Source organism: Balaenoptera borealis (assembly GCF_965194805.1).
Source record: "Balaenoptera borealis genome assembly, contig: HAP1_SCAFFOLD_749, whole genome shotgun sequence".
Classification (NCBI taxonomy): Eukaryota; Metazoa; Chordata; class Mammalia; order Artiodactyla; family Balaenopteridae; genus Balaenoptera; species Balaenoptera borealis.
This window is the reverse complement of record NW_028123451.1, coordinates 224,611-367,369: the sequence shown is the minus strand read 5'-3', so window position 1 is coordinate 367,369 and position 142,759 is coordinate 224,611. Positions and strand designations below refer to the sequence as shown.

At 43.3% G+C, this 142,759-nt stretch overlaps 4 protein-coding genes, 3 long non-coding RNA genes and 2 pseudogenes across 21 annotated transcripts; 5 read left to right on the top strand and 4 right to left on the bottom strand.

Moving 5' to 3' along the window:
• Positions 1-30,227: 30,227 nt before the first annotated feature.
• Positions 30,228-32,041, top strand: LOC309621587 (interferon alpha-inducible protein 27-like protein 2). Of its 2 annotated transcripts, XM_082409011.1 has the most exons (4): positions 30,228-30,365; positions 30,503-30,532; positions 31,109-31,270; positions 31,821-32,041. In XM_082409011.1, the coding sequence occupies exons 1-4, from the start codon at positions 30,359-30,361 to the stop codon at positions 32,021-32,023; spliced, it is 402 nt and encodes a 133-aa protein (XP_082265137.1). In that variant the 5' UTR covers positions 30,228-30,358; the 3' UTR covers positions 32,024-32,041. The 2 variants fall into 2 exon arrangements, with proteins under 2 accessions (XP_082265137.1, XP_082265138.1); XM_082409012.1 differs by lacking the exon at positions 30,503-30,532 and having other exon boundaries at positions 30,239-30,365.
• Positions 32,042-42,033: 9,992 nt separating this feature from the next.
• On the bottom strand, positions 42,034-47,786 carry LOC309621584 (interferon alpha-inducible protein 27, mitochondrial-like). Of its 5 annotated transcripts, none has more exons than XM_082409004.1 (6): positions 47,618-47,786; positions 46,615-46,686; positions 45,564-45,692; positions 43,740-43,769; positions 42,761-42,922; positions 42,034-42,241 (listed from the first exon to the last, which is right to left on the bottom strand). In XM_082409004.1, the coding sequence occupies exons 1-6, from the start codon at positions 47,769-47,771 to the stop codon at positions 42,159-42,161; spliced, it is 630 nt and encodes a 209-aa protein (XP_082265130.1). In that variant the 5' UTR covers positions 47,772-47,786; the 3' UTR covers positions 42,034-42,158. The 5 variants fall into 5 exon arrangements, with proteins under 5 accessions (XP_082265130.1, XP_082265131.1, XP_082265134.1 ...); XM_082409005.1 differs by having other exon boundaries at positions 47,654-47,786; XM_082409008.1 differs by lacking the exon at positions 45,564-45,692.
• On the top strand, positions 43,789-68,279 carry LOC309621592. Of its 5 annotated transcripts, none has more exons than XR_014240112.1 (3): positions 43,789-45,001; positions 57,635-58,250; positions 67,928-68,279. It is a non-coding gene; the product is annotated as an uncharacterized lncRNA (long non-coding RNA). The 5 variants fall into 5 exon arrangements; XR_014240113.1 differs by lacking the exon at positions 67,928-68,279 and adding an exon at positions 67,114-67,480; XR_014240114.1 differs by lacking the exon at positions 67,928-68,279 and adding an exon at positions 67,014-67,480.
• LOC309621593 lies at positions 49,304-51,497 on the top strand. The gene is made up of 2 exons (XR_014240117.1): positions 49,304-49,987; positions 51,179-51,497. It is a non-coding gene; the product is annotated as an uncharacterized lncRNA (long non-coding RNA).
• On the bottom strand, positions 55,698-75,760 carry LOC309621586 (uncharacterized protein). Of its 2 annotated transcripts, none has more exons than XM_082409009.1 (3): positions 75,571-75,760; positions 56,504-56,625; positions 55,698-55,954 (listed from the first exon to the last, which is right to left on the bottom strand). In XM_082409009.1, the coding sequence occupies exons 1-3, from the start codon at positions 75,710-75,712 to the stop codon at positions 55,766-55,768; spliced, it is 453 nt and encodes a 150-aa protein (XP_082265135.1). In that variant the 5' UTR covers positions 75,713-75,760; the 3' UTR covers positions 55,698-55,765. The 2 variants fall into 2 exon arrangements, with proteins under 2 accessions (XP_082265135.1, XP_082265136.1); XM_082409010.1 differs by lacking the exon at positions 75,571-75,760 and adding an exon at positions 57,641-57,772.
• Positions 63,264-64,312, top strand: LOC309621583 (thioredoxin, mitochondrial pseudogene; annotated as a pseudogene). Its single transcript has 2 exons — positions 63,264-63,275; positions 63,560-64,312. The product of its transcript is annotated as a thioredoxin, mitochondrial pseudogene (transcript).
• A 12,249-nt stretch (positions 75,761-88,009) lies between the features above and the next one.
• Positions 88,010-91,266, bottom strand: LOC309621591. The gene is made up of 2 exons (XR_014240111.1): positions 90,051-91,266; positions 88,010-88,492 (listed from the first exon to the last, which is right to left on the bottom strand). It is a non-coding gene; the product is annotated as an uncharacterized lncRNA (long non-coding RNA).
• A 12,849-nt stretch (positions 91,267-104,115) lies between these two features.
• LOC309621588 (cyclin-Y-like protein 1) lies at positions 104,116-122,179 on the bottom strand. Of its 3 annotated transcripts, XM_082409013.1 has the most exons (4): positions 121,654-122,179; positions 112,482-112,556; positions 110,561-110,595; positions 108,254-109,197 (listed from the first exon to the last, which is right to left on the bottom strand). In XM_082409013.1, the coding sequence occupies exons 1-4, from the start codon at positions 121,877-121,879 to the stop codon at positions 109,150-109,152; spliced, it is 384 nt and encodes a 127-aa protein (XP_082265139.1). In that variant the 5' UTR covers positions 121,880-122,179; the 3' UTR covers positions 108,254-109,149. The 3 variants fall into 3 exon arrangements, 1 of the variants encoding a protein (XP_082265139.1); XR_014240108.1 differs by lacking the exons at positions 108,254-109,197; positions 110,561-110,595 and adding an exon at positions 120,692-120,776 and having other exon boundaries at positions 111,945-112,556; positions 121,654-121,774; XR_014240109.1 differs by lacking the exons at positions 108,254-109,197; positions 112,482-112,556; positions 121,654-122,179 and adding an exon at positions 104,116-104,510 and having other exon boundaries at positions 110,561-111,145.
• Positions 107,113-107,773, top strand: LOC309621589 (10 kDa heat shock protein, mitochondrial pseudogene; annotated as a pseudogene). The gene has a single exon. The product of its transcript is annotated as a 10 kDa heat shock protein, mitochondrial pseudogene (transcript).
• Positions 122,180-142,759: the final 20,580 nt, after the last annotated feature.

Sequence of the window (142,759 nt, the reverse complement as noted above, 5' to 3'; positions counted from 1 at the left end):
CCCCCTTGTCCTCCAGAAAGGGAGAAAGGCGGGAATGGAGTTAGTAATTGATCATGTCTCTGTGAGGAAGCCTTCATAAAATCCCAACAGTAGGGACTCGGAGAGCTTCCAGGTCGGTGCATAGGTGGAGGTGATGGAAGAGTGGTACACAGAGAGCGCGTGGAAGCCTCACGCCCTCATCTCTTCCATCTGGCAGTTCGTCTGTATCCTTTATCATACCCTTTTATAATAAACTGGTAAATGTAAGTAAACTGTTCTCCTGAGTTCTGTGAGCCGCTCTAGCAAATTAATCAAACTCGAAGAGGGGGTCGTGGGAACCTCTGATTTACTGCTGATGGGTCAGAAGCCCTGGTGACAACCTGGACTTGTGATTAGCAACTGAGGTGGTGGGGTGCAGAATTGTGGGGCTGAGCCCTCCACCTGTAGGATCTGATGCTACTTCCAAGTAGATAGCACCAGAATTGAGTTAGACTGTAGGACACCCAGCTGGAGTCGAGGAGAATTGTGGTGGGTGTATGAGAGAATCTCCCCACCCATATTGTAATTGGGTCCTAGAATAATTCCAACAGTTGAGCTTTGGTTAATTAAGCGTGGTCTTGAGAAGTAACATTTGTTTATTCATTAACCAAGCATTTGAGTACTTAGTATGTGCTAGGCAGGGCCAGCTTCATGGGCCTGCAGCCTGGACAGTAGCACAGGGAAGGCTTGTGCTCAGTAGAGCCCCAAGCTTGAGGTTTAATGCTCTACTGTCACCATCCTGAAATTCTTGGCAACTTTATCTTTGAACTTGTGTTTGGTAAGTGAGGTCCGATGGGACACTGGCACCTGCGCAGGAGTAGAGGAACTAAGCACGGCGTGTGGACCAAGGCAAGCTTCCCTCATCTGCTGGCTTCTGAGGATGGGTTCCGGGTTTGTTTACCAGCACAATATTTTGTTTTGTTTTGTAATTTGGATTTCAGAGCTCTGAAGGGAAGCAGTGCCACCCAAGTGCTTGCAGCCTCGCTGCTCCCTGTTGGCATAAACCTGGCCACATCACACATTTGTTACTTGTCTGTGATTTTATTTTATTATTTATATATACATATATGTATATATATATATATATATATATTTTTTTTTTTTTTTGGCCACACTGCATGGCTTGTGGGATCTTAGTTCCCCAACCAGGCATCAAACCCAGGCCGCCTGCAGTGGAAGCTCAGGGTCCTAACCACTGGACTGTGAGGGAATTCCCACTTGTCTGTGTTTTTAACCTTGAATTTATTCAGCAGTTCCTTCAACAAGCAGAGTTAAAAGCTGATTTGGGTTCCTGTTCTGCATATCCAACTCTGTTGCAAAAAGGAAGGGACTCCTTTATTCAAACCCAAGACAAAAGCATATTCCATCTAACAGAAATATTTGTAAGGCGTCACTCTACTCACCCAGCACCATGCTTGGAGCTAAGCAGGAACAAAAGGGGTGAAAATGAGATGCAGCCCCCGCCTATTTGAGCTTATGATCTAAGAGGAGAAACAAGATATGCAAACCATTAACAAGGGCAGCTTTATGTAATGACCATATAAGTGTTTTAATACCAAAACTGATTTTAGTTACTCAAGTGTTATTTCTTAGACAAAGCAGGAGCGTGGGGATGGGGTGGAGGCAAAAGTGTGTGATCAAACTCATATCCGTGGATAAATCAAATCCTTATACTACTCCATTGTAAATCAACTATATTTCAATAAAAACTTTTAAAAAATAAATTAACTTTAAAAATTAAACAAAAATAAAATTAGTAAAATATATAGATATACTACTCACTCTTTCCCCTTAAAAAGACAGGTAAGACAGGAAATAACACCAAGGAGGGTGCTTCCTGTTCAAGGAGATTGCCTTAGTGAAACTTCAGCCATCACAGGTCTTCCCTGAATCATTTAGGGGGCAGGAAAGAAAGACACCCCTGCTAAGAAAGAGGGGAGAGAGGAGATACCAAAACACAAGGCATAATAGTGGAAGGACTTTTAAAGACAGTGATGTCTAATATTCCATATTAAGTAGTTGGCATTGCTGAGTTGTAAAGACCCCTCCTTTGCCCGAAAAACTTTGATAAAATCTGCCCCACAGACCAGGGCACTGTGTCCCATGAGTGGGGCTTCTTCCTTCATTTTTACATCTCCCAGTGAGTCTGGCACGTGGCAAGAAATTGATGAGTATGTAATATAAGAGAGAAAAAAAATAGAAAAAATGTTTAATGAATAGACACAAATGAGAGAGTGATTGATGGTCCACTAGCTTCTCCAGACTGCACATCCAGGTACAACTTGGAGATACAGAATGTGCTATGAGGTGCTTCCAGAGGGTGTGGGTTGGATGGGGAAAGTGAAGCAGAGCCTTTATTCATTTATATTTGGAGACCCAGCTATAAATAGGTGCTGTGGCCCAAAAGACTCAAAGCACCTTAGAAGTAAGCCTATATCAGAAGGGGCCGCATTCAGGGTGAAACAGATTGAGCTGGTATCAAATACTTCCACACAATTTCTCAGCGAGACTATGCGAGGATCTTTAACGCTGTGTGCTGTGACAGCGTTTGCCTTGGCACACAGAGCCCAGGCTGTCTGCTGGCACCTGTTTCGCCCCAATGCCTGATAAGGCTCATTCCTGACTCACGCCAGCTCGCTGTTTCATAAGAAAGGGCAGCTCCGTTTCTCTGCCTGTGTCACCACAATATTATTGAGAACAATAATTTGAACAATGAGAACTTATAATTCTCTGGTAACGTGCAAAATACTGTCGTTTATGGCAAAGTAATCTCCTGAGTGTTGGGTAATGGAAACCATTATGTTCTGCTTCGGTTTGCATGGCAAGCGTCAACCTTGGCTGTGAATAGAATTAGAATCACTCGTTTACTCCCTCACTCACTCTTCAGCACATACTGATAGAATGCCAGTGATGGAGCAGGCAGTGTATACTGTGGAGTCGAGAGTCTGGCTTTATTCCCTCCCAGGGAATCTTGATCCAGAAGGAAGGCCTTACAGAACAATGACCATTTGATCCTAGGCTCTAGGAGAGTAATAAAAGTCACAGACACCCAAGAACGCACCGGCTACCATCTTTGAGGGGTCACACTATAGGAGTTCAAGTCTCAAACCAAAAACCTCCTGTATACCCCACAGACATGACCCAGTGGGCTGAGCTGGGTCTGAATCCTAGTCCTGACCCTCACTAGCTAAGTCACGTGGGACATGTGTCTTCTCCTCCCCGAACCTTTATTACAGGAGTTGAAGTAGAAATAAGGCATGTCCTTAAGATCACTTAAGCAACAGGACATGGGACGGATTGATGGCTCTTAAGAACAAATACTCTGTGCCACTTCAGGCAAATCGTTATAACTCAGAGCACAGCACACATTAAATGGTAAGCATAAACAGATAAGATTAATTCCTCTTAAAGTTAGCTCCAGACCCATAAAGCAATTTCAAGAATACTACAGCCTTTCAAACTCTTTGTTAAGTGATTGCATGGAAATAGAGTCTCGAGAAGAAATCAGCACACGTACAAAATGTCCATCTACATTCAACAGTCACTACAGCTCTGAATGCACATGAACCCAGACACAAACAAGACCTGCTTAACAAAGTTTCTAGCTTGTTGCTAAGAAACCACGACTGCCTAGTATGCGTGTGACCGCTCTGTGTCTTGTGTCAACTCATTATGCCCACATAATTAGAGTGAACTTAACATTGGAGAATGGAATGTGGGATTGTGTTTTTCATCACCTATAGTTAGTCTATTATTGTCCAGAGGCCTAAAGAATATTTTCCAGAACCAGGTGAAAGAACAGAGAAGTCAAGGAAGAATTGAGATCATGTGGAGGGAGGGAGGGAGGAAGGAAATATGATTCTTCACGTGACAATCCACAAAGACCTAACCACTGGGTGGTGGCCTTTCATTAGCTGTCCTTTTTTCCTTTCAAATACTGTGCTGTCATACTGGTCAAGCATGGACACCCAGGCCTGGATGCCATGATGTAAGTGAACCAGAAGAGTGAGGGGCAATATTCCCACAGTGATGGGCACTGTCACCCTAAGCCACTTCCCTTGTAGGAGAACAAAGACTGGTGGAAACAAAGACCGGCTGCATCTCCCCCCCCCACCCCCCGCCGGGATTGAGAGGGTCAAACGTGACTGGCATTTCCTCCTAGTAGCCCTGCCCCAACGTCCAGCCCATCCCGGCTGGCTGAGCATCCTTTAGCCTGTGGGTGGCTGCAGTTTCCCAGAATTCCACAATTACTCTGGAGCCCAGAAGCACATGAGATGGTTTCTTTCTGAGCTTGGAGAGGATGTTTCATAAATCACTTCTCTTAGGAAAGCAAATGGTCGCAAGAGAACTCAAAATTATTCCTCCACTCCCCTGGCTGGATTTCCATTTCCTTACCCCGTTTTACTGGACAGTCAACTTTTTAACACATTGATCCAAGGGATGAGGCATGGGAGACAGATAAGTTAGCAAACAACCATTTGGTGTGGTGAGCAACGAGATCAGGGTAAACACACAGGGCTGTGGACCCCAGAGAAGGCGCCTGTTCCTGAATGGGACAGGTGTGTGTGTGTCAGAGAAGGGGTCCTTGAAGAAGTAACATCTGAGAACCCACAACTGTGGCTTCTCCACTTGAGGGCAGATACTTGGCCTTTGTCGTTTCTGCATCTACCCTGTGCCTAGCACAGAGCCTCACACTTGGTGGGTGTGCCATGACCATGACTTTGACTGTCACCTACTTAGGCATCTCAGATGACCACTTATCATCTCAGCCATTGGTCACACCTTTCTCTAGCTTGCTCATTCTTTGAGCCCTAGGGAAATTTCATTTATATTTGCTTAACTTTGATTTGACAATTTTATAAAAACCAACTCAAGGCCAGCTTCCAGACTCTTACTGTGTCTTGGAAGAGGAACTCTTCCACTAAGGGTCTAAGCAGGGTCAGGCAGGCCAGGCCCGTTCTAGGCATCAAAGCCCTGAGGCTCCCCAGAGCAAGCCCTCCTATTCAGCACCTGCCGAGGGTTCAGGCAAGTCAGGGGGCAGATGGCAGGGCTCTAGTGACTGGTGCCCACCATCTCCATTGTCAAATAACAGGGCTCTCCACACCGCTGTGTGGGCACACACACACATAGGCTGTGGTTGGGAGCAGTAGTTTTCCAGAAAAGTAGTAATACAAGTATCAGATAAACTCATTAAGTTAGAAAAAGGAAAAAACACCTACTTCATATGTTAGCTGCATTTTGAATGACAGCCTTTTAAAAAACATACCCAATGCTAGAGGGGAAACTTAGACAATGACTGTGCTTAAAAGCCACTTGCTATTAAAACCTAACTCATAATATGGACATATATACAGTACCAAATGTAAAATAGATAGCTAGTGGGAAGCAGTCGCATAGCACAGGGAGATCAGCTCGGTGCTTTGTGTCCACCTAGAAGGGTGGGATAGGGAGGGTGGGAGGGAGGGAGACGCAAGAGGGAAGAGATACGGGGATATATGTATATGTATAACTGATTCATTTTGTTATAAAGGAGAAACTAACACACCATTGTAAAGCAATTATACTTCAATAAAAATGTTAAAAAAAAAAACCAAAAACCTAACTCATATCGCTGTATCATGTGCATTCTTCAAAGTCCTGTCTGCGGGGGGAAATTGTGTACCTTAGATTTTAATCTTCCTTAATCACTGCTTTCATGGTGTCACTCTTCTGTTCAAGAACTTGAACTGATGCCTAAGTCCCACTGAAGGCTGTCCAAAGTCTCAGCCCCCATATTTTCTATTGTAAAGTCCTTCCACAGTTCAGCCTCCTGCTCTCACCAGGTTTGCTGCCTCTGCTTGTGCTGGAAACCATGTTCATTCCTGCCTCCAAACACTTGGTTACACATTTCCCCCACCATGAATACTCTTTCCCTTTTCTCCACTAATAGTAATCTACCTTGTCCTTCAAAGTTCAATTTATGCCTGCTTTCTTTCTAGAATGATCCCAGATAATCTTAACTCTCCTCTCTTCCTCAATCCCGATACCCCCATCGTTTATGCACATGGTCTTGTCCAGTTTTCTACACTTCCATGTGTTTCGTGTTTCTGTTTCACAGAGAGAAGGCAACATTGTCTAGTTGGAAGCGCATTGGATTTGAAGTTGAGCCTCGGCTCTGTCACCTATTAGCTGTGTGGCCTTGGGCAAGTTACTAACCCTCTCTGGGCCTAGTTTCCTCATCTATAAAAAAAGGACAATAGTATCTATTTTGCAGGATTGTGGTGATTTTTAGAGGAAATGGGCGGAAACAGATCTGGCATACAGGGAGCTTCATGACGATGGCTACCCTTGGTATCAATGATCTCCAAGGCCTCCTTCTTCTGGCCTGGCCTTCTCAGAGGGTGCGATTAAAGAGAGCTGGATGGCTGTGGCAGGGGTAGGAAGGCACTGACTTCTTCCTGATGCCAATCCTGCCTGAACATGAAAACCCTTCCTACCTAACTCCTCCCCTCCCTCCTGCCACATACAAAACGTCACTCGCCATCGTTGGCCCATGAGATAAATTGTGCATTTTGATCCAGGAGTGTTTGCTCCTCTTTTGTGCCTCGATCTGGGCATTTCAACATACATATGTCCTCTTCAAGCCCCTCCCCACCCCGTGCCACCCAGCTCTAATCCACCTCCTCCCTCATCCCTTCAATCAAAAGTTGCCAGGAATGCCTCCGAATCCTCACCTCGCTTTATGTGTCATTTGCTTATTATTGCCCTGCAGGATTAAATGAGTTAATCTATGAAGAGCCCTTTGAATAATCCCTGGTGCAAAACAAGCTCTAAAGAAGTACAGTAAGTCCCCTACATACGAAAGAGTTCCATTCCAAGAATGCATTCGTAAGTCCAATTTGTTGGTTCTGTCCAACAAAGTTAGCCTAGGTACCCAACTAACACAATCGGCTATACAGTACTGTACTGTAATAGGTTTATAATACTTTTCACACAAATAATACATAAAAAACAAACAAACACAAAAAACAAAGAAAACATTTTTAATCTTACCGGGCAGTATCTTGAACGGTACAGTAGTACAGCACAACAGCTGGCACACAGGGGCTGGCATCGAGTGAACAGGCAAGAAGAGTTACTGACTGGTGGAGGGAGAGGAGGTGGGAGATGGTAGAGCTGAAGGATCGTCAGCAATAGGAGACAGAGGACAAGCTGCAATTTCACTCACGCCGGACGTTGATGGAATGCACGTTCGCATCTTTGAAAGTTCGCAACTTGAAGGTATGTACGCAGGGGACTTACTGTATTGGCTTTTATTACTATTACGCTCGTCCTCCATCACCCACTGTGCTGGATGCCGTCAGTGTTTCATTCCATGTGCCTCTCCAGACCTAGTCTCTGTCCATGGAGGCTGATGCCCAGGGACGCAGGACCTGGATCCTAGCTTCTAGCTTCCCTTTGGGCTCAGCTAATGAGGAACCCAGAGGAGGGGGGCGAGGAGAGCGCTGTCAGGGTATTGTTTTCTCCCATCTCCTTCCCTGAGGCTGCTGAGGGCGAGGCCACAGAAGGCCCCTCCCCACAGCTGTCTCCCCCTCCACGTCCTGGTAACAGCTCCCCCCCCAAACTCCCTCAGGCCCCCTGATGTTACCAGCCCCAAAGTACTGCGTGGTCCCTTTATTAAGTTCTCCTGAAATTACCCAAATTGACTATGTCATCTGTTTCTTTCCAGGCTCCTGTTTGAGACACCTACTTTCTAAATATTGTACCTAACACTGTTAGGTTTAGTCACATGTCATAGGTCGGTCAGGTTCCCTGAGGCTCTTCTGAATTTCTCTTTTAAAGATGTCTTGAAATATATATGTATCTTTAAGATCATTATTAGGATGAATTTAAGAATTCATACTTATTTTAAAGATTTAACCATAAGACTCCCTGAGACTATGTCAGAAACCCCTGGGATTTGGAGGTTCCTCGAGAATGCCATGCAAAGCACTAAGGCAATGCCCTGGATGAGGGTGGCTGAGGAGATGCCGAGGAGCCACGCTATGAAGACCATGACCTTCACGGCTGGGGCATGAGTCCCCGTGGCCGAGTCCTCAGGAAGAGGTATCTTCTGTCCCCTCCTTGGAGCCATAGTGCCCCTCAGAGAACAAAGGCACCGCCCTGGTCAGCTGCGCTGGGCAGCAGAGGGAACGGTGCACAATACCGGGGTCTCTCTAAACCGTGGAACCAGGCTGTGCTGGAGGGAGCCCCACAGGAGACAGTCAGCCTGTCCCAGACCTTGACAATGGCAGCTCAAAGCCAGACTCGATTTATTTTTAAAAAATAAAGACACGAGACATTTCTTGAACCTCAACGTTATAGGAGAGACTAATTGTCACCCCTCCTATTTTGTAGGAGAGGCTTGTGATGATGGCCACCCAGAAGAAAGGCCTTAATTCCCAGAATCCTTTGCAGGTTGGTGAACAGAATTTCCAGGTCCTGCCCTCAAGGAGAGGGGCATGACGATAGGAGGTTATTCTCACTCAGCTCTGTTCTGTGAAGTCTCGGGGGCCCATGCTCCTTCTAGCCCTAAGATATTGCCTTCATCTATGGGGTCTGAGTTGTCTCCCCATTTATGTCTGCATGCCAGTGGTTGCCAGAGCCTTGGGATGGGGGATGAAAGTCACTGGAAAGAGATAGCAGGCAGGAATTTATTGGGGTGATAGATCTGTTCTGTATCTTGATTATGGTGGGGGTTACATGAACCTATACATGTGTTAAAATTCATAGAACTGTACACCAAAACGGGGGGAAAGTCAATTTTACTGCATAACCTAAAGAATAAAATTACTACACACACGCATATAGGTATATGTGTATGTGTGTGTGTATATATACACATCTAGTGTTTAGTTGTGTGCCTGATGCACAGAAAGTGATCTAGAACAGTTCTACTCAATGGCCAGCAGCCCACAATTACTATTAGGATCCCTGATGCGATAGCACCTCATGCTAGAGGATAAATCAACTACTTTGCTAAGCACTCTCGTTAGGCTGTAGCCAAGTTTTCTTTTTCACAGGAAGACTTTCCCGGTGGAGTTAACAGCTTGTTGATTTACGTTACGGTGCAAGCTCCTTTTGTAGAAGCAGGTGGGTGCTTTGAGTAGCACTGCTCTAGAAACTGTAGCTATAATAACATTCATGTTATTTACATAAGAACGTTGTAACAATGGTCACTGAAGGCAGAGACCATGGCATGGATCTCTGGTGGCCAGCGCCGGGCACAGGACCTGGCAGACAGGAGATGTCAAATCAGGCTTGTTGGAGGAGATGAAGACTTGTACTCACAGTTCATCCACTCGTGGGATTGACGAACTGAGGGGCAGACAAATAAACAGTGTAGTCTAAGGCAAGGCATATTGAAATGCCAGCTGAATAGTGGCCCAAGAAAAGAGTCCTGCACAAGGACCAAAAGGGGTGACAACCTGTTGGAATATGTCTTTCCCTGATGCCTGAGGTTTTGCCTTTTTTCCATGTGTGCCCCCAGAACCAGTCCTTCTCTCCAAGTCTCTACAGGCTGCTGCCCTGCTGCCACCTGTTTTAATCCAGAGCACCTTATCCTGCTTAAGAAAAGTCATACAAGGGACTTCCCTGGCGGTCCAGTGGTTAGGACTCCGTGCTTCCACTGCAGGGGGCCTGGGTTCGATCCCTGCTCAGGGAACTAAGATTGTTCTTCAAGCCGCACAGTGTGGCCAAAAAAAAAGGAACACAAGATCTGGTCCATGAAAAGGCCAAGAGGCGAAGCAGAGGGGAAAATTCGAGACTACAATTGAGAAGCCAGCACCCTGGCACCCGCGTTGCCCACAATAAGCAGGGTGGCCTCGGGCAGGCATCCCTGTCTACGGGCTTCTGTCTCCCCCACTGCCCAGCAGATGGGCTGGGCTCTCAGACTCTCTCACTTTCACCCCTCCAACCCCGACATTCTCGTATTCACTGGGGCTGAAGTCATAACTCATTGATCGGACCCTTTTCATCCTTCTTTTCCTGCCCAAGATATGCACCTCTGGGTATATTGGTCCTTTGCCAAAGTCCAGCAAGCTTTGACCATAAAGAAAAGCATGTTTCACTCCTAACAAGAAATCCAGAAGTTGAATACGCCTGGCGCCTAACTTCTTGAGTTCTCTGGGTGCCCTCGGCACAGCCAGTTCCCCAGCAAATAAGTCCACCATCTCTGCCATCACAGACCTTCCGGTGGATTGCAGCAGCCTCTATTATTTCAATGTATAATTTATATGGCCCATTTCCACTGCCAAGGACAGCCCACAAAGCACACTTGATCCTGCACAGGGAAACTGGGAGCTCTGTCCTCTGAGATGCGTGTGCTCTCCACCCAGGACCACACACAACTTTTCCGAAGTCTTTCACTTTACTGGGGCACCTCACTAGGCCAGGAACAATGGGACCTGGGAATAACAGGACAATCACCACAATTTCAAGGCTGCACTTAGAGACAGTGATGTGGGTGACATTAAACACATAGAATGTGTTTGCAGCAGCTGCAGGGCTGTACCTGGCAGGCTGGAGCCCACAGCTTCACACGGTTACATCTTAGCAGCCAAGCAGCATAGCCAAGCAGGCATCAGGTTCCTCATCAGAAGCCTGCGTTCCAATTTTGACGCTGCCTGCTACCCAGGAGGCCTCAGAAACGTCACGCCAACTCTCTGGACTTGAGCCTCCTCACCTTTAAAATATAAATACACTAGCTCCTGCCCTCCCAGCCCTGCTGGGTTGCAACCAGGATGGAGAGGAATAATACACGATTTATTGTGTTGGAGATACTGGAAAACATTAAAACCTAGACAAATAGGTAAGATTTTAAAAATTAAAAATTCTTTAGCAAAACTGCTAAACTTTTCATATAGTAACTACATATGTTGCCATTTAAAACAAGGGAGACATTATGTAAATTGCATAGTTATCTATGCCAATGCGTAAGTATCAAGTTGCTTAAATACAAAGATCTTCTGTGCTTAAAAAAAAGAGAGAGGAATAATACATGATTTACTGTGTTGGAGATATTGGAAAACATTAAAACCTAGACAAATAGGTAAGATTTTAAAAATTAAAAATTCTTTAGCAAAACTGCTAAATTTTTGATATAGTAACTACATATGTTGCCATTTAAAACAAGGGAGACATTATGTAAATTGCATAGTTGTCTATGCCAATGCGTAAGTATCAAGTTGCTTAAATACAAAGATCTTCTGTGCTTAAAAAAAAGAGAGAGGAATAATACACGTAGAAGTTCTCTGTAAAACACTATACTCTGGCTACTCAAAGGGTGGCCCAGGGACCAGCAGTATCAACATCACGTGGGCGCTTGTTAGAAATGCAGGATCCCAGGCCTCTCTCCTCGCCTGCTGAATAGGAATCTGACTTTTACCGAGACCCCCGGGTGACTTGTGTGAGACGCTGTGATAAGCAAACCTCAGTGTGGCGCGGGAACAAGAATGTGCCGAGTGGAGCCTGCAGCTCTTAGTTCAAGTTCAGTTCTGCCACTGCCTGCCTTCGTGGCCTTGGAAAAGCTGCTGGAGCCTTGTTTCTACAATTAGAAAACAGTCATGCTGTTTTCACTTTCCTGGCAGGGCAAAAGGATAGTAAGGGGTAGCCAGATATAGCCAGATGGGAAATGGAGACGATAAAATGATGGAGAAGAGCAGGAAATAGGTCAGTGCTTCCTTCTGCCTGCCCTGTGTCACCTCCACCCATATTTTCCCCAGTCGCCAAAACCTGTTGACCAAAGGCAGCTGAAGAGTGGGCAGTTCCTGCTCTGCTTGCAGGTATCCCGAAGTGGCAACCAACGCAGATGGAAAGAGAAGGCCAGGAGCCTGGGGCTATGAGGGTCCCCAGTTCCTCCAGGACAGCTGGTGGGTTGTCAGCTTGTTCCCAGACCACAGAGCCTCCCCATGAATGGTACCTGGAGACCCAAGACTGAGGTCAGCAAGTGACTGGGGGAACACAGGGCAGCCGCATCCTCTGGCTAACAGGCTGTCTCGGAGGCCTTGCCTGCACATTTAATGAGTGACATTCTTATTACACTGGATTTTCTATTAAGCAGGCTTCTTGATATAACCTGAACGTGAGAGGACTTGACCCGTGCTTCAAAATTTTCCAGCAATGCTGGGAAATGGACTGCGTCACACTCGACAAAATTCCATCCAAGCAATTACCCAGGGGGAGGTATTATAATTGCACAGATGTAAGTGCTCCATTTCGTGGGTTTAAAAACACCAACTTTACAGAGCTGTGGTGAGCATTAAATGACATAACGTATGGACTGCTCTTGGCATAGGACTTGTCATTAATTTTTTCCCTGCAGTCTCACAGATAAATTGAAAGCTTTGGTCTGCCCCAGAGGCCTCGTCCTTGGCCTCAGCCCTGGCAGCTGCATTGTAATGGCTCTGCTAATCGACGTTTCTAGTTCATGGTGATGGAGTCCCCGGCCCTGATCCTAAAATCCCTGACTCATGGCTGATGGAGTTTTTTTCTGAAAAATCTCTTCTATTTTTTTTCAAGTACCACAGGCAGCCTGGCCCTCTGTGCTTTCCGCAGCTAAAAACAATCCCTTGAGGAAATCATGTTAAAGAAGTCCTTGCAGACAATAGTTTTAAATGCTCCTGGGTGCACACTCAAAACCCAGGGAATATATAAGCCAACATGTGGGATAAATAGTATGGACTGAGCACTGACCAAGTGTGACAGATTGATTTACTGGCCCCAATTCTTCACCCCTCCCTATATCCACACCCTTGCCATGGCCTCATTTTGGACAGGGTAATTCCACAGTCCCGGATTTTGGGCCTGTGTGACTTGCTTTGGCCAATGGAATGGAATAGAAGTGACAGCATGTCAGTTCCAAGCCTAGGCCTTAAGAAACTTCATATGGGGTCTTCCCTGGTGGCGCAGTGGTTGAGAATCCACCTGCCAATGCAGAGGACATGGGTTCGAGCCCTGGTCCGGGACCACATGCCATGGAGCAACTAAGCCCGTGCGCCACAACTCCTGAGCCTGCGCTCTAGAGCCCACGAGCCACAACTACTGAGCCCGCACGCTGCAACTACTGAAGCCCGCACGCCTAGAGCCCATGCTCCGCAATGAAGAGAAGCCACCGCAATGAGAAGCCCGTGCACCGCAACAAAGAGTAGCCCCCGCTCGGCACAACTAGAGAAAGCCCGCGCACAGCAACGAAGACCCAATGCAGCCAAAAATTAATTAATTAAAAAAAAAAAAGAAGCTTCATATGTTTCTGCCATCGCCATAAAAAACACTTCCCCTGGGCAGCTGCTGCCGCATCAAGCTGGACTCCAGAATGAACCCACCTGGATCAGAGCCGCCCCAGCTGCCCACAGACCATCAGAGAAAATCAAAGGTACTGCGGATGCCACAGCTTGAAACAGAGTCACCCAGCCAAGCCCAGCATAGACTAACAACTGCCCCATCCTGCCTGCAGGGCCAAAGGGAAAAAAAAAAGATTGTTGTTTTAAGCCACCGTGTTTGGGGATGGTTTATTACGTGGCATTCTTGTGGCTGTAGGAAACTAATACACCATGTGATGAAACTGGAAAAATAAAACGGGAGGAAAAGAAATAAGGAGGGAGACAAGGAGAGCAGGAAAGAAGGGGAAGGTTAGAGCTCCTTACACTGTGTCAGCTTATTCTGAAGATGGACTTGGGCTGTCGGGTGTTCTCAGCTACAGGCGCACATAGTGATCATGCACCTTGGTACCACAGAGCCCAGTTGTACCAGCTGCATGTAATCCTGGGAACCTAAGACCAGAAGTGGAGTTCACAGGGGGGCAGGAAAGCAAAGGCAGAGCTGGGAACACCCAGGACCTAGCATCAACAAGACCCACATCTGCATTTGAGGTGAGAGAAGATGGGAAATGAGAAGTTACATCTTATTGGGACTCGAGCCCAGCTTTGGAAGGCAGGACAGGGCTGGTCAGAGTGTTAGCCTTGGGCCGAGGCAGGCAAGGGAGACCCAGAATTGAGCCTGTTTCCTATGGGTGGGGGCAGGGCAGGGACAAGGCAGGTGCCAGGTTTCAGGAGGCAGGACTTGACAGCGGGAAGGAGCCAAATGGGTAGAGAGGGCGTATTAGTCAGGATTCTCCAGAGAAATAGAACCAATTGGATAGATAGATACATAGATCGATAGATAGGCAGATAGATTCAGATTTATTATAGGAATTGGCTCACATGACTTTAGAGGCCAAGAAGCTCCAGGATCTGCCGTCTGTAAGCTGGAGACCCAGGAGAGCTGGGGGTATCACTTCTGAGTCTGAAGCCTGAGAACCAGGAACACCAATGTCAGGGACAGGAGAAGATGGCTGTCTCAGCTCAAGCAGAGAGACTGAATATGCCCTTCCCCAGCCTTTTTGTTCTATTCAAGCGCCCAGCAGATTAGATGATGCCCACACACATTGGTAAAGGTTCTTTACTCTGTCTACCAATTCAAATGCTCATCTCTTCCAGAGACACCTTCACAGACACCTCCAGAAAGTATTTCACCAGCTATCTGGGCATCATTTAGCCCAGTCAAGTTGACACATAAAGTTAACCATCACACAGGGGCACTCAGGGGTTGCATTTAGGGGACCTTGCAGGTATGGGGTACTTGCCTACTGGAGTGGGTTGGATGATGGCCCCCAAAAGATATGTCCATGTCCTAATACCTGGAATCTGCGAATGTGACCATATTTAGTAAAAAGGTCTTTGCAGATGTGTTTGAGTTAAGGATCTCAAGATGAGATCATCCTAGGTTATCCACGAACTCCAATGACAACCCCTCGTTTTAAAAGAGACAGGGGACTAAAGCTCTGCACTTCCATTGTAGGGGGCCCAGGTTCAATCCCTGGTCCGGGAACTAAGATCCCGCATCCCTCGGGGCACAACCAAAAATATAAATAAGTAAAACTTAAAAAAACAAAAGAGACAGAAGAGGAGAAGACCATGTAAAGACAAAGCCAGAGATCAGAGTGTTGAAGCCACAAGCCAAACCTAGAGCCTCCAGAATCTGGAAGAGGCAAAGAAGATTCTCCCGTGGAGCCTGCCAACACCTTGATTTCAGACTTTTGGTCTCAGAGACTGCAAGAGAATAAATCTCTTTTTAAAGCCATGAGATTTCTGCAATTTTTTATGGAAGCCCTCAGAAGCTAATACACCCCTTCACCCTGAATCACAGCACAGAATCATCTACTGAGGGAAGAGTTCCCCCCAAAAAATATCCCTCAGAAAATAGTCCCTTCACACATGAGCAAGTGTAAAGTGTCTCATCCTGATACCACCTCATGCCTGCCAGAACGGCTATTATCAAAAAGACAAGAAAGGGGCTTCCCTGGTGGCGCAGTGGTTAAGAAACCGCTTGCCAATGCAGGAGACACGGGTTCGAGCCCTGGTCCGGGAAGATCCCACATGCCACAGAGCAACTAAGCCCGTGCGCCACAACTACTGAGCCCGCGTGCTACAACTACTGAAGCCTGTGCGCCTAGAGCCCGTGCTCCACAACAAAGAGAAGCCACTGCAATGAGAAGGCCGTGCACCACAAAGAAGAGTAGCCCCCGCTCGCCGCAACTAGAGGAAGCCCACGCGCAGCAATGAAGACCCAACACAGCCATAAATAAATTAATTTTAAAAAAAAAGACAAGAAATAACAAACGTTGGCGAGGATGTGGAGAAAAGGGAACCCTCATACACTGTTGATGGGAATAATTCACGCAGCCATTGTGGAAAAGTGTGGAAATTCTTCAAAAATTCAGACTAGAACCATATGATTCAGCTATCCCAATTCTGGGCATTTATCCAAATATGAAAACTCTAATTTGAAGAGATGTATGTACCCCTATGTTCATTGCAGCATTGTATCCAGTAGCAAAAATATGGAAACAACCTAGGTGCCCATTAAGGGATGAATGGATAAAGAAGACATGGTGTGTATACACAATAGAATACTACTGGGCCGTAAAAATGAATAAAGTCTTGCCATTTGCAGCAACGTGGATGGACATTGAGGATATTATGCTAAATGAAATAAGTCAGACAGAGAAAGACAAATACCATATGATTTCACTCCTATGTGGACTATAAAAAAGCAACCAACAAACAAACAAAGTGAACAAACCAAATCAAACAAAAACAGGTACAAAGATACAGAGACCAGAGGAGTGGTTACCAGAGGAGAAGGAGGGGAGGGTGAAATGGGAAAAAGGGATTAACTGTATGGTGTTGGATGGAAAATGAATTTTAGTAGTGAGCACACTCTAAGGTATATAGAAGTAGAAACACAATGTTGTTCACATGAAACTTATATAATATTATAAATCAATGTCACTTTGGTAAGATAAATAAATAAAGTGTCTCATCCTAAGGGGTGGCTTCTTGTTTACTTTGTACAACAGAGCACCATGGGACTCCTTCAGTCAAAGCTAGTTTCAGATGCATATAAAGATCACTTGGCAGAACTGGTAAAAAGGAGTTTCATAATTTTTCCCAGGGAGGGTGGTCTCACTGTGCAAGTGCTAGACATGAAGTCACGAGACTTTTAAAGCATCATGGTAAGTGGTTAAGTAGCGAGATTACAAACACTTGAAGAAGAGCTGTCCCAATGTTGTGCAAACGAGGACTCGTGGCTTGGGATTAATTTTCCAGTGACAGTATATTTAATAGATTGAGAAAGTGGGAAAATGAGACATTACTGAATATTCAGGACCACCTGCATGGCATTGCACCTGCTCTTCAGGAAAAGGCTTTTGATAGAGGCTCCACTAACTCCACTTTGGGGATAAACAATGTTTGACATGTAGGAAATGTAAATGAATATTTGCTGAGTGAGTAAATAAACCCCACATCGATACAGGCTCCATTAACCCCACTTTAGGGCCATGAGAGTCTATCCCACAGGCCGGCAGGCACTCTGCCTAATTCTCTAGGATGGCGAGGAACAGACCAAGGCAACCCTAAAGTAAGTTAGTGCCCTCCCATGCAGAAGAGATGGAGGTGGATCATTCCAGCGGGGGACACAGGCCTGGCCCCACTGAGCATCAAAGGGAAAGACTAATCCTGGGGGAAGGAAAGCCCTTCTCCAGAGGCCTGGGGCCCAGGTCTGGTGGCCTGTGGGCTGGATCTACCCAAGGCTGGGATGGCCAGGATGCGGGGGTTGTTCTGGATGCTGATGCTGTCTTAATGGAAGACTGTCCGGAGACTTCACTTGTCTTCAAAATTCAGAGGATCTGGCCTTATTGGACCCCCCATCCCACAGGGCAGCATCTCAGATCTGACCCTTCCTTTGCACAGGACAGCAATTCTCTGAGTTGTCCAGTCCTCTCCAGCCTCTGTTGCCATTTATTATGGCATTTGGACTATAGTTTTTCTTGTATTAAGACACTTTCTCAGTACACATGTCTATCAAAAGTGGGACAAAGAAAGATGCCCTGGGAGAACCCTGTGTGTCCGTGAAATAGGGGAGAGGATTTATATCATGAATTCGAGAAAGATTCCCAATTGTTTAAAATGCAAAGACCGGGACTTCCCTGGCCGCCCAACGGTTAAGACTCCATGCTTCCACTGCAGGGGGCGCAAGTTCGATCCCTGGTCAAGGGAGCTAAGACCCCGCGTGACGCATGGTGTGGCCAAAAAAATAATAATAAAAATAAAATAAGATGCAAAGACCTGGGAGGGTCCATGATCCGTCTTGCCTACTGCAGGCCTCCCCTCCCCCTCAGCCCCACAGTCCCCCTTGTCTACTGAGGGAGATCTGGGCAGAGTGAGCGGTCCCTCCTCCCAAGCAAGAGGAGACCAGACCCGGCCCACATTTCAGTTCCCAGTCTCATGGGAGAAGAGAGATGGAAACTCCTAAAAGAGAATGAATCAAATGGGCAAAGACCTGAAGATGTCAAATGGCTGGTACCCAAGCCCAGCCTGTTGAGCCCCCATTCTTCCTACAAATACGTCCCAATTGCTGCCAAGGACCCAGACCTGTGCCCTCCAGGGCGTGTTAGCCACCCACCCACACCCTACGATGCTTTTGCAATTTCAGAGTCTCGAATGGATCTCCCCAGGCTCTGAAATGAACACTAATGTCTGATTACATATTACCTTTAAAAAAGGTAGTAGGATCATAACACGTACTTAAACCCCTCCAGTTGTTTCCTATGTAACTCAGAGCAAGAGCCAAAGTCCTTTCAAATGCCCACAAGGCCCTGTGCCACCTCCACACATATATACACGCAGTCTCCCTCACCCCACGCTCCCTCTGCGACTCTGACCTCATCTCAGCCCTCACTCATTCCTCTCATCATACGTGCGTCCCTGCTGTTCTTCAAACACCTCCTACCTCAGGACCTTTGCACTTACTGTCCTCACTATGAGGGAGTTGAGAGCACATTTTTCTTTTTGTTCATGGCTCTTTCCCCAGATTCTATAGCAATATCTGATACATACAAATGGTCAATAATTATTTACTGAATGAATAAACGAGTGAGTGAATGAATGAGTAGCACTAGAAGCCGGCACCAAGACGGATGTGGTAGGACTTTAAGTAGCTTAAGACCTAAGACCATAAATGATACGGCCTAGGAACATCTCAGAACCCAAAAGCTGGATGCAGCCAGACCTCAGGGGGGTCTAGAGTTGAGAACACAGGGAGGGCTCTCTCCGTCCTCACTCTGGCTTCTTTCTGTACATTTGCTCCATTTCTCCTTACCAGTGGATCAGCTTTCTCTCCTACTCAGCCCACATGGACACAGCAAAGAACAACTCTGTAAGCAGCTACCCCATGACTCCCATGTCCTTTATTATAGACCCAGCTACTCAGTTAATGTCTCTGTATCACTTTCTTTCCAAATTTCCAGGGAAAGATCCCCAGTTGGTACAGCTTTGCCAAGTGCCCAGCCCTGGTCTTATCAATGTGGTCTGGGAAGTGAGGTCATGTTCATGAGCATGGACTCTGGGAGCCCACCCTGTGAATGGGGAAGAAACAACATTTAATGGCATGGGTGAGAGTTGGGGAGATGTCCAAAAAAGAAGGTACTGGAAAACCTCTTCCACTGAGAGATCTCTCCTCACTCAATACAAAAGTTTGCTCCAAGAAAGGGAATTAGCCTTGCAGCTTTTTCAGTTTGAGATTCATGACAAGTTTGCTCCAGCCCTCAAAACAAATCTCCGTCTCAGCCAAGTCGGGTGCTGTACGTGTGGTACCCAGCCCACCTGCAACAGTGCTTCGGTTTGAGGTACCGCCACAAGAGGGCGCGCAAAGCCAGGAATCTAATTCTCCCAAAAACTGGTCCTCAGATCTCCATTGCAGTAGGCCCAACTAGGTTAGCTGTTGGTAGTCAGTCTGCAAGGCCGGCAGAGACTGTGAGAGGGTAGGACCCAGGATCTCAGAAATCTTGGCCTGCCACCTGGCGCTGCCACGTCTTCTGAAGCATGACACATCCCAGGCAAATTCAGTCACTTTATTATGACTTGGATGATTGGCTCAAACCCAATAGAATTCCCAGAAGAGCAGTGGCAGGAGGCCTCAGCTAGAGGTAGCCCTAAGGACTAAATGACAGGCAGGCAAAATGGGGGCAAAGCTCCGTACCCAAAAACATCAACAGGGGTTAGTAGCTTTGCATACTATTACATTCTAAAAGTTCTAATGAACATGGACTGCTTGTATAATTCACTTGTTACTGTACGCTTTGGGTTCTTTTCACATGGGGCTATTCTAAATAAAGCTGTTTTGGACATAGTGTACAAGTCTACAAGTATGGACTTCATTTGTCTTCAATTTCTCTTGAGTAAATACCTGGGAGAGGAATTAAGGGATTGCATTGAATCTATAGGTCAATTTGTAGAGTATTGACAACTTAAAGTTCCGTCTTCCAACCCATGAATATGGTTTATCTTTCCATTTTTTAGGTCCCCTTTCATTTCTCTCAGCAATATTTTCTAGTTTCAAGGTACATGTCTTGCACATATTTTAATATATCCCTAACTGTTTTACAATTTTGACACTATTGTATGTGTCATTTTGAAGATCCTTTGATGCTACTGAAGTGTCATTTTTACTTTCGTTTTTAGTATTTATAAATACAATTGATTTTTGCAATATTTTAAGTTCACTTGTTGGTTCTAGCGTTTTTTTGTGTGTGCGGATTTCTTAGGACTTGCTACATAAACAGTCATGTTCTGCACGAAAGAGGTTTACTTCTTCCTTTTCAATCTTCATGCCTTTCTCCCCCCTCCCCCTTTTCTTCATTGCACTGGCTAGGACGTCCAAGGGCAATACTGAAGAGAAGTGGTGAAAGTGGGCATCCTTTCCTCCTCCCAATGAGAAGGGGAATGCACCCAATACAGCAGCATTAAGAATGATATTTGTTGCTGATTTTTTCATAGAAAACGTTTGTAAGATTGCAGAAGTTTCTTTTTATTTCTAAATTGCTTAGAATTTTTAATCAAAACACCTATTGAGATGAGTATGATTATTTTTTTTCCTTTCTTCTGTATATGTGGTAAATTCCTTGATTAATTTTCAAATGTTGAACTAACCTTATTTACCAGGATAAACCTCACTAGGTCATGATACAGTCTCTCTTATATATTGGTAGATTTCATTTGCTAATAGTTTGTTCAGGATATTTTCATCTATTTTTAAAGAAATATTGGTCTGTAGTTTTCTATTTCTGAAATGCTTTTGTTAGATTTTGATATTGAGGCTATATTGATCTCAGGAAGTGAGTTAGAAATATTCTCTTTTCCATTTTCTGAAAGTGTTTGTTCAAAACTGGTAGCTTTTCTTCCTTTAAACATCTGATAGACTTCATCAGTGAAGCTATCTGGGCTGGGAGTTTTCTTTGTGGTAATAATTTCAGTTATGAATTAAATTAATTTAATGTATAGAGTTTTTCAGGTTTTCTATCTCTTCTTGGGTCAGTTTGTTAATCTCTCCAGGAATGTGTCCGTTTTATTTATATTGTCAAATTTATAGGCATAAAGTTGGTTATAATATTTCCGTCTTATCCTTTTAATGCTGTGATAACTATTCTTTCATTCTTGATGATGGCAGTTTTTGTTTTCTCTCATTTTTTTCTTGATCAAGGAAAACTCTAGATAGAGTTTTAAAAAATGTTTTACTAAAAAAAAGTTGGGTTTGTGCATTTTTTTCCTATTGTTTGTTTTCTATTTCATCAGTTTCTGCTATATTTCTTTCCTTCCACTTACTCTGGATTTAATTTGCTGTTATTTTAAATCTTTTTTTCTAATATGAACATTTAAAGCTGTACAAAAAATATTTCTATGTACTAATCAGTTGCATCCCACACATTTTAGTGTTTTATCTTCATTCAATTCAAAATATTTTCTAATTTTATTTGTGATTTTTTAAATCTGTTCCATAGATTACTTAGAATTGTGTTGCTCTTTTCCCATATATTTGAGAAATTTCTAGATATCTTATTGATTACTAATTTAACACCTTCACGGTCAGATAATGTGCTCTGAATGTTTTCATATTTATTTTATTCATTTATTTATTTGGTTGCACTGGCTCTTAGTTGCGGCAGGCAGGCTACTTAGTTGCAGGACGTGGGCTCCTTAGTTACAGTACATGGGCTCCTTAGTTGTGGCATGTGAACTCTTAGTTGCAGCATGCATGTGGGATCTAGTTCCCTGACCAGGGATCGAAACTGGACCCCCTGCACTGGGAGCTCAGAGTCTTAACCACTGCACTACCAGGGAAGTCCCAGTATGTTTTCAGTCTTTTGAAATTTATTAATATTTGCTTTATGGCCCAGTATATGGTCTATCTTAGTGAATATTCTATATGCCTTTTTATATAGCCTGACAATCTCTGTTTTTTTACATGAAGTATTTATTTCATTGATATTTAAATAATTATCAGTATGGTTGGGTTTAAGACTACCACCTTGATTTAGTTTTCCATTTGTCCCATATATTCTTTTTTCTTTTTTTTTTTTTAAATTTATTTATTTTATTTATTTATTTTTGGCTGCGTTGGGTCTTTGTTGCTGCACGCGGGCTTTCTCTAGTTGCGGAGAGTGGGGGCTACTCTTCGTTGCAGTGCACGGGCTTCTCATTGCAGTGGCTTCTCTTGTTGCAGAGCACTGGCTCTAGGCACACGGGCTTCAGTAGTTGTGGCTCGTGGGCTCTAGAGCTCAGGCTCAGTAGTTGTGGCACACGGGCTTAGTTGCTCCGCGGCATGTGGGATCTTCCCAGAACAGGACTCGAACCCGTGTCCCCTGCATTGGCAGGCGGATTCTTAACCACTGTGCCACCAGGGAAGCCCCATATATTCTTTTTTCCTTCACTCATCCTTCTCTGGCTTACTTTGGATGAATTAAGTATTATTTAGTATGCCATTTAGTTATTCAATTAATTTTTAGCTAAGCCTCTGTATTGTGTCTAGCGTTTTTTCTAGAAACTAAATATTTATTTTAGATATCTTTGTCCACAGCTCTTTGATGACTTTAAAGCAGGGGTTGGTCAACAGTCCAAATCCAGCTCACAACCTGTTTTTGTACAGATCATGAGATAAAAATGGCTTTTACGTTTTTAAAGGATTGTCTTAAAAAAGAAGAAGAATATGCAACAGAGACCATGTATAACCTAAAGTATTTTCTCTCTGGCCCATTAAAGAATATTTGTGAACACCTACTTAAAAAAAAAAAAATATATATATATATAGTTGTTGTTGTTGCTGTTTATCCATTGATTTCTTGTTCTTCAGCAGTAGCAAAGGCTTTTCACGTCCTACATCTTAGCCAGAAACAGAACTCCTTTTATTGTGGTTTTAATTTATGCTTCCTGGATTTGTGATGCTGCTGCACGTCTTCTCACATATGAACTGGTTATGTGAATAGCCTCCTCTTGTGGATTCTTTTGAAGCCTCTTGCATGTTTTTCTATTTGATTGTTTGCCTTTTTATTGGTTTGTAGGTGTAATTTATCTATTCTGGATATCAGTTATTTGTCATATGTATGGCAAATATTTTCTCCCACTGTGTGACTTGACTTTTTATTCTTCCAGTGGTGCCTTTTGTTGAACAAAGACTTTAATTTTAATGTATTCAAATTAATAACCTATCCTATATGGTTAAGTGCTTTTTGTGTTTGGTTTAAACGATAGTCTTTTTTTTTGGAATTTTATTTTATTTATTTTTTTAAACAGCAGGTTCTTATTAGTTATCTATTTTATACATATTAGCGTATACGTGTCAATCCCAATCTCCCAATTCATCACACCCCCACCCCCACCCCCCCCCGCCACTTTCCCCCCTTGGTGTCCATACGTTTGTTCTCTACATCTGTGTCTCCATTTCTGCCCTGCAAACCGGTTCATCTGTACCATTTTTCTAGGCTCCACATATATGCATTAAGATATGATATTTGTTTTTCTCTTTCTGACTTACTTCACTCTGTATGACAGTCTCTAGATCCATACACATCTCTACAAATGACTCAATTTCATTCCTCTTTATGGCTGAGTAATATTCCATTGTATATATGTACCACATCTTCTTTATCCATTCATCTGTCAATGGGCATTTAGGTTGCTTCCATGTCCTGGCTATTGTAAATAGTGCTGCAATGAACAATGGGGTGCATGTGTCTTTTTGAATTATGGTTTTCTCAGGGTATATGCCCAGTAGTGGGATTGCTGGGTCATATGGTAGTTCTAGTTTTCGTTTTTTAAGGAACCTCCATACTGTTCTCCATAGTGGCTGTATCAATTTACATTCCCAAGAACAGTGCAAGAGGGTTCCCTTTTCTCCACACCCTCTCCAGCATTTGTTTAAACTATAGTCTTTTTAAACTATAGTCTTTATTTGCAAATTCCAGGAAATCAGAAAAGACCCAGTTGGCACTACTCAAAGGAGACTAAGAGGGTGACTGGTATACATTTGAGTTTTAGGTTATCCTTGAAAGCAGCTTTTGTAAACAGTAAGACTATTTGTGGCTTGGGTTTTTTAATTAATATTGAATTTATTGAAATAAATTAAAAGCTAATATCCCTGTTTTAAAGGTTAATTAAAACCTTAATATTCTATTTATAAATCTAAGAGGACCTTTACAACTTATTGATCAAATTCCCCTAAATATTTTATGTTGCCTATATATTAACATAACCAAGTTTCTTTCTAAGTTTGTGTATATTATGTAATCAATTTTCTTTTTAAACACTGCATTTGTCTCTAACAAGCAAAGCTACCCCATGAACTTTGGTGAATCTTATAAATTTATACAATTTTGAACTTTAAGTTTTCCTTATAAAATTGATTTAAAATAGAATAATTTTCATCTTTATAATCACAAGATTAAATCTCTTGCTGAAGCACACCATTAAAATTGGGATCTTAACTCTAAAATGCACATATACCAAATTCTTATGCACAAGTTAAATGTTCAATATGCGCTAATTATTCTTAAAACGAATGCCCAAAATATTAATAACATTGGTTGTATTTATTTTATTTTCTCTTTAAATAGTTATAAACATTCCAGGTTTTTTAAGTTACTGCCTAAGATGTTAGTTTTTAACTGGGATGGTACTGCCGCCTAGGGGACATTTTGGAAAATTGATGGCATGTTTTTAATAGTCACAGTGATGGAGGGATGTTCTAGTATTTAGCCCACAGGGACCAGGGATGCCTGACATCTGAAATACACAGGACGGTAATGCACAACTAAAAGTTAGCCTATAAAAATTTCAAAGGTCCCTTCACATAAGCAAAAAACTCATAAGTATCTAAGCCTAGAACTTCACCATGTTTTACATGCAAGTATTTTTTGCATAATTTTAATATAGATTGAATTTTCTAGGAATTGCAATTATCTTGCAAATCGGGGAGACATTGTACTTTGCTTTGTTCTGGACTTTACCAAGACTTATTAACCACTTCAAAAAATTGTATCATAGTAGCAATGTCACTACTTGACATGGTACTTGAATCAGTCTCTATGTGCAGCTGTCACATGCATGGTGATTAGATATAGATCTATGAATGTATAGGTATATGTTTTAAGCCCTTGCTTCAAAATATCAGCTATAAAAAAAGTGTTAATAATTTTTAGTTGAATAATTATATTAACCTAAATCTAAACTTAAATGGATGCAAACAACTGATTCATTTTATCTTCTGGTATAATAGTGCTTGGTCACATACATATTGAAATATACACTTTTTAATTATAAATAGCTTCCTTTTGCTTGTCTTTCATATTACTTTTTTGGCAATGTATTGTGGGTAGCTAGATGATGTTACCTATGAATTCCATTTCAGGACAGTAGAGATCATTACAAAGTATTTTTAAATGTTTACAAAAAATACATGGCACTGGTTTAACGCTTCTGATACTGCTATGCTATACACTGGAACTGAACAATTAAGTAAGTGGACGACAGGTGGAGAGAGCAATGTTTTTCCCTATTGGAGCGGGAATTAAGATAAGAAAGGAAGAGAGGTTAGAATGACCCATGAAGTGATGGATTAGACTTGGAGATATCAGTGTGAACTCATGTTTGGCTCAACATCAGTACACATGGTTACAAATAGAAATATTTGCGGATATGTGTACATATATGGGTTAGTATACATACCTATATTTCTTTGACCTGCAGCTGAGAGGACGTAGAGGCAATGATACCCCAGCAGCAATGAGCACACCTAGTTTGCAGATGTTGCTGTCTAATCCCATGCGCCAATAAAAGAAACCAGGGCTCCAATTCTAGGACTGGGACAAGGACTATACAAAATATTTCCTGGAGCATCTTATAGTGGCAGAAAGTAATGAAGTGCTACACACACACACACACACACACACACACAATAGTGAAGGTATGTCAAAGAGACACAGAAATCAACTGAGAGACACCCAGTGGCCAAAGCTGGAAAAACTTGAGCAACCAAATAATTAAGGTAGTATTGGATTATGCACCAAAGTATAAAATAAATATTAATGAGTCCATACTGATATAAACAAACGATGAAATTAATAAGTAGGGGAGAAGAGACAAATCTCCCATGCATAATTCCAAATAATTTATGAAGATTTTCCATCCTCAAAGAGGTGAGGCATCAACTCCCATTCCTGAAATGTCAGCTGCAGTGATTTCCTTCCTTAGAGGATGGTATGGAAAGGAATGGGGGAAAGTAGCTTTATGGTGGAGAAACCTGACAAACACTACCTCAGCCAGGTGATCAAGCTCAACATTGTCAACGGAAATAATCAAGAAACAGTCTATAATAGGAACAGAAAAGAGTTTTATTCAAGCCAAACTAAGGACTATAGTGTGGGAAATACAGATTCAAGAAACACTTGAATTGTGTTCTGCCAGACTGCAAAATGAGGAAGGCCTATCTAGGCAAAAAGCACAAAGTTACATAAGCTCTTTGTCAAGAATTAGGATTGGGATGGACCTAGAGTCTGTCATACAGAGTGAAGTAAGTCAGAAAAAGAAAAACAAACACCATATGCTAACACGTATATATGGAATCTAAAAAAAAAAAAAAATGGTCATGAAGAACCTAGGGGCAAGACAGGAATAAAGACACAGACCTACTAGAGAATGGACGTGAGGACGCGGGGAGGGGGAAGGGTAAGCTGGGACAAAGTGAGAGAGTGGCATGGACATATATACACTACCAAATGTAAAATAGATAGCTAGTGGGAAGCAGCCGCATAGCACAGGGAGATCAGCTCGGTGCTTTGTGACCACCTAGAGGGGTGGGATAGGGAGGGTGGGAGGGAGGGAGACACAAGAGGGAAGAGATATGGGGATATATGTATATGTATAGCTGATTCACTTTGTTTTAAAGCAGAAACTAACACACTATTGTAAAGCAATTATACTCCAATAAAGATGTTAAAAAAAAAAAAAGAATTAGGATTGGAACTGGCAAGAAGTAAAGGTGTTTCTTAAGCAAGAATCGGTTGGGGTCCAAAATGGTTGCATAGTTACCAGGGGAGACCTTGAGACCATAAGGTGGCAGCTGGTAGCTGCTAGCAGATACTGTTTTGAGAATGGCTGGTGGTGTCCTTGAGTTTGATACACTTCAGAAAATTCAAGTTCTCAGTGATGCAGGAATGTGTCTGAAACCACATCCACAATGGCCAGCCAGATCCATTTTGGATGCCTGAACCACAGTTTAACATCTTGTCAGAACAAAGACCAAACATGAAACATGACAGGGGTACATTCCTTCAAGGTTTCAAAAGAGACAGTCTAGCACATACACATGACCTTGGTGTCTAGTGAGGGAATCTCATCTTCAAAGGAGTACTAGCATTGATGTCACGGGAAGGGGGTAGGCATCTATCCATATCTTCAAAGTGGACATTCTAAACAATCTGGTAACTGCATTCTTTTTGTTGTTGTGGTTAAGGCAGATGTACAATGGATACTTGACAGGCCATAAGACAGGCCGTCCTAGTTATCTTCATAAAGTTCAAGCCAAATCACATATAAGCAAAAATGACTTCCCCATACCTCAATATGTGAAAATGTCTTCCATCAACATCAACAGTTATAAGTCAAGTTGATAGCATGTACCTTTGATATGCTGTGATGAGAATGGCAATTTACCTCTGTGACCTTCCTCCCCAAAACTCATAACTTTCATCTAATCATGAGAGGGAAAATTCAGACAAATCCCAGTGAGGTAACATTCTCCAAGATACCTGACCAGTACTCCTCAAAATTATTAAGGTCATCAGAACAAAGGAAAGCATGAGAAATCGTCACAGCCAAGAAGAGCCTAAGTAGACATGATGACTAAATGTCATGTGTTATCCCGGATAGGATCCTGGAACAGAAGGACATTAGGTTAAAAATAAGGAAATTTGAATAAAGTATGACTTTGATAATAACATGCCAACATTGGTTCATTAATTGTAGCAAATGTACCCTATAATATAAGATGTTAATAATAGGGGAACCTGGGTGCAGGGTATATTTGAACTCTCTGTACTATCTTTGCAATTTTTCCTTAAATCTAAAACTTTCTTTAAAAATAAAGTTTATTTAAAAATATGTAGTCCTTGTACAAAGACAACTACAAAACTTTATGCAGGGATATGGAAAAAGAATAAGTAGAAAGACTTATCATATACCTCCATAAAAAATTGCTTTTGCAAAAATGTTTCTCCTGGAATATTTATTCAAAAATTTAGCTCAATTTCAATCAAAATAGCAAAAAAAAATTTTTTGAAATTGAAAAAATATTTATAAATTTCATCTGAAGAACTAATAGGAAGGAAGAGCCAGAAGATTTTTTTAAACCTAAATGAAAATGAGCACAGATATTAAATCAAATATTAAATTTATAAACATTAAAACAGAGTGATCTTGTTGCCAGAAAAGATAGCTCATTGGAACAGAATAGAATATTCCAAAACAGGTATACTGGCATATATACAAGTATATGAATATTGAATATAAGGTTGGAATTTCAAATCAAAGAGGAAATAGAAGATGATTTAATAAATAGTGTTGGAATTTAATAAATGGTGTTTATATCTGAGCTGCTTGGCTAAGACATACATAGATATGTAAAGCACCCTATATGTACCAAACTAGATTCCATATGGATTAAAAAATTAATTTTAAAAAGTGAAAAAAAACCCCCAAAATACAGGTGACGATGTATCTGATAGCAAGCAGAAATAGCCTTTTTAGGCACACAAAGGAAAAAATAATAAAGTAAAATATTGGCATATTTGCATAAATATTAAAAACTTTTCTGTGTTAAAAAAAAGTCCCCCTACCCCCTCAAAAAAAAAAAAGTGATGAACTGGAAACAAAGGTTTTTTTCATTTTAATGACAAAGCTAATTGTTGGTTAGGAGTAGAGAAAAATAGATCCTCTCACATACTTTTGGGGGGAGTGTAAACTGATGCAATATTTTTGGAGGACAACCTAACAATAAAGTATCAAGTGCCATAAGAAATGTACAGTTTCTGACCCAGCAATTCTTCCTCGAGGGCTATATTATCAGAAAATACTTGTGAACCATGATGTAAGCACTTCAAGCCAGGATAACTTATAGAGCAAAAATAAGAATTTAAACCCTTAAAAAGGGGGGACTTCCCTGGTGGTCCAGTGGTTAAGACCTGGCACTTCCAATGCAGGGGGCACCAGATGGATCCCTGGTAGGGGAACTAAGATCCCACATGCTGTGCTGCGAAGCCAAAACAAAAAGGGGCGGGGCGGTGGGGGCGCGGACTGATACATTGAACTATAGTTTATCCCCAGGACAGAATGTTTGATGACAAGCAAAAATCGTGTTGAAATTATACAAAAAGGCAAATGTTTAGGGACGGAAAACGGATCATAGGCCGCTGCGGCCGGCCGGCCGGCCGAAGTTCAGGGAGGGGTTGATGAGGAAGAAGCGTGAGAGAATTGGGGGATGGGGGAGATGGGTGATGAAAACGTTCTGTATCTGAGCCGGTGTTTCACGACTGTGAATGTTTGTCCAAACTCATAGAAAAGTACACTCAAAAGTTGAGCTTTGGGACTTCCCTGGCGGTCCAATGGTTAAGACTCCACCCTTCCATTGCAGGGGGTATGGGCTCCAGCCCTGGTCCAGGGAGCGCAGGGCGGCCAAAAAAAAAAAAAAGTTGAGTTTTACTCTGTGTAAATTATACCTCAATAAATTTAACTTTAAAAAAAAAATCCTGTTGAAGAATATTAAACAGCCTGGGGAAACAAAAACGGCCGATTAAATAAAATGAGTAATTTACAAAGTAGTGTGCAAGTGTGACTGGATCTTGGAGGTGAGGTTACACATTCAGAGAGTGACGGAGATGGGGCGGTCCTGGCGAAATAGCCTGGAAATGCACCAAAATCTACCAGTGTCTCCCTCTGGAAGTGAAATTAAATTTTCTCCTACGTTCTGTTTTTTGTTTTGTTTTGTTTTGTTTTGTTGTTTTGTTTTGTAGCGAACAACTCTTCTGTAATCAGGGGGCAAAATGTTACAACTTGGAACCCCGGTCCACTTGCAACGGCTTTCAGGTGCTTTAGGGTTCTTTCCCTTTTGGTGGAGCCACCAAACGAGAGAGAACCACCCGCGGGGAGCCAGCAGAGGCGGCGCCGGGAGGAGAAGGACTAGGGAGGTGAAGGTGGGAGGCGGGTAAGACCGGCGAGTAGGGGTGGGAAGCGGGATGGGGGGCGGGCGAGCAGGCGCGCAGAACGTGCGTTCCTGCGTTTTGCTGGGGTCAAGATGCTGCGAGGGGCCGGCCGCGTCCCTAGTGGTTCTCCAGGAAATAACAGCATCTCGTGCAGCTTAGTCATTTCCTGAGCTCAGCTGCAGCGAGGAGGGCGTCACCATGATAAGTAAGTTTCTCTTCCCCATCAGGCTGGTGGCCTGGGCAGGGGGCGGGCCTCCCAGACCCCAACCCACGGAGGGCCAGAGGACTCGCTTCTTTCCCTCACTCCCTCAATCAACTCTCTCTCTTTCTCTCTCTCTCAAGAACGGGCAGCTGCTGCTGCGATAGGAGGAGGTGACTTTCCTGGATCCCCGCATCGCCGGGCCTTCAGCTGGCCTGGGTCCCAGGATGGGAGGGAGGCCTTAGAGAGGTGGCGCTGCCGGGGGTGTGAGAGCTGCCTCACCAGACCCCCTCCACTCCCGGAGCCGCGCGGGTGAATCTTAGGGGCCGAGAGCGGTACTCGCTCGGAAAAGGTCACCGCGATCCCCGACGTAGCTGCAACTCTAGTCCTTATATGTAATGAGCATGTAGAGAAGATTTCATTTGAAACGGGGTTTGCTGCTAAAAACAGCAGTGGTTTATTGGTTTATTTCACCTCTACATTTACACAGACACAAACCTGAAGCCCAGGGAGGGGTAGTGACTTCCCCGTAGTCACCCAGCAAATTAGAGACCCAACCAGGGGCCTACTCTAACCTACTGTCCCAAGCTGGCTCCACACCCCCAATTTCTTCCTTACCTTGGGACCCCTCTCCAAGCGGCTGTCTCCCGTCTGCTCCGAGCAGACAGTCCCCAGAAACTGTCAAGGAATTCCTAAGGGAGTCCACTCCCCTGAGCCCACGCCCCGACCCAGCTCCTCTCCCCCTACAGCCCTGGCCGTGGGGGCTGTGCCCGTGGTGCTGGGCGCCGTGGGCTTCACCGGGGCAGGAATCGCCGCCTCCTCCTTAGCGGCCAAGATGATGTCAGCGGCCGCCATGGCCAATGGGGGCGGAGTTGTCGCCGGCAGCCTCGTGGCCACTCTCCAGTCCGTGGGTAAGTGTCCGGGCAGGATGGGGGCAGGAGCAAGGAGAGGGCGGGGAGGGTCAGACCAGCACAAGGTTCAGCCCAGCGGCTAACCCTGAGGGAGGACCTGTCTGCCCTCTCCAGTTTCGTGGTCCTCAGTGTCCCTGGTCCTTTGTCTCTCCCTCACTGTCCTCTCTGAGTCCTGGGTGACGTTTGGGGGCAGGAGGGAAGTGGAGCGGTGAGGGGGTTCTGGAAAAGAGAAGAAGGGAAGGAGCCCAGGATATGTGATAGCTGGGCTCTGGGTCTAGCCCTACCCAAATCTGACACCTGGGTGGCCTAAGCACGTCCCCTCCCCTCTCTAGGCCTCAGTGGGACCTGTAGCTCTTGGGGTCTGTGGTTGGCTCTCCCTCTGTCTCTCACTTCCCATGAATTCACCCCCTTCCTCTGTCCAAAGCAGAGCCCTGGGGGATTCAGGACCCAGGGGAGGCATCCAGGTGGGATCTCTGGGCCTCAGGCCTCCTGAGGGGCCCCCGCCACCGGCCACGGCACCCTTCCTGTGCTCACCCTCTGTCTCCCACAGGGGCAGCTGGACTCTCCACATCATCCAACATCCTCCTGGGCTCCGTTGGATCAGCTTTTGGGGCTTTGCTTGGAGGTGCAAAAAAGGCACCTCCTTCCTCTCCTCCAGCTGGACCCAGAGCTGAAGGGGACCAGCCAGGAGAAAATGTACCCCAAGTCGAACCTCCAAAACTCCCACTCAGTTCAGAGAAGCATGAGAAATAAAGATCATCTGCAGATGCACCTTCCTGTCTTTGTTCCTTGCGGTCCTGGGGGGTTGTGAGCTGTGAATTGGAAGTTTCGAGTGCTCCCCATTCTCCCAACCTGCCTTGTGGTAGAGGGGCAGAGGGAGGTGGCAGGCTGATCAAGCACAGAATCACTTGGCAAGAGGCTCTGGTTGGTCCCCATCCTACAGGGGATGGGCTGTATAATCCAGGGCCATTTGTGCACCATCGGTGGGTCTCAGTTTACCCCTCACTCAATGATGGGGTTGACAAAGCTTCCTAGGGAGGCAGAGGTGAGGGGTAGCCAGGATGCACATCGAGCCACTGACCCCAGAGCCCTCTGCCCTTCCTCATTACAGGGCACCAGACATCCAGAGGTGAGCGGGACCCTATTCAAAGTGCTGTGGGGAGGCTGACATGCAGACCACCAGGGCAAGGACAGTACAGCATGCCAGTGTTACAGTGGGGCTCTGGGCACCTCGAGGGGAGGAGATGGAATCAGGAATGGTCACTACGCTGTGTCTGGAAAATCGAAAGGCAACTGGCATTCACCAGTTCCTTCGCTGCCGACAGGTGTTCTTGGTGTCCCCTAAGACTCCATTCACCTTCAGAGTGAGGTCTCACTTCCTTCCAGAGTGGCCTCATTTTCTGGGGTCTTTGTAAAGGATGAGATATCAGTTCTAACTCTTCTGCTTACACCCCCAATAGATAGTCTTGAGGAGGCGTCCAGGGTGCAGGCGCTGCATTCTGTAGGCCACTCGCCGACCTATCAAGAAGAGCTGCTTAGGATACAGGAAGCTGGAGAGAGTGTTACTCCCACCCGACAATAAGAAAAAGCCAGAAAAGCTACAAAAGCATAACTTTCCTTGAATCCCTAAGAGAGCTGAAGAGGCAGGGCCACCAGATGGCCTGAATTCTCAGGGAAGTCAGGTGCCTCCAAGGAGAGCACTGAGCCACCTGGGGCAGAGCACAGGAGGCAGGTGCGGCCAGAGCAGGCAGTGCAAGTTCAGCGAAAAACCTTAACTGATCGTTCAAGGGCAAGGATGGGCTACCATGAGCGCAGGGAACTCTGGGAGCTACAGTCACAAGGATGGATGCTTCAGGCCAACCTTAAGGTTCTTCTCCAAGGACCCACTGGGTGCTCCCAAGGAAGACTGGAGTCAGGAGAAACTTCCCTCACTGAGGCAAGACTAGCGGAGGGGAGCTGCAGCCCTACCCCCTAGGGAACAGAAGCCTCATGCTGCTGGGGGAAGGGCAGTAAACTCTGCAGCCCGCAGAGCACAGGTGAAGATCAGTGTAGATGGGGGGAAAAAAGAGAAAAAAACCCTCTACCTCTGAATTTGGGGTGTTAAACTTTCCGGGGCTCAGACAGTAAGGATTGGCCCACCACTAGGGAAGCAGGGGGAGGGGAACTCTTCTGAGAAAATCCCGCCCCCAGGCCCAGGCCCACAGCGCCTGCGCAGACTGAGGCCGGGTGGGACCACAGAGAACCCTTTTGCCCTTGCCGCCAGGCTAGCTAGTGACAAGCAGCAGATGTCTACACTGCGGGTGGAGCAGGCGTGCAGAGACCCTCTCCAAGATGCACAGACCAAACGGAAGTCTTTAGCCAAGGGTTGAGCAGACACAGAAAAATCAGCCTCCACCGCAAGCCCAGGGAACCCTGATTTGAAGCTGGTGGATCACAGACAGCAGCCATAGCAACAACAAAATCCAAACCCAGATGAACTCCTGATAAGATCGACCTCCCATGTGCAGGTCCTGGCATAAATACCGTTCACCTCTGTCTCTACTGAACTGGGGCAACAGACACTGTCGGAGCCTTGCCCATGTCCCCCCGCCATGTGTCTCCCAGCGTCCGCCTGCTGTTCCCCGCTGCCAGGCCCCGCCCCTGAGGCCTACAAGGCTGGCTGGAGGTGTCAGGTGTTGGTTCCCCCCAGAATAGCCCTCAGCCAGTGATGCATTTTAGTTGGCGGATAAACCCCCAGAGGTCTCCAGCAGGAGTCAGCCTCAGTTGCCCCCAGTGCAAACTCACTAATGGGCCATTTCTCAGCTGCCTGTCTTTCCCTGTCACCCCCCATTTCCCTGTTGGTGCTCTCTGGGGTCACGTCCCAAATTAACTACTTGCACTCAAATCCTTGTCTTGGGGTCTCAGCCTAAGACAGCTTCCTGCCTTCTGCTCAAGCCCCACTCAGGAGCCCAGGGGTCTGACCCCAGACAGCCACAGTGCTCTCAGATTATTCCTGAAACCTGCCTATTTTCAGGCTTCACCCATCTCCTTCCATCAGGATGAGGCACACACAGGAGGCTCCACAGTCTGTCTCATGGTGACCCACCAGGTCAGGACCCCAGACGGGCCCAGATCTGTTGGAATCCCAGCAGAGAACACAGCTCAGCTTTGGGGCTGGTCCCCAGCTGGCCTACCCTGCACAAAGCCACAAGCCAAGGGCCTTGAGGGAGATCACTCAAACCAGTGGACAATCCCTCAGTCTCTGCAATTTGTCAGGGAAAGCCTGGCACGATTTCAGTTTGAAAAACGTTCCGTCTTAGTTTCCTCTTCTGCTGGAAAATCCCTGTTACCAAAGACACTGATGCCAAAAAATCTTGACTCTCTGTGCACCGATGCTGAAAAGAAATACGGAGACGGAGTTTTGGAGGAATGAAGAAAATGGCTTTAATCGCTGCCTGGCAAAGGGGGTAACATAACAGGCTAGCACCTCAAGAACTGTGCCCCCTTCCCTGGGGAATAGGGAAAGGTTATATAGCCCGGGGCTCGTGGTCTGGGGTAGGAAGGCTCAAAGTAATGAAGGTCTTGTATTCCTTTTCTTCTGCACATTCATGGCCAGAGCTGGTGTCAGCTCAGCAACCGGGTCTGGTGTCCCTGAAGTTATCGGCCCCGACCTTCTTTCTTTCTTTTTTCTTTAAATAAATAAATAAATTTATTTATTTATTTATTTTTGGCTGCGTTGGGTCTTTGGTGCTGCGTGCGGGCTTTCTCTAGTTGCCATGAGCGGGGGCCTACTCTTCGTTGCGGTGCGCGGGCTTCTCATTGCGGTGGCTTCTCTTGTTGCGGAGCACGGGCTCTAGGCGTGCGGGCTTCAGTAGCTGTGGCACGTGGGCTCAGTAGTTGTGGCTCACGGGCTCTAGAGCGCAGGCTCAGTAGTTGTGGCGCACGGGCTTAGTTGCTCTGCGGCATGTGGGATCTTCCCGGACCAGGGCTCTAACCCGTGTCCCCTGCGTTGGCAGGCGGATTCTTAACCACTGTGCCACCAGGGAAGCCCCATGACCTTCTTTGTGAAATGAAGAGTGCTATGAGGGAGTGTAGGGGGAGAAGAAATGCCAGGTGCAAAGGGTAATTCGTATGGAGTCAGAGAGTAATCAGCTTTGTGAAGGACACGTCTAGCTACAAGTGTGTGTTAGAAGTAACAGCTAAAGAATGACCAAGATTGCTTAACTCTTTCAGGCCTGTTTATGCTGTTTCCCAAGCCTGTTCACTGTTTCCTTATTTTCCTTGTCCGAAAAGCCTCTTTTCTATTTCTGCTGCAACAACATTTGAGAGAGTCTGGCCAGGGCTGGCTGGACAAGAGTTGTAATTGTTGAACTACTCTATCCCCCACCCCAAATCTCATCAATTTGAAATTGATTCATTATGAAAATTATTTTATCTCCCTGAGCACAGGCCGACTGCTTGAGAAGGCAGCTGGGACAGAGCTGGTGGGCAGCGAGCCAGGTAAAGACTCCAAATCTCCTGGAAATAACCCGCAAAGGAAATGCGAGTTATGGAAGGATGCCCGTCTTCAATAGCAGCAGGAGTTAGGGACTTTGGATCATCTCTTATAGGTTCTTTCAACAATGTCTATGAAAACAGGGGCAACAGTGTTGCCGTCCTTGAAATAGTGTGTGGATTTTATGTGGTGAGTCACGGGCAGTGTCTTAACCAGAGTAAATATATTTTTAATGTTATTTACTTTGATCCTCTTGTCCCGGGGCTTTTAGAATTGCTCTGTGGGTATTTAGGGTGCCCCAAAGTTGTCCCGGAAGTTGCTGTGGGGACTCAGGAGGACAGACGGTGGGGCTCCTAGGACACAGAAGCCCTTTCCTCCCTCCCCCAGCCCAGGTGCTATGGACGTCCTGACACCTTGGTCTACATCCCTCCTGGGCCCGCTGCACTCCCCCCACCTCTGTTTTCCACAGTCTCAGACCAGCCATGCGGCCACCTTGGTCCCTCGAGTCTTTCAGGGGGTGGGTAAGCCAGTGGTGAAGCTGCACTTCTGTCAGAGGGTGAGTGCCCCAGGGCCGAGGGTGAAAGGCGGGAGAGGGCCAGAGACGCGGGGGGTTAGTCTGCTTCCCATTTATGTCTGAGGTCTTCACAGATGTCCCATGACAGGCTCTGCCACAGGAGTGGCTCTTGTCAACTTCGGGACCGTATGTGGTCTGGATGAACCTTTCATTGGGCATCCCTTTCCCAGGTATCAGAATATGAGCATTTCTTTTCTTGGGCTGGTAAGATTCCCAAGAAGAATCTTCCTCCTTCTGTTGCGGATGTTATAACCTGGCTGCAACGTTCTGGTGCCTATCAATGAAGAAGACTGAGGGTCTCAGCGCTTGTATGGAGACTGTCATTCTTAGTATGCAGCTCCTGGCTCCTGGTGCCTCCTGGCCCAGAGACCCAACCTCACCAAAACTAAACCTCCAGGAGTCTGCTGGAGGGGGCTACCTGGGGGTCTGCCTGCTTCCTAAATAGACGTCCAGCCAGCCCTCTTGCTGCCAGTCTACCTTAATGCCAACCTCCAGTAGCCACTCCAATGACTGAGGTTCTGGTGGTCCTAAGGGCAAAGTTGCCTCTTTCTCCCCTTCCCCACTGACACCTTAAGATTCAGCTTTCTTGGGACTGCTAAGTGGAACCCCATGTCCATGTGGTTTCTGGCTTCTAAATTGTGTTACTCTCATCTTCTCTTCCTGTCTCTTTGTTGATGTGGATTTAAGCCTTTCTTTAGTCCTTTACTGTTATTTTAGTGGGATTTTGAGAAGGAACAGGTGAAAGCAACTCTCTTTGTTGGATTGATTCTTCTGTGGCTTGCAATCAAAAGATCCCCCCATGTTCATGAAAATCTGCGTTTGCTTGTTGTAAAAGACGCCCTCTTGGCTTAAACAAGAGAAGTTTCTTTCTCTGTTACTTGGTTGTGTAAGTGTCTCAGTTGGAGTGGTGGCTCTGCTCAGGGAGGCCCAGGCTCCTGCAGTCTTGTTGCTCTGCTTCCTTAAGGTGCTGCTGTCATCTGCAGGGTGGAAGATGGTCACTCCCCGACCTGCAGCAGAGCCCATGGGAAAGGGCCAAGGGGCAAGGCGGACTCACCCACTCCCCTTAAGTGCATACCCGGAGAGTTGCATACTTCAGTTCCACTCACATCCCACTGGCCAGAACCCAGTCTGGTGAGCACACCTTCCCGCAAGAGGACTGGGAATGCAATCCTTGGCTGGGAATCATGCACCTGGCCAAAATCAGGGCTCTCTTCATATGCACCAGAAGGAAAGAGTAGGCATCGGGTGACTGCTAGCAGCCTCTGCCACTCTGATGAGGACAGGAATCTATCCTAGATCCCCACAGTGAGAATTTGCCTCTGCCTCCCCGTGTCCTACTGAAACTGCACAACTCAGATGGGACTCAAATCCAGCTAAAACTGAGATTGGGACTTGGACCCACGGGCTGGGACTCTAACCCACACGATCTTAATTAAGATCCCACACCTGGTCTCAGGACTTAATGAAGCTCGGGTTCTTTATGTTTCAGCACAGAAGGAATTCAGCGAGAGGCAAAGTGATAGGCAAGAAGTGGATTTATTTAGAGAGAGACACATTCCATAGACAGAATGCGGTCTGTCTCAAAAGGCAAGAGCAGCCCTGGGGGAAACATACCCCACAGACAGAGTGTGGGCCATCTCAGAAGGCGAGAGGTCCTGAAATATGGGGTGGTTAGTTTTTACGGGCTGGGTAATTTCATAGGCTAATGAGTGGGAGAATTGCTCTAACTGTATTCCAACTATTTTGAGGATTATTCCAACTGTTTTGGCCACTGCCCACTATTTGCCCTTTTAGGGCCTCAGAACTGTCATGGTGCCTGTATGTGTGTCACTTAGCATGCTGATGTATCACAGTGAGCATATAATGAGGCTCAAGGTCTACTGGAAGTCGAATCTTCCACCCTTTTGCACCTAGTAGGTGTTGGGGAAGTTAACAGGCTTGTTCAGGCTTCAGAGGCCGTAATAGGCCTTTGACTAAAAGAAGACCCTGAAAGGAACTACATGCCGAACTGCTGGACTACGTGCAGGTCAACAGAAACAGCACAAACAAGTCTTCAGAACCAACAGATAAGGAAGGGAGTAAGTCATGAAGCTTCCTGGGCCTAGGGAATCTGGCCAGTTCCCAAGGATCAGTGAACATTCTGAGACTTACAACTAGAGAGCAAAACATTTCTGATAATAGCCAGAGCTGCGTATTTGCACATAAGCTGGTGATTATCAGCTTGCGGCTTGGCATTAAAAGCAGGACTCCTGGGCTTCCCTGGTGGTGCAGTGGTTAAGAATCCGTCTGCCAATGCAGGGGACACGGGTTCGAGCCCTGGTCCGGGAAGATCCCACATGCCGCGGAGCAACTAAGCCCACGAGCCACAACTACTGAGCCTGCTCTCTAGAGCCCACGAGCCACAACTACTGAGCCCACGAGCCACAACTACTGAGCCCGCGTGCCATGATTACTGAAGCCTGTGCGCCTAGAGCCCATGCTCTGCAATAAGAGAAGCCACCGCAATGGGAAGCCCGTGCACCGCAACGAAGTATAGCCCCTGCTCATTGCAACTAGAGAAAGCCTGTGCACAGCAACGAAAACCCAACGCAGCCAAAAATAAATAAGTTAAATTTACTTAAAAAAAAACAAAAACAAAACAGGAGTCCTTTGAGCAGTACTCTGAAGTCTCACCCATGGGGTGGATGCACTGCTCGGGACCTTCCAACTGGGACTCCAGATCGCTGTTCCAGGGACTTCCCAGTGTTGCTTGGATCTGGATGTAGGTGTTTCCCCACTTTGGTGATGTATATACATTTATTTCTTGCTATGTTGCTTGTCCTTATGCTGTAACTTCCTACTTCCAATTGGGACTCCGGATTGTTATTCAAGGGACTTCCCAGCCTTGCTTGGATCTAGATGTAGCTGTTTCCCCAATTTGGTGATTGTAAATACATTTATTTCTTACTATTTTGCTTATCTTCGTGCTACGATTTATAACTAACCTAATAGACTTTCTTATCTCTTACTTAATTAAGTGTAGAGTGGTTATTTTGCCAACAATCCTCCGAACCTGAAACCTGAGAGTAAGTCTCTCAGCAAAACAGTTTGTGTTGTATCCTCCACGGCTGTGTCATTCTTTTAAAGGCTGTGCCCTGCCCCCTTCCTCCTGTTTCACTACCGCACGCTGGGCCCCTGTGTGCAGGGACATGGTGAGCAGTGGATGTGCCCGGCTTCCGACGCTGGGGACTCCTGAGAGCAGGCAGGGACCCCTGGATCCACAGGGGCAGGGTGGGAGCCAGCTGAAGCCAGAAGTTTCAGGAATGCTGGGGTGGCCAGAGTATGTTCGGCCAGCTCCTGAGTGAACAACCTCAGCTGGGTAGAGAGAGGGGGGGGGAATCAAAGCTGTATTAGTTTCCAGTCCTGCGTAATAAATTACCACACATTTAGCAGCTTAAAAGAACACGCATTTATCATCTAATAGTTGTCAGTCAGAAGTTCAGATGGTCTTGACCTTCCAGGAGGGTGGTCTCCATCCTTCCAGATCCAAATCAGAGCAAGTGCCCTTCTTGTGGGAGACTCAGACTTGTAGTTAAGGCAGGGGCTTTTGCCCTTAGCTCCAGGAGGAACTTCGGAGGCTCTAATGAAGGACTTGAAGTTAGAGCATTATTTTGGGAATGTGTGCATTTTGGGGGGAAACGTTCACAGCTTTCCTTAGATTCTCCAACACATCAAAAAAATGAGGGAAAGAAAAAGAATCAAGTGTTGAATTAATTAGTACCCTAAGGAGTTTACTCCTATGGTTGGGTACAACTATGCTTCACTGACCCCACTAGGAGCCTCTTGAGGACATGGATGAGTTAATTTTTAAAAGGTCCATAAAACCAGACTCACAAGTTTGGTTCTTGTTGGAAACTGAGATCCTGTCAGGCTGTTGATGGCATCTAGGACAGGGTGTGCAGGGGTGTAGCGTTAGGGGAACCACGGACCAAAACTGCCCACCCTGGCCAGGCAAGATAGTAGCCACTTGCAAGAGTTATCTTACAACAGGAGGTCCTGGTAAGGAACACAGAACTAACAAGATATCACTAACCAGAAGAATTCGGGAAAGGTCAAAAGGAGAGAGGATTCGCCCGTCCATGTGTCCTGCCAACCTCCCAGAATCCTTCTCACTGGAATCCATCTTGGCTGAGCAATGCGTGCGCCACCAGGAAGGACCCTGAGTCAGAATGATTGGCCAGAGACAATCCAGAAGCTAACCCCATTACCATAAAACCTGAGACTGCGTGCCACGTGGCAGAGTAGTTCTCCTGAGTTCCCTTACCCTGTTGCTCTCCACCCGGGTGCCCCTTCCCAATCAAGTCTCTTGCTTTGCCAGCACCTGTGTCTCCTTGGACAATTCATTTCCAAGTGTTAGACAAGAGCCCACTCTCAGGACCTGGAAGGGGTCCCCCTTCTTGCAAAATAGGATCTGTGATAGGGTCATGGTCATATTGAAAACCCTTCAGTGTTTCTCCAAAACCCTCAGGATAGAATCCAAGCTCCCCTTCCCCAATATGCTTGTTATGGTCTGAATGTTTGTGTCCCCCCAGAATTCAGAAGTTGAAATATTAACCCCCAAAGTGATGGTATAAGGAGGAGGAAACATTGGGAAGTGCTTAGATCATGAGGGTGGAGCCCTCATGAATGGGATTAGTGTCCTTCTAATAGAGGCCACAAAGAGCTCTCTTTCCCCTTCCATCATGTGAGGACACAGTGAAAAGACAGCCACCTAGGAACCTAAGTCTGCTGCAGCCATGATCTCTGACTTCTCAGCCTCCAATACTGTGAGGAATAAATTTCTGTTGTTTATAAGCCACCCATTTTATGGTATTTTTGTTATAGCAGCCTGAACGGACTAAGACACTGCTGTTATGTGCCTTCCCTCTGGGCACCCCCAAAGCCCTGGGCTGGCCTTTGGTGTCATCAGAGGGCAACATCAATGGCTGTCTGCCTGTTGGTCCACCCACCCAGCAGACCAAGAGTGCTACCTAGGAAAGGCCAAGTTCCCTAGCACACAGCCCAGTGCCTGACCCACAGCACACGCTCAAAGAGTTTGTGGAAAGGAGGAGTGAATCAACATGTAAGCGAATTTTCTGATGTTCTGGGATAGATCCCATCCTGGTGATGAGAAGTTTCTACAAGACCTTGTACTGGGGGGAGAAGGATATTTAGGGACCATGGCCCCGAAGCAGAAAGATCAGAGCCCTTGACAAACTAGATTTTCTTTCTAGCTGTTGGGGGGAAAAGGCCAGGGCACTGGACTTTGACTTTGGGAGGAAGCAGTGACATCCGGGGGCTGTTGCTTTCTGAGCCTCAGCCAGGCCACTTAGGAAATAGCCATTGCAATGCAGAGGGTGGGAGTGGGGTGCGTGCAAATGAGGCTCCAAAGAGGATGCCCCCTCCCCTTCCATTCCTGACTCTGCACAGGAACTGAGCCAAAACACCCACCCTGGCTGGGACCTTTGAGGTCTTTCAGACCAACTCCCCATATAGAGAGGGCCGAATGCAGGCCCAGAGCGGAGGTGACCCACCCGGGGTCACACACAGAGTCAGAAGCTGGGCAAGGGCAGGTTCCAGGCTTCACGGTTTGACTCAGTCCATCTCTGGGCACCCCGACACCATGTCGCTCTAAGAGAAGTGAGCCTTCCCCGACCCCGACTTCAGGCAAACAAGAAGGAAGGGATCCAGAGGGGCTGCAACAACTCATTTTTATTTCTTATTTTCCTCTGGGGGTGCAGCGTTTGGTCCCTTACTGCATCAGGCTGGCGAGCAGGGCACTACCTGGTCCTCTTCTCTGCAAAGGGAGTGACAGGGAGCTGTCACAAGCCCACCACGAGGGACACAAGGGCAAACCCAGCGGGTCCCAGGAGGACTCTGGATGACAGGGAGAGTCCAGCTGATCCTGGGGGAGAAGCAGAGGGTGAGTAGAATGGGACAGGCAGCCTGGGGCAGCTTGTGGGGCAGAACCATGGGGTCCGAGACTCCAGGGCCTGTCAGGAGGGCCTCAGGCCCAGAGATCCCACCCAGAACCCTTCTCTGTTTCCCCAACCCCCGAGGATCTCTGTTTCGGAAAGGCTGCTGCAAGCAGGTACCCAAAGGCATGAACTCCAGTGGTGAAACCGATGGCTGGGAGCTGCCTCACTCTCTGGGAAAGAAGGCTGAACCCCAGGTGGGACAGAGATGCCCCAGCTAACTCAGAAAGTCTGCTTTGGGCAGAGTCAGCCTGAGCCGAGCACACCCTAGGCCAGAGCACCTGCCCCCGGCAACATGCCTGCTTCAGAGACCCAGAGAGAGAGTGACCACGGAGGGTGAGACAAAGGCACAGGCAGACTGGGGCTCACCAGGGCTAAGGTCAGGGCTGGATGCTCTGAGGCTCTTGTCCTCCCTCACCCTCCACAGCAAGCCCATCGGGGACACTTACCCACGGACTGGAAAGTGGCCACGAGGCCGCCGGCGGCAACTCCGCCCCCATTGGCGATGGCGGCCGCTGACATCATCTTGGCCGCTAAGGAGGAGGCGGCGATTCCTGCCCCGGTGAAGCCCATGGCGCCCAGCACCGTGGGCACAGCCGCCACGAACAGGGCTGTAGGGAGAGAGGAGCTGGGTTGAGGGGGAGATGGACACGCCCCCAAATCACACACACACAGCACATCAAGCTTGGGGGACTTCAGGGAGCCTGGAGAAGGGGTAAAGCCTGAGCTTGGGAGAGATTCCAGGCACAGCCCGCAGTCAGGAGTCGAGGAGGGCGGCACAGCTGGTGGGGAAAGCGGAGGGGAGGGCCACGGGGTCACCGGGGTCAGGCCTCTGATCTGCAGCAGGACCTTCCTCGGGAAAGGCCTCAGTTTCTGCCTTAGTAAAATCCTGGAACTAAGTTGGGGGCGGGGCGGAGGTGTGCAAGCTTCTTGTGTTCGCTGAGGAAATCTTTAATACAAGCAAATCTTACCCAGGGCCCAGCGTAAAGCAGGGAGCACGGTCTGAGCCCTGCTTGGATCCCAACTCTGGGTGTCCACGGCGTCACCGCAGAGCAATCGGAAGCCAGAGTCGCTGAGCCAGTGGCTTCTCCTTAACACACCTCCTGGGTCCAGACTGTGTGCATGTCTCATCCTACGTAACCCTCACAATAACCCTGAACGGGCAGCCTTGGCCTGTTTTTCACAAGGAAAGCTGAACCCAGAGGAGTTCAAAGCCACATCCGAAGCCACGCGGTGGAGGCTGGGCAAGGAGGTTGGGCCCCTGCTGGGGCTGCCTCTGTGCGAGCAGGGAAGCTCCTCATTTTTCTCATTCCAGCGCCTCCCACCCTACAACGTACAGGAAGCCTGGGGCAGGTGCAAGGCCAGCGGCTCCCCAGGTCCCAGGGCCTGGGGATGGGCCAGGAGCAGGTTCTCGCGGCAGGGACTTACCTCCTCCCACCACAGCTGCAGCAGCCTTGGCTGGAAACCGAAAGAACATTCCGTGAGTGGATCCACACTGGTTGCCCCTCCACTCCCTGAGCCCACAGCCCGCCTACGGGGGGGCTGCCCCAGGCTGGGAGACACAGGGAGGGAGGACCCCTGCCTGCTTCTTCCTGAGAAGGTGAGCCACAGCCCTGAGCTTGGCAAGGGCTGCTGGGGAGGCGGGTGACCTGTCCTCAGTGGACCTGCATGCGTGGGCCTAGAGTAATCTGGAGACGGGGTTTGCGGGCCTTGTTCCAGAAAAACCCAACCATCAGATAGGGGTTTTGTTGCGTGTCTTTTTAATGTCTGCGGACTGGTTGGTTGGGGGTTGTTTGTGGGAAGCACAGAAGTTCTTTTTTCTCTCTGCCTTCCAAGCCAGGTTTGGTCAAAACAAAAACAAACAAAACCTTACAGATTTGAGAAGGAAGGCGTGCAGCTACAGCCCCCTTCACAGTGAATGCGGGACTCTTGGCAAAGTAATTTAGGGCATGGTGGTTTGACTCGGGCAGGAAGAGGCGAAGAAGGAAGTGAGTGTCACGCCCTCTGAGCCGGGATGTTAGTTCATCTGAAATAGGGTTGGTGATTTATGAGTGTGTGTCTGGGGGGCCGTTATATAACCTTCTCCTTTCGTCCAGAGAAACCTCTTCCGACAGCAGTAAGTCCGTGTGGAGAGGTGTGTTTCATTTTGCAGGACCCGACTGAAATCAGGGCAAGCACTGCTGAAGGCCTGAAGGCTGCTTGAGAACAGTGCTGGAACGCATTGAATGTTCCTGATTCTGCCAGGCCCCACCTGTTGCCCCTTCCTCTGGAAAGCTGACCCTGACCCTCCCAATCAGAACCACCCTTGATCCCCTGTGGCTGGAGCCCCTCACAACACTGGACCAGAGTTGCCTGGCTCCCCAACACTGAGAGTCCCTGGAACTCCCTGGCGGAGCTCTCGGTCTGCAGCAGCCATGGCAGCCAGGACCGCAATCCTTGGGGCCAGTGGGGACCAGGAGTTCTAACACTAGCAAGGTGTGCAGGAGTGAGCTCAGCCAGCGCCCCAAGAAGAGCGCTTTGGGGTGGCAGCGAAGGAAGTAAAGAGATTAAGGGGTATGAAAGCTAAACCCTAAGTGACCAGTGGGCCACCTGGTTGGGGTATGGAACCAGAGACTCAGGAATCAAGAGCCCAGTTAAAGGGTATCTGAGGCTCAGCATTATTGTTTGGGAGGAGAGATGATGCCAGGCTGGCCAGCAGCTTGGCATACCTGGACCCCAACACACAGACGGCCCAGGGGAAAGGGTGCTGTCTGTCTGATGGCCTGCCTGCAGGGCTCCCCCAGTGGGCATCTCCGGGTGGAGGAGCATGGCCCTTCTGGGCTGTTCAGAACCTGCCCTGCCCTGAGCCTTCCTCCCAGGCCCCGGCGCCTGCATTTCTGTTCTACTTCCTGTCGCAGGCTCCGGAGCAGCTACCCACCCCACCTCACCTCCCAGCCCAGGGCCCTTGGACAACGCTTCCTTCATTTGTAAATAAGGGGCAATATCATCTTTCTCTGGGGTTGTTATGAGAATTAAATGAATTGATAAATGTCAAGCGCTAAGCTTAGTGACTCGGATGTCACAGCGTTTGATCAAATTCAGCTATTCTGATTCTTTTCATCTTATGAATTGTTTCTCATAAGCTGAGGAGTCCTCATATTTCTGACCATGAGGAAGACTGCCAGTTGTGGCCCAGGTCTTAACTTTCTTGTCATACTCCCATGTGCTGGGTAGGGGTCCATGGAGGGGTGTCTATCACCCAGGGCCAGTTACCTCCTAGTGGGAAAGCGGTCAGGGCCGCAGCAGGGCATCCTAGCAGGTAGGAGCCGTTCAGTGTCCCCAGCAAGGATCCCAGGGCAGATGTGGCCCCAGCCAGGGCAGCGCTGGATGACATGGTGAGCCCTAAGAACAGAGGGTGATGCACAGGAGTCAGAGGTCAGAGGTTGGGCGGTGGTTGGAGGCTGTGTCACCGCCCACCCCCCCCACCCCCAGCCAATTCCATGCTGTACAGTTTCTGTTGGCAGAGGTGGGAGGACCCCGGGGGTCCACCCTAGGGGCAGAAAGTTGAATGGTGGCGGATGCACATTGGAGCACTTTGCAGCGCTTGAAAGCAAGGATTAGAAGCTCACCTATCGACCCTGAGGGATCTCAGAAACATAGTTCTCAGTGTCGAATAAAAGAAATAAAATGAGATATACAATACACTTTTCTGTATGTAAATTAAACCACATCCAAACAAAAAGCAACACCCATTTTACAAAAAAAATACGAAAAACAGATACATGTTCAACATGTTAGAAAGGCTGACTTTCTAATATGAGAGGGGGGAATTGCAGGCAAAAGGGAAGATAAACAGCGAGAATAAATAAATAAAACCAGAAAGGGGGCTTGCAAGAACTAACTGAAGAAAACGGGCCTGAATTGAAGAATTTTGTTCAAATCAATGCTCTGGATCTGAGATCCATCAGGACAAACTTACGAAAGGCTGGTTGGACGCTTAGGTAAAAAACTAAAGGAGGAGAATTCTGGTGGTGAATCCCGGGGAAGTGAGAGCCAGAGAGCGGGCCTCAGTCGCAGGGTCCCTTAGGGTCCCCCCTCTCTAGGCGGGAGAGGGCAGGGGGCCCAGATCCCCTGTGCCCAGGGACCTGCCTCCCTCTGACCCCTCTCAGAGAGAAAGCCAGGGCAGACGCCCAAGGGGAAGGACAGGGGAGGGAGAGAGACTGAAGGTGATGCTATTGTCCCCTCCCATGGGTCCTTGGGCAGGACCCTGTGCCCTCCCTAGCCCCCATGCCACCTCCCACCAGTCCCTGCCAGGAACACTCACCCAAGGAAGTCCTGCCAAGATACCTCCAGAGGCTGCCCTGCCCACTTTGACCAGGCTCCCTGCAGACAGTATCTGGGAAGCCAGGTTAGATGCTAAGAGGACAGTGCTGGTAAATTCTATGGCACAGAAAATGACCAGCACCAAAACTGCTGAAACAGTGGAGCTTTGATGGGGAGATGAGGACACCAGAACTGGGGTCACACCCACTGCCCTTAAAAATCTCAAGGGGCTCCAAGGGGTAGAGAGGCTGCTCTGAGCTTGTGGAAGATGCAGGCCTGGGAAGGGTCCAAGATATGGTACCGGGGTTACAGAAGGACCTGTGTGAGGGGAAGGTGGGGAGGGGGCTGGAGGGAGATCTTACTTCCCGAGGTGGGCTGCTTCCCTCCTCCTGAAACACAGATTTCTAGAACTCCCTTAAATCTCCATGGAGTAATTTAAAATGTGCCAGAATTAGGAAATCAGGACGAATTACGTTTTTAAGGCCTATACCACGGTCAGGTTGTTCTGGGTTCCTGTTCTCATGCACTCTCCTCACTAACTCAACGGGAAGGATGAGATTACTATCCCCATTTTACGATGAGGAAATACTGGCACAGAGACGGTAAGAGATTCATCCAAGATCACAAAGCTTGGCTTGGCAACGCGGGACTCGACCCAGGCCCAGCTGCTTCCAAAGCGTGGGCTTGGAATGGCTCTGATTTGGTTCCTCCTAATGCTTGTCTCTTCCCCCTGCCCACCTCACCCCTACCCAGGCTCACGGCTGGAGGGTCACCCGGGCACGGACTAGGCTTATGGCTTCCAGAGTCCCAGAGCCCAGCTGGGGGCTTAAGTCACTTCCCTACCAAGGCCCAGCTTCTCTGACTGCAGCCACCCAGATGAGAAACATGAGACAGTTCTTCCAGTGGATCCACACGGGTCTTCCCTCCACTCGCCGAGCCCACCCGCCCCCCGAAGGTAGGGGCGTCAGGAAGGAGCAGCCCCTGCCCACCCCTGCCTGTCTCACCCAAACGAGCAGACTTTCTGAAGATGTGGAACTGACCTGTGGGTCTTGAGCTTGTCTGTGTTCTGGGAAGGCCTGAGGCAGGATGTTTATAGCAGTTCCACCCACCTGAAGTACAGCCCAAAGGAATGCAGGCAGCCAGAGAGATAGCTTTCATTTTCCCAGGAAAACGAAAGCCAAGCCCATTTTTCTCCTGTCTTGGTAACCTTGCAGGGCCCTATGGGGCCTTCCCGGGACACCCTTCCCCCATGTCCTCTGCTTTAGCTCCTCTGAGAAGCACCTAGGTAACAGTAGCTGATGCATATTTCCTGAGGTTTTCAGATGCTAAAACCACCGCCAAATGGAAGACGTTAACTGCTGGATGATTGTGAGCACACAGCCCCCAGAGCTTCTGGTGCTTAAGGATTGATCACCATCAGCCAACCAGAGAATTGTGCAGGAGCTGACTACATACCCTGGGACGCCCCTCCCTTACCTGGCCTTTAAAAATACTTTGCTGAAACCCTTCAGGGAGTTTGAGGTTTTGAGGGGGCTCAGCCCAGCAATAAACATCGCTCTACTCCAAACTCCAACGTTTGGGTTTGTTTGGCCTCCCTCTGCCTGGGGCACACGAGCTTGCGTTTGGTAACATCTTCCCCGAAGGACAAACTTATTTATTACAGAGATCAATTTTCTAATCACTTCCTGACCCCAAGATCTTGCCGAGTGCCATTTCATTTCTCTGCTGCCTTTACTACAAATTGTTGAAAGAGCCATAGACAGCTGCTCTTCTCTTTTTCACCTTACTCTTAAAATATGAGTATATACTATGACATATTATTATATAATCTGTCTAGAACATGAAATATTTTCAGGTATCCAAAAAGCTATAGATAATAATAAAACAAACACTTCTTTGCCCACCCCTCAGCTCAGGACTTCAAGCGTTACAGATACAATTTACATGACGCAAGAATCCCTTCTAATCTCCCTCCTTTCTCTGCCCCCTTCCCCACAGGGAGTCACCCTCCAGAATTTAGAGTTGATTATTCCCAGGCATGGTTTTATACTTTTACCACATACGAATGTTAAATGCAGAACTTTCTTGGAACTGGTTGAATGTTCATTGCTATCTTCAACTGAGGTTCAAAGACAGGGAACGGGTCAATCATGGGCCAAGAACCTCGACCTTCTAAGCTCTGCTGTGAAGCTATGCTAAGACACTGGAAAACCAGTTTTAAAAGTAGAGGATGAATTAGGGAGTTGAGATTGGAGAGGAAAGGAAAGGGAGAAGGGGAAAGAACAAGAGAGCACTGGTGGCCGTTGCTTTCCTTCAAGTGCCATAGGTGACAAGAGGGAAAGTGCTTTGGCCAGCTGCACCTCAGTGGGACCCCTTTTGGAAAGCTGGACATGAATCCCTTGGAATTTGAGGGAAACAAGGACAGGTGTCAGAGTTGGGCCTATAAGGGCTAAAGGCAGAAGACAGTAGCTGACAGGCCTTCCTGAGAAAGTGTTGCCGAAATCTCGGCTTCTCTGTGCACCGATGCCTTACAGAAATACAGAGACAGAGATCTTGGAGGATAAGGGAGATAGCTTTCTTCCTCTGCCAGGCAGAAGGGAAGACACAGCAGGCTAGTGCCTCAAAAACTGTGCCACCCCCTCCCTTCCCCACCCCTCCCGTCCCCTCCCGTCCCCTCCCTCACCCCTCCCCACACCTCCCCCACCCCCGCCTCAGGGACTCGGAGATTTTATATGTGGGGCTTGCAGTCCAGGGTATATGATAAGGATCAAAACAGTGAAGGTCTTGCATTCTTCTTCTTCCTGCATTATTTCAAAACAGTCACAGCTGGCATCAGACAGCCCTGTAATTGGGTCCCTTTGTCTCAGGGTTATTGGCAGGTGAACTTTTTGAAATGCAAATGCTACAAGGGTTGATTTGCTACAAGGCAGGCCAGGATGTAATTCACATAGTGTTAAAGAGTGATAGATTACCTTTGTGAAGTACAAATCTAGTTTTAGTAACAGTTAAAATAAAACTAGGCATGATTAACTCTTTCAGGCCAGGTTGTGTTTCTTCTCTAGCCTGTTCACTGTTGCCTTTATTTTCCTTGTTCTCAGGAAAGGGGAGACTTTATTTCTATTTTTGCTGCAACAAAAGGAGGGCAAGGGGACCACTCTGGGCGGGGAGCTGCTCCTTTAGAGCTCCTGACTGTTTCCCGTGGCCCAAATGTGGAATCAGGCAGGCAGAGCTGGAAGAGCTGAGAACTCGGACATAAACACAGCCCAGAAGGTCGAGGGGAACCCAGGATGGGTGGATTGCTGGAGAGCGGTGGCCGGAGACAGAATTGGAGGTGTCCAGCCAGGGGAAGCTTCCCCTTGGCAAGGACCCTGTGGGTGAGTGAACCCTGCTGACCGGAGGGTCCAAGAGCCTACAGAGAGCTGGCACTTTGAATCTTCCCCACCAGAGGGCGCCAAAGACAGATTGCCACAGCATCGGCAGAGCTCTCCTACAAGGGGACACTTTTGGGCCCGACTCTTGCTCTGGGCCAAGCACTGTGCTTGCGGGTATTAAGTATTTTAATCCTCACAACAACCCCCTGAAGAGGTCCTGTTATCCCCATTTTACAGATGAGCTAAAGAGTCATGCAGGGAGTTCTTTGCCGACTCCCCGTGGGGCCCTCCCATTGTGCTCTTTACCTGAGTTCTCTGGACCCTTTCTCTTTCTTTCCCCGTCCCCCTGCCCACTGCGCCCTGCCGCTGCTGCATCCATTTCTTCCCGGGTCTCCACACCTAGGCAGGCACCCTCCTGGCTGAGTCTTTTGAAGATGGTTCGAACCCCATTGCCTCTCCAAGCCTCCATGTGACCCTCAGGAACGCAGCTTCCTCATACTGCCAAGCTCCAGTGGTCCAACCTCTCCTCCACTGCCCACTCTGTGGGTAGACAGCCCTGGATGCACCCAACTGTCGCATGTGTGAGAGATCTCATACTGCATACCGCTGGGGCTCTGAGATCCGGACCAAGAAAAGCTAAAGCATCCTCCAGGCCCCCATCAAAGCTCCATGAGGACAGAGGTCTCTGTCCCATTAAACCCTGTGTCACAGCACTCAGAGCACGAGTGGGCATTCAGCAAATATTGGTTGAACGAATTGCTTTTAAAGCATCTTTTTCAATGAATCCCAAGCCCTCCCACATATAGACTGGATATAGGTGCTAGGGGCTGATAGTCACAGAACTGTTATCCCCAAGGGGCATGGTCAGCAGCGCTCTTTGGAAGTAAAGGTCCTTGTGCCCCACTGTTCTCAGCTCTGAAGTTTCAGTTGAGATGTCTCCAAAACAGGAAACGTCTTATTTTTTAACATTAAGCTACACGAATATTAGTAAAATGAGAAAAGGCTAAATAAAATATGGTGTATAATAACCATGGAATGCCAAACAGTAGTTAAAAATAATGAGAAACACCTATAGAATAGACAAAGGCCAGCTGCACAACAATATGTATGAGTTAAAACAAAACTATATCAATAAAAAATGCATATAACAGCACTACATTAAATGTATTTTCTGGGGCTTCCCTGGTGATGCAGTGCTTAAGAATCCTTCGAGCCCAGGTCCGGGAAGATCCCACATGCCGCGGAGCAGCTAAGCCCGTGCGCCACAACTACTGAGCCTGCACTCTAGAGCCTGTGCTCCACAACTACTGAGCCCACGTGCCACAACGAATGAAGCCCGTGCTCCGCTTCGTTCAAGGGAAGCCACCTTAATGAGAGGCCTGCACACTGCAACGAAGAGTAGCCCCCAACTCGCTGCAACTAAAAGAAAGCCCGCGTGCAGCAACGAAGACCCAACGCTGCCAAAAATTAATTAATTAATTAAGAATTTAAATAAATAAATATATTCTCTGAAGTCGTCTATCTCTCACGTCTATCTACCTATCTATCTATCATCTATCACAGGAAGTCACTATAAAAGAGAATGGAAACTATTGGGTTGGCCAAAAAGCTCGTTTGGGTTTTTCCATAACATCTTGTGGGAAAAACCTAACGAAATTTTTGGCCAACCGAATATTTATCAAATTGTAGCAGCACTTACTTCTGGGAGTGGGAGTGAGGGACTGTGATGATAGGAGAGGATGGTTGTCAGACCCAAATCAGCTGTAGCCTAATCTGTAGTCATTCAGATGGTTAAGAGCAAATGTGTTTATTAATAATATTTCTCAGGTGTGAATGTATTATTAGAATGAATATATATTAGGTAAATCTTTACTAGGTAATTGTTTTAATAGACTTTATTTTTCAGAGCAGTTTCAGGTTCCGAACAAAACTGAGGTTCATGGCAGAGATTTCCCCTATACTCCCTGCTCCCCAACATGCACGGCCTCCCCTGTTATCAACGTGCCCCACCTTAGGTAATTTAAGTGCAGGAAAATGTTAGTTTTCATTAGCAAGTCATAAAAACCCCGTTTTGTAACATTAAAGAATAAAAAGACAAAAACCTACCGATGGCCTGGCTTCAGGTCCATCATGCTCTTCCCTAATTGCTGAAGCAGTAGGAAGATTTTTAAAAGACAGAGAAAGGCACAGCCAGCCTGGCCGGGAGACTGCTCCGGTTTCCCCTACAAGGGCCAGTCTTCCGCCAGAGGACAAGCCTTGTGCTGTCTGTAGGGGACAGTCACTGTCTTCGGCCACGTAGCGTCCCAAGTTCCTGTCCTCTTAGAAACAGGAACTTACTTCTCTTTCGGGTACTGGAGCCCCTGCCCTGAGTCTGGGTTTATCAGAGGCCTGGGCTCTCCTCCCAGCCTCCAAACGCGATCCCAGACTGAGTGAAATCAATCATCACATCCATCCCTTGGGCCAAAGTAACCAGTTTAGGAATAAATAGATGACTCCGTTTAAGATACTTACAGGAACATCTGATTTTTAAAAATAAAGACTCATATTTAGTCTATTTTTAAAAATAAATTTATTTATTTATTTTTGGCTGTGTTGGGCCTTCATTGCGGCGCGTGGGCTTTTCTCTAGTTGCGGCGAGCGGGGGCTACTCTTCTTTGTGGTGTGCGGGCTACTCATTGCGGTGGCTTCTCTTGTTGCAGAGCACGGGCTCTAGGAATGCGGGCTCAGTAGTTGTGGCTCGTGAGCTCTAGAGCGCAGGCTCAGTAGTTGTGGCGCACGGGCTTAGTTGCTCCGTGGCATGTGGGATCTTCCCGGACCAGGGCTCGAACCCTTGTCCCCTGCATTGGCAGGCGTATTTCTAACCACTGCGCCACCAGGGAAGTCCATAAGATACTTACAGAAACATTTACCAGAGATATTTGGGAAGGAAGTTTCCTTGCTTTTCAGCAGAAGGTTCCTGAAAATATACTCTTTTGGGGGGAGACGTGAAATAGAAGGAGGTAGCCTTCAGCGTGTGCTAACAGCCCTCTTGTTAACCATGAGAGTCGGCAGCCATAGTGTGAAGCTGGTGCTTCAGAAAGCAGATGTAGCTGAGCAGGACCCTATAGGGACTTCGCGGGAGGGACAGACCCCTCCCCAGTATCCTCTGCTGTAGCTCCTCTCTAAAGTGCCCAGATAACAGTATCTCGTGCATATTTCCTGAGGTTTTCAGATGCTAAAAACCACCACCAAATGGAAGAGATTGATGACCATGAGCAGGTAGCCCCCAGACCTACTGGCATGTAAGGACTGATAATGTTAACTGCCCTGTTACCTCCACATCAACCAATCAGAGAATTGCGTGCGAGCCGATCACAGGCCCTGGGATGCCCGTCCCTCACCTGGCCTTTAAAAATGTTTTGCTGAAACCCTTTGGGGACTTGCAGTTTTTTGGGGCATGAGCCACCCCGTTCTTTCATGGCCCTGCAATAAACCCCAAACTCCAAAATTTCGGTTTGTCTGGCCTCACTGTGCCTCAGGCACACAAACTTGTGTTGGGTAACAAAGAGAGGAGGGATAGAAAAAAACAGGTCCTTGGCATCAGTGTTGAGCTGCTGAATCAAACTTTGCCTGAAGCCAAATGACTTTTCTATTGTTCAGTTAGCAAGCCAATAAAGTCCCTTGCACTCTGAGACAGTTTTAATCAAAATTCTATTATTTATAGCTACATAATCCTTAAATAAGCAGCACCTCCTCCAAGCAGTCTTCCCAGATAGCTACAATTAATGTCTGTCTTCTCTCTCCTCCAAGCAATTTAGCTTGAATCTCTCAATGGCTTGCACACATTGTGTCAGGTTATCAGTTAGCTATTGGTATGTAACAAATGCCCACCAAATTTAATGAATAAAGATATAGAGAGAGCTCAGGATTCGGTGGGTCAGCCGTTTAGACAGGTGGTTCCTCTGGTCTCAGCTGGGCTCCCTCATACATCAGCAGATAGCTGTGGGCTGGCTTTGTGGATCGTAGCTGGGCTCAGTCGTGTGTCTGGACCTCGTCTGGAAGAAATGGGTTGACTCCTGCATTCCGTTCTGTCCGTGTGTTTGTTGTCCCAGCAGGCCAGCCCAGATTCAGGGAGGGACAATAAATACCAGCCCTTGGTGAGAGGAGCTGCACAGATACATCGAAAGGGCTAGGAGAATGTGGTCATTACTGTAATTGACCACAGGTCCCTTAACGCCATCAACTGTGTGCTTGCCTCCCCCCACCCCTACCAACACTGCACCTGTTACCAAGTCTAAGCTCCTATGGCTTGCCACACGACAGGCCAATAAATTGAGAGACAAGTTGTTGGGGTGAATAGAGACTTTATTCGGAAAGCCAGCAGACCAAGAAGATGGGAGACTCCTGTCCCAGAGAACCATCTTCCCTGAGTTAGAATTCAGGTTTCTTTTATGCTAAAAGGGGAGGGGGTGTGGCAGGTTGTTGCAATCTTCTTGGTGCCTTTATTCTTGCAGCTGTCCCCCATAGGTCTGGTCACAATGTTCCTATAAACCTCCAAGAAGACAAATGTTATTCTCTGTTCTCCAGCTTTAATGGAGAAGTATTATACCTTTAAGGGTCAGAGCCTTGAGAATGGGCTGTCCTGTAGATTTCAGGCAACAGGAATATTCTGTTACAACAGGTGCAGAACCAGCATGACTAAGCACAGGCAATAGAGCACAGAGGTTAGAGCTCAAGGAATAGATCCATTGTGGAGTCAGGTTTGTTCTTCTCTGTTACACACCCTAAGCAGATAGGGACCCCTTGGATCCACTGAAGCCACAGAGCCTGGGATGGAGCCCTTGAGGCTAGCTGGGAGCTGTATGAGTGAGCTGAGGCAGCATCCGAGGGAGAGAGCCTGGTGGAGGAGGGGCAGTAAAGGAAGACAGGGGTGAAGGCCAGAGTGGGGACCTGGGCCGGGGTCCTGGAGCCAATAGGATGAGATCTGAGAGTCAAGTCTCAAGTGGAAGCAGGGCTGCCAGAAGCTGGGTGTGGGTTATCTGCATGGGCAGGCAGGCAGGTGGCAGAGGCCAGGTCAACACACGTAGAATGCCTGCCACCTGATCCAGGGCCAGGCAGCCAGTGGGCCTTAGGAGATAGATGAGTGTTCTGCATTGACAAGCCTCTTGGGAGCCCTACCAGGGGTGGGAGGCCTGTCTGTCCTTGCAGGTTCCGGCCAGTCTCCCTTGGAGCCTAAAGACCCTGAGCTCTACACCAACCGGGACAGAGCTCTCTGGAGAAATGCAAATTCTCTACCTACCTGAACAGCTCCAAAGGCCACCAGGCCAGGCAGACAGTGTTGCTGAGTTCCTAGACTCATGGTACAGTCAGACCCAGAGTCTTGGGTGGAGAGGGGAGGGGTCAATAATCCCTGAGGATAAAGTGTTTCATAACTGAGGGTCAATGGCTCAAACTGACCCCAGGGCCAAGCTATCCTATAATGCTGCCTCTGGCTGACATCTTTGAAGACATGTGATCCACGATCCCATCCAAGGAGCAGCAAACTGAGGCTCAAAGGGGAGACATGACCTTCCCAGGGTCACAGCTGGGTGGCAGGACTGCAACAGACGTGGCTTCCTGTTGCAGATATCAGTGCCCATTCTTACAGAGTTCCTGCTGCCCCCCAACCCGAAGCCACGGCTCTGCAGATGCGCTGCACCCTGCCTGGTAAACAAGAAGGCAGTGCGGACACTCGTGAAGGTCACAGCGTCTCGTCTTTATTTCCTGTGCTTCTTTGAAGAATTTTGGGAGGCAGAGGATTTGTCATTGGGGGACTGACATCCTGAGGCCCTGGAGGGTCCTCTCCAGCACGGGGGCCCCTCTCTGCTTCAGTACTGGATTCCGGTGGAGGAGACGAAGGGGCTTTCTTTTTTCTATCCCACAACCAGGCCCCCAAAGCTGACCCAGCCGAGCCCAGGATGATGTTGGATGACGTGGAAAGTCCGGCTGCCCCTGGGAGAGAGAAGGGAGTTAGAGCACAAGGGGACAGGCAGCCCCGGCAGCTCCCGGCAGGACAGTGGAGGTCAGAGAACCCAGGACCCTCAGGAGGCCCAAGACCCAGATGTCCCAGTCCTGTTCCTCCTCTACTTCCTGAAACCCCAGGAGGTCTGCTTTGGGGAGGGGCTGCTGCCCATGGCTGCCCGAAGAGCAGACACGCACTCTGGTGGTGACTCCACCAGCGACAGGACAGACCCTCTGAGAAGTGGCAGAGGGGCTCTGCCTCTCCCTCCCCAGCACGAGGCTGGGCCCAGCGAGGGGAGGGCCCGACGCAGGTTTTGTAGGGCTGATGGGGAACGCGCACCTGCTGCGCGGCACGCCCCCTGTGCCCCCAAACCCACCCGCAACCAGAAGAGGGGACAGTGAGGGAGACACAAAGGACCAGGGACACTGATGCCCACGAAGCTGGAGGAGGAGACAGGCCCTCCCTCCGGCTTAGCCTCTGGCCTGAATCCTGTGCTGGTGTGTCACACCCTCCCCCCCTCCTCCCGCCCGGACACTTACCCACGGACTGGAGAATGACCACCAGGCGAACATCAAATTGGTCGCTAAGGAGGAGGCGGCGATTCCTGCCCCGGTGAAGCCCATGGCGCCCAGCACCACGGGCACAGCCCCCACGGCCAGGGCTGTAAGGGGAGAGGAGCTTTAGGGTTGGCCCCTGGGGACAGACTCCCCAGATCTCCCTGATACCTTCCTGGGGGGATGAGGTGAGGGGTCCACTTGGCTTTTGTGAGACCCACGGGGCCTGAAGCAAAGGAAGGCTGTAGAAGTGGACACGAGTGGACTGGGCCCCCCCAAGAAGCTGGATCCCAGGCCTGTGCATTCCTCTGTTTTGCTGTGGTCCTGGAAGGCTCACCTGTCCTCCCTGTGCCTCAACTGCCCTTGTGTGAAATAAAATTAAAGGAGTGGTGGTCTTCAAGCACCCCCTTTTGGCAGGGAAAATAGTGTCTTTCCCCCAATCACAGGGCCCACAGAATAAGGACAGAGCTGCTCTTCTTAAGAGGTGCTGGTGTGGTAGCTTCTGCCCTCTGCCCTGCAGCTGCCTGTGGGCGTCCCCCCAGGGGCTCCCTACATCTCCAGAGACTGCAGTCATAGAACTTTCTGCAACCAGGAAACGTTCTGTATCTGCAGTGTCCAACACGCTGGCTGTATGTAGCCAATGAGCACTTGAGACTGTGGCTGGTGTGACAGAAATATTTTCATTTTCTTGAATTCTGGCCACCGTGTTAGAGGATGCTGGCCAGGGGCACAGCTGGAAACCTCTGGGCTCACAGGATAAGCTAGAAGGTTTGTAAACCAGTCCGAGGAATCCCTACAGCTCAGCTTACACATCCCCTACAACCCTCTGGAGGTACCCCTGGCCCTGCTTTCTGGGGAGGAATCATGGGTTCATACAGATTTAACAACCTGCCTGGAGAAGCTGAGATTAGACCTGGGTGCTTTGAATGGCTTTGCTTCGGTTCCTTCTTGGCAAGGTTCTTGTCACCTCGAGTGTTCCAACTCTGTCCCCTGCCCACTGCACCCTTACCCACCCATGTCCTGGGGCTCAAGGCAATCTTGGGCTTGGTCAAGGCCAGGTGGTCCCGGGGGCCCAGGGCCAGGGTCAGATGGGGGCTTGAGTTTCTTCCCAAAGAGACTCACCTCCTCCAATCACGGCTGCACAGGCCATTCCTGGAGACACAAAGCACGCCCATGGGAGCATGGCACTGGCCTCTCCCTGCACCCCCTGCTGCTGCCACAGTGGGAGGGGTTCCCTGGAGCTGGGATCAGAGAAGAGAGCAGACCCTGCCTGGCCTCTTCCTGCTTTTCCCGAGAAGTCTGATTTTCTGAGAATGCAGAGGTGGATGGACGAGAGTCCGGAGCTCTGTTATGCTCCAGATGACGAGGGGCACCTGCCTTGAAAAGGTTTCATGCTGCTCTGTGAAGTCAATACATTTGGCATCATTTTCTCAAAAAAAAAAACCCCCAAAAAACCCCAAGAAAAGCATGCTATTTTCATTTGCGATGGAATAAATTGGACTTTTCTGGTCTTTCCCTCTTCCAGACACCCTATACCCATCCCAGGCTACAGCTGGAGTGAAAGCCCCCCATCCTCCAGGGCTCAGCCTACTTGTCACTTTCTGCAGGAAGCATCTCTAATTCCCCCATCAGAAGTCACTCTGCTTCCTGACAGTCATCGCCAGGAAGACACTGGAACTCACCAAAAAAGATACCCCACATCCAAAGACAAAGGAGAAGCTGCAAAGAGACGGTAGGAGAGGCGCAATCACCATAAAATCAAATCCCATAACTGATGGGGGGGTGACTCACAAACTGGAGAACAATTATACCACAGAAGTCCGCCCACTGGAGTGAAGGTTCTGAACCCCACGTCAGGCTTCCCAACCTGGGGGTCCGGCAACAGGAGGAGGAATTCCTAGAGAATCACTGTGAAGGCTAGCGGGATTTGATTGCAGGACTTTGACAGGACTGGGGGAAACACAGACTTTGCTCTTTTTTCTTTTTTTATAAATTTATCTAGTTATTTATTTTTGGCTGCGTTGGGTGTTCGTTGCTGCAGGCAGGCTTTCTCTAGTTGTGGCGAGCGGGGGCTACTCTTCGATGCAGTGCACAGGCTTCTCATTGCGGTGGCTTCTCTTGTTGTAGAGCGTGGGCTCTAGGCGCGGGCTTCAGTAGTTGTGGCACGCGGGCTCAGTAGTTGTGGCACGCGGGCTCAGTAGTTGTGGCTCACGGGCTCTAGAGGCAGGCTCAGTAGTTCTGGCACACGGGCTTGGTCGCTCTGCGGCATGTTGGATCTTCCTGGACCAGGGCTTGAACCCATGTCCCCTGCATTGGCAGGCGGATTCTTAACTGCTGAGCCACCAGGGAAGTCCCAGACACTTCACTCTTGGAGGGCACACACAAAGTAGTGTGCATATCGGGACCCAGGGGAAGGAGCAGTGACCCCAGGGGAGACTGAAGCAGACCTACCTGCTAGTGTTGGAGGGTCTCCTGCAGAGGCAGGCAGTGGCTTTGGCTCACCAAGGGACAAGGACACTGGCAGCAGAAATTCTGGGAAGTACTCCTTGGTGTGAGACCTAACAGAGTCTGCCAATAACCCCACCAAAGAGCCTGGGTAGGCTCACCTCAGGCCAAACAACCAACAGGGAGGGAACCCAGCCCCACCCATCAGCAGACAAGGGGAATAAAGTTTTACTGAGCTCTGCCCACCAGAGCAACACCCAGCTCTACCCACCACCAGTCCCTCCCATCAGGAAACTTGCACAAGCCTCTTAGATAGCCTCATCCACCAGAGGGCAGATAGCAGAAGCAAGAAGAACTACAATCCTGCAGCCTGAGGAAATAAAACCACAATCACAGAAGATAGACAAAATGAAAAGGCAGAGGACTCTGTACCAGATGAAGAAAGAAGATAAAACCCCAGAAAAACAACTAAATGAAGTGGTTTCCAGAAAAATAATTCAGAATAATGACAGTGAAGGTGATCCAGGACCTTGGAAAAAGAATGCAGGCAAAGATCGAGAAGATGCAAGAAATGTTTAACAAAGACCTGGAAGAATTAAAGAACAAACAGAGATGAACAATACAGTAACTGAAATGAAAACTACACTAGAAGGAATCAATAGCAGAATAACTGAGGCAGAAGAACGGATAAGTGACCTGGAAGACAGAATGGTGGGATTCACTGCCGTGGAACAGTATAAAGAAAAAAGAATGAAAAGAAATGAAGACAGCCTAAGAGACTTCTGGGACAACATTAAACGTAACAACATTTGCATTACAGGGGTCCCAAAATGAGAAGAGAGAGAGAAAGGACCCAAGAAAATATTCGAAGAGATTATAGTTGAAAACTTCCCTAACATGGGAAAGGAAATAGCCACCCAAGTCCAGGAAGCACAGAGAGTCCCATACAGGATAAACCCAAGGAGAAACACGCTGAGACACACAGTAATCAAATTGGCAAAAATTAAAGACAAAGAAAAATTATTGAAAGCAGCAAGGGAAAAACAACAAATAACATACAAGGGAATTCCCATAAGGTTAGCAGCTGATTTCTCAGCAGAAACTCTACAAGCCAGAAGGGAGTGGCACGATATATTTAAAATGATGAAAGGGAAGAACCTACAACCAAGATTACTCTACCTGGCAAAGATCTCATTCAGATTTGATGGAGAAATCAAAAGCTTTACAGACAAGCAAAAGCTAAGAGAATTCAGCACTACCAAACCAGCTATACAACAAATGCTAAAGGAACTTCTCTAAGTGGGAAACACAAGAGAAGGAAAAGACCTATAAAAACAAACCGAAAACAAGTAAGAAAATGGTAATAGGAACATACATAGCGATAATTACCTTAAATGTAAATGGATTAAATGTGCCAACCAAAAGACACAGGCTCGCTGAATGGATACAAAAACAAGACCCAGGGCTTCCCTGGTGGCGCAGTGGTTGAGAGTCTGCCTGCCAATGCAGGGGACACAGGTTCGAGCCCTGGTCTGGGAAGATCCCGCATGGCACGGAGCAACTGGGCCCGTGAGCCACAATTACTGAGCCTGCGCGTCTGGAGCCTGTGCTCCGCAACAAGAGAGGTCGTGATGGTGAGAGGCCCGCGCACCGCGATGAAAAGTGGTCCCCACTTGCCGCAACTAGAGAGAGCCCTCGCGCAGAAATGAAGACTCAACACAGTCATAAATAAATAAATAAATAAATAAATAAAAGAACGTGAATTTCTTAAAAAAAAAAAAGAGAAAAAAAAAAACAAGACCCACATATATGCTGTCTACAAGAGACCCACTTCAGACCTAGGGACACATACAGACTGAAAGTGAGGGGATGGAAAAAGATATTCCATGCAAATGGAAATCAAAAGAAAGCTGGAGTAGCAATACTCATATCAGATAAAATAGACTTTAAAATAAAGAATGTTACAAGAGACAAGGAAGGACACTACATAATGATCCAGGGATCAATCCAAGAAGAAGATATAACAATTATAAATATATATGCACCCAACACAGGAGCACCTCAATACATAAGGCAACTGCTAACAGCTATAAAAGAGGAAATTGACAGTAACACAATCATAGTGGGGGACTTTAACACCTCACTGACACCAATGGACAAATCATCCAAAATGAAAATAAATAAGGAAACAGAAGCTTTAAATGACACAATAGACCAGATAGATTTAATTGATATATATAGGACATTCCATCCAAAAACAGCAGATTACACGTTCTTCTCAAGTGCGCACGGAACATTCTCCAGGATAGATCACAATTTGGGTCACAAATCAAGCCTCAGTAAATTTAAAAAAATTGAAATCATATCAAGCATCTTTTCTGACCACAACGCTCTGCGATTAGAAATGAATTACAGGGAAAAAAACGTAAAAAAGACAAACACATGGAGGCTAAACAATACGTTACTAAATAACCAAGAGATCACTGAAGAAATCAAAGAGGAAATTAAAAAATACCTAGAGACAAATGACAGTAAAAACACGACGACCCAAAGCCTATGGGATGCAGCGAAAGCAGTTCTAAGAGGGAAGTTTATAGCTATACAAGCCTACCTAAAGAAACAAGAAAAATCTCAAGTAAACAATCTAACCTTACGCCTAAAGAAACTAGGGAAAGAAGAACAAACAAAACCCAAAGTTAGCAGAAGGAAAGAAATCATAAAGATCAGAGCAGAAATAAATGAAATAGAAACAAAGAAAACAATAGCAAAGATCAATAAAACTAAAAGCTGGTTCTTTGAGAAGATAAACAAAATTGATAAGCCATTAGCCAGACTCATCAAGAAAAATAGGGAGAGGACTCAAATCAATAAAATCAGAAATGAAAAAGGAGAAGTTACAACAGACGCCGCAGAAATACAAAGCATCCTAAGAGACTACTACAAGCAACTTTATGCCAATAAAATGGACAACTTGGAAGAAATGGACACATTTTTAGGAAGGTATAACCTTCCAAGACTGAACCAGGAAGAAACAGAAAATATGAACAGACCAATCACAAGTAATGAAATTGAAATGGTGATTAAAAATCTTCCAACAAACAAAAGTCCAGGACCAGATGGCTTCACAGGTGAATTCTATCAAACATTTAGAGAAGAGCTAATACCCATCCTTCTCAAACTCTTCCAAAAAATTGCAGAGGAAGGAACACTCCCAAACTCGTTCTATGAGGCCACCATCACCCTGATACCAAAACCAGACAAAGACACTACAAAAAAAGAAAATTACAGACCAATATCACTGATGAATACAGATGCAAAAATCCTCAACAAAATACTAGCAAACAGAATCCAACAACACATGAAAAGGATCATACACCATGATCAACTGGGGTTTATCCCAGGGATGCAAGGATTCTTCAATATACGCAAATCAATCAATGTGATACACCATATTAACAAATTGAAGAATAAAAACCATATGATCATCTCAATAGATGCAGAAAAAGATTTTGACAAAATTCAACACCCATTTATGATAAAAAACTCTCCAGAAAGTGGGCGTAGAGGGAACCTACCTCAACATAATAAAGGCCATATATGACAAAGCCACAGCAAACATGATTCTCAATGGTGAAAAACTGAAAGCATTTCCTCTAAGATCAGGAATGAGACAAGGATGTCCACTCTCACCACTATTATTCAGCATAGTTCTGGAAGTCCTAGCCACGGCAATCAGAGAAGAAAAAGAAATAAAAGGAATACAAATTGGAAAAGAAGAAGTAAAACTGTCACTGTTTGCGGAAGACATGATGCTATACATAGAGAATCCTAAAACTGCCACCAGAAAACTGCTAGAGCTAATTAATGAATATGGTAACGTTGCAGGATACAAAATGAATGCCCAGAAATCTCTTGCATTCCTATACACTAATGATGAAAAATCTGAAAGAGAAATTATGGAAACACTCCCATTTACCATTGCAACAAAAAGAATAAAATACCTAGGAATAAACCAAAAAAAAAAAAAAAAACTGGTAAATGAAAACAACATTTAAAATTGTGTTGTCATTAGAGTATACACAAAGTAATTGAAGCTGTAGGTATAGAAGTGATTGCCTTGAGAAGACATGTATAATAAGGGAAGGAAGGAAAGAAGGAAGGAAGGAGGGGAAGAAGGAAAGCAAGAAGGAAGGAAGGGAAGGAAAGAAGAGGTCTTCAAAAATAGGGAGATTTAAGTGGCATTTAAGTAAACCTGCCAAAGGGAGCAGTGGCAATCAAGGGACCTGAGTATTAATTAGGAATGACTGATCACGTGAGTCCCATGAGGGTAGGGATCACATCTGCTTCTCATTTCTGGAGCAGAGCACCTAGCACAGTACCTGGCCAGTAGATGCTCCATTCGCAATTGTCCAGTGTTGTCCGTGGGGCAGGAAAGCTACAAATACCATTGGCTGCGGCAACTGGGTGACTGGGGATGTGTGCAAGCTGGATGGCAGGCAGTGAGTAAAGAAATGAATAGGGAACAGAAGTGCCCTTGACCGGTGGGGAGGGCCGCGCTGTGCACCCCTCTGCTCTCGCTGCAGGGAGATGGCTTAGCGACTTCTCCTGGGGAGGTTCCTGGCCTCCATAATCTGCAGGAAGCCCTCTCAGAGTCAGTGGGCGCCCCTTGCCTCCAGGGCCCTGCAGACCCCACAGCGCAATCCTAATAACCTGACAGTAACACCCAGCCAAGCCCAGTCAATATACACCACCAGAGTCTGTACAATGACCTTTAACATCCAGGATGGACCAGACTTTCAAGACTGAGTTGTCAACAGTGAGACACCAGTGGTTGTGGATTTCCATGCACAGTGATGTGGTCGCTGCAAGATCCTGGGGCCAAGGTTAGAGAAGGTGGTGGCCAAGCAGCATGGAAAGGTGGTGATGGCCAAGGCGGATATTGATGACCACACAGACCTCGCCATAGTGTATGAGGTATCAGCTGTGCCCACCGTGCTGGCCATCAAGAATGGGGATGTGGTGGACAAGTTTGTGGGCATCAAGGATGAGGACCAGCTGGAGGCCTTCCTGAAGAAGCTGATTGTCTGACAGGCAGGGAAGCGTCCTGACTGCCCCTGCCCACCTGGGCCCCGTGGTCCTGGGGGACCCAGATAGAACTCACAGCCCTTCTGTGCCGGCCCTTCCTACCTCCTCCCTCTGCCTGGCCCCTGTGGGTCCGTGCTTTGGAGACCAGGCCTCCAAACACAGGAGCCTCAAGTGCTCCCAACCTGGCTGACCGCCAGGGTGGCCGCCCAAGGAGCGGTGCCGCCACCGAGCTGGGACAGCCATCTCCTCACCCACTCTCTGCTCCTTCTAGGGCTTGTTGCCGTGCTCCCAGGATGCTGGGACAGAGTCCCGGGGCCAGCCTGCAGTAACAGCTTGGTCTCCCTGCTCCCTTCTGATCTGAACCCCAGTGCCTGGCTCATCTGCCTCCTGCATTTTTCTTTCCTGCTGCTGTTTTGTAAAAAAAAAAAAAAAAAAACAGAAGAAGCAAAAAAGAAACCCAGGGCTTCCCTGGTGGCGCAGTGGTTGAGAATCTGCCTGCTAATGCAGGGGACACGGGTTTGAGCCCTGGTTTGGGAAGATCCCACATGCCGCGGAGCAACTGGGCCCGTGAGCCACAATTACTGAGCCTGCGCGTCTGGAGCCTGTGCTCCGCAACAAGAGAGGCCGCGATAGTGAGAGGCCCGCGCACCGCGATGAAGAGTGGCCCCCGCTTGCCACAGCTAGAGAAAGCCCTCGCACAGAAACGAAGACCCAACACAGCCATAAATAAATAAATAAATTAATTACAAAAAAAAAACAACCCATAGAATACAGTACCAACAGCGGACCCTAATACAATCCACGGTCATTGGTGATAACGATGTGTCAATGTAGGTCCATTGATTGTAACAAATGTACCACTCTGGTGTGGGATGTTGATGATGGGGAAGGCTGTGCATGTGTGAGGGCAGGGGGAGTATATGAGAAGTCGCTGTACTTTCTACTCATTTTGCTAATGTTTTGTTATTTGTAATTTCTTCTTCTAAAAAAAAGAGGATATTAAAAAAAAAAAAGAAATGAGTTATCAAGCCATGAAAAGACACGAAGGAACCTTAAGTGCATATTGCTAAATAAAAGAAGCCAATCTGAAAAGGCTGCATACTGAATGACTCCAACTATATGACATTCTGGGAAAGAAAGTAAAAAGATGTGATAGTCAGGGGTCAAGGGTCAAGGCGGGGTGAGGAAGTGATGATTAGGTGAAACACAGGAGATATTGAAGGCAGTGAAACTATTCTGTAGGATACCGTATTGATGGATACATGACATTATTTGTCAAAACCTACGGAACTGTACAACACAAAGAGCGAATCCTAATGCAAACTATGGACTTTAGTTAGTAATGGTATATGAATATTGGTTCATCAATTGTAATAAATTGTAACTGCACTAAGGCAAGAGAACTAAGAGAGAACTAAGAACCGCACTAAGGAGAAACTGTGAGTGGGAAAAGGAGAGGATATATGGAAACTCTCTGTACTATCTGCTCAATTTTCTTTTTTTTAATTTTATTTTACTTTATTTCTTTATTTCTTTAGTTTTGGCTGTGTTGGGTCTTCGTTGCTGCACGCGGGCTTTCTCTAGTTGTGGTGAGCGGGGCCACTCTTTGTTATGGTGCACAGGCTTCTCATTGTGGTGGCTTCTCTTGTTGTGGAGCACAGGCTCTAGGCGCACAGGCTTCAGTAGTTGTGGCACGCGGGCTCAGTAGTTGTGGCTCACGGGCTCTAGAGCGCAAGCTCAGTAGTTGTGGCACATGGGCTTAGTTGCTCTGTGGCATGTGGGATCTTCCCAGACCAGGGATCAAACCCGTGTCCCCTGCATTGGCAGGAGGATTGTTAACCACTGCACCACCAGGGAAGCCCTATCTGCTCAATTTTCTGTAAACCTAAAACTGCTTTAAAAAATTGTTTATTAATTTTGTAAAAAGTGCAACCCATGGCTTGACCAGTTCTGTATATACCACTTTCTTAGGCAGTAAATTATCTTTGCAGAGCGCCTTTGGGCAACAAGCAATGATGCAGCATAGCCCACATAGACAGAAGGGTTTTGAAGACAACAAGCCTTCAAACTCATCCCCCCGCTAGAGTGTGAGCAGGAATGACAGAAGGGGGAACAGAATGTGGTGTGTGGAACCCTGGGTCCCCCTTTTAGCTACAATCAAGGAGTCACTGAGCACACGAAGGCAGCCTCGCAGGGGTAGCACCGCTCTAAGAAACAAGCGACACTTCTGACTTGTTTTACCCAAATAACTTAAATAAGCAAATAATAACCAAGTGATTCATCCTACATGATCTTCAGTTTTCCCATTGATACAACTGACAGTATTATGCATTATAGATGCTGCTGTGCTGTTTTCAAGCCTTCCTTGAAAGCCTTAACAAAAACGTCAAAACATCCTCGCATATGATACTGATGATAAGGAAGTGGATATGTGTGATCACATATGAGATATCTTATTAAGGAAAGTGTGGGTGGGAGGGTTCTTCTTTAGAATAGTTTCAAAAAGCTCTTCTAAACACTAGATATATTTTTTATTACTTTTACTGCTGTTCTGAAGTTTTGTCTAAGGACCGCAGGGGTTTTCTTAACCTTACAAGTAAGTTTCTGTTGAGTAGAACCTCGTCATGCTACTTGTTGCTGTTGATAGAGTTTGTTAAGCCAACAGTGAAAGCAATCTGTCCTCTCAATGCATGGTAGCACTTCAATAGTGGAGATTCTGTAATGAATTTTAAAATCAGAGATGAGAAGCATTTCCCCCACCCACCTGGGATTGGAAAGAGAAAATTCAGTAAGACAAAACAGGATGCAGAGCTTAAGAAGTGGGTTAGAGCCCACGAAGTTCTAAGAATCACAACTGTTGAAGAAATATTAAGCAGACCAGAAAATTAGTGAAATGAGTCCAGGCTGAGTGAGACTGAATGCTTTCCCCAAGTCCCACGTGGTAACTGCCTTTTTTCTTCTGTAGGGAGAGAAAGAATTGGGAAGAGATTTCAGATTTCTAGAGATTCACTTGAATAGTTCCTACTGCACTGCTCACTGGGACAATATTCTTTCTCCTCCCCAAGGTGGCCATATGCAGCAGCAGTTCACCCCATCCATTCACTCTCATCACTTAGAATGGAGTTGTCCCCATGCAAACATCGAGCAATGGCACCGTGAGAATTGATAGGCTCATGAAAGCAAGGCTGATGGGAGCCCTGGGGTGCACCCCCAAACTAAAAGGACTCAGGTTGCAAGACCTGTCACTTAACAGTCACAGCAGGATATATTTTTGGTAATTGAAGCCTAATTTGGATTGTGTTTTTGGAAAATGATAACATTAGTTTTCTAAAAACTAGAAAATTTTTTAGGGGGGAGTGGTGGTTCTCTCCAACTCCACTTTGAAGCTAAAATGGCAAACTGTTTAGAATACAAACTTTTTCTTCCCGTGGATTTATGTAGTAGATGTTTCAAAATGACTGGCAAATACATAGAATTCATACAAAGTTAGAGGCAAAAGGGTGCTCCAGAACCCTCTGGTTGAATCTCTTCACTCTACAGTTGAGGAGAATGAGGTCCAGAGAGGCTAAGTGTTATGCCCAAGGGCACACAGCTGGCTCACAAGATGAGACTTGAATCCGGATTGCCTATGTACTGGCCAATGCTCTTCCCTTTCTACTGTGCTCTACTTCCCAGCACCACAAGAGGACACCTACTGTGTCTTGCAGAATCTAGACTATTTTTTGAAAGCTTGGAACTAAACTTGTGACTAATTAGAATACCGTGTGCCACCACCTTTAAGTCACCAGCTAAAATCCACTGCTCCCCGTCGCAGCACGCCCGAGGCCTTCTGGGTAACCAAAGAAAGATTATTGTCTCAACTCAGTTCTCTGTGTCTAGGTACCCACAAAATGGAAATCACTTTACCTGGGGAAGAGCAAGAGGACAAGATGAGATGAAAAGGAAGCATGTTTAAAATGGATAAAAGGAGGCACTTTTTTCCCACTACACACAATTGAACTGGGGAACTCACTGCAGCAGGATATTAAGATCAATGGTGAAGATTTGTGTTTTAAAAGATTAGACATTTCACATGCATATCATCAACAGCGACACTCAATGGGATGAAAGTAAGATGGATGAAAGTTCTCAAGCTTCAGTGCGTAAGCTGATCACCAACTGGGTCAGGTGAAAAGAAAACAAGTTGTCGACTGGATTAAAATTTCACAGAAAGGCAGATCTGGGGGGTCCAGTCATTGCTGCTGTGTAACAAACCACTCCAAAGTACTGGTGTGAACCAACAGGCATTTTATTATGTGCATGGATACGGTGGATCAGGAATTTGGAGAGGGCACAGCAGGGATGGCTTGTCTCTGATTCATGACATCTGGGGCCTCAGTTGGGAAGACTTGAACAACTAGGAATGACTTGAGGTTGGGGGCTGGAATCATCTGGAAGCTTCTTCACCTAACCTGGGATGACTTGAAGGCTCACTCAGCTGGGACTGTCAAGTGGAGCATCTATATGTAGGTGTCAAGAGGGAGTGTCCCAAGAAAAAGCACTTCCAAAAAACAAGTGTCCCAAGAGACCCAGGTAGAAACTACACGGCCTTTTATGACCTATCCATGGAAGTTTTAGAGCATCACTTCCAACACAGTCCATGGGTCAAAACCGTCACAAGCCCCCTGAGATTCAAGAGGAGGAAACTTAGGACCTCCTACATCCCTCCCCTATGGGGAATGGCAAGATCACATTGCAGAAAAACCTGTGGGATGGGAGAGGTTTTCGCAGCCATCTTTGGAAAATGCAATCCCCCAGGGAAGTGGTGGGTGATGTGAGGTTACAAGAACACACAATCTAGTGGAAAAAACTGACATATGAACAGAGAATCACAGTACAATAAAATAAATTTCAAGGTAGTTATTTCCCCCTCTTTTACAAGAATTCTTTTTCTTTCCCTTTGATAAGAGTCATCACATTAAAATTTTTTCATTCATTGTCTGTCTTCTACTAGATTGGAATCTCCATGCATTTAGTTTCCTACTGTAACCCCTGTGCCTAAAACACTACCAAGCCCAAAATAGGCACTCAATAAATATTTGCTGAAAGAGTATATGAGTAAAGTGCTGTAATAGAGAAGTAGTGGGAGGGCTGTGGGAGTACAGGCAATAACAAAGCACTCAGCTTGACAGAAATGACATTTGAGTGGGTCTTGAATGCTCTTGAAGGATAAACAACAATTTTTCTGGTGGAAACAAAAGGGAATAAATTTTTCTCCTTAAATCTCCTCCAGAGACTTCATTAGCCAAGTTTAAGTGGGCAGATCTCATCCTAAGTGTACAGACTGCATGTAGTAGTTACAATGTTCTTGGTTGCAAGTGAAAGAAAAGAGGGACTCAAATGTATTAAAAAATAAGCAGCGTATCGTATCACATAACAACAAGTCTGGAGGCCAACAGTTCAGGCAGCCTCAATGCCATCCTTCTTCACTGGGTCCACTTAGCTCCTTTGTGGTTGCAAGATGGTGCCCACAGTGGTAGGCATCACAGGCAGACAAAACAATACCCAGCAGGGGAGAGGACTACTTCCCCTTTGGAGTAAGATCTTTCCCGTAAGCCCCTGACAGACTTACCTCACACTGGCCCCCACACCACGCCTTATTGGCTAGAACTGTGTCCCATGCATGTAGGTAACCTAAACGCTGATAAGAAGAAGGGGAGAAACACGAGCAGTTAGACTAATCACGTGTTACTCCTTGGGGCTTGACCTGAAGCTCCTGCCTCTCCTGAAGCACAGGGCTATGCAGAAAAGGGTGGATTCCCCAACAAAACAGAACAAAACAAATAACGGGGGTTTTGTTAGGAAGGAAAAAGGGGAGATGACTCCTCGGCACATAATCAACAGTGTTTGCAACATTAGGCTTGGGGAAGGTTAATGTTCTGTTTTCTTTGTGGATGACTATTACCTAACAATTTTATTTATTCTTTTTCATGCTTTTTGCTCCTTTCCTTTCTCCTCTGCGCTAGTAGTCAGTTGAATAAATCAAGCGCTGTATCAACAGGAAAGAGTGTCATGTGTACAGTGTACATACGAATCTAATTAATCAAAAATATGTTGATTAGACGTGAGTGCACTTTCAGGTAAAAACCTTGATTCAGATGCTTCTGATAGCATAGCCATGCCCAGCTGTTCACCACTTGAATCGTGCTCTTTCATGGCCTTGTGCCCGTTACTTGTGCTGATTCCTCTGTCTAGGAAGTCCTTCTCAGTTTCCTTACCTATAGTGGATACTAGTGATTGCCTCTCCAGCGTCCATTCTATCCTTCTAGTAATTTGCTTGAAGAGATGGCGAACTGCCAAGCTACTTTTTTCAGACTCCCTTGCAGCTAGGGTCTTGATCTGAAATAAGTTCAGTCAATCAGGTGCACTTGTGTAAGATTTGGAGGCAGATGCAAGGAGAAGGCATCATTCTGTTGCTGTTGCTGTTGGCCAGCAAGGTTTGAGCAATAATGTTAAGAGGCATTTAATGCTGTTGGACTCAATGTCCTGTTTCAGTGTCTAGTCACCAGTTTCATGGGTGTGAAGAGCCCTTGCTGCAGCACCATCCCAACTTCTGGAACATAGCTACTGTGGTAGGCCCGTGAACTCAATAGCCCAGGGGTACCCCCCTGACTTCTGCCCCTCCAGCTCATCAATTTTGTAAGCCTCTGTTTGGTTCTCAGTATTAAATATTTCTCTGTTTGAAACACCTAGAGTGGTTTCTTCCTGTACTAAACCCTGACTCATAGATCACCTAATTCATATTCAGCCTTCCAGGCACAGCCTGGGTCTTCCCTGAGCCACCAGGTTGGGCCAGGTGCTTCCTCTGTGCTCCCACCACGTCCTGCCTGGTAAGCCCATGCCTCTTCATCTTTGCACCCCTGGCACCAGTGTTTGGCTCACAGCATGTGCAGCAATCAATATTTACCGAACTGAAGCTCCCTCTGCCAAGATACCAGACAGGTCCTGAAATCTAGTCTAAAGGGTGCCCCACCTCATGCCTGGTCTGCAAAGCCCAAAGAACAAGTGGCTCTAGACTTACACTGGATTCTAGATGAATCCAGAGCCCTCAGCTTTTCCGTACTTTAGTCCCCCACACAAGAGGCCACACCAGAATTGAAAATTTGACCTGGTCCCCAGGAAAAGGATGATAAGGAACAAGGGAAGTTGCTTATCTCAAGAGTTACCATCTGGTGGTTTTCAGGACCCTCTACTGCTGGGCCTACAACGAGGCCTGCCATCAATGGCAGCATAGTCTTTGGAGCGAGGAAAACCCAAGTTGGAAGGTGTGTGCCGTTGTGTAGCAAGTTACTTTCTGAACCTCAGATTCTTAATCTATAAAATGGGGTTGATAATATCAACCTCACAGGATTCTTGGGGGTAAAAGAGATTATATATGTAAAATGCTTAGCACAGTGCACGCACATGGGAAATGCCCGATACCCATCAGTTACTGTTACGGCCACCATTGTTGTTGACTGTGCCATCCCTGTACCACAATTCTGTTACATATTTTTTACTTCATATACATATACTTTCCTTCAGCCCAAACAGACTCACATGCAGTTAGACTAGAACGTACTTCTCTATACTTTCTCCCGAGGTGTTCCATTTTACATCATGATGTGATTAACCCTTTTCTGCAGAAGATCCAGCTAGGCCCAAGTTTGGGGCTGTGCTGAGGAAATAACAAAACCATCTATGTCAGTGGCTCTCGACCCTAGCTGAAAATCAGGATCACCTGGAGAGCTAAAAACAAAACGGCAACAAAAATAAACAAATAAAACGAAACCAAGAAACAATGTCTGGGTCCGTCAACCAGAGATTCTGATTCAGTAGGGCCCAAGCATCAGTAGATCTTAAGGCTCCCCAGGTGATTGTAATGTGCAGCTGAGAGCCATGGCTGAGAGTGGGAAAGATTAGCGCTTCCATCGCCTCTGGGAAAGAAGAAAGAAGCTCTTACTTTTCTATAATCGCCACCACAGTGGAGGAGGGGAGAGGACTAAAGATTACAGTTGAATGATTCCACTTATAATGTGAACAAGGCATTCTTATTATGAACCTGGATAAATGACTCATCATGTTAATCCTCTGATTAGTGTCTGGGTTTCTCATCTAGAGGTGTCTGATCTGATGAGAAGAGGAGTTATCAGAAATGCTCTAGGACATGGAAAAAGCTAGCCTGGAAATACCTGTGAGGGATTTCAAGTTGGCTTGTGGGTGTCTGTCCTGTGCCAGCCCTGTGCACACTCGCACACTTGCGGGCTGGTTGCTGATGTCAGGTGTACGCACTTTGATCCAGGGCAAGTGAAATGATCCCTGCTTTGGCATAAAATCTAGCTAATATCTAAATGCTAGAGATAGCTGGTGACAGCTGGGAGTGTGCTCAGACATAAAGTACAGGCATAGCTCATTTGATTGCGCTTTGCAGACTTTGCTTTTTCACAAATTGAAGGTTTGTGACAACCCTGAGTTGTCAGATGATGGTTAGCATTTTTTAGAAATAAAGTATTTTTAAATTAAAATATGTACTTTTTTTAAAGACAGAATGCTCTTGCACACTTAATAGACTGAAGAATAGTGTAAACATAAGTTTTATAGACATTACTGGAAAACCAAAAAATCCATGTGACTCACTTTATTGTGATATTTCCTTTATTGCAGTGGTCTGGAAGCAAACCCACAATATCTCTGAGGTATGCCTGTACATCTAAAAAATGTAACTTTTTTCCCATTATTAAAGTGATACACAAAAGAAAATAGAGTGAGAAAACAGAAAAATAGCATGAACCCAGTAGAAACTAATAACAGACTTACATAGAGTTACGAGGTGCTAGACATGGTTTTAAGCTCTTCACCATATAAATTCATTTACCCCTCACTACAACTCTATGAGGGGTAACTCCACTTTACAGATGAGGAAAGAGGACCTGGAGCTGTTGTGTGACTTGTCCAAAGTGGCAGCTAGTAAAGGAAGAGCCAAGGTTTGGACTCATGCTGCATTTAACAGGGTAGGGTCAACCTCAGAGATATATATAGCTCATAAGGTAAGCTTTATCCAAGGATTCAATGCCACTTGCTAAAGTTTAAAAAGTTAATCTCAGTTGCCATTTATTCATCCATTTATTTCACAAATATTTACCAAAGGCATCTATGGGCAGCACACTGTTCCAGGCTTGATTATCAAGATACTGAAGAGTATACAGAGGCTACCTGTCCAGTCATTCCTATAGCATTGAACTCTCAAGTGTCTCAATATGTATAATCAATACAAGTATAGTAAGATTAGAAATGCAATAACTATTCTCTGATTACAAAATCCAAAACCAATACTTCAAAACTTTCAAAATGTCACAGTCTTACTAGATGGAATGTTTGGCACGATCCTCCGTATTTTCATCAATTAATAAGTACACCTTGGACAGTAATTTAAGTTGAACCTCATGAATTCCACTTTGTAGCAACACGTTTAATATAACAGTAGTGTCTTCAAGTCAGAAATTTGGTGTTTTTGGATGGATGGATGGATGGATGGATGGATGGATGGCTAGATGGAAGGATAGATGAGTGAATTAATAGCTAAGAATGCCTGGCAATGTTCTGGTTGCTTAAAAATTGCATCTTTAAAAATAATTCAGTGTTTTCCAGTTTGTTAAACAATAACTATGACTCAGAAGAAAATTGTGATTTCTGTCCTTTCCATGGACTAAATATGTAACTTCAAGGAAGCCATTATGATGCCAGTCCCATCTGATTGTTGTGAGGATCAAATGAGCTAACTGAAATGAATTATGTAGCACCCTGCCTAATACATGTTAAACAGCATATTTTAAACTGCTTTTAAAGTGAAATACTATATGCAGAAAAGCAAAAATTCAAATGATACAAAAAGCTATACAATGCAAAATACGTTTCTTTTGGCCAAGTTTTCCCGCTATTATTACTACTATTATTAGAGATCTCCAAGCAAAAATAACATCTCCCTGTTGATTAAGAAGGGAGAGGTTTACAGACTAGGAGATAACATCCTTTGAGTCAGAACCAAGTGAAATAACACATGTATTCTGGTTAAATTCCAGCATGAGTGATTAACATTCTCCAACTTCAAATAATTTTTATTATTAGCCAACACTTGTCCATCCCCAATAATACACATGTTGCATACAGGCCACAGAATGAGGCAGCCTCTCTTGGCATGGTCACAATCTGTGCATACTTTCCACTGAGGTGAGGGTTTCCCTTTCTTTTTGATTGCTATTCCATAGCTTTCCAACTCCCACTACTTTCAACCCTGGGATGTTTGCCGACACTGAGTGCCAAGTAGTTCCAAAAAAACCAAAACAATATAAGCACCTGTAGAATCCCAGGGAATGAAAGAGGTAAAGTACATTTTAAACATATTTATTAACGGTTTTAATGTTTGTGAAGAGATTTATATTTATTTCTTTTAACTTTGAGGCTGGGATTAATACACGTATTCCTCATTATTTCTCACAAAGTCTTGTTGATAAGCAGGAGGAAGAGGGCTATTCTGCAATTTTGTCTCCCAGTCTGTGGAAGTGGGATCCAGGACACAAGAACGACTCAGCCCTAAAGTGCAGTCCTGAGTCCCTCAAGAACTCAGGCCCTCCTGCCTTTTTCCCGCCTTCTTCCAGTAGAAGGAAGGGGTGGGGGGAGCGGGAAACAATTCAAACCCTCTTTGTAAGCGTGTGAATGAATTTCAAGAATGTTAAACACCTCAGTCTTCCAACCTAATTAGAACATGTAGAAAAGAGGCATTTTTAGGACATTTAAAACTTGCAGAGTAATAACCCATCTGGAGAGCGCCACAGTGCGTCCCAGTGGTCGAGGCGCCCAGCAGGTCTTCGCGCGGGCTCCCGCAGCTCCGTGCGCTCCGGATCCCCGGCGGCGCGCGGGTGCGCAGCTAAGCAGCGGGTAGCCCCCGGCGGTGGGGGGGGGGGCCGGCCCCTGCCCATCACAGAGCCCGGAGCCAGTGTTGCTTTTCTCTGCGGGCGACTTCGAACTGCCTGGATTTTTAACCCGATAAACTGATAAAGGACTAACATGTCTGGAGTCTTCCAAAGACAGAAAGAAAATCACTTTCTTGTCGCAACAGTAAGATTTTGTTACGAAATGCAAAAGTAAAGGTTAAAGCCTGGGAGATAACCGGTCGCATATGGGGGGAGGGGGGAGGAGGTGGTAAAAACTGTGGCTGTCGCGTCCCAACTATCTCGGTTCGAATCCCGGGTTTGCCATTTGAGAGCCTACTCTGTGCTAGGCGGTCGGAATACCGCGCTGAACAAGATTATCTAGGTTGTGGCTTTCTTGGGGGGAACTATCATTAGCTCGGTTCCCTTGGTATGCTTCTAAACTCTGTTTCTTCACCTATAAGAATTGTTGTAAGGACCTGAGACATCCTGTATTAAGATGAGAATGATTAACGCGCCGTCTGACACACAGTAGGGGCTCAGTAAGCATTTGTACTTCTCTCAATTTGAGCTCACCTGGTGAGGGCAGCGCAGAGAGGAGACAGGTGCCACGGTTAAGAATGATTCTTTGAGCAGTTCTTTTAAACAAGCGCTGGACTCTAAGGATGCTTAGCTGCAGATAGGAGAGCTGGTAGGTGCCCTGGAAGCTAGGGTTCATAAGCTAGAACATTACGGGAAAGTGAGCCCCGCACCACTGGACGCCAGCAGAGAACTCAGGAGGGACTTCTAGCTAGGGTTTCCCGCTCCGGGTCTCAAGAAGGCGTGATTAGCATTCGCCCCGCCCCCCCATAGCTTCCCGGCCGGCGATTGGCCCACGCTCCTCGGCTGCCAGCTCCAGGCGGGGCCGGAGGGCGCCTGGGGAGAGGCTGAGCCCGCGGGGCAGTGGGCGGGGACGCGCGGAGAGCGTGGCGGGGCGGCCCACCAACCGAGCCCCAGCGCGAAGGGGCGGGGCCGGGGCGGAGCCTCCCGGCGGGCATTAGAAGCAGGTGACCCAGGCTGGGCGGGAGAGGCCAGTCAGTCCGAGGCCGTGACTCCACTGCGGCCAGCGCGGCCGCCGCCGCCGCCGCCGCCGCCGCCGCGCGCAGTTCAATACCCGCCGGAGGTGGGCCAAAGGGTGCTAGAGCGCGGGGGAGGAGCGGAGCCCGGCGCGTCCCGGGAGAACCGCCACCGCCCCCAGGAGTCCGCTGGAGCGCGGATCCCCCTGCAGGGGAGGAGAAGAGCGGCGGGCGGGACGCGGCGGCGGGCGCGCACCATGCAGTCCTGTGAACAAACACTGGCAGCGATGGGGGAAAATAAGTGTCCCTGGACTTTGGACTAGATTACAGCCAGATATTCCAAAAGCATCGAGACACTGCTCTCTGCGGCCTCTGAAAACAAATGAGACCCATAACACCCTTGCATAAGCTTTTAAAACATGGATCAGTGTAGCAAAAGGAAAGCTGTTCCCCCCCCCCCACCTCAATATATTTTTCTCTTCCTCCTCTTCTGAGAAAGCCTATATAGTGATGAGCACACACTTTACTGTTAGAGAATTCTGTTTGCTTTTCTAATCTGTTGAACCATTCCCTCATTTATATATGAAAGCCTATGTATTGATGAATACACACGTACACACACCACGCATACATACTTTACTGTTAAAAATTCCGTTTGCTTTCCTAATCTATTTAACCATTCATTCAAGAAGAGTGTGAGGCCATTACTGGGGAAGGGGGTGACAGTGCATTGGCCAGCAGAATACCAGTGACCAGGACTGAGTGGGGACTAAATTTAAGAAGCTAAAATGGCAAAAACAATTAAAATTTGAGGATGTCTCCCTAGAAAAACAGCAAGTGTAGGGATTTGCGCTTCATTTATACCAAAGTTGGAAAAGTCAGATTTAAGCCCAGGTCAGTTTTTACATTATGGATATTAAGTAAACAAGTGTATAGTTTCCATAGTGTATTTAAGCACTTTGCTGGTGGAAAGAAGCCTGGTGTTATAGTTTTCATGGACTTTCAGAAGCTATTCACGTTTATAAAAATGCACTGCTCTTACACACTCATCCTCTGAATCAAAATTTCAGTATATTCGACAAAACCTTGTACACAGAGCTCCAGAACTTTTTGCACATCTAATTCCTCTACTTGTTCAGAAGCTTCTTAGAACCTTGAAATAGATCCCCTGCCTGAGGGCCAGTTCCTCTCTTGTTTTTCAAATGAGGAACTTTTCTGATCACCTTGACCTCTTCCCTCAGTTAACATGTCTTCCCAGAAAGTACATAGATTATTCTGCTGCCTTAGGTCATTGTGCCTAATTTGGGTTTGTCCTCTTCCTTTTTTTTTTTTTTTGTGGAGGAGTGTAAAGATGATGCAGAATGTATCTAAAAGTCGTGGGATGATGTGGTTGAAGTGATTTAATTCTTCCTGTTAAAACAACTATTTTTCATTTTGGCAACATACCAAACCTAAAAAGAACAACCAATTTACTTTAAAAAAAAAAAAAAAAAAAGACAGTTAAGACAAAGGATACTAAGCCAAGGAGAGGCAATACAGGTAATGCATTTGGAGGTCTAGGTCCAGGCCAACTCTCAGAGCTGCCTCTGTTTTCAGCCTCTGTTCTCACCGCTGCTCTCCCCCTCCCTTCCCTCAAAGATGAAGCCCACCTGCTTCCCTCAAGTCTTACCTCAGCCACCCCTCCCGCTACCCAGGGCAGAGAAGCCCATCTATTTATGGTCGCCCCCTATTTCCATCTCATATGCTGTTTTCTTCTGATTTTTATTTTTATTAGGCAAACAATCCACACTCATGAAAACAATTATAAAATGGAAGGTTGTGGGGTGGTTTAGCAGCTTCTTCACAGCCAGCTCTGTGATTTTAGTGAGGATTTAAGGCCCAGTTTAGTTTCACATGTACAGCTTTTGGGCTGTCCCTTTCATGGTTCAATTGTAAGCAACGTCTCCCATCACAGATTAGGGGGTAAAGATTTAGAAGGAACTAATATGTGACCTCTCAGTAAATCAGTTGATAAGACTTAGGAAGTCATTTTCATTTCTATTATTAACCTCACACTTTGAAGTTGTCTAAATTGGCTGAAAATAAGTATTCTTGGTGCCTTATTGGTTTATCCTTGCAAACCTTTGTCTTGTTTTCTCGTAGTCATTTCCAGTGATAAGCCTGTGTGTGTGTTGTGTGTAATTGTGAGCAATGTACAAGCTTAAGTAACGTGCTGACACCACTGTTTCCAAGTTGGTATTCATTAGGCCGTTTCCTCCTGGGCTAGGGCTGCACTAATCCTGACACCGGCTGCCAGGAGAAAACCTCATGGATCCCACACCGCACCTTAATAACAGCATCCGTGACCTGCAGTCTCAAGTACAGAATGGGAACCCCAGAGCTAGGAAATGTAGTTGTATATTTTAATGAACTGCTACCCCTGCTAAAGAGGCTTCTTTCACTTTTGTGCTCTACAGAAAGACCAAGGGGGGTAGGAGGGACAAAGCTTTGAATAACTGCTTTCTAACACCGAATGTGGCCAACAGGACAGAGAACATCACAAATCTAGGCAGGTGTGAGGTACAGTGGCTGAGGATTTCCTGCTCCCCCTGCATGCCCTTTCTTGCCTCCAAAGTCCGATCAAGTGATCCTGGGAAAGAAATACGCCTGGGTTGAGGAGGGTGGTTTTGAAAGAAAAAGCTACCAAGACATTAAAGCAGGGTGAATGAAGGGTAGGCAGGATGAAAGTAACTAAGTAACCTGGCTCAGAACTCTCAAAAGCTTCTAGCAGCTTGATGACAGTTACAGGATTTATTTCAGTCTGTGGTACATCATTTGAAGACAATATTACTTCATGTTGTTCCAAACTGTATGTATAGTGTGTATGTGTTGTGGGTGTGTATCTAAATAATATCTATTATCTATACGAGAGATTTAGTGACTGTTGATTCGGGTCTGGTGCAGGTGACTCTATTACTGAGCCGAGCGAGGCACATCCTGCGTCAGTAGTGCGAGTCCAGGGCGTTCAGCGCTTTTTCTGACTTCCACGTGTGTGTAGTGCCTGTCCCACGCGGTATTGTCAGTGTCACGTCAAACCCAGAACTCTCAAAGCAGAGCCAGCGATATTTTCTTTGTAGACAATCAACTAGAATCTATAAAATTATTACTGGCAGGTGATTATAATTCCAGATCCCTAACACTAGCAAAAGGAAACCCAGAGCACCTTGATAAGAAGTTTTCTGTTTTTGTTTTGTTCCTGGAAGTCAGTAGAATAGCAGTTGTACGTGGTTATATTAGTGTCAAGATACTTAATTTGCTGACCTTATTATTTCAGAAAAAAAAAATTGTATGTATTATATTTGTGGGAAGTTAAAATAATGCTTTGAGATTTTTATCAACTCTGGAGAGTAGTTATTTATGAAAAACAAAGAAATGTCTATTTTTGTTTCTTTGTTCCCAATTACTGTAGATAAATTTTAAAGTGCATTAAAGCAATGGTAAAGCAAATAAGATGCTGTACAAGTATTTTTCTCATGCTTTCATGGAGAGACACTGTTTTCTAAGAGTATCTGAAGGAGGTATGTGCATTCTAACTTCATGATCCGATTTCTCGGATGTACTTTGAATATAAGTGGCAACGTTTTTATTGATAATAAAATCAAAGAAATTCCAATCACCAGAAGGAGAACTAATGAAAACATGTTTTACCTGAATATACTTCATAGGTTTCTCCTGCTGATCCTGTGATTGTTTCATGATTCACTTGAAGAAATGAAGGAAAACACACATAAGAACAGAGACATTACCTGAGATTGTGTTCTATTTTATCAACCCTCCATCTATACTCTGTACTGAAGCAATTTGGCTAGAAGTGCTGCTGTTGTTGTGTGTGTCTGGTTTGCAGTCAGAAACTCCCAAAACTTCATCATTCAGCAGTTAGATCCACAACTTTGTATTAAGGTCTAAATACAAGTCAGGGAACCCAGATAAGATAAGAGGATATATGGTTCTCCCTCTGTATTTGTGGGTAATTGGTTCCAGTCGTCTCCCTCCCCCCCCGTGCCACCCCATACCAAAATCCATGGATGCTCAAGTCCCTTATAGAAAACGGTGCAGTATTTACATATAACCTACGCACAATCCTCCCATCTTCCCCCGCACCCTCCTTTATACTTTAAGTCATGTCTAGATTACTTATAACACCAAGTACAAATCCTAAGTAAGTAGTTGTAAATATAATGCAAATGGTTGGTGGTGTGCAGCAAATTCAAGTTTTGCTTTCTGTAACTTTCTGAAATTTTTTTCCCTAAATATTTTCAGTCCATGGTTGGTTGAATCCACTGATGCAGAACCTGTGGATACGGAGGGCCAACTGTAAATTGATTTAGAGTTGGCACTTCCCTGACAATCTGGACAGATGCTTAGTAAACCTGAGATAATTAATTTAGCATCAAAGTGAGTACTATGAGCATTATTAGATTGGTACATGTTAGGGCATTTGGGAGAAGAGAAAATACAGCAGTTGAGCTGGATCCTGGTGCAAGAGCCACTGTGCCTTACCCGTACAGGTCTCTAGTTGGCACATCTTCCCAATGCTTTCTCATTGTTCATTCCCCCCAGTGGAAAAGGGGGGCACTGTTGGACTTAGGAAGTTGGAGAAATAGGTAATAATGCTTCTTTTAGTGATTTAGTTACAGAGCTCTTACGTGCAACAGAATGAGAGGAAGTAGAATGGTTCTGTGCATAGATTTGGGAGCTAGACTGATTAGGGATTCAACTCCCAGCTCCATCATTCATGGGCTGTTGATCCTGAACAAATTACTTAAGCTCTTAGTACTTCACTTGTGTCCTGCATCTGAGTACTTTCTCATCTGTGAAAGGGGGATAATGATAGTACTTATATTTTAGGGTTGAGAGGATCTAAAAGATTCAATCAGGTTAAGGTAAGTAAAACAAGGAGGAAGCAGCCATTCAGGCATGGAATGGAAAGGGAATTGAAAGACTAGTTTTCAAATTTGTGTCTGCATAAGAATCATTTGGGGTTCCTATTAGAAATGTAGATTCCCAGGCTTCAGCTCCAGGAATTGAGATTAATTTGGGATCCCAGAATTAGGTCTTTTTGTTCTGTTTTAGTAAACTTTTAGAATTATTTTAGGTTTACAGAAAAGTTGCAAAGATATATCCATTTTGCCCTAATACTAACATATTATCATAGCACATTTGTTAAACTAAGAAGTCAACATTAACGCACTACTGTTAACTCCAGACTTCATTTGGATTTCACCAGATTTTCCACTGATGTTCTTTATCTGTTCTAGGATTCCACATTGCATTTAGAGAAGCTTCATTTCTTACAGGGACTTTCAGCCCATGAGAGGCAGGTGGTCTGGAGACCACATCTTGAGAAACACTAGGACATGTCAAGGGCTGAGGAAGGTCAAATTGCCCCATCCTCACCACCATCCTGGTGGTGGGGGTGTTGGATATAGAAATTTGATTTGAAGAGTTGGGATGGAATCCTCTCCCTTAGATGAGAGGGGTTACCTTAAGAAGTGAGGCATCTATTCCTAATGCCAGATGAAATGAGTTTTGGAGTTTGGAAGGTGGGGTTGCTGCCTAGCCTGAGGAGATACATCTAGGGTTGTGGGCAGATCAGGGGAGTGAGTGCAGCAAATTGGGAACACCTACTTTGTGGGAACACAGGAGGGCTCAAGTAGTTGATTAAAGGGGATTACAAGGGGCCAGTTAGCCCGTGAGCCATATAAATCCTGTATTTCCTGGAACCTGGTGATAGTGTTTTAGAAATGGCTCATAGTAGTAACCAACATCAAGCACTGCCACATTGGACACGAGCAGAGAGTCAAAGGGTGAAGCTGAGATGACCTTGTTGAGAGAGGGCAGTGGGAGGTGGACAAAACACTGATGCCCTGCGTTTGGAAGAGTCGGTTCCCACAGTGAGGAGATAAAGGGCCACCATCTGGGGAGCTAGAAGTAAAGGTCAGTAGAATTGAGAACGGTAAGATGAAGGAATAGATGTTGTAAGAAAAAGCTAGCAGAGTAATTTGAGGTCTTGAAGTAGAGATCGACATATTCTTGAGGACCTTAGGTCCTGAGGCTGTCACTGACTTTCTCTAATCACATTCAAATTATTTAGCTGCCCTCACAGCAGTTAAGTAATCACCTAACCTGTTCCTTTTTTTTTTTTTTTTTAAGAACATTAACCTCTTCATTTGACTCTGGATTTCTCTTAATTTCTATACTACTTCACTTTCCTGGTTCTTTCTGCATGTTAGAGATCCTAAACCATAAACCGGTATTCATAACATTTCTTTCACATGAAGTACATGTTATCTCATCTGCCAAACCCATTTAAAATGGACTAGTGGAAATTGCCTCAGAAGCCAAACAGATTGCACCTGTGTACAAGGGACCAGGTGTCTCTGAAGGGCTCCTAGATCTTTTGTATTCTTGCTGGCACGGTGTCAGGCTGGCCAGGCTGGTGAGTGGCTAACAGTTAAGATTTTAGGTGATCTAATCCTTAACTTGATAGATGCTGGGTGTAATCTACAGATTCTGCATAGAAATTAGCACTTACCCCTGGGAGAGCCCCTACCAGCTGTCAAGTGCTTTACCAAATAGCTCTATACTCAAGAATGCGGCTTCTGGGTGAGGGAACAGTCGTAGTCATTTTACATGTGGTTAGAGAGAAGTCTTGGGTGATGAAAGATTTTAGCTAACCTACACGCTATAGGTAAACATTTCCAAAAACATTGCATAACCTGAATACAGAGTGAATTGTTTTCCAGTAAATACTGGCTTCAGCATTTTTCAAAAATCAAGGAATGGTATATTTTATAGAATGGGAAAACTAAGAAATGAAATTTGACCTGTTGTAAAACTAGGATTTAGTGCTGTTGAATTTCAATAATGGGCATACAGGGTACATTAGGAGTAAATGTGAAAGAATAGGGTCATGATGGAATCTGATACAGGGTGGAAAAAATTTCTCTTAACCAGAAACACTGGGCCCTAAGAAGTTGTCTTAGGGTCAACCACATGAATTTAACATACAAAAATGGCAATTTAATTTGGTTCAAACATACATTTCAAACTTTTGTCTTTTCCTTGTAAAGAATAAAGTTCAGTTCACGGTATACCAGAGTTAAAATTGCACAGATGTCAGTATTCCAATAGAGAAAAATCATTTTTTTTAAAAAGCGAAAAAGTAAAATTTGAGTTCAGGTAGTCAGATATCCTTTTATAGTCTTACTACTTTAGGGAACCAACCCTTCCTCGGTATAAAAATCTGGAAAAAAATGCCATAGTTGCCACCCTCTTAATAACTAGTTTCCATGCCCCATATTTGTTGGAGAACCTACTTTGTGATGTTTAAATTTTTACCTTAAGTTGCCTCAACTTCCCATTTATTAAAATGGCTGTATTGCCTCTAGAATGAAAGCTGAAGGGGAAAAGCAATTTTTAGCGATTCCCCTTATTCTACCAACTTGTTCTTGAAGCTACAGTCATGCCCAATGTTCCTACCCCCAATTTTTTTTTTTTAAACCTTCGACCACTCGAGATATGTCAGCATTTCTGCTTAGTAACTGGCATATTACTACGCGGTGCAAACTATTGATATAAACAGTGACTTGTGATAGATTTCTTTTCCCTTCTGTACTAAATCAGATCATTTCTCCTCATCAGCAACTTAACAAGAACAAAGTTAAAGATGTGACCTCAGGAAGGTAACTAAGGTGGATGAAATACTACGGCAATACTATCAGGACTGATGGAATATTGCTCAAGTGCAGTGGCTAGGGTCTAAAAGAAACTTTAGAGATCTGGTATATTTCCAACTGAATGTTAAGTGAAATAGCATGTTAAAGTCAAATTACGTGGCTTGTTTAAAAGTCACCCTCTTAACAGCAACCACAATTCTACTGCTTCCTGTTCTTCCATTTTCTTTCCTGTTCAATTGCTTGAAACCCTCAAACAACAAGTTCTGATTCTACAGTATTCCTGTAATTCCTTTCTCTGTGTATTTACCTACTTTTATCTTTCAATGTGCATTTCCATCTTGGCACCATAACAAACAATTCAAAAATGCCATCTAATGCATTATGCCACTGAGCACTGTAGCCAGTGATTTTAAGTGTACTAGATTATCTTCAGGTTGAAAAGAGCGTAAGCTGAAGAAATAAATGTCTACATCTTAACTAAAGGCAAAACAACTTATGAATGGTTAGTTTGAAAATGCTTTAAGGCCCGACTATCAGAGCTGACTGAAAACATTTGAGTTAGGCAGAGTTGTAATGTTATGTGAATAGTGAGAAGTGTTACAAACACAGTAGCCATATATTTTCATTAAAACAGAGTTTATTAGCTTTTCTTTTAATATAAACATGAGGAAGAAAAACCACATAAGTTGTAGCATTCTTTTCAAAATAAAACTGCAATCAGTACTTGAATTTCCAAGCTCCAAACTCCATAAACAATATTTTTTGAGGTGGTAGATTGTAGTATTTTATATACCATAATGTATCATTTATGTCTCTGTCCCTTAAAAATGATGGAACCTGCAGCACTCAGTATAATGTGAAGCCTTGCTATAAAGAGAGAAAGTACTTCTGGCCCAGAAATGCTTTGTTTACAGGCAAAATTCCTAGGATTACATTTGAGAAGGTAGGAGGAGAAAGATTTCACATAGTTGAGAACACTTTTTTTTTTTTTTTTTTAATATTTCGAGTTTAGGTGACATCGTTACCAATCTCCAAAAAGACTGATTACTGGACCTCCCTGCCTTTTAAAGCCTGAGGTAAGGGTTCCTAAGGTTTATATGCTTCCTCTTAAATAGAACTTGAAGTGAGACACCTACAGCCAGGTTAACACACAGGATAGAAAAGCTGTTTCGTATCACTTGCTCTCCTGTCCCTACTATTAGGGTCCAGTTCCTTTCAATTTATTACATGTGAATTAACACTGTTGTTCATAATTCCTTTACCAAATCTAGAAAAAAGAAACTTAAGTGATCAAGCAGGTAAGCAGCCCAGCCTTGCAAAGGACTATTTTAAAAAGAGGAGGGGAGGTATCCCCTCAAGTCTTAGTGCAATTTTAAGCTTTGATACTTGTAGAAGTATAAATGCCACAAACTTACAAAACATCATTTGAAAGTTTAATCGAATTTCTTCTAAACTCATTTAGTTTTGTAAATTTTAAACGTTAAGCGTTTATTGTTTTACTTTTTATTTTTTAAAATTTATGTATTTATTTATTTATGGCTGTGTTGGGTCTTCGTTTCTGTGCGAGGGCTTTCCCTAGTTGTGGCAAGTGGGGGCCACTCTTCATCGCGGTGTGCGGGCCTCTCATTATCGCGGCCTCTCTTGTTGCGGAGCACAGGCTCCAGACGCGCAGGCTCAGTAATTGTGGCTCACGGGCCTTCCCAAGCCAGGGCTCGAACCTGTGTCCCCAACAAGAGAGCCTGTGACAGTGAGAGGCCCGCGCACCGCGATGAAGAGTGGCCCCCGCTTGCCACAACTAGAGAAAGCCCTCACACAGAAACGACCCAACACGCCATTAAATAAATTAATTTAAAAAAATAAAAAATAAAAAAATAAAAGCTTAATGTTTAAAATGTACAAAAGTAAATGAGTTTAGAAGAAATTCGATTAAAGTTTCAAGTGATGTTTTGCCAGTCTAGCATTTATACTTCTGCGACAGTGTTCTGGAGTATCTAAGCACACTATATTAAAGCTTAAAATTGTTGTAAGACTTTTCGGACACCTTCTATTTCATCACCGGCTTGTTAATTACTGGACCACCATGTTGGCTGGAATTATGAAAATATCCTTTAATACAAGTATATAACAAAGAGGAAAATCATCACAAAATCAGAAGCACCATTATAGTTAACAAGAAATGCAGCACAGACCCAACAGAAGGAAATAACCTACTTTCTCTGTTTATGATCGCAAACATGCTAATACGCTAATAAGTACTGCCTGCAAAGAATTTGGATGACATGTGTTATTCAGCAGCTTTTTGGTTTAAATTGATTGCCAATAATGACTAGCAGCTTCAATGATATAGTAGGGAGGAAGAACCCTGCAAAACCTAACGATGCTACGACAGTCTGTTCCGAAGTTTGGCTTTATGAGTTGTTAGGAGTCCCATGTTTTTTTTTTGTTTTTTTTTCTTTCTCTGTTTATGATCGCAAACATGCTAATACGCTAATAAGTACTGCCTGCAAAGAATTTGGATGACATGTGTTATTCAGCAGCTTTTTGGTTTAAATTGATTGCCAATAATGACTAGCAGCTTCAATGATAAAGTAGGGAGGAAGAACCCTGCAAAACCTAACGATGCTACGACAATCTGTTCCGAAGTTTGGCTTTATGAGTTGTTAGGAGTCCCATGTTTTTTTTTTGTTTTTTTTTTCTTTCTCTGTTTATGATCGCAAACATGCTAATACGCTAATAAGTACTGCCTGCAAAGAATTTGGATGACATGTGTTATTCAGCAGCTTTTTGGTTTAAATTGATTGCCAATAATGACTAGCAGCTTCAATGATATAGTAGGGAGGAAGAACCCTGCAAAACCTAACGATGCTGCGACAGTCTGTTCCGAAGTTTGGCTTTATGAGTTGTTAGGAGTCCCATGTTTTTTTTTTGTTTTTTTTTTCTTTCTCTGTTTATGATCGCAAACATGCTAATATGCTAATAAGTACTGCCTGCAAAGAATTTGGATGACATGTGTTATTCAGCAGCTTTTTGGTTTAAATTGATTGCCAATAATGACTAGCAGCTTCAATGATATAGTAGGGAGGAAGAACCCTGCAAAACCTAACGATGCTACGACAGTCTGTTCCGAAGTTTGGCTTTATGAGTTGTTAGGAGTCCCATGTTTTTTTTTTTGTTTTTTTTTTCTTTCTCTGTTTATGATCGCAAACATGCTAATACGCTAATAAGTACTGCCTGCAAAGAATTTGGATGACATGTGTTATTCAGCAGCTTTTTGGTTTAAATTGATTGCCAATAATGACTAGCAGCTTCAATGATATAGTAGGGAGGAAGAACCCTGCAAAACCTAACGATGCTACGACAGTCTGTTCCGAAGTTTGGCTTTATGAGTTGTTAGGAGTCCCATGTTTTTTTTTTGTTTTTTTTTCTTTCTCTGTTTATGATCGCAAACATGCTAATACGCTAATAAGTACTGCCTGCAAAGAATTTGGATGACATGTGTTATTCAGCAGCTTTTTGGTTTAAATTGATTGCCAATAATGACTAGCAGCTTCAATGATATAGTAGGGAGGAAGAACCCTGCAAAACCTAACGATGCTGCGACAGTCTGTTCCGAAGTTTGGCTTTATGAGTTGTTAGGAGTCCCATGTTTTTTTTTTGTTTTTTTTTCTTTTTTTTTGTTTTTTGTTTTTTTTTGTTTTTTTTTTTTTGTTTTTTTTTTTTTGTTTTTTTTTGTTTTTTTTTTCTTTCTCTGTTTATGATCGCAAACATGCTAATATGCTAATAAGTACTGCCTGCAAAGAATTTGGATGACGTGTTATTCAGCAGCTTTTTGGATTAAATTGATTGCCAATAATGACTAGCAGCTTCAATGATATAGTAGGGAGGAAGAACCCTGCAAAACCTAACGATGCTACGACAGTCTGTTCCGAAGTTTGGCTTTATGAGTTGTTAGGAGTCCTATGATTTTTTTTTTTTTTTTTCTTTTTTTTTTGTTTTTTTTTTTTCTTTTTTTTTTGTTTTTTTTTCTTTTTTTTTGTTTTTTTGTTTTTTTTTCTTTTTTTGTTTTTTTTGTTTTTTTTGTTTTTTTTTGTTTTTTTTTCTTTTTTTGTTTTTTTTTGTTTTTTTGTTTTTTTTTTGTTTTTTTCTTTTTTTTTTGGAGTCCCATTTTTTGATGGTAATACTGCACTGATTCTAAAGGAATATGCAGCATTATGGGACAGTGAGTCAAGAAAAACATAGAAGTTATATAGTTAGTGTCTTTAAAGTCTAAAAATTTAAGCTATTAATTAAAAAACCTCACATAGTTTACAGCTATCAGATATCTGTGTGTGGATTGGGAGCAGATATCTGTGCATGGATTGGGAGCTTTTAGCTTTGGAGTGGTTTTTGTAACTCTGTTTACAATAAAAAGGACAGAAGAGCGTGTTACATTGACGAGGTCCCGTTCTTTCCTATGAGCATAATCTTCGCTTGTCCATGAGTCTCTTGAATTCAATGTCTTTCTTTAAGGTGAAAATACTAACTTTGCTGGTTTCTGAGCAGGAGAGGTGATACTTCTCCAGTCCTTGTTTCGAGGGGTTTATGATGTTACAACCCCTCACTTCTCCCTTAAGAGAGGATGGCATTGGAGCGCCGAATACCAATGAAATGATCAGCGCTGAAAGACCTTCTCATAGCAGCTCTACACACGTCTTTGTATTCGTCGTCACACAATCTGGAAATGGCCTAGGAGAGTCAATCAGGTAGAACATAGGTATAATTAGGGGGAAAAAAAAATGTTCGGACCTTAAAAAAACAAAAAAAGCATCATTGATAAGCCACACATCTACATTCGTTTAGATAGTTCATAGTTACTGCTACTTTGGATAGCTGATATCTACACTAACTGACAATTCCCTAAGGTAATAACCTTTAAGGGCTATGATTAGATTGCTGGGGCAAGGGGTAACTTGCCCTAATAACTTAGAGTTACTTAAAAATTGGGTTCCTAATGATAGGCTCCTAATAGCAATATCATCTGTTACCTACACGCGTGATCCTTAAACGTAATGGACATACACTTGGGCAAAATCAGTGTTTACTCAGCTATTCAACTTCTATTCAGTTTTCATTAGTTATTACATACTCTAAGAAAATTTTAATCAGGTAGGTATGTGCTGAAGGTAGGAGAGGTCTAATGACAAGCTCTGAAAGGTGCTATTTCACTTGCACATAAATTATGGTAGAAAAACATCTTATTCTAAAGTACCACCAAGGTACCACAGAAAGTATCAATTTTAAATGTGTTCATTTCAGTTGTGAATTTTGCTGTATACCCACCAAAAATCATAAGCCATAAGTATTACTTTGTTCCATGTACGTTACCATTTATATTAAAAACTCATGTACTTTCTACAGCCAGTATCTGAATCCACATTATACCTTCCAAGTATAGGTCTCTCAGGTTAGCCACGGATGCTTTGTCTAATAAACTCATGGGACTGAACTGTGATACACATACACACACACACACACACACACACACACACACACACACACACATGAACTGCAAGCTGAGTAAAAAACAGTTAAGAGGGAATTCCCTGGTGGCGCAGTGGTTAAGAATCCGCCTGCCAATGCAGGGGACACGGGTTTGAGCCCTGGTCCGGGAAGATCCCACATGCCGAGGAGCAACTAAGCCCGTGCGCCACAACTACTGACCCTGCGCTCTAGAGCCCGTGCTCTGCAACAAGGGCAGCCACTGCAATGAGAAGCCTGCGCACCGCAATGAAGAGCAGCCCCCGCCCGCCGCAGCTAGAGAAAGCCCGCGTGCAGCAGCGAAGACCCAATGCAGCCATAAATAAATAAATACATTTCTTTATTTATTAAAAATATCAAGACAGTAGAAATAGTCCAAAACATCAATTATTAAAAAAAAAAAAAGACAGTTAAGAGTGGTAAGTAGATTATGTAGGTACATATGATTAGGGATACAATTTTAAGAAATTATTCATGTATGGTTATATGTAAGTGTAGAGGTTCAAATGGAAAACCATTAAGAACAGATTAAATATGATTTAAAGTATTCTGAATTATGGTTACAGAAGAGACAATTTTTTTTTTTATAATGTGGGATCCCTGTATAAACCATAAAAGACACAGGAAATATGATGCCAACGGGTCAATAAGCTCTTCAAACTGTTAACAGCTTTCCATTTTCCTAATCACTGCTTAATATAATTTAGCTACAGATGTGGCTTCGGTGGCTGACAGAAAACCCCAGTTAGTGATTTCACAGCCTTACCTGTAAGTTCTGTGCTCTTTCTTTGCTAAGAGGAGTGAATAGAACATTCAGGTTGTTGTCATCTGCTAAGGAGCGAAGGTCAAAGTAGTATTTGGCATACACTCTGAAAGGAACATGAATATTATTCAACTGAAGTAGCTCCAGGAAGTGCCTTTCCATCTCATTCCTGGGGGAGGAGGAGAAGACAAAACCAACACAGGACAATTTTAGTCAACTGGGCTATCTTCAAAAATACCATTCTGAGCTACTAGGATGGCTCTAAATACTGTTTTGAAACAAATAATGGCTACCCAGCTGGATTAATACCCTAATGTTCAAACAAGGTACAGCTATTTGTGGTCCTTTCTGCGTCCCAGCACTTTGAGTCTGGGACAAGGGGGAAGAGGTTATGGCCCTCTTATGCACTCATGCTGCTGACTCAGGGGCTCATTCTTCAGAGTTCCATTAGTGCAGCTGTACGATTCATGCTCCACACTCACTCACAAGGCCCCGCTATAGTGATCAGATGAAAGGAATGATGTATGCTGTTTATTAGCTCTGAAGAACTTGCAGACATTTTCACCGGGCTGATGACAGGAAGGGGCTTACTGAAGTAGAGACGAGCCAACAAAAGGAGTGGGCACATCACCACGGCAACAAAATGGATCCATCGAGAGCCACTGCTATTATCTCTGAGGGGGGAAAACTCTTGAGGCAACAAGGATTCATCTCAAGTAAATAAATAAATAAGCTACATTCGATGGGAAAGGGAATCCCCCCACCCCCACCCCGTGCATGGGGCTGTGTCAAAGGGCATAATGCAAGTTTTTGTTCACCTTAAAACCTTACTAGGGTGAGTTGTCGTCACCATGACAGGACAGGATGCACTTTTTAAGCTTAGGAAGGCAGTAAGATTATGTCTCAGCTAGACTAAACCCACTTTACGATACGACCTCTGATAGAGCAGTTGTTTCCCCCGGTGTTAGGAGAGCAGCCCAGAATGTTCAGACCTACCGCCCCTTGCCAGGACAGACTGCACACGCCCACAGAGGGCGAATTCAATGAAGTGGGAAAGTAGAGTGCTGGGAGCAGGCTTCTGCTCTATGACCACATCCAGCCATTTGCTTGCCAAATGTTTAAGTAAATAAATATAAAATTAGAGTAAATCTTACCACTTTCCACAGCAATCACTTTAGAGAGTTGATTATATAATAATGATAAATACCCAAACAAACATGCAAGTGGCTTATTTGACAATACATTTGGTTTCCTGGTTTTAAAGTGTTAACATTTTATCCATTGGATAAATCAACAAATGCTCCATGTTCTCCTGTATGGAGAGCAGAGTATGAGCAGAAATGAGGTTTCTCATTTGTTGAACTTTAAACCTAACTGAACCTACTTCCAAAATTCATTTCCTGTTCATACGGCCAGAAGTCTATAGAAATGTAAACCAGATAATGTTTTGATAATCAGCTAATCAGGACTTAATTTACTACAGGAATAAATGCACTTCACTATCCCTTTTATATTTTCTCCACTAATACATTTTAATTGTGTGGAAATACAGTACTTCATAGGATTAACATGTCTATTCATAGAGCTTTAATCACTGAAGAAAAGCATTATGCCTACAGAATATGCATCTTCTGTGTTTTTTGCTGTTTTTAAATGGCTAGGTGGCTGAAGAGCCTACCACTTACAGGCGCAGCAAACTGTCTGAACAGCAGCTGCTCAGTTTAACTTACTCTTTTGAAGGGAAATATATATTTAACAAGACACAGAGATGTTAGAAAGTTTTAAGGAAAAGCTGATAGACAGCAATTTTTCAATTCAGACTCAAAATGAGACCATTACAAATAGTAGTCAACAGCAGAGGGATGAAACAAATGTGTATTAAACACTTTGTTGTAATGCTTTCCAACTCCCAAAGATCATAAACAAAAGCAGCCTATTATAAACATAACTCCTGGTGATTCTCCGTTCTACACAGAAAAGCGTTTAGAATTAGTTTCTTCATAGCTGGACAGTGCCGCCAATGCTCCTGGGCTCAATGTCTATGAACACCCACACGTTTCCCTGCATGTTCTCGGATGTTGTACCTGGAACCAGAGCCCCAGTCAGCTCAGTTGCAGATTCTGAGAAAATTTCAGCTGCCATCATGGCAGGGATGGTGTTCACGATTACAAATTTTCCTTCCTTCAAGGGACCAGTTTAAAGACTGATGATAGTGTTGGTCAACGTCACTTTAGTTTCTGCAACTTCCAAAAGTACTTCTATTCATTTCAAATTCCTTATCTGCTGTTACACTGTTTGCTAAGATTGCTACCAGCAATATCACCATGACCACCTGGTTTACATGATCACCAAACTGGGCATTTTCACCAAAAGCCACTTTGACAGCTACTGACAGTCACTGGTCCCTTCTCTTAGTCACAACTTTCCTCGCTTCAGCTGTAAATATGCACTTTGGTAATTGTGAATTATCTAGAGTAAGGGGCAAAGGTAACAAAAACCAACTCTTGCCCCTGCCTGCCATCTTGATCGGCCTCTGCTGTCCAATATAATCAAGAGGTGTCCTTTCCCATTTTCCTGAATGCCACCCACAAAGACAGGTTCACTGTCAAGCGGGCACTTCGAGAGTCTGCTGGAATTACCTCTCTGGCTCATCCTGCTTCCCACCCTTGGGGCCCTTCACCAGAGCCAGACTGGAAGCCTGGCGTTTCATGCCAATGTGAGCGTGCCATCTGTGAGGAGAACCTGCCTGGTTAACTCAAGGCCCCACAAAGTGCCGCTGTGTTTGCTGAGTGCCCTGGGGGAGGCCCCAGGGTTGCTTCCCGGACTACCTGAGAGGTAGGTGTTTCCTAACTCAGCAGACTTTAGGGGAGGAGACAGGAACACAGGGATCTGAAACCTTTATATGTGGCTACCTGTACATCATAGTTTCTGTAACAACAGAACCTCAGATAAAAAGGAGAAAAAGACCAGCAAAAGCAAATACACAATGTGTGACTCAGGTTGAAATTATAACCTGTCAGTAGTCTAGAGGCCCTAAGACCTTAACAGTGGCCACTTGCTTCAAAGACCAGGCATGTGCCCCTTAAAAATGGACTGGACCTGGTAGACAGCTTTAAGAAAGCTGTCAAGTTACTGACTGTACCATGTTGTTCTGGTAGTGAGCTTGTAAAATGTTTGGCAAAAACCACCAGAAAAATAATTTCAATTTATCAAGCAGAATATTACAACAATAACACATCAAGACCTACCAATTAATGAGGGGAAATACAAATTGTTATACTACAGCTAGATAGAAAGAAGTCTGTCATTTTATGTCTATTTCAGCTCTCTGCACAAGGTAACCTTTCTTAAAATGTAACATTTCTTAAAAATGCAAACTTTATGAGAGCAAATGAGGTATCGGAAAATGGTTAGAAAGTTCACGGTAACCTTACAAACTCACATGTCCTCAACTGTAACGTCCTTGAGGATCTGTCTGTAGTCCACATTCTGTACAGTGTCATCGCCCCAAAGCTCCGAGGCAAGAAGAATGGCTCCCAAAACAATTCTTTTCCAGTTAGTGGGGCAAATGTCGATCTCAGCATAAGTTAAAAGCCTTTCTAAGTAAATCTGCAAAAGTAGAGCACTGATCTTTGATTTTAGTTCAGTTTAAGTGCTGTGATAAGAATTGTTAGGAATGACAGATTTCATCTCTTTTTGACACCCCTTTTATTCCTAGGTTCTACAAAGACTTTGCTCAGCCAAGCCAAGGCCAGAGGCCAGGTCACAGTTGTAAGTCAGATATTTCTGTTAGTCTGATATTTCTACTCTGCCCGTGTGAATTTCCAACCCAATTTTGGTCACAGGAATGAAAGGACCTCTCAGCAAAGGGCATTCTAAAGACACGCATTGTATTATTACCTTCCCACTTGTCAAGGGCAGCACACACAGCCCAGTGTCGACTTCAACTGTTCAGTAAATGCTTGAGTGCCTATCACGTGCAACGTTAACTACAAGACTGGTGGTGGTTGCATGGCGATTTTACATAACGCTTGAGTGTGTAAAATTCTGGTAAGACTGAGCACATCTTTACCTTCTCTTCAGAGTCACCAGTCCTTTTGTGGCATGAACTTGAAGATAAAAACTGGTGGTCAAGAGAGCCTCCCAGTGGCTGCTGCGTGGCACAGCAGGACAGGCAGTACAGAGGGGCTTTGCAGCTGTCAAGTATTCCCATATTTGAGTGCCTTTTTCAGGGACACACATGCATACAAAGGGTAGTCCTTTTCATATCCCCAATTTTTCACATCTCCATTATCATTTCATTATTCATTTCTGTCTTACATAATCTGCAGCTTAGTCAATTCTTTTGGTTTTAAGGTGGGAAGACCTGCCTGTGTCTGTATCCCTGGGGCTCCTCTAAACCTGCCGGTTTGTGAGATGATTTCATGGTTTCTTTTACATGTATCAAATGTCTACCCTACAAAGAACTGGATGGAGTTAACAGCTGAGCAAAGATTTGAGAGGTAAGCTGTGATTTGTTGTTACCTCTGTAGAAGAGTGTATATGCCATTTGACAAAAAGAAAAATGTCCAGTTTTAAAGAGTCTGTTTACTCTCTGAAGGGTTATCAGATTGACAGCTCAGATTCGCCCATGCCCTCCAAACTCTACTGTGTTTTCAAACACGGGTATTGAGATTATATGTCCTTAGTGAAATTCGGCTCCCATTCCCCAAAGAACTCAGCACTCTCTAGTACCCTAAGAACGACTCTCCCCGCAAGGTTCAACTCTCTACTTTATGGGACTAATCAGAGGCACTGAAACGACACTGGCAATCTCTCAACTTCCTCTCACCTTTGTACTGGCAAACTTGGTACACGTGCCGACATTCATTTACCCCACTTGCCCTCCTGTCTCGGAGGAAGCGAGACGTCTTTCTTTTCACTGAAGCTCGCTCTCCTGCGAGTGACGTTGATCCCACCTCGCTTCTGCAGAGCACTGTGCCCACAGTTAGTCTCTTTTGGAACAGCTTCTCCCTCTCTGTCAGAGGCTTCCTCCCGTGTGAATGCTTCCATGTCCCCAGCCTGTCCCCCACTGCCCCTCGACGGCGTCCTCAGGGCTGAGGCCAGCTCCTCATCTCCCATCCTCTCCTTAACCCACTTCAGTCAGCCTCCTGCTGCTACCACTCTACAGAGACTACCCTTGCCGTGGTCACCGGTGCCTTCACACAAACCACCCAGAGCTCTTCGTCCCAGAGCTCCACTCCCCAGGCCTTCCCTCATAAATGAAAGAGCACTGCCACACGCCCAGTCGCTGAGACCAAACACCTGCACTTGAGTGTATCCTGCTCCAATCTGTTAGAACTTCTTGTTATCTCTACCTTCACTGGTACCCTGACCGCTTTTCTGTCTGTCACTTCTGACTTGTATCGCTGCCACTGCCTAACTTCTCTGCCTCCCAACAGACTACAGTCTGTTCTCCCCAAAGCAGCCAGGAGAGCCTCTTAAATTAAGAGTACTTTATGCGCCTGCTCCAGATCTGCCAGAGGTTTCCCATCAAACAAATACCTTCTTCCCGTGGCCTGCAAGTTACGAGGCCCTGTGCGGTACGGCCTTGTCCTTCCGTGACCTCATCACCTATGCTCTTTCCCTCATTCCCCGCTCGGATCACAATGGCCACCTTGCTTTCCCTTGAACACACAGAACAAGTTCCTGTCTCAGAGCCTTGCACTTGTCCCCTCTGCCCGTAATGCCAGCGTACCTGATCTTCCTCAGTTCAGCCAGGTCCTGGGTTCAAACATTACCTCTTTAAAGAGGCTCTTCCTGAGCTTTCTAGTAAGCCCCTCTAATCACTTTATCCCTTTACCTTGCTTTCTCTTCATGGTTTTTACCACTACTTGAAATAGTCATCTTTTAAAAAACACTCATTAAAAAAAAACACTTATACTTTGCTATACACCTGAAACTAACACGACACTGTAAATCAACTGTACTCCGATAAAAAAAAAAAAAAAAAAAAAAATTTACGTCTTCCACACTTGCTCCATAAAGGCAAGAACTTTATTTATCCAACTTGTTCTCTCCTCCACCCCCCACATGTAGAAAAGTGACACAGAGTAGGTATTCAGTGACATGGTATTTATGACATGAGCAACTTCTTGGTAGCATTTAGCGTACTCTCCTTCTTGAACCTCTCCTGGTGTCTCTTAGGGTTCTCTGCTGGGTTTCCTACCACTGTAGCCACTCCTCTGGGGGTCTGTCCCTTAAGTGCTGACAGTCCCTACAGATCTATCTTCTACCCACTTTTTATTTTACATACTTTCTCTGCATTTGAACAGCTACACTTAATTCCCTCCCTCTAGCTCAGATTCATGCTCCAATCCCATATATTCAAATGATTACTAGACACTGCCATTCTGCTGTCTCGCAGGTACATCAAGCTTAACTTGTCTACAAAGAAATGCCCCTCTTCCAACCCAAATACTCTCCTTCCTGCAGTTCCTAGCTCTCCATATGCAAGCACCATTCCTGCCTCTCTCAAGCATGTGCTAAGCACTCCAAGTGGCCTGTAGCTCCAAGAAAAGGCCTGTGTCTGATCCAGTACCCGCTGAGGGGTCTCTCTTCAAAAGGACAAGCCTCCCGTCCTCAGTTCTGCCTTGACAGGCGCCGGCAGTGAGGGGCCTAAGTATTCCTTCCCTGCAGACCACGCAGCTGACTTCCCCCCTACAGGTTTGCTATAGGGAGGAGTAAAACAATCCCAGCTACCTCTCACTTGAATATGATTTAGTATTCAAATGATAAGATCTTACCATAGGAATTAGGAATGGATGACAAAAAGGTCCTTACACAGCTGTAGCTTAGCAGGCTAACTAGAGGAAAGCCTTCTGAAGTCCTACTGGCACCCTAGTCCTGGGCAACTTCACATGCAGGCAATAAGAGGACAGCAGGGATGGTTAACACCATTATCCATTACCCAAGGAACAGAGAACTGAGGGCAGTAGTTCTCAATCAGGACACACATCAGAACTGCCTAGGCAGTACAGTCTGGGACTCAGCTTCAAACTACCCGGCACCTGTTTCTGCCTGTGGACCAGAGCGTTCAGTTATGGCCCCGCCCTAGCGCCACAACATGCGCCGTCTGTGTGTGCGTGTGTGCACTGTGCGTGCATGTGTCCCCTCAGGTGTGGAAGGAGAAACCAGAAATCTCTCCTGCTGCCTTTAATAGCAATTGTTTTGTGATGAGAAAAGCAATGGCAACATTGTAAATCATAATGATTATTAAAGCTCAAATGTGTATACTTTACTTTCTTTTGATAGGTTTCTCTTAATAAAGTTCTAATGATCATTTCAGGAACCTACTTTCATTTGGGAAAAACAGGACCATACCATGTGTACAAGACAGAAATTTCTACAGATGCTTTATGAAAGAAAAAATATCTTACCCAAGTTACTATTGCACAGTCAGCAGTTAGCAGTGCGGCACTACAAAGAGTATGAACAAATCTGTAAATGACTTCGTGTTCAGGATCGTGCTCGAAGTATTCCTCTGGAAGCTTTTCTCGCTGAAAGGAGAAAAAATGCAATTTAAGTATCCATGGAAGAAAAATACTTAAAAGTACCCTTAAGATAGCAGTCTTCACACTTGGGCCCACGTGCCCCTTAAAATAATTTTGGTTGGGTGACATGTCTTGTAGTCTTTTAAATATAAACAATGGGATCCTAAAATACCACAGTGATCCAGTACTCACCACCATTCATTAAAGAAAAATACAGGCACAACCGCAGAAAATTTATGTATTTCCACGTTCCTCCCCACAGAATTCTAACCAAATGTAAACTATTGGGTTGGCCAAAAAGTTCATTTGGTTTTAAGTAAAAATAAACGACACAGTTTTCATTTTCACCAAGCATTTTATTGAACAATATATTCACTAACCAAACAAACTTTTTGGCCAACCCAATATTTTTAGGCTCAAAAGTCTTGCTGATCACCATATGTCATACTTTTCTGTAATCAACTTTGAAAACACATTCCCAGTGTCCTGTAACCATAAGGCTCTAAGAATGTGCTGTCCTGTACAGCAGTCGCCAGCCACGTGTGGCTACAGAGCACCCGAAGAAGTGAATTTTAAAACTTTGTCATTTTAATTCGTTTAAAATTTAAACAGTTTTCTAATTTTCTTCTTAGAGGCCTTATCATATTAGGTTTATTTACAAATATTTATATTGTTTGATGCTATGGAAAATCATCCTTCAAAAAGATACATTTTCTGTTACTTGGGTATGTTTACTTACCTGCTCACTATTCATACAAAGTGCAACTCGGTTCATATCCATCAACCCCTTATACAACACGCCTTCGGGAAAATGACTAGACACAACATGGCGTGGGGAAGAAGACTTAAAGGAAGATGAATTTGACTTCGAGCTGGAGGAAGTAATTTTCTTCTAGTAATTAATTTCAAAGCAAATCAGCATGAAATAAACACAACTGTATAAGAGAAAAATACCACTTCAATAAAACTGACACTCACTGTGAGTGGATGTAATCTCTCATCAAAAATATCCAAGGATCTATCTGCATCTCTATAAAATAAGAATGTGCATTTAAAAAATTAATTCAGGAGTTACTATCTTAGTAAAATATCTGCTAGGAGTAGAGAGAGGGGTAGAGGAAGCTTAACCTTCAACAAAGCAAACAGTTTTATAAATTCTTCTCCTGGATTCCACCCTTAGAAAGGTTTCCTGACCTATTTTTACTCAGCACATCAAGTTCCGTGAAATCTTTTCTACAACAACCAGCCAGAGTTGCCTCTATAAGCACTGACCCTCCCTAACAGGCAATGCTAGTAAACCAATATATTTTCACTCCTCTAACCTCACACTGGAATATGCAAGAACATTTTATAAAGCAGTGGTGGTGGGCAATAAATTCTTCTAACTTCAATCAATGTGAATATGAGATTCATGGTTTTTTCCCGTTTTTTTCTCTTTAGTTCTTTATATTCTGATTGTGTATTTCTTCTTGTCTCTTTTAAATAGTTTGAGTTAAAAATGTAATTGCCTTTTTATTTTAAAAGAAACCAGGCTTTTTAATTTAAAATTTCACCACACTAATACACTGCGCTCATTTGAACAGCGGTTCTCTAAATGTGGTCTGCAGGCCTCTGGGATTCTCCCCTATCCCCTCCTTCAGGAGGCCCAAGAGGTCAAAACTGCTTTTATAAGAATACTAAGACACTACCTGCCCTTCACATTGTGTGACATTTGCTATGGATGTATAAAAGCAAAAGTGGGTAAAACTGCTGGTTTCTGAGCATGAATCAAGGCAGTGGTACCAAACTGAATTAGAAGTCATTCAATTATTCACTGCCACTTGCAGTTAAAAATCTGCTTTAAGAACATCCTTGATAAAAGAGTAAAAATTAATAGTGTTCTTAAACCTTGGTCCTTCTTTTTAATATTCTGAATAAGTGGAAAGTATGCATTAAGCACTTTTACATACTGAAATATGGCTGTGTTAAGGAAAAGCACTTGTGACTTGGCGGTAAGTCATTTTTTTCATAGAACACCATCTTTATTTGAAACACTTTTTTCATCGAACACCATCGTTATTTGAATGTACAACTGACACAGTCATTCTTTCACAAATGAACAAAGTGAGCCTGTCACTTCAAGGAAAATAACTCTAAAGTTATTTGTTGCCAATGACAAAATTCAAGCCATCAAGCTAAAAATATCAGGATTTTTGGAAAACTTCTACCTTCTATTGTGAACTTGACAACTTCTCAACACTTAAAAGACTTTTCTGGTAAGACTGGTGGTGATACTAACAAAAGTGAGTTTTTGACACTGTCTAAAGAAATGTGAACCAATACTTTCCAAATGACCAATGTATAATATTATAAAGTCAGGTACAGGTAAAAAGATCTACTCAGTATGCATGACAGATCAATGGGTATTAATTTAACATAGTATTTATTACAAGTTCATTGATATGACTTAGAATTCCATTTTAACTAATTTAAGAAACTAGCACATGCAGACTTTTGGTAGAGTATCAAAGAATATACCAAATTATCTGAAGGCTTTAAAAATACATCTTTTTCCAACTATATATCTGCAAGCAGCTGGATCTTCTTCATATTGTTTCTTCAAAACAAATGACTGAAGACAGAATAGATATGAGAATCAGCTGTCTTCTATTAAGGAGATACTTTTCTCTCAATATTTTTTGTTGTGGAAAATAGTTATTTTTCATTAAAAAAAAAATGACTTATGTTAAACACTGGGGTTCCCAATCAGGGGTGATTTCGTCCCCCAGGGGACTTCTGGCCATGGCTGGAGACAGTTTTGGTTGTCGTAATGTGGAGGGAAGAAGGTGCTACTGGCATCTAGTGAGTAGAGGCCAAGGGTGCTGCTATATATCCTATAACACACAGGACGACACCCCACAACAAAGCATTATCTAGCTCAAAATTTCAATAGTGCTAAGGCAAACCCTGTTTGAACATACAATGGATTTAATTTTTTAAATTCTCAATTTCAATTTCTAATACAGTAAATTATCAGTATAACCCATATAAACAAATACTCTTTGGGATGCTCAGTAACCTAAGAATTAAGGGTCCTAAGATAAAAATAAATGATTCACTTCTATATTGTAATAAAAGCACTCGAATAATAAAAGCTTATGCCAGTAACACCTATAGTTATTACCTAACACTAAACTTGATACCTTGTAAATTAATTAGCTGGAATAACAAGATAGGTTTTAAAAGAGCTCACCTGTTCTTTATGTGGTTATATATTGCTAAGGTCATACTGTGGAGGAAAAAAAAATACATTGTAATAACTGATTTTTATCATATCAGGCCTGAAGACATTTTTAAAAAGGGGTTAGCAAGGAGGGAAGACCTTCCAGAGGCCCAGTGGCCCCGAAATCCTCGAATTCAGAACAGTACCACATGGGTGCTTTCCCCCTTGTTTTAGGTTCTTCAGCTTTTAGCAAAATTAGGAGACCCAAAATGCTAGATATGCTGTTAGAAGGCATGTTTTGGTTGATTATTATAATATATAAATTATTACATATTTCCCCTGTCATTTGTCCTTCTACCCACAAAACCTTCTGTCCTGTACAAGTTCTATCTATCTATACACATGCTTAAATTTAAGCCATATAGTAGTTTGTGTGTGTGGGGGTGTGTGTGTGTGTGTGGTTTTTCTGTTAGCCCCTGAATTTCAGTTGATTTAGTTCGCTATCCACCTACCCATCCGTTTTCCATTATTTCCCTAAAAGTAAATAATAAAAGTGCTCTATACCAAAATGATTTAAAATCACTTTTACATAATTATTAGAAAATTTAATAGCAAAATTTTATAGCCACAAAACTGATGATAGGTCTAGCTATCCTGAAATAAGCAGTGCTAATAATACAGCATAATACTACACAGTATACTATTAATGACAGGTATTTCCAAATTATTTCAAATAAAGTATTAACGAACAGATAGATACAAGTCCTTAGGTAGTCTTTTTTAAGTTACTATATTCCTAAGTTATTCACAGCTGTTGTATATTAGGCAACAAAGGGGTTCTCTGGTTAAGTTATATGCTCCCCTTTGTTCTCAGTGTCTAAAATGAAACTCAAAATAATTGAGGGAAGGCAAATCTGAATTTTATAATAGGTCTATAGAATCTTAGCACTTGTATAAAGGCCTGTAACAGCGTTAGCATCAAAGATGGACACTTCTATAGTGCTTCAAAGTTTCATCTTCAAATTGATTTTAAAATCACAGCATTAGAAGTTTTACGATGGAAAGGACCACTGAACCGTAGATGACATTTAATTAAACAACCCATTTTACAGAGAAGGGAACCAAGGCTTAAAACTGACTTACCTAAGGTCCCACTAATTATCAGAAGCAGTTCTCTTTCTCCTGCCCTCTAACCAAATAGTGGCTCCCAAGCTCAGCTGCACACTGGGATCATCTGAGAAGCTTTAAAAACTGCCTGGCTTCTGCTTCAAGATGTTCTGATTTAACCGGCACTGGGTATGACTTGGGCATCAGGACTGTTTTTAAAGATTCCCAGATGACTGCAGCGTGCAGCAAAGTTTAGGGATGAATGAGTTAGGGTTAAGATCGGAGAATCACTCGGGATGCTTTTGTCCATATAATCATGCTTCACATCATTCCCCATCTTGTCAAAAGGTGTGTGTGCGTGGGTGAGAGAGAGACAGACAGACAGACAGACAGACACACAGACACTGTGTCTTGGAGGCGGGGGCAGGCGGGTGGACTTTGTGCATCCAGAAACATATATCTTGAAAAGTTGCATAAGTGATTCTAATAAGGCTCACCTACCCCACTGAGAACAACTACCCCACTGAAAACTAACCCCATGATAAACATTTTCAAAATCATTCCTAAAAGCCAATTGGCCCTATTAATTTTCTCAGTAAACCTTTATTTCACCAATAATGAATGTGATGAATGATCATTTTTAAAACTTCATGAGAGCAAATTAAAATTTACTGTACTTCCAAAAATTAGACTAGGTCGGGAAAAAAAAAGGATGACACCTACTTGTCTGAGCAAGGTTAATCTTTTTTTTTTTTTTTTAATTTTATTTAATTTTACTTATTTTTGGCTGCATGGGGTCTTTGTTACTGCGCGCGGGCTTTCTCTAGTTGCCAAGAGCGGGGGCTGCTCTTTGTCGTGGTGCGCGGCCTTCTCACTGTGGTGGCTTCTCTTGTTGCACAGCACGGGCTCTAGGTGCGTGGGCTTCAGTAGTTGTGGCACACGGGCTCAGGAGCTGTGGCTCGCGGGCTCTACGGCACAGGCTCAGTAGTTGTGGCGCACGGGTTTAATTGCTCTGCGGCATGTGGGATCTTCCCAGACCAGGGCTCGAACCTGTGTCCCCTGCGTTGGCAGGCAGATTCTTAACCACTACACCACCAGGGAAGTCCCTGAGCAAGGTTAACCTTCAAAGGTACTTTTGAATTATATACTGGACATCAGACTCTTTTGAATTCAAAAGAAGCTGCGACTCTAGCCAAAGTAGAGTGGTTTTTGTACCCACAGATTCAGTGTCTTGGCTGAATAAAAACATTCAGTGATGATGTGATAAGTGCCCAAACTCAGGACTTTAGAGATGGGGCTCAGTTTTTGCTGAAACATGATTTGACTTCAACTATTATTGTAAGCAAGAGAGGAAAGTTACATTATTATGACTGTGAACTTGCTGTCTTTAATTAAAGTAGAAGTTACTGATAATTTAAATAGCTAAAAAAAAAGCTGGCACATTAAAAACCAATTAAAAATATAATTAGCTTTTAAAATTAAGACAACAAATAAAATTAAGGATAAGGACATTAATATTTTCAAATAGCATTTCCCAAACTGTGTTCTGGAAAATCAACATTCATATCCTAAGGAGATGTTAATGTTTCGTGGACAACCGCGAGGGAGGAGGCAAGAAGCTCTGCATCCCGTTTGGTTTTTCTCTCTTAAATAAGCTTGAAAGGTTCATCATTAGGGTGTTTTGAAAGTGCATCTCCAATTGTGGACTATGAGGTGCTCCCAGAAATTAAAGAATAGTTTCCATCATCATGACACTGTTCGTGTCTCCTTAAGTATAAGCCTGACGACAGCCATGTTTCCGAAACCTCACCTCTTTTATTGTTCTCTGCTGTGATTGATACAGTGTGTTGGAGATATATTTATATATGTAAACAAAAATTAAATGTGTCTATTAAGTTAAAACCTCAGTTGAACAAATTTCGTCTACACAGAAATTAAGCTTGAGTGTGTATTTCTTAAGACTGGTTTGATATATTCTCCCCCTCTTTGGGGGACAGGAAGGAGAAGTAAAATTTCATACAGAAATAGTGCAGGAAAAAAAAAAATGCACAGTGGGATAAATCTGACAAAATCCAATTAAATTTAAATGCAGATTCGCTTTGGTGCCAGTAGGGGACAAGCTGTTCCTTCTTCTAAGAGTAGCTTCCAAAGTAGTATACATTGTTTGAGGACTACAACTCATAAAGAAATAATTTTTTCTAGAAATAGCCAATAAAAAGTACCTCTCTTTCTCATTATGTTCAACAATGGCTTAACAACAGAAATGCGTCAAATAAAGATTTATACTTTTTCTGGGATTTCTTATTTGCTAACTGGCTTTCCCTTCTATCATGCGCTCTAAGATTAAAATGGAAACTGAAAATTCATATTTAGGTCCTTGAAATCAATGTATAGTTGACACCAGTTTTTTAACCTGATCACTGAAAAGGACAATTCAAATGAATGAAATTATGTATGGCTAGGATGCTTTTAGCGATAAGGGGGTCTGTCACTCAGCCCTTGGCAACCTACTTGTACTCACCATTTTACTGTGGTTCTAAGATTAGGACGGCTGATTGTGCTGTCATCTAGAAATATCGTTGAGCATGAGCTATACTTTTTAGTAAGCTGCCCTGGAGATACCTGAAGGGGAAGGGAAATAGAAGAAAATGTCACAGTAAGTTAAACCTATAAAGTGTGTTTTTTTCCTTGGTTAAAATGTCAAACGATAAAGCATTAAGATTTTTCTTACACTCCATGAACTGCCTGAGTGTGATATCATGTGCAGCTCTATGGGAAACCTCTATACTCTGACTTCCACAGACGAGCTTTGAGAAATGGGTTATAAAATGCTGCCTTGATATAGTACCTATAATCAAACCTGGCAAGCGCCTATTATAAATTACCTTTATAATAATGTAAAAAGTTTAGAATAAGATTTCAGGGTTTTTTCCTTAAGCAATGAAATGCAGCTGAGATTTCCCATTTCTATTCATTTACTACAATAAAACGTCATGCTTTCTGTAATACCGATGTCGGAGCATTTCACTGCAGTCAATGCACGCCGATAACAAATGTACTCGTTCAGGAGACAGTGTGACGAGACAAGCGTTTTCGAATCAGAGGCTGGGCATGCCAGGGCTGCTCTATCACTAAAAAGCTGGGGGCCGTAAGTCTCTCTGGGCCTCAACTTCCTTATCTGGAGGACAAATAGGTACTGCTTAAAGATTCTCTCGCATCCAAAAAAAACGGATAAAACAACTCTGAGAATTTAACTTCTCACTTCATGTTTAAGTAAGACTGCCATTACATTACTCAAGTGAGAACCTCAGAGAATACTTGCCATTCATTTCAAAATTGTACTACTTCTGTTCTACGTGTTATTTGACACTCCTGCCTCACCCATGCTGCTCTCTGCCTGCAGTGCCTTTTTCTTCCTCCTGTCCCAGCAAGCTTGACCCCATCTTCCTCTAGGATCCCTTTGCCAGCAGGCACACCACAAAACTTCTCACTTCCTGCACACTCACACATCTAATTTACCAACTGTTCCATGGTCTCAGCTGCTTGCATAGTACCACCCTCTTAAGTAAACAAGCTTCTCCAGGTTAGGAAGATTCTTCTCCTACCTCCAGCTACTGAGCACAGAATCTGGGACAAATTAGGATTCAACAAGTGTTTGAGAAATTATTTAAGATCAGTTACAACTGGAGGTAAATCTTACTAAAGATACAAATTCGTGAGACTTTATCTACAGTGGTGTTGGATAGGTGACAAAGAACTTTTTGAGACCCTCTAGAGAATGAACTATCTTTAAAACACTTTAGAAGTATCCATTTATTTGTGAAGAGCCCATGAACATGGCAATAGTCAAATACTAAAATGGCCTAAACTATGTTAGGACAACTCTCTTCCTTAAAGTAAGGCCAATAACCAAATCCCAATCACTGAAAGCCACTGGAAGGAAGAGTAGCATTCTTTAATACCACAGAATACAAACAATTTTAAAGCTGGGTTTTGTTTTTGGTTTTTGTTTGTTTACTAATTCAGATGAGCCTTCCTTCCTCCTATTAATATAAAATAGTTTTCACCATGCTGTCACACTCTCCCATCAATGTCCTCCACAAATACATGAAAGGTGAGGCAGGGAGAAAATCTAGTTGATGCTTTTTAAAATACAGAGCATTTAAATAAAAATTGCCAGTATCCAATAATCAGAAATATCCAAATGGCATATATAAAACACCATTTTGCTTGTTTCAGATGCTTTATGCAAAGCCACTTATTCCTTATTAACAAAAAGTTCTAGATGTAACATATTTGAAAAGTATCACTATTTGGAAGACTAATTTCTCCTTCAAGCTAGAAATGTTTTAAACTAAAACTCTGATATGGTCCTTAAGCTATTTGGTTAATGTGTAATTTTAGAATCTCAAAAAACAGATACAGCATGAAAAATGAAAATTCACTCATTCAAATACTTTGATTCTAAACGAAGCAGGTTATCTTTTAAGGTCACTACTATTAGGGTATAATATGACATACACTACACGTAATAAAAGTCAATTCTGACCAAAAATCTATATATATGAGGGGAATAAAAATAGTAAGGAAATGTACCAAAATATAGACTAGTTGGTAGAGCTTTGGGTGCTATTTATCCTGTTTTCCTCTATTAAAAACTTTTTTTTCTATTATGAATGTATATTGATTTGTCTTTGGAAATATTACTGCTAAAACATTTAAAATTTTTAATTAGATGTGGTCTATAGTCCTATGGGGGCTCATTTAATGTATCAGCAACTTACAGTCTACTGGCTCGATCCTACAAAAGAAACACTTCCACAGGCCTACTCCTGAAACTATTCAAACTTTCCAGCATCTAGGGTTCACTAAAGGATGGCAGAATTGAAGCCTCTGAGCAAAGCCTAGATATGTTAGCTGCCAGCAGATTACTTTCCTCTCATCTTGCTTGAAAATTTAAGATAACTGTCCTTTATGATTAAAGCCTTACCATTGCTGGCTCACAACCTCAATAAACTGCACTGACACACATAAGGGTATAAAATGCAAATACAAAAAAAAAAAAAACAAGTAGCAAAAAACACTACTGACAGTTTAATGTTCATAGGTATTATTTCAATTGGTCACTGAAGAAGAGTATTTATCTTCATTCAGCACTAAGGACAAAATACATGGACTTTTACAATCTTTATAAGGGGAAAGGTTGCTTAAAGTAGACTTCAGGTTTAATGGTGAAGACTAGAAAATAATCATACCTAGGAGGCTAGTAAGTAACAACCCTCAAAGCTTATCATTAAAGGTCAAGTACCTGTTGAAATCCTGCCCCCACCCAATGACTCTTCCCATTGTGCCTACTGCCTCTGATTTTAACCCATTAAAAGAATAAAGCTGGAGAGAGCGAGAGTACGAAGTGCGGCAACCCGAGTCATGGCAGGACAGGCATTTAGAAAGTTTCTTCCCCTCTTTGACCGAGTATTAGTTGAAAGAAGTGCACCCGAAGTTGTAACCAAAGGAGGCATTATGCTTCCAGAAAAATCGCAAGGAAAAGTATTGCAAGCAATGGTAGTAGCTGTTGGATCAGGCTCTAAAGGAAAGGGTGGAGAGATTCAACCAGTTAGTGTGAAAGTTGGAGATAAAGTTCTTCTCCCAGAATATGGAGGCACCAAAGTAGTTCTAGATGACAAGGATTATTTCTTATTTAGAGATGGTGACATTCTTGGAAAATATGTCGACTAAAATAAGTCACTATTGAAATGGCATCACGTGAAGCTGCCCGTTCCCCCAATGGCATCACGTGAAGCTGCCACTGAAGTTCTGAAATCTTTCATCCTGTAAATAATTTCCGTGTTTCTTTTATAATAAAGTAATGATATCCAAACTAATGATATTCAGTGTCTCTGAAATTTAGTTTTCTCTGTATTGATTTAAACATTCCCAAATAAAAGTATATAAATGAAAAAAAAAAAAAAAAGAGAATAAAGCTGAAGTTCACTTTTTTCTTCCCCCTTTTCACAAGTTTTGGATACGTTTATTAAGAATCAATGACTTTAACTGAAAAGTCTGTAATACTCCATCTATGTTGCACACTAATGGACAATATGGTAGGGTGAGTGGTTTGAATAGAATTCATACTCCAGGCCTTAGTAGAAAAGTATAATATTCTAATTATAGGTATAATCAAAAATATTGTCTGAATTAATATCGTTAATTATATTGAATTAAACTTCAAACTCAGAACCTATATTCAAAGAATAAATCTAAGTTTGAGTAGACTGACCACAAACCTATTTCCTCTCCCCCTTCTTTCAGATATCATCTCATTAGAATTAAAGGCATTTTTTAAAAAAGCTATACATAAGACAGGATAAACAGCAGATGATTTTTAATGTTTGAAAGGTGAAAAGACTAGATAAAGGAGTGGTAACTGACATGGCAGAACAGAGGAAGCACAACCTTGGTACCTACAGAGAGTGACTAGGACAGGAACAAGAAAACCAGTTTGTCTTACAGAACCCAAGGCAGGCTCAGAGTTCAGAGGCGTGGTCCCCAAATCCTTGCAGTGAGGCCCATCAGTTAACGAGTTGTCCAAGTGATGCTTCCAATTAGATCTTAACAGACAGCCAAGGACCATCACACGTTTGAGGGAAGCCCCCAACAAGTAAGAGATCAAAACAGGAAGAAGGAATGGGACTTCCCTGGTGGCGCAGTGGTTAAGAATCCGCCTGCCAATGCAGGGGACACGGGTTCGAGCCCTGGCCCAGAAAGATCCCACATACCACAGAGCAACTGAGCCCATGCGCCACAACTACTGAGCCTGCGCTCTAGAGCCCATGAGCCACAACTACTGAAGCCCACACGCCCTAGAGCCTGTGCTCCGCAACAAGAGAAGCCACTGCAATGAGAAGCCCACGCACCCAACAAAGAGTAGGCCCAGCTCACCGCAACCAGAGAAAGCCCACGTGCAGAAACCAAGACCCAATGCAGCCAAAGAATAAATAAATAAAATAAAATATAAGGATGCTTTAAAAAAAAACAAAACCAAACAGGAAGAAGGAATTGATGGGAGTGATAAAAACTCAGGAGCAAATGAAAACTTGAAATTGCATCAGTGAAAAAAAGAATGACAGGATATAAGAGAACTCTATAAACTGAAAATAAGGTAGACAAAACAATATATTCAATAGAAGGATTAGAGCACAGTCAAGGAAACCTCCAGGAAGCAGGACAAAACGACAAAATGCAAAGCAGGAGGGGAAAAAAGTTAGCCATCTGGTAAGTCTAAGACTTCCAACATCCGAATAATAGGAACCTGGAAGAAAAAAACAGAATATCAAAGAAACACACAAAAAAGGTCTATACCAAACCAAATTATGAAATTTCAAAATCCCAGGGAGAGGGAAGGTACTAAAAGGTTCCCGAGAAGGAAGGGATGGGGGGAAATGACTAAAATCGGTAATGTACAATGTACCATACAATGTCAACAGGTTTAAGAGCAACAGTGTAAATGAGAAGATGAGAGGGAAGTGTCTTTAGAATGGCAAAAATTAGTTTCAGCTGAGAATTCTATACTTTATCAAATAGAAGGAGTTTCAGAGAGGCTAGATCTCTATAAACTTTCTGCCCATGTGCCCTTTTCCCAGGAAAATGTGCTCCAGTAAAACAAGGAAGTATAACAAGACAAGAGGGAAACAGAATCTAGGACATAGGGGATCCAACATAAGAGAGCAGAGTTATGTGAGATCCCAGATGACTTCACACAGATATCCCAGGAAAAGAGGCATAGAGCAGGCCTAGGGGAACACTAGTCTATATGGGAGTAGGAAGACAAAAGATTGGGGAAAAGTGTCTCCAAGAAAAAAATGGAACAGATGTGGCTTAGTAGACGGAAAATATTTTTGATAGGCATGTGACAAATGTTAAAACATTTGGGGAAAAAAATAGCTGTTAGAAAACAGGCAAGTGAATAGAGTCAGGAAATTAATTCCACAGAAAAAATGAAGAATGTGAAAGCAGGGAGACCGGGCAGGGAGCTACTTACTGCATTTGGCTGTGTGAGATCACGTTGGCTAGGAAAAGGGGGGTTGGGTTATCCTAGAGAAGTGCAGAAGTGCTCCAATTTCATTAATATTTAAGAAGAAGAATGAAGGGTGTACAAGGAGGAGGCACAGTCAGAGAACTATATGGCTCAGCAATGCACAATATTTGCAGAGTCGTAGTAATGTAAACATTGATTCTGATTTAATAAAAACTGATACATGTTGAGGGAACACAGGGAGGGAAATAACGTCATGGTGGACCGAAGAAGCTAAGCTGTCACCTGCTATGACAAGAAGTCAATGGACAGTGCTAAAAATTAACTTACCTGTTATACTTTTATTACTTTGGTTAAAAAATGAGATCAAAAAAATAAGGCAAAAGAATTTAAGGCAGATCTTTATACTACAACCATATTAGTGAAATTTAACTTAAATGTCAGAACCCTTCAAAAATGGGCACTACTAAGTCAAAGACTTTCCTGAATACATTTGATAATTAGGAAAACAGAGATTTAGAAAATCTACCAAAAAGAGGTCCATGCTAACAGTATTGGATCCATCATATTTTTAGGAATCATGGCAGACATATTTTTAATTCAAACTATTAATTTCTTAACTTTTCAACTGTTTACTTACATGGTTTAAATGGTTGCTCTTCCTCTTTTCCCGCACTAAGAATAAAAAAAATTAACTGATGAATTCTGATACAAATGCCATAGAAAAATAAAAGTAGTCACTAATTATTTGATGGATTACCAATAACACAATGAGATAAAATTCCATTCTATTTTTTAAAATAATTTCCAACAAAATATATCATTTAAATCACCCAGCAAGATGAGTCCTATAAATAAAATCTAAAAACTTAGTTTCACTTTTTTGACCTAATAGATATTCTGGATTAGGTACAAATGAAAGACTCCCCATTTACAAAAGAAAAGGACAAAGCAAATTAGGCCAGGTGAGAAACTTAGCTAATAAAAAAATTTACCTGCTGCATAGCTGAACTACTAGCCAGGAGTATTTTCTAATTCTTCATTTACACACAGCTTACTTTAATTACCACAATCTACAGATGACAACTCTAAGAACCAGTTTCTGGCCAGGCACTCATCTCCGAACGCACCAGTATCTCTGGAAGCATCCTGAACCACTTAATGGTAACCTACTCAAATACCTTACTGAAAAAATACACAACTGGAAAGTAACCTACGTTAAACGTAAATTGTAAAATGAGTGTGCTGACCTAAATGAACATATCTACAGCACACAAAACTGTTTTGCTCCAACAAAGGCCAGAAGAATAAAAGCCTGAAGAGGGTCTTAGGCCACACTCTTGCTCACATTGCCTCCTTTAACTCCAGACAGGCATCACAGGCACGGATTCCTTAAGGCTGAAGAGAGAGACAGGCATGGGACAGCTTTTCTTTTACTGTCTCCAGCGCCCCTCTACATGTGAGCAGCTCATGGCTCTGGAAGAAACTGAGAAATAGAGCAATCCTAACCAGAAATGAGTGGCTCAAGTACACACACTAGAAAAATGCAAGTTAGAAACCCCAGGAGCTTCCAGGTTGGTGAACACGTAGTACCCTTGCAGAGGGCATCAAAGCTCTGTGCCCTGTCCCCATGCCTGGCCCTATGCATCTCTTCCATCTGGCTGTTCCTGAGTTATATCCTTTTATAAAAACCAGTGATCTAACGGAAAAAAACAAAAAGCAAAACAACAACAACAAAAAACCAAACCTCCGTTTTTTATTGTGCTGCTTCACTTTAAATATTATGGAATGTTCACTTCTTGTATTCCTGCCCTCGTAATCAACTGAAAAACTTGGTCACGTATGGCTTTTTAGCAAATAAACTAGGATTTAACATAACATTAAGGAAGACAAGCAGGCAAGCAGGAGTGCAAAAAATTCTACGGTTCTGATTCTCATCTTAAAACAAGGAGGACACAGGAAATTTATATGAGTTTCACATGCTGAGGATAATCTTCTGGAAAACCCCATATGGCATGTTGCTCTTATTACCCTGGCACAGCACTACATTAGGATGAGAAAGTTTTGAATAGCTTAAAAGTTCTGAGTAGCATAAATCTGGATGTGAGATAGGCTCGTCTGGTTGAACACTGTGTAAAACAGGGCCAAAATCACAAGGCTCAATTCCCATATATAACAACTGATTTTTCTGATTTGATCAAATGAAAACCTAACTGTGACCTAAACCCTATCATTTGTCTTTAACATATGTGCTCTTCGGAGCAAGGGGAAAAGGACAAAGTAGCATGGAGAAATAGACCACATCTAAATCATGTGGCCAGTTGACTATGTTGATAAAGAGGTGGCAAAATGTATAAACAGATAGTCTAAGTGTTCTCCTCCCTAAAACACTGACAACTAAAGGAAACTGTATCATCAACATATTAAAATAAGACAAGTGAATACATAAAAAAAGTGAAACATTTAAACCACTGTAAGAGTTTTTCTAAATACCTCCTATAATACACAAAACAAAAACAGTTTTCACTCTTTTTCTCAGGGAAAAAAAAGCATTGCCTTACCATCTGTTTGAGGTTTGCTCAGAAAAACTGTGCTTGCCCTTGGGTGGTCAGAAGGGTTTGGTTCCAAAGCTAAGTCTGTATAGGAAGAAGAGAAAAAGGTGTGGTGATTTAGTTGAGTAGAAAAATACATGATTTTAAAGATAGCTACACATTGATTGAAACCACTTTTAATAGTCTTGAGAAGAGCTTTTAGTAATGACAAAAAGGCAATTTTAGTAAAGGCACAATATAAAAATTCTATTGGGAAACAGCAAAATTGTAGAAACTCTCCATACATGTGGAATAAAACCATGGCTATGTCTTAGACTTCTTTAACTTGCACCTAAATAATCTATGCCATTTTTAGATGAATCATATATGTGACTCCCCTCCTATTTATCAATTAAAAATTCAGTCACCCTCTTTTAAAGCTGATATTACTAGCACATTCCAGGAACAGTCTCAAGAAGCAAGTTATGCTGTGGCCAACTACTGTCAGATACCAGCTCAATATATCAAATATGCCAAAACGAAGTGAGTTGCTTTTGGCAAATGTTCTTCAGACAATCAAATGGCTAATTCTAACTCCATTCAACAAATGAACTCATTTAATTGGCTGTGGTTTATCTGGGGGCTATTCATCATGGCAGATTTAAGAGGACTACATAAAAGTTCAATGTTCTAATCTAGAGGAACACTTCCATGATAGTGATTTTTAACTTTGCCCTCTATTTCCAAAGCTAAACTCACTTCTTCTTCATTCCACGCTGCATGATTAATTGGGGGCTTCAATAAGAGTACTTTCTGGAGCAGATCATAGGGCTACTAGAAAAAAATTTTGGCCATACCTACACGAAAAGGTGGGTCTGCCTGTAGCCCACCTTGCACCAAGGTGGGATAGCGTCTTCTATTTAGGCAGAAATACAAAACAAGCACAAGCTACCACACAGGATAGTAAGGTTGTTGTTTAAAACAAACAAACAAACATAAAAGCCCTATGACACTTCCTCAGCAAAGTCCATCTCAAACCATTTAACCAATCTTTTAAGAAACTGGACCAAGATTCAGATAAAGAGTAATGGTTAAGGCAATTATTTCCCAAACCACATAATAACTGATCTGTTTTTGAAAGATGGCTTTGATGGTCAAAGTGAAATACAAATATATCCCTGCCTCTTAGAGAAGCCAAAGAATACACACATTGATATATTAAAAACGAATTAGTCTAGTAGTGAATTCTGTCTAACCCAGCATTCCACAAATGTAGCTACCTAGAATCCCCTTTTCCCACCCAGAAAGAATTTTGCACGAACAGTAATTTTGGACTTCCCGTTTTAACAGGAATCTGAGCCATCCATTTTAATGTCATTGCCAGCACTAGTAATTTACAGAGCTAAACCAACTGCTTTGTTCTTCATGAAAATTCCTTCACTGAATTTGAAGTTTATCAAGCTGCTTTTGGAGAAAATATTCTATTCAACATTTTTATGTAAAAGACCCATATAATTATTTTAAAGTTTTTTTCTCCTACATATTTGAAAAACTAAGACAATGGGAAAATAAATTATTTCAGCTGTACACAAAATGGCAGGCAGAGACTTTCACAGCTGCCTCTAACCTATAGCTTCCGAAAGAATTCATGACTACTTACCTATACCAAAAAGAAAGTAAATAGACTACATTTGAATCTAAAAAATAAGCAGAAATGTTTGCAAAGTAGCTGTATTATTTATCAGTGTCTATGGCATGGTAAAACTTAACAATTTTCAATGGAAGTCCAGGAAAATTAAGTGCCAGAATCAAAGAGAAGCAAGCTTTAACACACACACACACACACACACACACACCCGCCAAACCAAGATGTGCTACTACAGATCTAAATACAAAAATCAAGAAGGCCGGGATAAAAGAAATGACAACATGCAAAAAAAAAAAAGTAAACTTAGCCCAAGTGACCAGAAAAAAGCTGGCACTCTCCCTACTCTATCCTAGGGGGTTCAAAGGTAGGCACAGGACCCAGGACCGGCCAATCAATCACAGCTGTCCTGGGACTTCCCAAGAAAAGAGAAAGGCAGAACTGTACTCTAGGATCCTTAGCTAGTCTTGAGCTGCTGGACACTCCCCTTGCTATCATGAGGGGAAAGGCTTTTCAGGAGACATCAACAGAGGAGAGCAGAACTGAGGAGATCATTTAACTCCTGGGTCAAGTAGTGCTTAACGCTGTGATGTTCTTTTAACTTGCAACTGAAGGAGACCTGGTTAATCGGCAGTACTGATGATCACACTAAAGGTGGGGAAAGGTAAAAGTCACTTGCTCATTCCTTTAACAAATATCATGAACAAAAATCTGCATGAGACAAAACGATGCTCTGTTTAAAAATTACACACAACCATTCACAATCATTAACACACAATGATTCACAACCGTTACTTTTAGTTGCTTTTCTTATACGTTAAAAAAAGCTCTAATTAGTGTACAATTTATGTCTTCTTGTTACTAACAAGCGCTCTCCACCCCACTGTTGCATATTTATTGTCTAATGAATACACACTGGCCCATCAAGTGTTATTCCTATCCTGGACTTAGCCAATCCCCTATTGCTGGGGATTGGTGCTTACAAAGTTCTATTCTTAAAATATTATGAGGAAAATCTTCATGTACATAGGTTTTTAAAATAATGGTCTTATCTCCTTAGCAAAGATCTTCGGAAGTGGAATGACTAAGCCAAAAGGTTAGATCACTTTCACGGCTCCATGTACAATGCTAAATTGCTTCCTAAAGAAGGTGGGGGGCACATTAGGGTATAATGCTACCAATCATGACATTTTGAGTTCCTACCCTTGCTTTGGATACTTGAAAAAAAAAAAAAAATTCCTACTGATATGAATGAGGAACCTCACTGTAGATCTAATTTGTATTTCTTTTGATTACACAGTTTGACCATTTTCCCACAGTTATCAGTGTTATTTCCACTTTGGTGAGTTGGCCTATCATTTGAATGTACTGTAAACACCAGGGCCCTACTGCTGTCAGTTTGCATGAGGTTTTCAGAAAATATTAATCTTTTGTTTATAGTCTATATAACTAACAATTTTCTATATAACTTGCACTTTTTGCTAATGAAAAATACCACATCACTATCTTATAGAATGGACATGTGAGCCATTAGACAGTAAACTCATACATACACACAATATTTCTGCACTTCCCATTAACTATCTTCCCAAGAGCCTAAGGAGACTATGATAAAACCTACCACACTCTTCACTATCACAAAGGTAAGACTGCCAACTATTAAGCAAAGCTTTACCACCCACCATCCCTCTCATCCCTCTCCCCACCACATGCACACACAGTAATTTAGAGACTTCAGGAAATTACTGTGCATTCAGGAAATTACATGGATTCTTCCGAAAGTTATTTCTTTAGAAACCTCTAAGAATGTTTTACCCAGGAGAAATATTCTTGAGCTCATGATTAGGGGTTATGATTAAAACTGTATTTTAAGACCCATCATTTTTGTATTATCAATTTAAATTGCAACTTATTTGACAGCACGATAGGTCGATGTAGAAAAAGTATGATTAAAAAAAAATTCAACTCGGTCTTAATGTAAACATTCCTCAGAGGAAACCTGTAAAACACCACCGACACTGAATACTGTTTTTCCTCCAATCTAAGATTCTACCAGTTGTTAAGATCCATCTCGACTGCAGTTGTTAAAAGTGTGAAAACATAGGCAACTTAGAACAAATGAAATGCATTACTGAAGGCTAAAAGTGTTAAAACTATGCTATCAAACTGTCGATAAATGATTTTTCCTTGTTAAAATATTAGAGGGAGAGGGAAGTGACCAAGAAAGCATCTGACAGAAGCAGCATATTTCAGAAAGCGATTAATATCAACATATTGATTTCAATATATTCCAAATAAACAGGAGATGTCAGCAGTTTCTGGGCCAACTGCTGAGCACCAGTTCACTTAACGGTAACCACTGCATTTACTGAACTGCCCTAGCACCCCTATACTGCACAGTGTATTAGTTTTATGGCTCATAAGACAAACATTACAGTCCTTACAATTACCACGGAAACTGATGGCTTCATCTCTCTGAGTCCACACTTGCCACCGCAGTCAGGGAGTTCCCGCCAGCCGGCCCCGAGCTGGGCTGCCTCACCAGCGGGGACACAGCAGGCTCCTGCACCTGCCAGGCTACGGCTCACCCACGCCTTGACCCTGCTTCCCTAGCTTCTGACCATCCTGGCTTCCCAACTTCCCAGCTCTGGTTTCCAACTGCTTCTGTACCTGCCTCTACCCTGGTTCTCAGTTTTGCCTTATTTTAATCCTCAATCAGTGTTACAGTGATCATGACTGAGAGGTGACACATAGGTAAGTACACCTGGCTTTATATATTTCTAAAGAGTACTTTACTCAGTTTCTTGGACTTTTAAGAACCTTTGTGGGTTGCAAGTTGCCTTCATTTCATTTCACATTACGCAGTGTTACTGTTTTAACTCTTAAGTTTTATTACTTTAATACACTAAACCAACAACAACAAAAAAGGGTGAGAAAAAAGGTAGTATTCCAAAGAAGCTCACATAATGTCAACAATAAATTCTGTTCCTATATGCCATGCATTTGGAATTTACAGTCCTACTCTCTATCAATACTCATTTTTAAAACCTTGGACAGCTCAATTTATACCTAAGAGAAGAATTCCTACACTACCTAACTCAGAACATGGTGAGAATCAAATGAAATGCAAGAGCAATCTATATACTACAGCCTATTTTAGACCCTTATTAATATCGCTTTTTTGTTCAAGCCACTGTTGGCTCTCACCTGAGCTACCGCACCAGCCTCCTAACTGGTCTCCCTCTCTGCTTCCTTCCACCCTTACAGTCTATTCTCACACAGTAGCTGGTCTGATCTCCCTCCACCCTCTCTACCCCCCTTCCCTTTTTCTAAGAATTAACATCATTCCCCTGCATATAATCCTTCAATGGTTTCCCATTACAATTAGACTAAAATTCATATTTTTTGGTCAAGGCCCACTAGGCATACAAGGTCTTAATCCCCCATATTCCTCCTGGCATTCATTCACTCAGCTGCAGCCACCCATCTTTCTGTCCTTGGCACGCATCAAGCACATTCCCTTCTTAGGAACTGCACAGAAGCCTCTTCTCCCACAGCCTCACATGGCTCTCTTAGGACTGCTCATGGGTCGCTAAAGGAGAGAAGCTGTCTTTAACCACCCCTTGTAAAACTGTCCTCCTCCCCAGCCCATTACCTTCATTTTCTTTCTTAGTGTTCTCACTACCTGATGTTATTCTTGTGTCGTCAGCCCCCAGGCACCTCTAGAAAGTAAGGACCTGAGTTAGGCTACGGGTTTTGTCTTGTCTAACCACTGTTTGTCCTGCCTCTGGAATGGTGCCTAATAATCATGTTTCAGTGTACCCAAAACCAGTTAAGTTTCTCCCAATTTTCCCACATCATCTAAGATTTCTTCTAATGCTGTCTTTTGATGTGTCTGTCACCTAAGACCAGAGTTAATTTCAGATCTCTTAGAGTAGTAGTTTAGTTACTCAGAATCAAAGACACAAGACAGGTTACCAAGAACCACGAAAACCTAAAAGAGGAAATCTAATGTTCAGTGAAAAATCAATGGTAACTTTAATTTGGGAAAAGAACATTTAATGTTAAAATACCTTTACTACAAAATGACTCACCCTATGAATTTAATGAAGTCGTAAGACAGAGTGTACAATCAGAATGCTATAGGGAAGTATCAATACAATGCATCAGTTTTTACCTGTGTCCCCTGAATAAAGCATTATAATGGGATTATAAAAGATGCTCAACCATAAAGGCTGGGTAAATGAATTATGCTCCAACCATTCGATGGCACAGTAAACAGCTGGTAAAAGGCAGGCTGTAGAGCCATGCGCAGTTGCATGCAAATACGTCACCCTGGAGCACTCTCTAGGTGCCAGCACGGTTCCCGGAGCTGCATGCCGTTACTTTTCTTTACAACAAAAAGTGACAAAGTGGCACATAAAGAACAGTCCCATCTTTGTAAAATAAACACAATGTTATGTTTATATGCATACAAAAGGTTCAGGAAGAATCAACACCAAAATATTCATAAAAATTCTGGATATTCTGAGTGTGAGTGCAGGACTTTTCTGTGTTTTCTAAATCTTTTACATCAAATGTTTATTAATACTGTCACCAAAAAAAGGAAAGATCTGTTGCTCAGAGGTTTTTCCACATCATATTGCCAATTCCTTCCCTACCCACTCTTCAGGGGGATGGGAGGTAGGGGTCACTTGAGAGAGCACCTTTCACCAGAAAATTAGCAAAGCTCCTAAGGTCAGAACATAAAGGCTGTATGAAAAGTTGATGAATAAAAATAAAATCAGATAATAGGACCGTAGCATCTTATTTTCTATTATGACACTACCATCAGTTATATTAGATATACTGTTAAAGACAAAGTAGTAAAAAATTCTTTTGAGTCTATCTGAAATCTATACTACGTTCTTAGGAGTTACTTTTTTGAGATGGCTTGAAGAAATCATGTTCTTCTCCAATGTTTCTGAAGAACAAGACAGAGCATCATTTATGTACGATTTTCTCTAAGTAACCAAATAATTCTTCACTGTAGAAAAGCCCAAATGTTTTATATCTGAGTAGGTATTTCTCAGTTTCCAGGGAAACTGATACAAAATTGTCTGAAATAAAGACATAAAGAGCAAACTTCCAATGTGCCTGTGCTTTATATTTGGTGTTCTGACCTTGTTTCTATGGAAACTTCATTAATAGGCAAATGCTGAAATTGAGGTTTCTCTTATCACTTTATTGAATGCCCCCCCCAAAAAAGACAAATTGAAATGAAATTTTAACAATCCTGTTAAACATAAAAAGGTAAGTCCTGTACTCATGAACTCTATTTTTCCAGTTCCTGATTGAGCACTCCTTCCTTAGCATACATAGTCGTGTGCTACATGCTTAGTACCTCACCTGCCCGCTTACCAGCTGCCCCCAGTGTCCCTCTGTGCAGGGCATTCTCGGCTTCAATTGGATTTCACCAGAACAAACTCTTTAAATTATATCAACGTGTCTACCTGACTGATAAATTTAGGCTATTTCATGACTTCTACTTTTATTCATATCCATTGCAATGTATGTACAGACAGAGAATGGAGAGGTAAATGTTGCTTCTGAGTTGTGTACAATCAACTGGAATGGCAATAATCAAAACTGGAGTATGCTGAGATAGGCCTAACTTATGGATAAATTATCAAATATAAGGTGCACTCTAAACAGTTTCTTAAGCATCCCAAGAACTGAATTTGGCATATCTACCACCTCCCAAGTCTGTCTCTTTTGTTCAGTAGCTGTGTTACACAGTCATTTCAGATCTCTAAGTCTTGGCTTCTTCATCGGCAACAGAGGGAGAACATATACGGGCCTTATTTGTAGATGGAAGGGCCAAGTGAAATACACAAGAAAATGCATTGTAAATCTTAAAAGAATTCTATAAAGGTCCAATTTTCGTCTCTCATCCTACACTAGCCAACTACTAACTGTTTTTAAAAATCATTTAGAGGCTTACCTTATAGCAACAAGCAGAGCAGTTTTCACAAGTACTTACATGCTTTGTGTTTAAAGCTACAATTAATTCACATAATTTGTTCATTCTTTCACAATATCTAACTATTCTGAAAAGGGAGTACTTTCCACTTACAAAGCCACGTCCATCATAAGGGTGAATCCACAGGCTTAATTATTCTAACTTTTAAAGAAATTAAATAAACCCAACTAAAATTTAAATAGAAGAGCTGTAAGACATTTCGTCTATGAAATAATGAAATAATCTCTGGCATTTCAATGAAACAAATGGGCCAGTGGGGCTTTAACATCTTTATGATACAATGTTTTATACTTCAAAGAACAGTCTTTATTAAAGTGCCACTATGCTACCCAGAAATTTTTTTTTTTAACCTAGAGCCATCCCTTTCCAAAATTCTAGAGGCAAAAATCAAACATTTCCTCTCTTCTCTCTCTCCTCTCCTCCCCGACAACACCCACCCCCAGCCACTTAGTCTTCAGAACTTTTACCTGAACATTCTTAAAGTTAAATAGTATTCTACTGGGGGGGGGGGCGGAGGAGGGAGCCATGGAGACATTTTTCTGCAGGATGGATGTGGTATGTTAACTCCCAAACCTTTATATTACAAATTACAATCTGAATTTGTTTTTTCTCCTTTGAAACTTCTGTCCAGCAGTCTCAGGAACCACCTCACCCCTCCCTTAGAACAGGCAACGTGCAAAAGAAGTCGGTTAAGGCCGTGCAGCTGAAGACATACTTGTGTCAAAGTGGGAATTTAAAAGTAATCAGAACTCCATGGGGTCTCCTTTGGTAAAGAAAAAAAACCCAACAACTATTCTCTGCAGCCGTGGCAGTAACGTTTCACACCGTTCACAGTTATTTTAAGCCCCTCTCCCACCATTTTCTTTCCTATCGTGTTCAAATTATAGTTAGAAGGGATAAAGTAGCTTTTATCAGGGCGACTGAAAACATTAAAATCCAAAGAATTTTAGTTAAGAACACCACACTGACTCTGTCCATCTCTATTTTGAATTTAAATGACAAATCCTCTAATGTTTGTCTTAATTGTCTCGAGTATCAACTACCTTAACGAATAGAAGTCTATCATCAGGCCCTTACCTAGTTCCTTCGCTTAGGTACCATCTGGATAGGGAGACGGGATGGATACGCCGAAGTTAGAGTATTTAAGTTTTCATTAAGAAAAGAGAGAATACACCAGAAAGTCTCTGCTAAGTCCCACGAGATGTTAAATAGAACCACGAACAGGAAGGGCCGCGGATTGGAGGGTCTCAGGCCGGGCTGGGAAATGGGAACGGGGGAAAGAATTGGGCATTCGGGTAGGGAAGAGGGAAGGAGACTGGCCGGACGCGACTGGTAAAGAATAAGGGGTGGGGACGCCAAGCAGAGCCAGCCTTCGTCCCCGGTGCCCCGCCCTGGGAGAGCCAACTCCGGGCAAGAAGGAGCCCTAGGCGGCGTCTCCCTCCCGGGGGACCCTGGGGGCGGCGGAGGCCAGAGGTAAGCCCGAGAGCAGACGGCGCCGACCCCGCGAGGGGCGAGGCGCGCCCGCCGCTTCTTACCTTCGGGCATCTCCCGGTCGCTGCTGTGCTGCAGGTGGTGGCCTTCGCCACCTGCGAAATCCAACTCGGCGGGTTCCACGGTAGCCGCCGCCGGAGCTACTGCCACCGCGTTCCCGGCCGCCGCCTTGTAGACCTCAGACTCGCAGTCCGGCTCCGCTGACCCCCTGCGCCGGCCCAACTTGGGGCAGGCATTGCGGGACAGGCAACAAGACAGCGAGTTCCCCATGGGGCGCCTTCACTCCTCGCCGCCGCCGCCGCCGCCGCCGCCGCCGCCTCCGCTCGTCCCCCGACTCCGCCGAGCTCAGAAGCCGCCCCCTCCCCCAACAATGGCGCGGCGGGCACTGGCAGCCCCGGGCTATGCCGGGGCTGTGCCGCACATGCAGACGCGACTTCGCCCGCCGCTCTCCTGTCCGCCCAGCCGCCGGGCCCCGGGCAGGGGCCCGGCCCCGGCCGCACCCCCGCCGCCGCCGCCGCCGCCTCCCTGGAACCAACTAGTCTGTGAGGGCGGTGACCAGACCGGCTTAGTTAAAAGGGGTGGGAACAACCAGACAAGCGCTGAGACGCGCAGCCACTGCAGGGAGAGAGCGCAGCCGGACCTCCTCCTCCTTCCGCCGCCGCCTCCTGACTGAAAGTAGCTAGCCCGGCCGGCCCTTGCCTACCGGAACGTGTCCTTCGGTAACCTGGTTACGACGGACCAATCACGACCAGAGTTCCCTCCACGCGCCCTCCTCAGAGCGCAGGCATGGAACTCACAATGCCCCGCCCCCGCCCGCGGCTGCCCCGCCCCCCGAGCGGCGCGCCCCAGACTCTGGTTTCCATTCATCTCTCGCGCTCCGAGCTTTCCGGTCCTGCGGGAAGCGCCGCGGGAGTTTGTTAATGGAAGCCGTCCTGAGTCAGTGGGCTCTGTAGAAAGCCCCTGTTCATAAAATGCCAGTTCAGTTAGCAACTCGGTTTCACCGGGTCGACAGTTGACTCATTTGATGTATTGCTCAACGATCTTAGTTTCACCCCAAGTTTTGACCGTTTTTTATAACTGAATGCTCCTCCTGTCTTGCCTTCCAAAGAGTGTTAGTTTCCGCCTACAGTTTAACCATAGCAACCCCCGGGGCCCTGGTCCTCCTCTCAATAAAGAGCTGTGGCTGTGTCTTGAATGAGACTCGAGGACACGTCACCCCTCCACTTCCTCATCAGTAAATTCCTCATCAGTAAATTACCGAACTCCTCCCTCCCACCTCTGAGGCGCTGGGATTCAGCAACTCGCTTTTCTCGCCTGTTTCTCTCTTCCACGGCAGGAGTTTCCAGGTTTCCCTACTTTAGCCAACAACAACGCATAAAGTACGATTTTCTCATACAAACTTGAGAGTCACAAAGTGAAGTACCACGGTCTTGATTTGATGAAGATGATAACGATAGTTAACATTTGGCAAACACTATGCGCCCGCCCCCGTTCCAAGTGAGGTACTCATTTAACCCTCGGGAACAAAATCCTCAGAAACCTTCATTTTACAGATTTTACAGAAGCTAAGTAACGTTCCCAAGGTCACATGATTGCTCAGGGGTGTGGCCAGGATTTGATCCCTGATTGTGTGGATCCCCAAAGGCACCTTATTGTGATCATCAGAAAATAAAGGTAGAAGTCAAATTTGGTTGGAAGTGGCATAGTGTATCAGGATTTTCCTTTTTTAAGGAGGAACAATTTTTTGATGTGGATTTTAAAATACTTTCCCTTCATTCAACATTGATTAGTCCCTCCTACATGCCAGGCACCCGTGTGTGAAAAATAGTCCTGCCCTCAGTGACCTCAGGCACGGTGAGAAAACAAAGGCTTAGAGAGCCCAATAGTCTGAGGTCACACTGCTGCAAAGTACTTAAACCTGAAATTCAAACCTAGATCTATTAACCCCAAGTAGATGCTGGGGTAAAGAGCTTGGTTTTCTTCCCAGAAACATGAGAGCCATTGAATGTTGTGAAGTTAAGGAGTCACTATCAGGTGGTTTGTAGTGAGGTCACGCTTGAGAATAAGTAGGACTGATGGAAGCAACAAAACCCATTAAGAGACTTTCGATTCATCTAAGCGAGGAGTGAGGGTTCAAACTAAAGGCAGTGGCAGAGATTGGAGTGGAGGGAAAGGATCTGAGGTCATTTGGGAGGTAGAATAGAAGTGCTCAGTGACTAGATATGGAGCGGGAAGGGGAAAAGAGAAGCAAAAATGGCTGCTAGGGTTCTGGCTTAGGGAACTATGTAGAGTGTGGTTACTTTTTCTTAGATAGTGCAGGAAAAGGAAGAGGTTTGGGAAGGAAGACCATTTTGGGTTCTGTTAAGCGGAACATGGAAATGGAGCTCTCTGGTTGAAAGTAAGCCTCTGCAGGCTAAGTCCATTTTGTGATATCCCAACTTATGTTTTCAAAAATAACACATTAAATCAATTTAAAAATGGGATTGGGGAAATTCCCTAATGTTGACAGCTAAGAATATCACATTTTTCATGGAGCAACTTGGAATCTATGGTTTTAGTAAATGAGGCATCCTATGTAAAATAAAACTGGTAAATGAGAGCTCTACCCACCACCAGAGCCTCCCATCAAGCCTCTTAGATAGCCTCAACCACCAGAGGGCAGACAGCAGAAGCAAGAAAAACTACAATCCTGCAGCCTGTGGACCAAAAACCACAGTTACAGAAAGATAGAGAAGATGAAAAGGCAGAGGGCTATGTACCAGATGAAGGAACAAGAAAAAACCCCAGAAAAACAACTAAATGAAGTGGAGATAGGCAACCTTCCAGAGAAAGAATTCAGAATAATGAGAGTGAAGATGATCCAGGACCTCGGAATAAGAATGGAGGCAAAGATTGAGAAGATGCAAGAAATGATTAACAAAGACCTAGAAGAATTAAAGAACAAACAAACAGAGATGACCAACACAATAACTGAAATGAAAACTACACTAGAAGGAATCAATAGCAGAATAACTGAGGCAGAAGAATGGATAAGTGACCTGGAAGACAGAATGGTGGAATTCACTGCTGCGGAACAGACTAAAGAAGAAAGAATGAAAAGAAATGAAGACAGCCTAAGAGACCTCTGGGACAACATTAAACGCAACAACATTCGCATTATAGGGGTCCCAGAAGGAGAAGAGAGAGAGAAAGGACCAGAGAAAATATTTGAAGAGATTATAGTCGAAAACTTCCCTAACATGGGAAAGGAAATAGCCACCCAAGTCCAGGAAGCGCAGAGAGTCCCATACAGGATAAACCCAAGGAGAAACACGCCGAGACACATAGTAATCAAAGTGGCAAAAATTAAAGACAAAGAAAAATTATTGAAAGCAGCAAGGGAAAAACGACACATAACATACAAGGGAACTCCCATAAGGTTAACAGCTGATTTCTCAGCAGAAACTCTGCAAGCCAGAAGGGAGTGGCATGATATACTTAAAGTGATGAAAGGGAAGAACCTACAACCAAGATTACTCTACCCGGCAAGGATCTCATTTAGATTTGATGGAGAAATCAAAAGCTTTAGAGACAAGCAAAAGCTAAGAGAATTCAGCACCACCAAACCAGCTCTACAACAAATGCTAAAGGAACTTCTCTAAGTGGGAAACACAAGAGAAGAAAAGGACCTACAAAAACGAACCCAAAACAATTAAGAAAATGGTCAGAGGAACATCCATATCGATAATTACCTTAAACGTGAATGGATTAAATGCCCCAACCAAAAGACATAGACTGGCTGAATGGATACAAAAACAAGACCCATATATATGCTGTCTACAAGAGACCCACTTTAGACCTAGGGACACATACAGACTGAAAGTGAGGGGATGGAAAAAGATATTCCATGCAAATGGAAATCAAAAGAAAGCTGGAGTAGCTATACTCATATCAGATAAAATAGACTTTAAAATAAAGAATGTTACAAGAGACAAGGAAGGACACTACATAATGATCCAGGGATCAATCCAAGAAGAAGATATAACAATTATAAATATATATGCACCCAACATAGGAGCACCTCAATACATAAGGCAACTGCTAACAGCTATAAAAGAGGAAATCGACAGTAACACAATCATAGTGGGGGACTTTAACACCTCACTTACACCAATGGACAGATCATCCAAAATGAAAATAAATAAGGAAACAGAAGCTTTAAGTGACACAATAGACCAGATAGATTTAATTGATACATATAGGACATTCCATCCAAAAACAGCAGAGTACACGTTCTTCTCAAGTGCGCACGGAACATTCTCCAGGATAGATCACATCTTGGGTCACAAATCAAGCCTCAGTAAATTTAAGAAAATTGAAATCATATCAAGCATCTTTTCTGATCACAACGCTATGAGATTAGAAATGAATTACAGGGGAAAAAACGTAATAAACACAAACACAAGGAGGCTAAACAATACGTTACTAAATAACCAAGAGATCACTGAAGAAATCAAAGAGGAAATAAAAAACATACCTAGAGACAAATGACAATAAAAACACGATGACCCAAAACCTATGGGATGCAGCAAAAGCAGTTCTAAGAGGGAAGTTTATAGCTATACAAGCCTACCTAAAGAAACAAGAAAAATCTCAAGTAAACAATCTAACCTTACACCTAAAGAAACTAGAGAAAGAAGAACAAACAAAACCCAAAGTTAGCAGAAGGAAAGAAATCATAAAGATCAGAGCAGAAATAAATGAAATAGAAACAAAGAAAACGATAGCAAAGATCAATAAAACTAGAAGTTGGTTCTTTGAGAAGATAAACAAAATTGATAAGCCATTAGCCAGACTCATCAAGAAAAAGAGGGAGAGGACTCAAATCAATAAAATCAGAAATGAAAAAGGAGAAGTTACAACAGACGCCGCAGAAATACAAAGCATCCTAAGAGACTACTACAAGCAACTTTATGCCAATAAAATGGACAACCTGGAAGAAATGGACAAATTCTTAGAAAGGTATAACCTTCCAAGACTGAACCAGGAAGAAACAGAAAATATGAACAGACCAATCACAAGTAATGAAATTGAAACTGTGATTAAAAATCTTCCAACAAACAAAAGTCCAGGACCAGATGGCTTCACAGGTGAATTCTATCAAACATTTAGAGAAGAGCTAACACCCATCCTTCTCAAACTCTTCCAAAAAATTGCAGAGGAAGGAACACTCCCAAACTCATTCTATGAGGCCACCATCACCCTGATACCAAAACCAGACAAAGACACTACAAAAAAAGAAAATTACAGACCAATATCACCGATGAATATAGATGCAACAATCCTCAACAAAATACTAGCAAACAGAATCCAACAACACATTAAAAGGATCATACACCACGATCAAGTGGGATTTATCCCAGGGATGCAAGGATTCTTCAATATATGCAAATCAATCAATGTGATACACCATATTAACAAATTGAAGAATAAAAACCATATGATCATCTCAATAGATGCAGAAAAAGCTTTTGACAAAATTCAACACCCATTTATGATAAAAACTCTCCAGAAAGCGGGCATAGAGGGAACCTACCTCAACATAATAAAGGCCATATATGACAAACCCACAGCAAACATCATCCTCAATGGTGAAAAACTGAAAGCATTTCCTCTAAGATCAGGAACGAGACAAGGATGTCCACTCTCACCACTATTATTCAGCATAGTTCTGGAAGTCCTAGCCACGGCAATCAGAGAAGAAAAAGAAATCAAAGGAATACAAATTGGAAAAGAAGAAGTAAAACTGTCACTGTTTGCGGATGACATGATACTATACATAGAGAATCCTAAAACTGCCACCAGAAAACTACTAGAGCTAATTAATGAATTTGGTAAAGTTGCAGGATACAAAATGAATGCACAGAAATCTCTTGCATTCCTATACACTAATGATGAAAAATCTGAAAGAGAAATTAAGGAAACACTCCCATTTACCATTGCAACAAAAAGAATAAAATACCTAGGAATAAACCTACCTAGGGAGACAAAAGACCTGTATGCAGAAAACTATAAGACACTGATGAAAGAAATTAAAGATGATACCAACAGATGGAGAGATATACCATGTTCTTGGATTGGAAGAATCAACATTGTGAAAATGAGTATACTACCCAAAGCAATCTACAGATTCAATGCAATCCCTATCAAATTACCAATGGCATTTTTTACGGAGCTAGAACAAATCATCTTAAAATTTGTATGGAGACACAAAAGACCCCGAATAGCCAAAGCAGTCTTGAGGGAAAAAAATGGAGCTGGAGGAATCAGATTCCCTGACTTCAGACTATACTACAAAGCTACAGTAATCAAGACAATATGCTACTGGCACAAAAACAGAAACATAGATCAATGGAACAAGATAGAAAGCCCAGAGATTAACCCACGCACCTATGGTCAACTAATCTATGACAAAGGAGGCAAAGATATACAATGGGGAAAAGACAGTCTCTTCAATAAGTGGTGCTGGGAAAACTGGATAGCTACATGTAAAAGAATGAAATTAGAATACTCCCTAACACCATACACAAAAATAAACTCAAAATGGATTAGAGACCTAAATATAAGACTGGACACTATAAAACTCTTAGAGGAAAACATAGGAAGAACTCTCTTTGACATAAATCACAGCAAGATCTTTTTTGATCCACCTCCTAGAGTAACGGAAATAAAAATAAAAATAAACAAGTGGGACCTAATGAAACTTCAAAGCTTTTGCACAGCAAAGGAAACCATAAACAAGACGAAAAGACAACCCTCAGAATGGGAGAAAACATTTGCAAACGAATCAACGGACAAAGGATTAATCTCCAAAATATATAAACAGCTCATTCAGCTCAATATTAAAGAAACAAACACCCCAATCCAAAAATGGGCAGAAGACCTAAATAGACATTTCCCCAAAGAAGACATACAGACAGCCACGAAGCACATGAAAAGATGCTCAACATCACTAATTATTAGAGAAATGCAAATCAAAACTACAATGAGGTATCACCTCACACCAGTTCAAATGGGCATCATCAGAAAATCTACAAACAACAAATGCTGGAGAGGGTGTGGAGAAAAGGGAACCCTCTTGCACTGTTGGTGGGAATGTAAATTGATACAGCCACTATGGAGAACAATATGGAGGTTCCTTAAAAAACTAAAAATAGAATTACCATATGACCCAGCAATCCCACTACTGGGCATATACCCAGAGAAAACCGTAATTCAAAAAGACACATGCACCCGAATGTTCATTGCAGCACTATTTACAATAGCCAGGTCATGGAAGCAACCTAAATGCCCATCAACAGACGAATGGATAAAGAAGATGTGGTACATATATACAATGGAATATTACTCAGCCATAAAAAGGAACGAAATTGAGTCATTTGTTGAGACGTGGATGGATCTAGAGACTGTCATACAGAGTGAAGTAAGTCAGAAAGAGAAAAACAAATATCGTATATTAATGCATGTATGTGGGACCTAAAAAATGGTACAGATGAGCCATTTTGCAGGGCAGAGTTTGAGACACAGGTGTAGAGAATGGACATATGGACACCAAGGGGGGAAAACTGCGGTGGGGTGGGGATGGTGGTGTGCTGAATTGGGCGATTGGGATTGATATGTATACACTGATGTGTATAAAATTGATTAAAAAAAAATGATTAACATTTAAATTGGTAGACTTTGAGTATAGCAGATTTCCTTCCATAATGTGGGTGGGTCTCATCAGATCAGTTGAAGGCCTTAAGAGAAAAGACTAAGGTCCCTGGAGGAAGAAGGAAATCTGCCTCCAGGCTGTTTTTCAGACTCAAGACTGCACCATCAACTTATCCTTGGGTCTACAGCCTAGCAGCTTGTTCTGAGGATTTTGAAGCTGCCAGCCCATGCAATCATGTAAGCCAATTCCATAAGATAAATCTTTCTCCATTTAAATGTATATCACATTTGTTCTGTTCCTCATGAGGACCCTGACTAATATGATCTTTATATTGCTAAAACACATATATGGATGCTCAGACTCAGGGAATAGGGGTTGATACTTCTGATGGGACCTTCAGGAAATATTTTTACATAGTTACCTAAATTGTAGGTGAGCACATTTTTAGTGCTGCCATGCTACATTCTGGGGGAAAAAAAATTATATAAAGCTCTCTGAACTCCAATTTTATCAAGTGCAAAATAACTGAGTTAGAAGGCTCAAAAATGAAGTAAGGGGCAAAGACTCTAAAACTTCTGTTTTTCCACTAAAGAATCAGTAAAATAAAATTATTTCAAATTATATTTTACATAGAAAATATAATTTAAAATTAATAGATATAAATAATTTATAAAGTTTTACCATATATTAATATACAAAACAAACTATCTTCATAACTCTCTTTTTGTTTGGTTAGTATGGGATCATAAAATTTATGGTAGCAGGAGTCTGACAGAATAAAGAGTAACTGTTTAGATATTGAAATATGAAAAGAAAGAAAAATACAATGACAGTACATAAATGTTTTTCACAAAAACTAGCAGTGATGGAAACAGCTAAAATGTACATTTCTGATTTCAGTGAAACATGTATTTTTTTTTAAGGTTTAGGTACAGTTTTGCATGTCATTTGGCTAGTAGATTAGTTCTTACTATAACTATAATTCAGAGGTATTATAGTAGAATAGTCTTCAAAAAAAATGGATAAATCCTGGTTTCTATCATTCTTTAGTTTTCAAGTCAAAGGTGTTGCAATTTTTGACAAAAATATGAAGGCTGGGATTTTCCATTCTAGAAAACACATACTCCTCTCTTCCCCTTTGATCTTGCTGCTTAAAAGGTATAGTTGTGCAATCATTTCAAGAAGGATACAAATCTTCCATAAATTGTAACTGAATTTTTCTTTTATAGAGTGGTAAGAAACAAACAAATTTTTATATAATGTTAAAATTAAATCCTCAACTATTTCTCTGGAACATTTAATTTTCTCATCTTAATGTCGTGTAGACTTTTATTTTGAGCTGTGAATGACAATGAGAGATGGCTTGTCACAATCAGTTCTCTATTGCATCTGAAATATAAAATAAAATTACCTACAAAAATTACATTTAATGAAATATTCAGGAAAAGCAAGATAGGTTTTATTAGTTGTTTCTCAGTTGATGTTCCTTTATGAAGTACTCCAATTCATAGATTCTTGTAGTTGTGGAATAAACAAAATTAAAATATAACAAGAAATGGACTTTCTAATTCCTTTCAATGTCAAAGTAAGTTAACCTCTCTATCTGTACCTGTACTACTTTTATATTATTAAATTTTGTTTTGTTTAATTTTTACTGTGTTAGCTGTATTAGATTTCAAACTTGGCCCACTGTTAGTTCAAATTCTCCTTATCAAAAATATTTATTTATTTTATATGCAGTATGGATAGATTCAGCTCATCATTTCTATCTCTGGATATCATTTGAATTATTGTGTTTGCATCCCTTCTAGAATCTTGTCATCGGAAAATGTGATAACCATTACCTCTAAGGTTTTTCCAACATACTGATAATACAAATAATGTGCTCTGTGATATATTTTTAAAGACATGCCTTCACACAAGTCGTCATCAACTATTAAAACTCTAGAATTTGCATGACTGTTTTCATTGAGCCCATATATTGCAATTTCTTCGTGGATAGTGTTGAAAAATTAAACACCATGTTTTTAACATTCCCTGCTCACCAGGCATGATAATTTGTTCTCAAAGAAACTATTATTATATTTTTTCCTTCATAATGCTTCCAAGGGTTCCACATTATTATTTTTATCAAGACCACATGCTAGAGTTTGGAACATTTAAGTTAAGTTTAGAGATGCTAGTAATTCAAGAAACATCATTTTACTGACTGGCAGGAGAAATAAAATTACTATAAAATTGTTGCTTAGTGTCCATATTAGCTTTTTATTTTACTATATTTTATTTTACTATAAACTCAATAGCTCAGGCAAGACCAAGTAGTAATGCCTCTCATTTCCCCCCTGATCTGTAGAATCTGGCCTGAAGGACTAAGGGGAGAAACAACCTCAAAAGAACTTCATGCTTTTCTGGTATGAGAAATATTTAAATAATAGGCAGGTGGTTCTTGTCAGTAGTGGCTTTCTGTGCAGTTATCCAGCAGCCTAACTTTTCTTTCTTGCTGAAAGTTGTTATAAAGCTCTTCTTCACTTATCTGTTCCATAAACAGGACAAAGGGATTACAAATGTATGGGAATAGACGTGCCCAGGACTTTTATTTGGGATACATTTCAAATCATAGATGTAGACAAGCTATAACTATCTTTTAAAAAAAGTTGTATGGTTTAGTCCTTGCATACTGTAGCAAATTTATTTTTCACAACTTGACCTTAGCATTTGCAATGCTTTGGGCTTTTTCAGGTCTTCTTGTTGTTGTTCAGGAATAACAAATTAACTTTATTATGTAACATAAAAAATGCAATAGGAAAGCAAAATAGCTTATATCACAAAATACCTACATACACACATACTATGATACATAAATTATTTATGTATTCTAAACATTATTATATCCCTTACCTACTAGGGATAATTGAGATATGACTGAATATCCCAAAGAAAACTGTCTCTAACTAAGGAAAATTGATCCTTACAAAAATTGGCTGAAATTATTCAAGTAATTTTTTAAAAAGATGAGTGTTTTGAAATTTTCTATCCTTTGCACTCCTTTTTTCTATCTATCCTGCCAGGGGGCCATAAGAGCTTAAAAGATTTTTGAGAAAATGCCCATCTTCCAGAACTTAAACCACTTGATGTCCCTCTTTACACACAGTGAAAAAGTACAGCGAGTATGAACTACTTCACACACTGCAGGAAGATACTGTCCAATCCTGCTTGTATTATTAAGATAAGATTTGAGACTTCAATCGTTTAAATTTAAATTTTTGCTCTTCAGGTAAGCTGAATGGTAGGTCACTAGTGGGTAGTTCACAGTGTTTGGTGAAATAAATTTAATATGAATTCTTCTCCAAATGTATAGCTCTACTCTGTGTCTCTGTATGGATACTCCAAAGAGGTATTTTGAGGAATCTTACAAGTACTTTTTTTTTAACATCTTTATTGGAGTATAGTTGCTTTATAATGGCATGTTAGTTTCTGCTTTATAGCAACGTGAATCCGCTATACATATACATAAAAATATGGAATGCTTCACGAATTTGCATGTCATCCTTGCACAGGGACCATGCTAATCTTCTCCGTATCATTCCAATTTTAGTGTATGTGCTGCCGAAGCGAGCACACAAGTACTTATAATTATGTTTGGTGAGATGTTTTAAAATCAATTATAACTCCTTTAGGAGGTCCTGGGGGACTTTTTGCTCTGAAGGGGGAAGAATTTTCCGCCGCCTAATGTCAGGAAATGTACATGCTTTGGAAGCTCTTTAGTTAGTTCAGAAACCATATTGTAGGAAACCCAGTTCTGTAACCTGCCCTCTAGGTAGGTCTCACATCAGTGTCTGGGGAAATTCGTGAGTTTAGGACTGATAAACTGCAACCTTATTCCTCCAAGGAGATGTATTTTTCCTGTGACTTACATACCATGATTGGTTTTGAAGTTAATTCTTCCTCTGGATTATCTTGCAGTTGTTGCTAGAAAGTAAGTGTCCAGATATGGGTGTTTGGTTGTGTGATAAATGTAACTTTAATATAAAGCATTTGGCAGAGGAAGATTCTGTAAGGTCATGGTTTTCATGATATTTTAAGTGTTAGGGCTGGAAATTTTCTTAAAGATCTCTAATCAACTCTTTAACTCATTAGGAAACTGTGGCTCCAACAAAGTTAAGCAGCTAGTGGCAATTCCAGGACTAGAGAGATCATATTGAACCATGGTTAGGTGTTTTGGCTCTGAAGTCCCACAGTCTGCCCCTGCCACTTATTAGCTGTGTGACCTTGTGCAAGTCATATCACCTCTCTGTGCTTCAGTTTCCACATCTGAAAATAGGATAGTCATAGTACATAGTTTGCAGGGATATTATAAGGATTAAATAAATGAATATGAGTTAAACATTTAGCACAGTGCGTGGTATACATTGAGTACTGAATAAATGCTGTTAGAATTAGAATTCATGTTTCTTACCTCTCAGTTGATTGCTTTATAGTTGTGCCACATTGTCTCTCCTGACATCCCTTAAATATATTTGATATAGCATTAAAAATGTTTCATTAGTGTTATTTCTCATTAGAATTGATAAAATATTTTAGAAAAGAACACATATTTAACAAGTATCATGACTATTTTTTTTTCTGTGTAAGAGATGGCCATGTAATAAATGAGGAATTTGGAATGAAATGAAAAAATTAAATGATGTATGTCTGAGTATATTCGGATAGCACTTTATTATTCTTTTTTTTTGAATTTTATTATTTTTTTTTATACAGCAGGTTCTTATTATTTATCCATTTTATACATATTAGTATATATACGTCAATCCCAATCTCCCAATTCATCATCACCCCCCCAACACCCCCGCTGCTTTCACGCCTTGGTGTCCATACGTTTGTTTTCTATATCTGTGTCTCAATTTCTGCCCTGAAAACCGGTTCATCTGTACCACTTTTCTAGGTTCCACATATATGCGTTAATATACGATATTTGTTTTTCTCTTTCTGACTTACTTCACTCTGTATGACAGTCTCTAGATTCATCCACGTCTCTACAAATGACCCAATTTTGTTCCTTTTTCTAGCTGAGTAATATTCCATTGTATATATGTACCACATCTTCTTTATCCATTCATCTGTCGATGGGCATTTAGGTTGCTTCCATAACCTGGCTATTGTAAATAGTGCTGCAATGAACATTGGGGTGCATGTGTCTTTTTGACTTATGGTTTTCTCTGGGTATACGCACAGTAGTGGGATTGCTGGGTCATATGGTAATTCTATTTTTAATTTTTTAAGGAACCTCCATACTGTTCTCCATAGTGGCTGTATCAATTTACATTCCCACCAACAGTGCAAGAGCGTTCCCTTTGCTCCACACCCTCTCCAGCATTTGTTGTTTGTAGATTTTCTGATGATGCCCATTTGAACTGGTGTGAGGTGATACCTCATTGTAGTTTTGATTTGCATTTCTCTAATAATTAGTGATGTTGAGCAGCTTTTCATGTGCTTCTTGGCCATCTGTATGTCTTCTTTGGAGAAATGTCGACTTAAGTTTCTGCCCATTTTTTGATTGGGTTGTTTTTTTAATATTGAGCTGCATGAGCTGTTTATATATTTTGGAGATTAATCCTTTGTCCGTTGATTCGTTTGCAAATGTTTTCTCCCATTCTGAGGGTTGTCTTTTCGTCTTGTTTGTAGTTTCCTTTGCTTTGCAAAAGCTTTGAAGTTTCATTAGGTCCCATTTGTTTATTTTTGTTTTTATTTCCATTACTCTAGGAGGTGGATCAAAAAAGATCTTGCTGTCATTTATGTCAGAGTGTTCTTCCTATGTTTTCCTCTAAGAGTTTTATCGTGTCCGGTCTTACACTTAGGTTTCTAACCCATTTTGAGTTTATTTTTGTGTATGGTGTTAGGGAGTATTCTAGTTTCATTCTTTTACATGTAGCTGTCCAGTTTTCCCAGCACCACTTATTGAAGAGACTGTCTTTTCTCCATTGTATATCCTTGCCTCCTTTGTCATAGATTAGTTGACCATAGGTGCGTGGGTTTATCTCTGGGCTTTCTATCCTTTTCCATTGATCTATATTTCTCTTTTTGTACCAGTACCATATCGTCTTGATGACTGTAGCTTTGTAGTATAGTCTGAAGTCAGGGAGTCTGAGTCCTCCAGCTCCGTTTTTTTCCCTCAAGACTGCTTTGGCTATTCGGGGTCTTTTGTGTCTCCATACAAATTTTAAGATTTTTTTGTTCTAGTTCTGTAAAAAATGCCATTGGTAATTTGATAGGAATTGCATTGAATCTGTAGATTGCTTTGGGTAGTAAAGTCATTTTCACAATATTGATTCTTCCAATCCAAGAACATGGTATATCTCTCCATCTGTTGGTATCATCTTTCATTTCTTTCATCAGTGTCTTATAGTTTTCTGCATATGGGTCTTTTGTCTCCCTAGGTAGGTTTATTCCTAGGTATTTTATTATTTTTGTTGCAGTGGTAAATGGGATTGTTTCCTTAATTTCTCTTTCAGATTTTTCATCATTAGTGTATAGGAATGCAAGAGATTTCTGTGCATTCATTTTGTATCCTGCAACTTTACCAAATTCATTGATTAGCTCTAGTAGTTTTCTGGTGGCATCTTTAGGATTCTCTATGTATAGTATCATGTCATCTGCAAACAGTGACAGCTTTACTTCTTCTTTTCCAATTTGGATTCCTTTTATTTCTTTTTCTTCTCTGATTGCTGTGGCTAAAACTTCCAAAACTATGTTGAATAATAGTGGTGAGAGTGGGCAACCTTGTCTTGTTCCTGATCTTAGTGGAAATGGTTTCAGTTTTTCACCATTGAGGAAGATGTTGGCTGTAGGTTTTTCATATATGGCCTTTATTACGTTGAGGAAAGTTCCCTCTATGCCTGCTTTCTGGAGGGTTTTTATCATAAATGGTTGTTGAATTTTGTCAAGAGCTTTCTCTGCATCTACTGAGATGATCATATGGTTTTTCTCCTTCAATTTGTTAATATGGTGTATCACATTGATTGACTTGCGTATATTGAAGAATCCTTGCATTCCTGGGATAAACCCCACTTGATCATGGTGGATGATCCTTTTAATGTGCTGTTGGATTCTGTTTGCTAGTATTTTGTTGAGGATTTTTGCATCTATGTTCATCAGCGATATTGGCCTGTAGTTTTCTTTCTTTGTGACATCTTTGTCTGGTTTTGGTATCCGGGTATCAGGGTGATGGTGGCCTCGTAGAATGAGTTTGGGAGTGCTCCTCCCTCTGCTATATTTTGGAAGAGTTTGAGAAGGATAGGTGTTAGCTCTTCTCTAAATGTTTGATAGAAATCCCCTGTGAATCCATCTGGTCCTGGGCTTTTGTTTGTTGGAAGATTTTTAATCACAGTTTCAATTTCAGTGCTTGTGATTGGACTGTTCATATTTTCTATTTCTTCCTGGTTCAGTCTCAGAGAGTTGTGCATTTCTAAGAATTTCCATTTCTTCCAGGTTGTCCGTTTTATTGGCATAGAGTTGCTTGTAGTAATCTCTCATGATCCTTTGTATTTCTGCAGTGTCAGTTGTTACTTCTCCGTTTTCATTTCTAATTCTGTTGATTTGAGTCTTCTCCCTTTTTTTCTTGATGAGTCTGGCTAATGGTTTATCAATTTTGCTTATCTTCTCAAAGAACCAGCTTTTAGTTTTATTGATCTTTGCTATCCTTTCCTTCATTTCTTTTTCATTTATTTCTGATCTGATCTTTATGATTTTTTTCCTTCTGCTAACTTTGGGGGTTTTTTGTTCTTCTTTCTCTAATTGCTTTAGGTGTAAGGTTAGGTTGTTTTTTTGAGATGTTTCTTGTTTCTTAAGGTAGGATTTTATTGCTATAAACTTCCCTCTTAGAACTGCTTTTGCTGCATCCCATAGGTTTTGGGTCGTCGTGTTTTCATTATCGTTTGTTTCTAGGTATTTTTTGATTTCCTCTTTGATTTCTTCAGTGATCTCTTGGTTATTAAGTAGTGTATTGTTTAGCCTCCATGTGTTTGTATTTTTTACAGATTTTTTCCTGTAATTGATATCTAGTCTTATAGTGTTGTGGTTGGAAAAGATACTTGATATGATTTCAATTTTCTTAAATTTACGAAGGCTTGATTTGTGACCCAAGGTGTGATCTATCCTGGAGAATGTTCCATGAGCACTTGAGAAGGATGTGTATTCTGTTGTTTTTGGATGGAATGTCCTATATATATCAATTAAGTCCATCTTGTTTAATGTATCATTTAAATCTTGAGTTTCCTTATTTATTTTCATTTTGGATGATTTGTCCACTGGTGAAAGTGGGGTGTTAAAGTCCCCTACTACGATTGTGTTACTGTTGATTTCCACTTTTATGGCTGTTAGCCTTTGCCTTATGTATTGAGGTGCTCCTATGTTGGGTGCATAAATATTTACAATTGTTATATCTTCTTCTTGGATCGATCCCTTGATCATTATGTAGTGTCCTTCTTTGTCTCTTGTCATAGTCTTTATTTTAAAGTCTATTTTGTCTGATATGAGAATTGCTACTCCAGCTTTCTTTTGATTTCCATTCACATGGAATATCTTTTTCCATCCCCTCACTTTCAGTCTGTATGTGTCCCTAGGTCTGAAGTGGGTCTCTTGTAGACAGCATATGTACGGGTCTTGTTTTTGTATCCATTCAGGCAGTCTATGTCTTTTGGTTGGAGCATTTAATCCATTTACATTTAAGGTAATTATCGATATGTATGTTTCTATTACCATTTTCTTAATTGTTTTGGGTTGTTTATTTTAGATCTTTTTCTTCTCATGTGTTTCCTGCCTAGAGACGTTCCTTTAGCCTTTGTTGTAAAGCTGGTTTGGTCGTGCTGAATTCTCTTAGTTTGTCTGTAAGGGTTTTAATTTCTCTGTCGAATCTGAATGAGATCCTTGCTGGGTAGAGTAATCTTGGTTGTAGCTTTTTCCGTTTCATCACTTTGAATATATTCTGCCACTCCCTTCTGGCTTGCAGAGTTTCTGTTGAATGATCAGCTGTTAACCTTATGGGGATTCCCTTGTGTGTTATTTGTTGTTTTTCCCTTGCTGCTTTTAATATTTTTTCTTTGTATTTAATTTTTGATAGTTTGATTAATATGTGTGTTGGCTTGTTTCTCCTTGGATTTATCCTGTATGGCACTCTCTGTGCTTCCTAGACTTGATTAACTATTTCCTTTCCCATATTAGGGAAATTTTCAACTATAATCTGTTCAAATATTTTCTCAGTCCCTTTCTTTTTCTCTTCTTCTTCTGTTCCCCTATAATTCGAATGTTGGTGCATTTAATGTTGTCCCAGAGGTCTCTGAGACTGCCCTCAATTCTTTTCATTCTTTTTTCTTTATTCTGCTCTGCAGTAGTTATTTCCACTATTTTATCTTCCAGGTCACTTATCTGTTCTTCTGCCTCAGTTATTCTGCTATTGATCCCTTCTAGAGAATTTTTAGTTTCATTTATTGTGTTGTTCATCACTTTTTGTTTGCTCTTTAGTTCTTCTAGGTCCTTGTTAAACCTTTCTTGTAGTTTCTCCATTCTACTTCCAAGATTTTGGATCATCTTTACTATCATTATTCTGAATTCTTTTTCAGGTAGACTGCCTATTTCCTCTTCATTTGTTAGGTCTGGTGGGTTTTTGCCTTGCTCCTTCATCTGCTGTGTGTTTCTCTGTCTTCTCATTTTGCTTAACTTACTGTGTTTGGGGTCTCCTTTTCGCAGGTGCATGTTCGTAGTTCCTGTTGTTTTTGGTGTCTGTCCCCAGTGGCTAAGGTGGGTTCAGTGGTTTGTGTAGGCTTCCTGGTGGAGGGGACTAGTGCCTGTGTTCTGGTGGATGAGGCAGGATGTTGTCTTTCTGGGGGGCAGTTCCACGTCTGGTGGTGTGTTTTGCAGTGTTTGTGTCCTTAGTATGATTTTGGGCAGCCTCTCTGCTAATGGATGGGGTTGTGTTCCTGTCTTGCTAGTTGTTTGTCATAGGGTGTCCAGCACTGTATCTTGCTGTTGTTGAATGGAGCTGGGTCTTGGCGTTGAGATGGAGATCTCTGGGAGATTTTTGCCGTTTGATATTACATGGAGCTGGGAGGTCTCTTGTGAACCAGTGTCCTGAACTTGGCTCTCCCACCTCAGAGGCACAGCCCTGACGCCTGGCTGGAGCACCAAGAGCCTGTCATCCACATGGCTCAGAATAAAAGGGAGAAAAGAAAGAAAGAAAGAAGAAGATAAAATAAAATAAAGTAAAATAAAATAAAATAATTAAAGTAAAAAATAATTATTAAAAAAATTTTTTAAAGTAAAAAAAAAAAAAAGGAGAGAAAGAAGAGAGCCACCAAACCAAAAAACAAATCCACCCATGATAACAAGTGCTAAAAACCATACTAAAAAAAAAAAAGAAAAAACAAACCAACAGAGAGAACCCTAGGACAAATGGTAAAAGCAAAGCTATACAGAGAAAATGACACACAGAAGCATACACATACACACTCACAAAAAGAGAAAAAGGAAAAAAAAAATATCGTTTCCCCCAAAGTCCATCTCCTCAATTTGGGATGATTCGTTGTCTCTTCAGGTATTCCACAGATGCAGGTACATCATGTTGATTGTGGCGATTTAACCCGCTGTTCCTGAGGCTGCTGGGAGAGATTTCCCTTTCTCTTCTTTGTTTGCACAGCTCCCGGGGTTCAGCTTTGGATTTGGACCTGCCTCTGCGTGTAGGTCGCCTAAGGGCATCTGTTCTTTGCTCAGACAGGACGGGGTTAAAGGAGCAGCTGATGAGGGGGCTCTGACTCACTCAGGCCGGGGGGAGGGAGGGGCAGGGAATGCGAGGCGAGCCTGTGGCCGCAGAGGCCGGCGTGACGTTGCACCAGACTGAGGCACGCCGTGTGTTCTCCCGGGGAAGTTGTCCCTGCATCACGGAACCCTGGCAGTGGCGGGCTGCACAGGGTCCCGGGAGGGGCAGTGTGGATAGTGACCTGTGCTTGCACACAGGCTTCTTGGTGGCTGCAGCAGCAGCCTTAGCGTCTCATGCCCGTCTCTGGGGTGTGCGCTGATAGCCGCGCCACGCACCCGTCTCTGGAGCTCCTTTAAGCGGCGCTCTTAATCCCCTCTCCTCGCGCACCAGGAAACAAAGAGGCAAGAAAATGTCTCCTGCCTCTTTGTCAGCTCCAGACCTTTTCCCGGACTCCCTCCCCGCTAGCTGTGGCGCTCTAGCCCCTCCAGGCTGTGTTCACGCAGCCAACCCCCGTCCTCTCCCTGGGATCCGACTGAAGCCCGAGCCTCAGCTCCCAGCCCGCACCCGTCCCGGCGGGTGAGACAACAAGCCTCTCGGGCTGGTGAGTGCTGGTCGGCACCGATCCTCTGTGTGGGGATCTCTCCGCTTTGCCCTCCGCACCCCTGTTGCTGCGCTCTCCTCCATGGCTCTGAAGCTTACCCCCTCCGCCACCCGCAGTCTCTGCCCGCGAAGGGGCTTCCTAGTGTGTGGAAACCTTTCCTCCTTCACAGCTCCCTCACACTGGTGCAGGTCCCATCCCTATTCTTTTGTCTCTGTTTTTTCTTTTTTCTTTTGCCATACCCAGGTACATGGGGAGTTTCTTGCCTTTTGGGAGGTCTGAGGTCTTCTGCCAGCGTTCAGTAGGTGTTCTGTAGGAGTTGTTCCACGTGTAGATGTATTTCTGATGTATCTGTGGGGAGGAAGGTGATCTCCGCGTCTTACTCTTCTGCCATCTTGAAGCTCTGCCCCCCGGCTCCTTCTTGATGTTGTTGAATTACTCAGTGAACTCACTGGAGCTATTCTACCTCTGGACGTCCTGTTTTGTGAATATAGTAAAAGTCATTGTTTAAGCCAATTTTACTCAGCCTTTTACTATTTTCAATGGAAACATGCTAATTGATACAGTGTAATGTCATGTAATTATAATTCTGGTTTCTGTGTCTTCTTTAATCGTAGTTGCCAGAATGAGCTGACGTCTGAAAATTGCTCAGCAGGACCAGGCATAGCATGGGCCTCTTCTCTTGTGGTTTCACTTGCCAATGACCACTATCTTGATAATTGTAAGTATTTAAACTTATATTAACCAGTTATATTTCTTCGTACCTTGAGTTAATGTTTTAGGTACAATTATGTAAATATTGAATTATAAAATTATTAATCTTATAGGGTCCCATTTTGCTGCAATTTCATTTCCTCTCTTAAGTTCGTTGGATACCATCATTCTGGGGCCAACCTGAATGGGTGATTACTTCCGACAGTATAAGGAATGCTATAGATCTTTTGTTATGTTAGCACAGCCATCGCCTTTGAATTGACATAGTGTTTTCCTAACGGAAATGCGACTTAAAATGTGTCTTAGGTCTTAAAATTAGGTGTCTTAAAATTAACTTTCCTCCTTTTTTTTAAAAGTCATGAGGACAGGATCATGCACTAGCAGCTGTAGATTAAGAAGACTGAACATATGTGAATTGGGATACGTGTTGTGATAAATGAAACAAAAAATTAACTTGACATATATTTCAGATATATTTAATTTTTCTGCTGGATGATTACTAGACATAGGTGTTAATTCATTCGTGTAAATCACCAGGGTTACAATTTATAGGAGCCTTATAAAATAAATACTGTTGGATAATGATCAAGTCTATACGGAGGCCTTACCACCTTTAGGAAATCTTCCTTAATTAATTTCACTCCTGAATAAGACACTCCGTTTTGGCTACTATCTCTTTACACTCTCTTACTGTGTATAGTTACTGACCGAGTAGTATCCCCCTTTCATAGTAAAGGGGGAGTAACCTTTCTTTTAAGGAGGTTCCATGAAGAGATTTGTCATTAGCTACCAGACCACGAATTTAGAGGATGGGGGTCTCAGTTAAGGGTGACAGGGTACCCTTAGGTATTTTATCAGTCATCTAGGCAAAGTAAACTGTGAGTGAGCTGCACAGATGGGGCCTGTTCAGAGAGACCCTTAGGAAAGTACTCACGTGGGACCCGGGCCCTTGGCATTGCAGTATAGTGATTTCTTCTTTTCTTGGTGTTCAGTAGACTAGTAGATTATGATCACTGTTCTTAATCAAAGACCAACACCCCTATTCCCCTTTCTGGTAGATAGGCTGCTGTATATTTAGAATGAGGAGGAAGAAAAGAAATAGCTGCATAAAGCTTAAGAAATACCTGCTTAAAGCCTGTTAATTGAGAACACCTGCTTGCCAGCACTTTTAGTAGGTATGTCTGTAGAGAGAGACTGGGAAGAAACTGTTCTTTCCTGTTCCATATAAGGCAAAACAAAGGTGTGAAGGATGTCACTGTGGGTTTTTGATTTCTGTCCATAGACAAGTCAAAACCTTTTTCAGGATTCTGTCTACTTTCTGGGAAAACTTCCTCCAATTCAGTCCCTACAGAAACTCACCTGTAGGGGTGAAATGTCTTTTCATTTTCCGCTTCACTC

Excerpts from the sequence above, each read along its gene's own strand:
- LOC309621586 (XM_082409009.1), bottom strand. The coding sequence starts at position 75,712 with ATGAACCCTAGCTTCCAGGGCACCTACCAGCTCTCCTATCTGCAGCTA. Across the intron at positions 56,626-75,570 it reads CTCTGCGCTGCCCTCACCAG|CCCTGGCCGTGGGGGCTGTG; the intron begins GTGAGCTCAAAT and ends CTCCCCTTACAG. Across the intron at positions 55,955-56,503 it reads GGTCATTCTCCAGTCCGTGG|GGGCAGCCGGACTTTCCACG; the intron begins GTAAGTGTCCGG and ends TCTCTCTCCCAG.
- LOC309621587 (XM_082409011.1), top strand. Across the intron at positions 30,533-31,108 it reads TGCTGCTGCGATAGGAGGAG|CCCTGGCCGTGGGGGCTGTG; the intron begins GTGACTTTCCTG and ends CTCCCCCTACAG. Across the intron at positions 31,271-31,820 it reads GGCCACTCTCCAGTCCGTGG|GGGCAGCTGGACTCTCCACA; the intron begins GTAAGTGTCCGG and ends TGTCTCCCACAG.
- LOC309621584 (XM_082409004.1), bottom strand. The coding sequence starts at position 47,771 with ATGAAAGCTATCTCTCTGGCTGCCTGCATTCCTTTGGGCTGTACTTCA. Across the intron at positions 45,693-46,614 it reads TCTTGGCAGGACTTCCTTGG|GGCTCACCATGTCATCCAGC; the intron begins GTGAGTGTTCCT and ends CTCTGTTCTTAG. Across the intron at positions 42,923-43,739 it reads TGCAGCTGTGGTGGGAGGAG|CCCTGTTCGTGGCGGCTGTG; the intron begins GTAAGTCCCTGC and ends CTCTCCCTACAG.
- LOC309621588 (XM_082409013.1), bottom strand. The coding sequence starts at position 121,879 with ATGGGGAACTCGCTGTCTTGTTGCCTGTCCCGCAATGCCTGCCCCAAG. Across the intron at positions 112,557-121,653 it reads CGACCGGGAGATGCCCGAAG|ACTTAGCTTTGGAACCAAAC; the intron begins GTAAGAAGCGGC and ends CTTCCTATACAG. Across the intron at positions 110,596-112,481 it reads GAGCAAACCTCAAACAGATG|TGCGGGAAAAGAGGAAGAGC; the intron begins GTAAGGCAATGC and ends TTTTATTCTTAG.